Source organism: Hypanus sabinus, unplaced genomic scaffold (genome assembly GCF_030144855.1).
Source record: "Hypanus sabinus isolate sHypSab1 unplaced genomic scaffold, sHypSab1.hap1 scaffold_764, whole genome shotgun sequence".
NCBI lineage: Eukaryota > Metazoa > Chordata > Chondrichthyes > Myliobatiformes > Dasyatidae > Hypanus > Hypanus sabinus.
Genome location: NW_026781615.1, coordinates 3,759 through 147,937, shown reverse-complemented (window position 1 = coordinate 147,937; position 144,179 = coordinate 3,759). Strand labels below are relative to the sequence as shown.

Here is a 144,179-nt window from a genome sequence, read left to right as displayed (position 1 = left end):
CGCGATCTCACTTTCCTCAACCCGTCTTCGCGATATTCATCCTCCCTCCCCGTCTCGGTGACCACAAAACACTGCGGCTGTAACGAAAGCGCAGAGTGGTATGATGAAACTCTTATACAGAGTCATGTTAGTAACGGAACACTCTGGGCAATTTACAGCGTGGGAGCTAGGAACCGAACCAACCCAGAGGCGAAAAATACGGAGACTCGAATGCCCGCGCGAAGCCAGCGCCTAGTACGTGCAAGAGGTCCAATCGATAACGGATGGTTCAACTCTATTTTGCTTCAGGATTTAAATATTGTTAAATTAATTAAAGATCCGATTGCATTTCTCTTTTCAAAAAACTCAAAAAGAAATTTCCAGTGGACATTATGGGATAACTTTTAAGTATATTGTTATGTGATGAACAGATCTGATGGACCATGGGGTGCAGAGTTACCCACCCCCCCCCCCGAGAACCACGACCTATTACTGTTGTCCTGCTGCTCAGGAGAGAGAGTGAGAGATGGAAAACAGGCAAGGTCATCTGTGTCAGATAAGAGAGAGAGAGGGAGACTGCTGATTGAATGTATTGTGACTCTTTCCTGGATTATTTTTCTTTTCGCTGAAAGGACAGTAGTTTGTTCGTTAACATTCCTCAGTGGACTGCAGGAGTGGAATGATTTGATAGACACAGTCATTCAGAATTGATGGATAGCTGAGACCCCGTTGGTAGGGTAAATCATGCTTGTCTAATCTGTTGGAGTTTTTCAAGAATGTAACCAGGAAGTTAGACGGGGGAGATCCAATGGATGTAGTGTACCTTAATTTCCAGAAGGCATTTGATAAGGTCCCACATAGAAGATTGGTGGGTTAAATCAAAGCTCAGGGCATCGGGGGGAAGACATTGACATGGATAGAAAATTGGTTGGCAGATAGAAAGCAAAGGGTAGCGGTGAATGGGTGTTTCTCGGAATGGCAGGTGGTGACCAGTGGGGTGCCACAGAGCTCGGTATCAGGACCACAGTTAACGATTTGGATGAAGGCATAGAAAATAACATCAGCAAATTTGCTGATGATACTAAGCTGGGTGACTGTGTGACATGTGATGAGGATGTCAGGAGAATTCAGGGTGACTTGGATAGACTGGGTGAGTGGGCAGATACTTGGCAGATGGCGTTTAATGTGAATAAGTGTGAGGTTATCCACTTCGGGAGTAAGAACAGGAAGGCAGATTATTATCTGAACCGTGTAGAGTTGGGTAAGGGAGTAATACAAACAGATCTCGGAGTCCTTGTTCATCAGTCACCGAAGGTGAATGAGCAAGTGCAGCAGGCAGTGAAGAAGGCTAATGGAATGTTGGCCTTTATTACAAAGGAAATTGAGTACAAGAGCAAAGAAATCCTCTTGCATTTGTACAGGGCCCTGGTGAGACCACACCTGGAGTATTGTGTACAGTTTTGGTCTCCAGGGTTAAGGAAGGACATCCTGGCTTAGAGGAAGTGCAGTGTAGTTTCACAAGATTAATTCCTGGGATGTCCGGGCTGTCTTACGCAGGGAGGTTAGAGAGACCGGGCTTGTACACGCTGGAATTAAGGAGTTTGAGAGGGGATCTGATTGAAACATATAAGATTATTAAGGGATTGGACAAGATAGAGGCAGGGGATATGTTCCAGATGCTGGGAGAGTCCAGTACCAGAGGGCATGCTTTGAGAATAAGGCGTATGTCATTTAGGACAGAATTAAGGGAAAACTTCTTCTCCCAGAGAGTTGTGGGGGTCTGGAATGCACTGCCTCCGAAGGTAGTGGAGGCCAATTCTCTGGATGCCTTCAAGAAGGAGCTAGATAGGTATCTTTTGGATAGGGGAATCAAGGGATATGGGGACAAGGCAGGAACGGGGTATTGTTAGGAATTGATCAGCCATGATCTCAAAATGGCTGTGCAGGCTCGACCTGTGCACCTATTGTCTATTGTCTATTGTCTAAAAGACAGGTCTGGAGAGACACCCTTCAGGCACACCAGTGGACCCTGATCAGTGTGGTAAACCTCACGGGAAGTACGGGGCTGCAGAGGAGAGAACCAGGAGATCGATCAGTAAAGCTATCAGTTTTACAGCAGTGCCGGTGGGTACTTGTGTGCGTGTCCACTAATGCCAGAGTGAGGAGTCCACCACAGGAAAACTGTCTGGCTGAAGGACAGAGGGGTGATAGCCCAATGACCACAAGGGTGCAACGGAATCAAAAGCCACAGACAGGTCTGCTTGTTGCTGCAGCTGTTCAACTCGCTCTCTCTCTCTCTCTCTCTCAAACGATTACAACACAACAACCATTTCTACCACAACATTCATGAACTGAATTGAACTTTATACTTTTCTATGACAAACTGATTTACCCCTAGACATCGATAGAGCTTGTTTATTATTATTCCCACACTTTGAGGTTTATTATTGCTAACCTGTGTTAGATATATATTTGCATTATTGGTATTGTTTTGCTTATATTACTAATAAATACTTTTGAATATAGTACCACCAGACTGCAACGGATTCTTCTCTCTCTACTGGTCTGACCCACAGTTACGGTGTACGTAACAATATATTCGTGCGCAAATTATTTCATACTCTGCCGGATTGGGGAAAAAAAAACGAATTAATAGTGAAATTCGTGCATTCGTTGTTAACATTGAAGACATTGATAAACATTTCTAAATCTGGAACTTTATAAAGAGAGAATTGAACTTCAGATGCAAAATAGTCTGTTATTAACAGCCCCGATTAAAAATCAATTACCTAAAACGAAGAGTTATTTTAGATACATGGTGATAAATTATTTGCTAAGCAATTGATAGCTGCTTTGGCGAAACGTCAGATGAACAAAGTTCGTTGACGGGATGGTATTTTGACGGTTTATCCTGACGAAATTAATAAATCTTTTCAAGAATTTTGTACCAATTTATACCAATCAGAATTTCCTGATGATCCTACCTTAATACATGAATTACTAAAGAAACTGAATATTCCGAAAGTACCAACCGATGAGCGTTTAGCATCAGCTGTACCCATTACTGAAGAGGAAATAAGGAAAGAAATTTTATCGCCGTACTCTAGTAAAGCACCTGGCCCGAATAAGTATACAGCTGAATTTTAAAAATAGTTTTCAGATTTACTTTCTCCCTGGTTACGTATATTTTTTTAAAGAAGTTTCTTATTTGTAGGTAAATTATCACAATCCTTTTATGAAGCATCTATTTCTTTAATTGCTAAAAACGACAAAGATCCCACTGAATGTGCATCAAACAGAACTGTATCGTTCTTGATTGTGGATGGTAAAATCTTTTACAAAGTATTAGCGATTAGTTTAGTGAAGACATTGCCACTAATTGTGTCCGAGGATCCGACAGGATTTATTAAAAATCATTATTCACATTTAAATGTTAGGAGGTAAATGAACATTGTTATGCACAATTTCATCTAATACTCCAGAAGGTCTTTTTTCGCTTGACGCCGAGAAGGTGTTTGACAGACTTTAATGGAAATATTTATTTAACATACCTGAAAATTTTAATTTTAACCCTAAATTTACATCTTAAGTAAAATTGAAATATCATACAGCTTTGGCTGCTATATTTACCAATAATCAGAGATCCCCCTTTTTTGTTTAGGCTTTTCCGAGGTCCTAGACAGGTCATTGCCCTTTATGACATTGCCCTGGAGCCCTTGGCAATCGCTCTTCGTGATTCACCCAATATATTCGTCATTATCCGTGGGAAAGGGACGTATAAAGCATCATTATATGCAGATGACGATTGATCATCGGTACGCAGTGCATAACGGAAAAGTAGCTCACTTCGTGTAATCCATAGGATTGGATTTATTCGAATATCCCATGAGACCACGTGTGTGTTAACCCTTGCCTGGGTATGTTGTGTGGCAGCCCCTGGAAGAAGATATTCCTGTGACAGGTCACTTTTGGTGATGATTCTTATGTGGATGCGGAGCGACTCGACGGGCACGATCCTTGGTGACTGTTATCTCGTTTCAACAGCGCGGGACCTGTGGAATTCTACGTGAATCAGCCCGTCTCTATATTCCACTCTGTATAACAAAACAAAAACCCAGCCTCTCCGCGACAAGATAAGTCATCTAAAGTTTTACTTCAGTACAGCTCTGTCTCCCCGTACTAAGAAGAGTTTTGTCCGCCGTTTCTTTCTCGATGCTCCGATCCAAGATAAATTCTGTCTGTCATCTCCTGCCTACCTGCTTTTCCTCATGATACCCTTTCACATCTGCATCCTGACCAAATCTCCGTGCCTGTGGCCTGCACTTGGGTTCGCTTCATTCGTTGTAACAGGAACATCCTTTGTCTTAACATCTACACACTCAATCTTTTAAGTCGACTGCAAGTCATATATACTATCGCCAAGATCCTTTTCCTCCATGTAGTGAATACAGAAGCAAAGTATTCATTAAGTACCACTGCGATCTCCTGCTGTTCCGTACATACTTTTCCTTGCTCACAATTGATTGGTGCTATTCTCTCAAATCTTATCCTCTTGGTCTTCACATACTTTTAGTCCGGCTTAGGGTTCACCCTGATACTGTTCGCCAAAGACTTCTCAGAGCACCTCAGGCTCTGGTAGCTTCGTTCATAATCGCCATTCTGCTGGCAGTAAAATCTTCTGGTTCATTATCATTACCTGTTCTTTTGGACATTTCGTAAGCATTTCGTTCTCAATCTGCCAATCTGTGCTGCAGTGTGAGATTGCGGGTTTCATTCCGTATTTGTCAGACTCTGTGAGAGTTTGGGTTTCAATCTGCATCTGACTGTCTCTGTTACAGTGTGAGAGTGTGGGTTTCATTATGTATCGGTCAGTCTCTGTTACAGTGTGAGAATGTGGGTTTCACCCTGTATCTGTCAGTCTCTGTTACACTGTGAGAGTGTAGCGTTCATTCTGTATCTGTCAGTCTCTACTACAATGAGAGATTGTGGGGTTCATTCTGTATCTGTGAGTGTCCGTTACAGTGCGAGAGTGTGGGTTTCATTCCGTATCTGTCAGTATCTGTTACAGTGTGAGAGTGTGGGTTTCATTCTGTATCCGTCAGTCTCTCTTACAGAGTGAGACTATGTGCTTTATTCTGTATCTATCAGTCTCGGCTAGAGTGTGAGAATGTGGGTCTCATTCTGTATCTGTCGGTCATGTTACAGTGTGAGAGTGTGGGTTTCACTCTGTATCTGTCAGTCACTGTTACAGTGTGAGAGAGTGGGTTTCATTCGGTATTTGTCAGTCGCTGTAACAGTGTGACAGTGTGGGTTTCATTCTGTATCTGTCCGTCTCTGCTACAGTGTGAGAATGTGGCTCTCATTCTGTATCAGTCTGTCTGCTCCAGTGTTATTGTTATTATCTCAGTCCAGTACCTGTGAATATCTGACTCAGTGTGAGCCGATGTTTTATTTTTTTCCTTCTATCCCTCTATTCCACCAATCTGGTGAATACTCTTAAAATAGAATCTGTATTCACTGAGCTATTCTTAGAACAAGAGTGTTCTGCAGTTGGATGAAGTTAAAATTGTGAGACAATGCACTAATGAATAATGACGGTTGTGTCTTAGGGTCATCTGGCAAACAGACCATTCTGCATGTTATTCTTTCCAAAAGCGCACAACGCCCACTGAGCTGAATCTGATCCGTAAACCTCTGTGGTTCGGCAACACAACTTCTGAAAGGTTGAATGAAAATAAACAAAGTAAATATATTTATTAACTTAAATAATTAAGTGCGTAATAAATTTCATAAATTGATCGAAATAAAAACCACCAAGAAAGCCTATTGAGTATACCAGCATTATTTAAATGAATGTATTTCCCTCAGCAATTCTAATTTGTTGTCTTCTCCGTGTATCTCTGCACTCTTGCGTTTGCTGAATCTGTCACATATTCTTCAATGTGAACCAGAGCGTTGATCTATTCGAGTTATATCGCACTCATAAATAATATAAGAATCTTTTCGATTTTCTTACGACAGTTCCGGACTGTCTGCGATATGCCAAGCATTTTGATTGAGGAAATTGTAACTACGTTGTTCGGTGCTGCACCGAGAGAGTTTGTGAGCAGGATTGCGAGGGAAGCTCAGGTTTGACGTTTGGAATTATCCAAAGATCCGCATTGCAGCAGGAGGTTGACATGGCCGGCGGGAGAGCTTGTTCCGATGTTGCATGACACCCTGCCCTATGTTACCTCCGTCAGTGCAGAAGAACCAGATGAATGTAGGTGAATGGACAGCAGATGATGAATAGACTGACATTAAAATGTGAACACATCACCTGGACATGTTGGGATCACGGAACTGTAGAGAACAGGAACAAGCCCTGTGACTCACTGCTCCTGCGCTGAACAAGATGCCAAATGAGACTAAACTTGGAGGTCTGCACATGACCCATCTCCCTTCATTCACTGGATGCTCATGTGCTTTTACTAAATATTTACCGTTATGGGAATCTAGAGGTTATATCCCAATCGAAGGCAAACCTTTGTCATCTGTTCCCTTGATGAAGTAAATATTTGAGAAGGCAAGAGAAAACACTGATGGATTAAAAAAGTGGAGGCTCACGTAGAGACATTCCCGGAAGGGAGTAGGAGGGCTGGTGAGATAGCCAAACTAGAATCAAGTTGTATGGTGAAATGGAAACTAGATATAGAGGCAGGAATGACAGAAAAACCAGCAGACTGTACAGATGTAGTCTTAGTCATGACCCAGCAACAGGATCAGGGGTTAGCAAAGGTATAAACAGGAGAGGACTCTGAAGATTATTGGAAGTATCGTTGGATACAGGCACGGATTTGGATTATACTTGAAAGTGGTAAATTTGAGGTGCGACATTGTGAAATAAATCAGATGATGCACTAGCACCGTGACATTCGTGGGCATACAGGAGCAGTTAGAACTATGGAATAGTTGAAGAATCTATGTTTATGCCCAAAGCTGCGAGATGATGTACATTATTGAAAGAATTGTTTGATTTGTGAACAGTGATAACCCAGATAAACCGGCAATTGATGCAGTTTTAAGACCCGCTCCGTAGAAGGTCCATATGTTAATTTGTAGGATTATTTAGTTAGATTTTCACCCCCATGCCCTGGAGGAATCAACTATATCCTCGAGATGGTGGATGCGATCACCAAGTGGATAGAGGCTTACCCAACTAGATGATGAAAACCGCCGACGTTACAGCCAGGATTATTTTGGACGGAATTTCCACCCTTTCGGGATTGCTAAGCTCTAGAATCATTCATGGTCCTGGCTACTCCGCAGATGTGATAAGATATGTAAAACACAGGTTGGTGTCCCTTATGGAACACAACAGAGTGCAATTACTGAATGGATGAGCGGGACATTAAAGACAATGCTAGCCAAAATAAGGTTTGGTATCCAGGGATAGTTGGCTGGTGGATTCAGAAATGACGCCCACAGAAGGCAGAGGATAGTTGGGGATGGAGTGTTTTCTCCCTGGAATTCGGTGACCAACGGCGTGCTGCAGAAATCAGTTGAGAACCTCGGATTTTATGAACGAGTTGGATGAGGAGGAGGAAGGGTGATTTATTGTATTTTCGATTATGTGGAGGATGGCGGAATTATGGATAGTACCGATTACAACAGGACAGTGACAGGACGCAGACCAGCGCTGAGAAGTTACAGGTGTTCAACGCGGAAAGTTACGGAGTGATTCACGTTGGAAAGATGAATTTGAAGGCGGAGGTGATACGTTATCGAGTTAACCGAGGGCCGCACATTAGTGTGAGTTCCACAATGGAAACAGAGTGATGAGACTCTCTACAATAAGCCGAGGCCCGCTCATCTGTACGAGAACCACAATCGTCACGAAGCGGTTCACTGCAGGAGCAGAAGGAAGTGTGATTGAAAGATGAACTTGAACACATCCGCTGTTCTGCCCATACTCATAGTGACGCTAGAAAGGCAATAAAAAATACAACTTCGTGGCAAATAACAGAACAGCCTGGGAAACTGCGGATGGTTCACAGACTTCAGTAGCTACTTTTGTTCAAAGAGCGAATGGATGGGAAAGACTGGTAGAATTATGGCAGATTTGAGAATATGTGTAAAGCTAAATAGAATGCATCGCACGTCACGGGTATGGAGTGGAAAGGTCATTCAGTAGCAGAGGTCAGGTTCCTGCCAAACGGACATTGTGTGCGCTGGAATACACTATCCAAAGCGCTCGCTAATTTCCCGAAGACATGCTCCCTTTTTGATCATAGGTCTCTGGAATATCGCTGTGGATCTTTTAAAGTGTTTGGAGGAATATAACTGCAGTGTATTTTATTTTAACACATGTCAGCTGTCACTGTGATTTCCATCACTGAAACAGTCCAGAATGACGGGAACGAACGAACGAAACGATGAAAGAAAGTTCCCCTTTAAGAAAGAAGTTTTCTCTATCTTACCTATCAAAACAATCACCTTCGCTTAATTTCGGAAGCGAATGTGCTTCGTCAAATGTTAAAAGCAACACAGATCGAACAAATACGCTATTTAAACACCTAAACCCAGGTATCATGGAAAATAACATGGAAGATTCACATTATATTTTGTTTGAAAGTAAATAGATTGCAATATTCCTTGGGGTATCAGATTAATGACAGTGAGATTAAATAGTTTAAAGTAAGTATTTGTGCATTTGGTTGTCACTAATGTCCCTGACGTGATAGCCACACTAATTGCCTCCGTGGAATTGCTGTCTCCTCAATAAAAGTCTGCTAAACCGATCACCAGTCCATCTGAGCAGCTGAAACGCTCCGTACAACTGAACGCTGCTTCTGACGGAATATGGGATATTCGACGATTTACTACATCGCGGCCATTTTCTATCCCACACTTGTAGCGGTTGGTGTCCCCGGTAAGATGCCGGAGCTGGTTACTTTATGTACGGTGCCGTCGTTACTCTGCTGCGGTATCCGGACTGTTACTGAGCACAGATGCTACCATCGGCTGAAACGTGTTTCCGGAATGGAGGATTCAGGCATCTGATTGTTTTAGTTTCATTTCCGTACTTTGATAGAAGTGATTTATTTTTGTCAATTTCTGAATTGATGCTAGCCTTTCTGAAGTGATGCTGGTCTCTGCTTTTCTAGGTCGGAGTCTGTATCAGTACAGACACTTCGACCTTATAACAGCATGGCAGATTACTTAAATGACGGTCCAGTCTATTTTCGACACGTAGGTCTGTTTATACAATGTGTAAATGAGAAATTGTGTTTTGTATCCTTTGATTCCACTTTCTCACCGTTGCAAACAATCCCTTCAAATGTTTCTCCCCTAATAATGGGAATGATGTTGTTTACAATCTTCCATTCACCGGTCCGTGAGTCGTTGAACTCGGATGCCTCGCTCTAAACTGTGGGAAGGTCGCCAATCCACTGACACTCACATCCGTCACTGTCCTCCAGCCGGAGTGCAGCGACCGAGACCGCTCACACTGGATTCCCGCTTGCCAGTTCTAAACAGACCATCTCCATGGATGCATTCAGAGAGTTGCTGTTGACCATATATCTATTCTGCTTTACAATTTCTTAGGTTAATTTACCGGCGATTGTGAGGTTAATTTACCGTTACCTGGCTGGAATGGCCTCAACGGATCTGATGGTGGTTGTCGTTGTTGCTTTAGTGGAATATCTACATTTATTCAAATTATTTTTCAATTTTTTCCCAATTTGTTGCAGTTAATTTAATGGCGATTTTGATCCTATCTCGGGGAAAATGCGGTCTCTCCAAATGCATCACCCGTTACTTGGTTGGAATGGCAACAGCAGATCTGATGGTGATTATCGTTTTTGGTTTAGTGGAACAGACCAACAATATCTACATTTATTCTAGATCCCTGCTCATCACTCCTGTATGCGCTCTGACAGTTGTATTTGTCCAGGTAACGTCGGACTGTTCTGTTTGGTTTACGGTCAGTTTTACCTTCGATCGATTCATCGCAATATGTTGCCAAAAGCTGCGGGAGCGATACTGCACCGAGAGAACAGCAACGGTGGTTATGATGACCGTGATTATAGTGAGCTTCGGGAGAGGTGCACCGTTTTACTTTGCCATTGAGCCTTACGTCATCATTGACAACACGCCGTGGCGGTGCACCGGCACATATGAATACGCTACATCACCCGTGTGGAGAGGATACGAATTACTGGACAGTATTTTAACACCATTACTACCAATTGGCTTAATCCTGGTCTTTAACGGGTTAACCGTAAGACATATCGTTGTGGCAAATAGAGTCTGCAGAAAGCTTCGGCCCAGCAGCGACAATCAGAAAGATGCCGAGGTGGAAAAACGCAGAAAATCGATGATTTTGTTGTTTTCTATATCAGCTAATTTCATATTACTTTGGATGCCCAATGTAGCCCATTCCCTGAAATGGCAAGCACAAAATTATTTTTACGAGGGCAAATATTTGAGTACCCCGGTGTACATCCTACAGCAATTTGGGTACATGCTGCAAATGCTCAGCTTGTGCACCAATACTTGTATCTATACACTGACACAGAGGAAATTCAGAGAAGACCTGAGGAATGGAATGAAGTATGTGTTTACATTAAATGGCCACCTGTGTAGATAACACACTTATCTAATGGCAATTTAGCTGAGTTTTCAAATAAAGCCGTTTTACAATGAGCAGTTTTGACAAATATGTCATTAATTCAAACAATCATATTCCTGGTCATTCGGAAATTGCAGAATTGCCGGAAGATTGTTTGCTTCATACAGTTCAGGTAGGTAGCAATACAAACGCTCAATGCTTCTGGCGTGATTGTTACACTATTTGAACTATGTTCCAAACGATCACAGACACTCGACTGTCAAAGGGCAGGGACGGCTGCACGACCTTCCGGGTTTTAGATGTTTCAAAATAGACAGGGTCGGGTACGGAGTTTAAAGGGAGTGCGATGGGAAAACAGGGATAGTATCGCAGCTGCAGAAAGGAAGGACAACGTGGAGCGTTCGTTTGTTAAAAGACTGGGAGACGAACACAGAAACGTGATCACCCCATTTGTAGTATTCTGTACAGCCGCCTCTCAGACAAAAAAAAGTCTTCAACGGGAACAGTGAGGAACCGATCGGGAAGCGGGACTTGGTGATTTCCATGTTATTCACATGGGTAACTGAAACTTCCGTAATATTCTTCGGCACCACCCCAGGGTAAAATATGTAGTCATGGCATAATTTCTCAGTTGTGTCTGGGAAGGATTTATGTCACTATCAGAAGAAAGGCGGGCTAGCGAACAGCTCATACCCGATCTTATATTGCAAAAAAAAAGTAACGGGTCAGGTGACAGATCTCTCCGCGGTTCAGCATTACAGAACGACAGGGCAGAACTCCCCGACATTTACCTTGCACAAGTATAGGACCAGGAAGCATGGAATGTATTTAAATGGGGGTCTGCGACGCGTAGTGCTACCTGACAGGAACTTAGGAAATGATGCACTCAGGAAAATACGCGATTGATATAACCATATAACCACATAACAAATACAGCACGGAAAAAGGCCATCTCGGCCCCTCTAGTCCTTACCAAAGCTTACATTCACCTAGTCCCACCTACCTGCACTCAGCCCATAACCCTCCATTCCTTTCTGTCCATATAACTATCCAATTTTACTTTAATTGAAAATACGGAACTTGCCTCTACCACTTCTGCTGGAAGCTCCTTCCACACAGCTACCACTCCCTGAGTAAAGAAATTCCCCCTCGTGTTACCCTTAAACTTTTGCCCCAACTCTCAACTCATCTCCTCTTTTCTGAATCTCCCCTACTATCAATGGAAAAAGCCTATCCTCGTCAACTCGATCTATCCCACTCATTATTTTAAATAGCTCTATAAAGTCCATCCTCAAACGTCTGCACTGCAAAGAATAAAGACCTAACTTGTTTAATCTTTCCCTGTAACTAAGGTGCTGAAACCCAGCTAAAATTCTAGTAAATCTTCTCTGTACTGTCTCTAATTTGCTGATATCTTTCCTATAATTCTGTGACTTAGAACTGTGCAGAATATGCGGAGATTGTTTAGGGAGCACTGTCATGGGGTTCACTAAGGGCTTATCTCATTGTCGCAGGGCAATGATAATCGCATAAGGTAACCCTGGGTGACAATAAAGTTGTAACAACTCGTCAAGAGGAAGAAAGAAAGGTACATAAGGTTTAGAGAGAAAGGATCAGGTAGGATTATGGAAGGTCACAATACAGACAGGAGATAATTTAATAATAGAAGAGTTAGAAGGGGAATTGAGAAGTCCTTGACGAGTTGCACTGTGAAAAACAGGAGGAGACTGGGGAGTGTGTGGGCAGATCAGAGGAAAAAGAGGAAAACTTGTGTCTGGAGTCCAAGGAGGCAGTGAAGCTCCTCACTGAATACATTAAGGAATGTGAACACAGCATAAAAAGGCGGATATGCTCGAACATGCCGACGCTGAGAAAGAGGATGTGCTGGAAACTTGGAAAACATTATGACAGATGATTCCCCGATGCCGGAAGGGATATAGTCCATCTGAATTAGGAAGGGAAACGAATACATTGCTGAGATTCTGGACAGGGTATTTGTGTTTTCCCTGGCCAAGGAAGTAAAACTAGAAGATCAGAGGTTGGCAAATGTTATTCATTTGTTGAAGCAAGATAATAGGGATACTCGTTGGAACTACAGAGCTGTGAGTCTTTCATCAGTAGTGGGTAAACTATTGTAGAGGATAACTGAAGATGGAATTTATGGGTATTTGGAGAAACGTAGTCTTGCGACGCAGAGGCAACGTGACTCTTTGAGAGGTATGTTGTCCAATATGAGCCAGATTGAATTATTTGTAAAAGTGAAAATAAAACAAACAGAGGAATCTGAATAGTCGGTGTATTAACATCGAGAGTCAGGGACATAGGATCTAGGTAACCCTGTGCTGATTCCGAATTGGCTTCCTAACAGAAGGCACAGAATGTAGTAGATAGAGTGAATACTGGCTGGAAGACAGCGGGCAGCCGCGTCCCGCTAGGAGGTTAACTGGGAGGGTAACTGCAGACTCCAAAAGTTGTAAAATTTTAAAACATTTTACAACAATTGGACTCTACAGTTATTGTGCTCCGAGAAATAGTCGACTTAATCTGACCGCACAGCAGCAACTGGATGATTCATGGAATTAGGACTGATGATGTAAACAAATCGCCGAGCTATTGACTACAACGCCACATTATCTGAACTGATCTGCCATTTGCATATGACAGGGCAAATGCTACAATGACCTCAAAACAATTCTTTCCAGTTGAGACCTACAACTTAAAACCAGCATTTAAAACTGTTCAGAACAGCTTCTGGTGCTCATTAAAATAACCAGCCTTCCAGAATGACAATTTATCCCAATACCTCTCAATCGTGGTGTTTTGATATCGGGTGTAGATACGATCAAACCTCGATCCATTTAACCCTGAGTCCACTTAGCCGGTGTGAAATCCGTGTCTCCCTCTGAAATTAATAATAAATGAAATATACAAAACGACCCAAACTAATAACACAGCGAACAAAGCAAATTCCGGTCTCACAATTGTCTTCCTTCAACACCATCGCAGGCAATTGGAGAAAACAGAATAAACAATTCTCAAAGCAAAACGCTTCAGCGCGTATTCTAACGAACTTGGGAGGGTGAGATGTGTGGAGCTGAAGGTAGCATACATCAGCACTTCATAGAATTTCGGAAAGATATGCATCCTTCGAATTTCGCATCAGTTCCTGGAAATCACTTCTCGCAAGGTGTCACAAATTTTTGTCACGTGCATAGAGAAGAAAATGATTAATTTAGTCACCCCCCTCCATTACAAACGAAAGAAACACACAACTCACATAAAGCCATTCATGGCCATAATCTTTATCTTTGTCTTGCGTTTGAACTCACTAATGTCCAAACATCGTGCTATATTTTAAAACAGCAATGCATTAACATTTTCAAAATATCGCAGAAAATGACATGCTCTTATTTGTTCAATGGTTAACAAACATCTGTAATTGGAATCATACAACACTTAATAAACCCTTTCGACTCTCAGAGAAAGAGACACAGAAGGTACCGTATTCTCCACGAGTTAATATTCAACACAATTGAAACATGACGTCCCAACAACTCGAAACCTCCAACGACTTCCAGTATTTCTGGCCTCCAGTTTCTGACCAAGGATAGGATTCGGATTAAATGAACCCACTGTTGTATAGTATCGAGGCGAAAGATTCCCATTACAACAGATGAAGCAACAGATTTGTTCATGTACTGGGTCCACTGTCACACCTACCTCCAACCCGGAACTACTGTGTTTTCCGCCTTACCTGTAGTGTGATACTCGCATCATCATTTCACCTCGGCGTTTCGATCTTCTCATGCTGTAACCATCCATTTTGCACAGTCTCCATGCTTCAGTGTGTGAAAGGACAGAGGGATCGAACAGTATCAACGACTTTCTCGATTGATCAATGCTGTGAGACGCTAACGTTCTAACCCAGACATACAGTCAGACAGCCACAGGAAACCACTGCACAGAAACAGGGTCTTCAGCCCGTCAGGCCAGTGCGGAATTATTTACACTGCCTACTCCCATCGACCTGTACCTGGATATGTCCATCCATCTCCCTCTCACCCATGTACTTATCCAATCACCTCTTAAACGTTGACATTGGAATCGCAATCACCATTTGCGTTGATAGCACCGTCTACACTCTGACGACCCCTCTGAGTGAAGAAGTTTCCCCTCATGTTTCCCATAAATATGTCACGTTTCACTCTTCACCCATGATCTCCAGTTGTATTCTCGCCCAACATCAGTGGAGGAAGGCCGCTTGCATTTACACTCTCACTACGCCTCATAATGTTGTACACCTCGATCAAATCTCCCCTCAGTCTTCCACTCGCTCGGGAATGAAGTGCTAACATATGTCATCCTTCCTTTCTATTCAATATAATTGGTCCCGGCAATAACAGTGTTGTATTTTTCTGTATTCTTTCAAACTTATTTACATAATTCCTGCAGGTAGTTCAGCCCAACTGAACACAACAGTCCAAATTGTGCCCCATTAAAATTTTAAACAGCATCAATATAACATCCTAACTCCTGTACTGAGTACTTCGGGCCACGAAGTTAAATGTGGGAAAAGCTTATTCTTTACGACCCTGTCTAACAGCGCGGCAGCTGTCATTGAATTATGGACCTGCATTCCCAGATTCGTTTGTTCTATCGTACTCCTCAGTGTCCTATTTCTCATTGTGTCAGACCAACCCTGGCTGGTCCTCCCAAGTTGCAACATTTAACATTTGCCTGGACTAAATCCTATCGACCATTTTTCAGCCCATCTCTCCAGCTGGTCCAGATCCCGCCTCCTTCTGCGGTAGTTTTCCTCGCTGTGGACTAAACCCAGAGTGTTGGTGTTATCGGCAAATTTGCTGATCCAGTTAACGACATTTTTATCGAGATCGTTGATATAGATTACAAATAACAGCGGACACAACAACGATCCCTGCGGCACTCCTCTCGTCACTGGCCTCCAATCAGAGGGACATCCATCCATTACCACAGTCTAGCATCCCCAACATAGACAATGGCGAATCCAATTTACTACTTCATCGTGAAAGCCAAGCGACAGAACCATCTTGAGCATCCTCCCATGTGAAATCTTGCAAGTTCCTTGTTGAAGACCTTGTGGACGGCATCCACTGCCTTGCCTACAACACGATTCCTGGTAACTACCTCGTAAAGCTCTGTAAGTTTCGTGAGACGTGACCTACAACGCATTGGCCCATAATGACTATCGCTGATGTTCCTGTTTGTCCAGATGCTTCCCTTCACACTCCGTGACCAGGATAGTCTGAACACCGAGGACAATTCCTTATTCCATAGTACTTGCCGTGTCCCTTCCGAGCAAAACTATCGATATCATCCTATGGCTGTCACTGATATTAATGGCCTATTGTTAAATGATCCTATAATATTATCAGGCGCATTGAGAGTAGTCTGGAAAGGAAGGCGTCGGAGCTTTAACTAATTAATCGACTGGAGTTAAATAGTGAGATACGCTACACAAGATAGTGCATAGAACATAGAGTATTACAGCACAGTACGGCCCATCGTCTCACGAGGTTCTGACAGACGTTCAACTAAATCAAACTGACACATCCCCAATGCAACTGAATCAGAAGCAGAACTAGATTTCATATCACAGGGATACGTCGTGAAATTTGATCCCTGTACGGAGGCAGTACAATTAATCTCCGCCCCCCGCCCCCCGATGGTCACACTGTATGGAGGACGTATCCTGTTGGTGGGCAAACGCCACTGTGATAAGAACCAACCCTTGCAAAAGCGATCAGCGAGGTACAGAGAATCTGCACTTATCAGCAAGTAAATTTTATTACTTCGAGGATAAAACACGTAGGTTCAGACGCCATCTTCACTCCACGACATTCCATGAACAGTCAATGAAGAGAAAAAGTATTACCGGGGAAAGGAGTCGACTCTGGCCTGAGAGACGGGAGAGAGGGACTGGGGAGAAAGAAATGGGGACAGAGACTCCTGAGGTAGCGAGAGAAAGATAAGGGTAGAAAAAGACCATGGGGAGGGAGGCCGGAGAAGTCGAGGGATCTGGTGTGGAGAGAGATCGTGGGTTGTGAAAAGATTTTATATAGGGAGAGAGAATGGAGTCTGGAGTTTGGTGTCGGTAGAAAGCGAGAGGGTGAGGGGTGCAGTCGGTAGAGAGAGAGATGCTGGGTAAGAGAGGCCGGGGTTACGGAGAGACGGGATAGAGAGAATGTGAGAGACTGGTGGGCGGGGAAAGAGACTGGAGAATGTAGAGAGATGGCGGCGAGAGTCTGAGAAGAAGACGGGAAAGAGAGAGAGACGCAGCCGAGATTCTAGGTGAGGAGAAACGGCAGAGGGAGAGGGAAACTGAGCGAAATAGGCTGGGGGCGGAGTAGAGGGAGAATTGTATGACAGAGCTAGTGTAGAGAGATGAGGCAGAGACGGGACGGAGAGACTGAGGGGAGAGTCTGGGAGTGAGACCGGTGAAGTAGTGAGAGATCAGGGAAGTCGAGAGATCTGGGGTGAGGAGAGGTTTTTGGGAATCGGACTAAGGAGGGAGATTGGAAGAGAACTCGAAAGGGGAGAACCCGAGACGCGGCTGCGTGATGAGTGGGGTAGGAGTGACGGCGGGCAGGGAGAGAAACACGCGGGAGGGAGAGGTGGGGAGAGAAAGACAGGGATTGGGGAGTGAATGGAGGGAGTGACAGAGGTAGGTTTAGGCACTGATAGCCGGAGGGGTTCGGGAGACTGGTGAATACAAAGAGGCGGGACATTATAAGAGCTAGTGAGGGAAATAGACACCAAGGGTTGAAAGAGAGAGACTGGGATGAGTAGGGAAGTGTTAGTTGGAGAACACTCTCCGTACATGCACTGAGCGATTAGAGGATTTAGCTGCCTGCGGAGCATTCTCGGATTACAGCGCTTAGATTCTATAGCCCCTCCTAAGCAGCCTGTGCCATCTCGCTAACCTCTGCCTCCCCTTTTACTTGACCTAATTCCTTCCCACACCGTATCCGCGATCTCACTTTCCCCAACCACTCATCACGATATTCATCCTCCCTCCCCATCTCTGTGACCACAACACACTGCTGCTGTAAAGAAGCGCAGAGTGGTATGATGAAGCTCTTATACTTAGTCATGTTAGTAACGGAACACTGGGCAATTTACAACGTGGAGGCTAGTAATCGAACCCGCCCGATACGAAAACTTCGGACACTCGAAAGCCCGCGTGGAGACGTCGCCTAGTCCTCGCCAGAGGTCCAATCGACAGTGGAGGGTTCAACTCTATTTTGTTTTATTATTTAAAGTTTGTTAATTACATTGAAGAACAAAATTCATTTTTCTTTTCAACTAACTCAATGGAAGCAAGTTCCAGTGGGACATTATGGGATAACTTTAAAGTATATATTCGTGGGCAAATTATTTCATACTCTGCTGGATTGAAAAACGGAATTAATATTGCAATATGTACATTGATTGATAATATCAAGTAAATTGATAAAATAAAATATTCTGTTGCTCCCAATCTGGAGCTTTATAAACAGAGAATTGGAATTCAGGTGCAAAATAGATTGTCATTAACATCCCCGTTTTAAAATCAATTACTTAAAACTAAGAGGTATTTCATATACATGGTAATGACTCGGGTAAATTATTGGCTAACCAATTGATAACTGCTTTGCTGAAACGTCAGATTAACAAAGATCGTAGACGGATGGTATTTTGACGGTTGAACATGATGAAATTCATAATTTCTTTCAAGAATTTTATAGCAATTTATATCAATCAGAATTTCCTGATGATCCTACCATAATGCATGTATTTCTACGGAAACTGTATATTCCGAAATTACCAGCTGATGAACTTTTAGCATTAGATGCACCCATTACATTAGAGGAAATAAAGAAAGCAATTTTTCGATGACCTCTGGTAAAGCACTTGGCCCGGATGGGTATACAACTGAATTTTTAAAATCTTTTTTCAAATTTACTTTCTCCATGGTTATCTAGAATTTTAAAGACGCTTTATTTGTAGGTAAATTACCACAATACTTTTATGAAGCATCTATTTCTTTAATTCCAAAAAAAAGTCCAAAGATCCAACTGAATGTGCATCATACACATCAGTATCTTTGCTGAATGTGAATTCTAAAAATAATTACAAAATATTAGCAATTAGATTAGTGAAGGTATTGCCACAAATTGTCTCCGAGGATCAGACAGGATTTATTAAAAATCGTTATTCGCATCTTAATGTCAGGAGGTTAATGAACATTGCATACACAACTTCATCAAATACACCAGAATGTGCTATTTCGCTTGACACTGGGAAGACGTTTGAAAGACTTGAATAGGAATATTTATTTAATATACTTGTGAAATTTAATTTTAGGCCAAAAATTATATCTTAGATAATATCTTTGGCTGTATTTACCAATAATCAGAGATCACTTTTTTTCGGCTTTTTCGAGGTACCAGACAGGGATGTCCTTTAAGCCCTTTAATATTTGATATTGCCCTGGAGCCCTTGACAATCGCTTTTCGTGATTCACCCAATACATTTGGTATTATTCGTGGGAATGGGACGCATAAGGAATCATTTTCTGCAGTTGACGATTGATCATCGGTACGCAGTGCATAACGGAAAAGTGACTGTCGCGTCGTATAATCCATAGGAGTGGATTTATTCGAATATCTCGTGGGCCCACTTGTGCGTTGAACCTTGCCTAGGTACGTTATGTGGTAGCCCCCGGAAGATGATATTACTGTTACAGGTCACTTTTGGTGATAATTCGTATGTGGATTCGGAGCGACTCGACGGGTATGATATTTGGTGACTGTTGCCTGATTTAACCAGCGTGGAATCTGTGGAATTCGACGTGAATCAACCTAACTCTATATTCCGCTCTGCATAACAAACAAAAACCCAGCCTCTCCGCGCCAAGATAAGTCTTCTCAAGTTTTACTTCAGTGTGACTCTGTCTCTCCGTACTGAGAAGAATTTTGTCGACCGTTTCTTTCTCGACGCTCTGATTCAACATAGGTTCTATCCGACGTCTCCTGCCCAGCTCTCCCTCCTGTTTGCCCTTCACGTCTGCATCCTAAATAAATCTCCGTGCCTGTGCCCTGCACGTGGGTTCGTGTCATTCGTTGTAACAAGCACATCCTCTTCCTTAACATCTGCAAACTTAATCTTTACAGTCCACTGCAAGTCATATCTACAATCGCCAAGATCCTTTTTTTTTCAGTAGTGAATAATGAATCAGAGTATTCATTAAGTACATTTGCTATCTCCTCCGGTTCCATACACACTTCTCCGCGCTAACAATTGATTGCTGCTATTCTCTAACATCTTTTCCTCTTCGTCTTCACATACTTTTAGAACGCCTTAACGTTTTCCTTAATATTGCTGGCAAAGGCCTTCTCAGGCTCCAGTAATTTCGTTCCTAATCTCCAATCTGCTAGCATTAAAATGTTCTGGTTCATTATCATTACTTGATTGTTTTGAATATTTCTTAAGCACTTAATTCTGTATCTGTCAGTCACTGCTCTCGTGTGAGAGTGTGGGATTCATTCTGTATCTGTCAGTCTCTGCTACAGTGTCAGAGTGTGAGATTCATTCAGTATCTGTCAGTCTCTGCTACAGTGTCAGAGTGTGGGATTCATTCAGTATCTGTCAGTCTCGGCTACAGTGTGAGAGTGTGGGTTTCATTCTGTATGGGTCAGTCTCTGTTACAGTGTGAGAGTGTGGGTTTCATTCTGTATCTGTCAGTCTCTGCTACAGTGTCAGAGTGTGGGATTCATTCAGTATCTGTCAGTCTCGGCTACAGTGTGAGAGTGTGGGTTTCATTCTGTATGGGTCAGTCTCTGTTACAGTGTGAGAGTGTGGGTTTCATTCTGTATCTGTCAGTCTCTGCTACAGTGTGAGAGTGTGGGTTTCATTCTGTATCTGTCAGTCTCTGCTACAGTGTCAGAGTGTGGGATTCATTAGTTATCTGTCAGTCTCTGCTACAGTGTCAGAGTGTGGGATTCATTCAGTATCTGTCAGTCTCGGCTACAGTGTGAGAGTGTGGGTTTCATTCTGTATGGTTCAGTCTCTGTTACAGTGTGAGAGTGTGGGTTTCATTCTGTATCTGTCAGTCTCTGCTGCAATGTGAGAGTGTGGGTTTCATTCTGTATCTGTCAGTCTCTGTTACAGTATGAGAGTGTGAGGTTCATTCTGTATCTGTCAGTCTCTGCTACAGTGTGAGAGTGTGGGTTTCATTCTGTATCTGTCAGTCTCTGCTACAGTGTGAGAGTGTGGATTTCATTCTGTATCTGTCAGTCTCTGTTACAGTGTGAGAGTGTGGGTTTCATTCTGTATCTGTCAGTCTCTGCTACAGTGTGAGAGTGTGTGTTTCATTCTGTATCTGCCAGTCTCTGTTACAAAGTGAGAGTGTGGGTTTCATTCTGTATCTGTCAGTCTCTGCTACAGTGTGAGACTGTGGGTTTCATTTTGTATCTGTCTGCTCCAGCGTTATACATGTTTTCTCAGTCCCGTACCTGTGAATATCTGACTCAGTATGGGCCGCTAGGACTTTTCTCCTTCTTTCCCATTGTTTCACCAATCTAGTGAATACTCTTAAAATAGATTCTATATTCACTGAGATATTATTAGAACAATAGCCTTCTGCATTTGGATGATGTTAAAAATGTGAGAGGGACAGTGCATTGGTGAACAATGACGGTTGTATTGTGCAGCACATTCGAGGCCTCAGGGTCATCTGGCAAACAGACAATTCGGCCCGACGTAATTCTGCATGCTATACGTTGCTAAACCACACAGCGCCAATTGAGCAGCATCTGATCCGTAAACCTCTATGGATTGGCAACACAACTTCTGAAATGTTGAATTAAAATAAACAAAATAACTGCATTAATTAATTTAAATAAATAAGTGCGTAACTAATTTCATAAATTGATTGAAATAAAACCCACCAAGGCAGCTTGTTTCATGTATCAGCATTATTTGCATGAATACATTTCCCCCATCAATTCGAAATTGCGCCCTTCACCGTGTATCTCTGGACTCCCTTGCGTTTGCTGATTCTGTCACACATTCCTTAATGTGAACCAGAGCGTGAATCTATTCGATTTATGTCCTACTCATAAATAATATAAGAATCTAATCGATTTTCTTGCGAACTCGTCTACAATATGCCATTAAATTTTTGATTGAGATAATTGTAATGTTACGAACCTATGGTCGTTACTGACTGTTCGTTTAAGAGCACCTGAGTGAGGCGGGGCTATGACGTCAGTCACAGGATGACGTGGCCTGTGCAGATTATACACAGAAGGACAGGATGAGAGTAAGAGCTGGGGTTTGGAACTCTCCTATGTCCACAAAGGTGTTTTGATCATTTAACGGAAAAGTGCCCGCCACTTCGTATAATCCATACGGGTGTTTTTTTTTTCCCAATATCCCGTGGGATCTCTTGAGTGTTGACCCTTGCCTAGGTATGTTGTGTGGTAGCCCCTGAAAGACATATTCCTGTGACAGGTCACATTTGGTGATAATTCGTATGGGGATTCGCAGCGACTCGACGGGCATAATCTTTGGTGACTGTTATCTCTTTTAACCAACGTGGAACCTATGGAACTCGACGCGAATCAACCTCTCTCAACATTCCACTCTGCATGACGAAATATCTCTCCAATCATCAGTTCATCCGTGGATTACTGAAATTTACTAATTTACCATTTGAACCTTAAGACTAATAACTGTTCTTAAGCTTGATCGTTATACATATATACACATAACACTGTTAACTTTATTTATCTCGGTAAGTTACTATATTATGAGTAGATACTAATAAATATAACAGTTTGAACATTCAAACCTGACTGAGTGTATAACCTATTCCTGCGGATTATTTTATAAACCCTTATAATTCGTAACAAATATGGGGGCTCGTCCACGATGTGAACAAATGTAGCTTACTGAAAGATTAAATATCTATTTGATAGTATAAATGGAAATACCCATTTCCTTTTGATTTACTTGTTTGTGGAGATCAGCAGAAATAGATGGTGGGGAATTTCTGGCAACACCAGACCCTGAGATATTATAGAATGCCGAAAAGGATGAATTGTCGGCCATTGCTTAGGAGCTAAAACTTACTGATGTAAAACGGTCCATGAAAAAGGTACAAATTCAGAGGATAATAGCTGAGCACTACATACACAAGGAGGAACTTGAGGGAGGTGTGTTAGAGAGGTTTCCTGAAAGTTAACTTGAGACCCTGTTACGACTGGAACAAATGAAGTTCGATGATTCGAATTAGAGGTTGAGGAAAGAGAAAGAGACAAACAAAGGCAGTTAGATATATATATAGAGAGGGTAGGTCTCGGGAGGCAAACGCCTGGCTCTAGGGAGGTGGTTATACCGTTTGTGGCCAGTCAAGAAGTTAAACGGGTCCCTCCAATTGATGGAGGCTGAGGTTGATAAGTCCTTTCAGCATCTTGAGAAGATGGCTAAGGCTCTACAGTGGCCGGACGAATGCTGGTCACCCCATTTACAGAGTGTAATTAAGTGTAAGGCTTTGCAAGCTTACTCGGCCCTATCAATTGAAGATGAAGCTAATTATGTGACAGTGACACAGGCTTTGCTTAAAACCCATGAACTGGTTCCAGAAGCCTATAGACAAAGGTTTAGAAAGTTGAAGAAAACTGTGAATCAGACATGTGGAATTTGCTTATGAATGTCTGCATTTTTCCAGTGACGGTGTACATATGAAAGTGTGAATGATAATTTTAAAACTTGAAAGCGTTGATTCTAATTGAAACATTTGGAAGGTGCGTCCTTAATGACATAAAGAGTTATCTGGATGAGAACGACGCTGCCACGTTGCAAGAGTCTGCTAAGTTAGCGGTGAGTTTGCCTTAACACACAAATTTAAGTTTACCCCGAGTAAGACCTTACAAAAGAGCAGCATGGACGGTCAGGGTAAACCAAAAAATAAGTTTGGTTCTGGTGACAAAAGTAAGGATGAAGGAAAACAATTGAAGGAGAAATATTCTGGTCTTACTTGTCACTATTGTAGGAGAGCTGGTCATGTAATGGCTAACTGTTTGCTTTTGAAGAAAAAGAAGAAAAAGGAGGCAGTTCCAGATGTTTCCGTTCAACGTGTTGAAACACTCATGGGTTTCTGAACATTCTGAAGAAACACTATCGGGGACTAAGAGGTCTGACCGAACTAAGAAGGGAATCAATCATTTTATGTCAAATATGTTTGTGTCAGTGAAAGAAGCGACAACCCCAGTACAGGTGAAAATTATTCGAGACACTGGGGCTTCTCAGTCACTTATGTAAAAAGTGTTCTAAAGTGTAGTGATGAGACAGCCACTAGTGAGGTAAACCTGATTAAAGTCATCGGGATCGGCGTTGTTCCTGCACCCCTGCACAAAGTAATTCTGAAGTCAGTGTTAGTTAAAGGACTTGTTAAAATAAGACTACGACTCAGCTTACCAGTGGATGGTGTTTCTTTGTAGTTAGGGAATGAACTAGCAGATGGTAAGGTTGTTCCTGCAATGCAGCTGACAGCTAAGCCAATCATTGCGGATTCAAAGATGAATTTTCACATTTAACCTCCTTCGCATTAACTCGAAGTTTGACTAAGAAGTCAGCCAATGCAGACAGATCTGTGCAGTATGACTCTACTACCCCTGATCGTGACTCAGGTTTTGATGACTTGGCAGGGACTTTTCTGCCTTCATTGTGCCACCAAGAACCAGGTATTAAATCTGACGATAAAGATTTGTCGCTGTCTAGGAAGGAGTTTATATCGGAACAGAAGAGAGACCCTGACATTGAAGCTCTGAAAGAAAAGGCTCTCTCAGATGATGATATTAGGAAGGTGCCAGTAGGATAATATTTCCAGTAGGAGTGTTAATGAGAAAGTGGAGACCACCTGGTATTTCTGCAAGTGGTGAATGGACAATTATTCACCAAGTTGTTGTCCCCAATGTCTATAGGAAAGAGGTTTTAAATTTAGCCCGTAGCGGGCCCTTGGGTGGCCATCTCGGTGTGAATAAAACTGTGAAGAAAGTTTCGAAGCAATTCTTCTGGCCCAGTTTGCGGAAAGATGTCGCAACATTTTGCAGGACTTGTCACACTTGTCAGGATGTGGGTAAAACTAATCAGTCCCTTCCTCCCCCCCCCCCCCCCATTGCAACCTTTTACGGTAATTGGTGAACCCTTTTCTAAGGTTATTGTGGATTGTGTTTGCCCATTCCAAAAGACTAAAGCTGGTCATCAATATTTGCTAACCATCATCTGTAGAGCATCCAGATTTCCCGTGTCAATACCTGTCAGAAATATAGAAACCAGAACTGTGTCGAATGATCTTATAAAGCTTATTTTTAAACTTTATTTAGTTTACCTGATGAGATTCAGTGTGATCAATGAAGCAATTTTACGCCCGAATTTTTCCAGCAGGTAGTTTAGGAACTGGGTGCTAAGCAGATTATGTCGTCCGTTTAAGATCCAAAAGCACAGGAGGCCTTGGAGAGATTCCATTCTACCCTCAGAACAATGATTAAGCCATACTGTGCTCAAAATGAAAAGGATTCGGATGAAGGAGTTCATTTACTTTTATTCATGGTGAGAGAATCAGTAACAGGATTCACTAGGTTTCAGTCCATTTGAACCTGTATTTGGTCATAGGGTTCGAGGATATTTGACCCTGTTAAAGGCAGAGTGTATTAATCAGGGCATGCGTATCAATTTGCTGGACTATGCTTTGAAATTCAAAGATAGATTACACAAACCCTATAACCGAGCGAAGGAAAACCTAAAAGTTTCTCAGAACAGTATGAAAACATTTTTGATAAACAAGCCAGGATGAGATCATTCCAGAAGTGTGACAAAGTATTAATGTTTTTACCGACTGTAACGAACCCACTTCCGGCGAGATACCATGGCCTTTATGAAGTTTTGGCTAGGATCAATGATGTTAGTTATTTAGTCAAAATACAGGACCGACGGAAGCCAACACAGCTGTTAAACGTAAACATGGTAAAACCATTATTCGATAAACAATGCGCAGCTGTGACCAGAGTGCAATATAAAAATGAGTCTAACAACCCTGGGAACGAATTGATTGACGCATCTGAGGCTTATCATAATCCGAACATTGTTTCTGTTATATTGACGAACTCGAGTATTTTGAATTCGATAGATGAGAAATTGGCCCATTTACAGCGCTGCAGTGGCTGGAGATGAAAGAGTTAATTATAGAATTTTATGATTTATTTCTCGATGTCCCAGAGAGAACGGCAATAGGTGTCCATGATGTCGATGTCGGTCATGCTAAACCAATTAAACGACATCCTTATTGCATGACATGGAAAAATGTAAACTTGCTGAACAAGAAATTGGGTATATGTTGAAAAATTGTATTATTAGGCCTTCTAACTCGGATTGGAGTTCGCCTTGTGTTATTGTACCTAAACCAGATGATGGTGTTAGGTTTTTGCACTGATTATAGAGAGGTGAATACTGTAACAAAAACAGAAGATTATCCTATCCCCAGAGTGGATGATTGCATAGAAAAGGTTGGAAAAGCTAAGGTTCTTACAAAAGTTGCTCTGTTAAAAGGGTACTGGTGTGTTCCATTAACGGATAGAAGTAGAGAAATTCCGGCATTTGTAACACCTTCTGGGTAGTATGAATACAATGTTTTGCTATTTGGAATGAGAAATGCACCACGGACCTTCCAGAGAATGATTCATTTTGTAATTCGAGGGATAAAACACACAGATGCCTATATTGATGAACAATTACAGGAAGTGACACATGGGAAAGACATATCACTGCGGTGGAAAAGTTGTTTGAAAGGCTCTCGAAGGCCAATCTTACAGTTGACAAAGTTTCATTCTGAAAGAATATGATATGATGACAACTCACATTAAAGGCCAAGATAATATAATTGCTGATTGTCCTTCCAGATGTTAAGCTCGCAATGTTTTTATGATAATATTTGTATACGCTTCTGCTATGTATTTTATTGGTCGGTAGTATGCTAAACATGATTACCATATATGTACTGTCTCTCATACTGTAATTTGCAGTTAAAAGTTTTCTCTTTTAGATCAAAATTTCCCTTTTTGGAGGGAAGTGTCACGATCCTGAGGTCGTTACTGAGACTGTTTCTTTCAGAGCGCTTGAGTGAGGCTGGAGTATGACGTCAGTTACAAGATGTCTGTGCAGATTAAGCAGAGTGAGGGGGGGGGGAGAGAGAGAGAGGGACTGTGGAAGCCGGTAGATTCAGCTTGTCTCAGCTGGGGTTTGTAACTCTCCCAAGCCCACAAGCGTGGGTTGATCATCGGCACGCAGTGCATAAACTAGAAGTGACTGTCTCTTCGTATAATCCATAAAATGGGATTCTTTGGGATATCCTGTGGGACGACTAATGTCTTGTCACTTGCCTGTGTATGTTGTGTGGTAACCCCGCGAAGACGATATTCCTCTTACAGATTGCTTTTGGTGATAAGTCCTCTGGAGATTCGGAGCGACTCGACAGACATGATCTTTGGTGACTCGTTTAACCAGCGTGGAACCTATGGAATTCAACATGAATTGACCCCTGTCTACATTCCACTCTGAATTACAAAATCTTTCTACAATCAGCAGTTATTCTGTGCATTTCTGAATCTTATTAACTTGCTATTTGAATCTTAAGACTTTAATAACTATTATTAAGCTTGATAGTTACACGTATATACACATAACGCTGTTAACTTTTGTTTATCTAGTTAAGTAACTATTATATGAGCAGGTACTAATAAGCATAGTAGTTTTAATATTGAAATCTGTCCCAGTGTATGACCTCTTGCTGCTGATTCGCTTCTAAACCTTTACAATTCGTAACAGTAACTACGTTGTTCTGTGCAGCACAGAGAGAGTTTTGGAGTAGGATTGTCAGGGAAGCTCAAGTTTGACATTTGGAATCATCCAAAGTTCCACATTGCAGCAGGCGGTTGACTGATGAACTCTGAGAAATTGCCGACACGGCTTACGTCACTGCACAGCCGGAAACGTCCCGCTCCTCAATGGCATGGCTGGTGGGAGAGCTTGTTCCGGTAATGGAAGACACCGTCTCCTATATTAGACCTGTCAGTGCAGAAGACATAGATGATTGTAAGTGAATGGACAGAAGATGGTGAAGAGATTGATATTACAATGTGAACACATCACCTGGACATACTAGGTTCATGGAACAGCAGAGCACAGGAACAAGTCCTGTGGCTCACTTTTCCCGCGCTGAACAAGATACCGAATGAGACTAAACTCTGATGGCTGTACATGACCCATCTCCCTTCATTCACTGAATGCTCATGTGCTTTGACTGAATATTTACCGTTATGAGAAGCTAGAGGTTATATCCCAGTAGAGACAAACCATTGTCATCATCTCCCTTGTTGAAGTAAATATTTGAGAAGGCAAGAGGAAAAACTGATGGATTAAAAAGGTGGTGGTTCGCTTAAAACCATCCCCAGAAAGGAGCAGGAAGGCTGGTGAGTTATTCATAACTGGAATCAACTGGGTGATTAAAGTGAGTGCAGATGTAGAGGTAGGGATGACAGCAAAGCCAGCAAACTCTACACATATAGACAGTCACGACACTGCAACAGGATCAGGACTTAGCAAAGGTACAAACAGGAGAGGATTCTGAAGATTATGGGAAATATCGATGGGTACAGACAAGGATTTGGATTATCCTTGATAGTGGTAAATTTTAGGTGCGGAATTGTGAAAGAAACCAAATGATGCTTTGACACCATAACATTTGTGGGCATCAAGGAGCAGATAGATCATAGGAACAGTTGCGGAATCTATGTTGGTGGCCAAATCTGCGATGATCTGAACATTATTGCAAGAATTGTTTGATTTGTGCCCGTTGAGAAACCAGATAAATCGGCTAAGAAAGCCGTTTCAGGATACGCTCCATAGAGGGACCATCTGTAAATTTACTGGTTAATTCTGTTCGATCTTCACCTCCACCCTCTGGAGGACTGAACTATGTCTTCGAGATAGTGGATGCGTTCACTAAATGGGGAGCGACTTCCCCATCTAGATAATGAAAACCGCTGACGTAAAGAGACAGGATTTTGTTGGACAGAGTTTCTACCCGTTGGGGATTGCAAAGCGCTCTAGAATCAGTCATGGTCCCCGCTACATCCATATATGAGACTGTCTGGGGTAAAACTCAAGTTGGTATCTCTTATCGACCACAATAGAATGCATTTGCTGAACGGATGAACAGAACTTTAAAGACAATGTTATCTAAAATGACATAGTTAGAATCCCTCTTTGGGCTAGATTTGTTACACACCGTGTATGATCTTATTGGAAAGGACAAATGCAAGCAGCGATTAATTGGCTCTATTAAGGAGGCTCATTATGATACCGTCCATAATAAGGGATGGAAGGAACAGCAAAGCTAAGCTTGTTTCCAGGGGTGAACAAAACAGCTGTTGTCTGAAATTGGACAGATGGTTAGGAACTCAGTGCATCAGCCAAGGCTCTTTAGAGCATCGCGATTTGCAGGGACATATGATGTCGCTGACAAAGCAAGTCCATCAGTATATCGAATCCAGACCCCCTCCAAACAAGTAGGAGTGATACCATATTAACCAACTCAAACCCCTTAGAGATAGTCAATGTCCTGTAGTAAGTAGCCGAGTTCCAGAAAACATATTGTCAATGGGAGGCCTGGACCGAGATGAGATGATGCTCTTGGATTTACGTTTCAGGCCATCGACGGTGATGTGGATGAAGGAGTTGGGTAACCACTTCAAGGTTGCCCCCGGAGGGTGAGGATAATTCACATCTTTACACTCGCCCGAGCGAAGGCGGAGACAATAAAAGAGAGAAACAGATGGGAGAACGTGTTTGTTCCGTCGTCTTCCGGAAATAACGTGGGGGATACATGATCTGATATGAATGGATTTTAACATGGCGTTAAGATTAGCCATGGTAGGACCGTTCATAACGTCAGAAGGTTTGGTATCCAGGGAAACTTGGCTTGTGGATTCAGGACTGACGCCCTCAGAAGGCAGAAGATAGTTGTGGATGAAGCGTTTTCTCCCTGGCCTTTGGTGACAGGTGTCCTGCAGAGATTTATTCTGAACCCAGGGCTATTTGTCTTTTTATCAATGACTTGGATGAAGAGGTGGAAGGATGGCTTATTGTGTTTTCGATGACGTGGAGGTTGGTGAAATTATGGACAGTATAGAAGATTCTCTCAGATTAGAACAGGACAGTGACAGGACACAGGACAGCGCTGAGAAGTTACAGAGGGAGTTCAACCCGGAAAATTACGGAGAGATTCATTTTGGAATGGTGAATTTGAAGGCAGAGGTGATACTTTCTCGAGTCAACCGAGGGCCGCATATTGGTACGAGTTCCACAATGGAAACTGAGTGTCGGGACGTTCTTCAATAAGCCGAGGGCCGCTCATCGGTACGCGAACCACAATCGGCACGGAGCGGTGCACGGCAGGAGCAGAAATAAGTGTGATTGACAGGTCAGCTTCACCACATCCGCTGTTCTGCACATACTTACAGTGACGCTCGGAAGGCAATATACCTGACAGTAAATCAGGAGAAAGAAAATACAACTTCCTGGCAAATATAAAACAGCCTGGGAATCTACGGATTTTGATCACAGGTCTCTGGAATATCGCTTTGGATCTTTTACAGTGTTTGCAGAAATACTTGCAGTGTATTTCATTGTAACATATGTCAGCTGTCACTGTGGTTTGCATCACTCAAACCGCCCGAAATGACTGAAACGAACGAACGAAAAGAAAGAGTGAATGTTCCCATTTAACAAAGAATTGTTCTCCATCACACCTGTCAGAACAAACTCCTTTCCTTTATTTCAGAAGCGAATATACTCCGTCAACTGTTACAAAATAAATCGACTTCAACATGAATGCCTAATTTAAAAGCAACACAGATTTAAAGAAATACCCTATCTAAATAGTTTAAATTGTTTTAAAGTAAATAGATTGCAATATCCCTTGAGGAGTCAAGTAAATGACACGGGAACAGTGAATAAAAATAGTTTAACGTAAGTGTTTGTGCATTTGGTTGTCAATAATGGCCCTGACGTGATCGCCACGCTAATTGTCTTAGTGGAATTGCTCTCACCTCAATAAAAATCTGCTAAACCGATCACCAGTCCATCTGAGCAGCTGAAACGCTCCGTACAGCTGAACGCTGCTTCTGACGGAATATGGGATATTCGACGATTTACTACATCGCGGCTATTTTCTATCCCACACTTGTGGCGGTTGGTGTCCCCGGTAAGATGCCGGAGCTGGTCACTTTATGTATGGTGCCGTCGTTACTCTGCTGTGGTATCCGCACTGTTACTAAGCACAGATGCCACCATCGGCTGAAACGTGTTCCTGAATGGTGGATTTAAGCTTCTCATTGTTTTATTTTTATTTTCGTACTTTGATGGAAGTGACTTTTCTTTTGTTAGTTAGGTTCGTGCCGATATTGACATTGTTTCATAATTTCACCTCGCTAGGATTTCTGAAGACATGCCGGTCTCTGCTTTTCTAGGGCCGAGTCTCTATCAGTGCAGACACTTCCAACATATGACAATGTTGCAGCTTGTTTAAATGACGGTCCAGTCTATTTTCGACAAGTAGATGTGTTCTTACATAAGTCAGTAAATGATAAATTGTGTTTTGTATCTTTTCATTCCTCTTTCTCACCGCTGCAAACAATCCCTTCAAATGTTTCTCCCCTAATAATGGGAATGATGTTGTTTACAATCTTCCATTCACTGGTCCGTGAGTCGTTGAATGCGGATGCCTCGCTTTAAACTGTGGGAAGGTCGCCAATCCACTGACACTCACATCCGTTATTGTCCTCCAGCCGGAGTGCAGCGACCGAGACCGCACACACTGGATTCCCGCTTTCCACTTCCAAACAGACCATACCCTGCATAGCATCGGTAAAATGGGGACATTCAGGGAACTGACCATATTTCTACTATGTTTCCAAATTTCATGCAGTTAATTTAACGGCGATTGTGATCCTTTCTCGGGGAAAATGCGGACTCTCCAAATGCATCACCCGTTACCTGGTTGGAATGGCAACAGCGGATCTGATGGTGGTTATCGTTGCTGCTTTAGTGGAACAGACCAACAATATCTACATTTATTCTAGATTCCTGCTCATCACTCCTGTATGCGCTCTGACACTTGTATTTAAGGTTGTAACGTCGGACTGTTCTTTTTGGTTTACGGTCAGTTTTACCTTCGATCGCTTCATCGCAATATGTTGCCGAAAGCTGCGGGAGCGATATTGCACAGAGAGGACAGCAACGGTTGTTATCGTGACCGTGGTTATAGTGAGCTGCGGGAAATGTGTCCCGTTATACTTTGCCCTTGAACCTTACGTCATCATTGACAACACGCCGTGGGGGTGCACCACCACATATGAATACGTTACTTCACCCTCGTGGAGAGGGTACACATTACTGGACTGTATTTTAACACCATTGCTACCAATCGGCTTAATCCTGGTGTTTAACGGGTTAACCGTAAGACATATCGTTGTGGCAAATAGAGTCCGCAGAAGGCTTCGGCACAGCAGTGACATTCAGAAAGATGCCGAGGTAGAAAAACGCAGAAAATCGATGATTTTGTTGTTTTCTATATCAGCTAATTTTATATTATTTTGGATGCCCTATGTAGCCCATTCCCTGAAATGGCAAACTCAAAACTATTTTTACCAGGACAGATATTTGAGTTCCCCGGTATACATCCTACAACAATTTGGGTTCATGTTACAATTTCTCAGCATGTGCACCAATACTTGTATCTATACACTGACACAGAGGAAATTCAGAGAGGAGCTGAGAAATGGAATGAAGTATGTGTTTACATTAAATGGCCATCTGTGTAGATAACGCCCGTGTCTAATGAAAATTCAGCGGAGTTTTCAAATAAAGTCGTTTTACAATGAACAGATTTGGCAAATATGCCATAAATTCAAATAATCATATACCTGCTCAACCGGAAATTGCAAAGTTGGCGGAAGATTGTTTGCTTCCTACACTTCAGGTAGGTAGCAATATAAACGTTCAATGCGCCAGGCGTGATTGTCACTTTGGTTGAAGTATGTTCCAAACTATCACAGACACTCGACTGACGCAAGGACAGAGATGGCTTCAGGAATTTCTGGGTTTTACTTTCTTCAAAATGGACAGGGTCGGGTAACAGAGTGTAAAGTGAGTGCGATGGGAAACCAGGGATAGTATCGCAGCTGCAGAAAGGGAGGACAACGTGGAGCGTTCGTTTTTAAATAGACTGGGAGACGAACACTGTTTCTGTTCTTCCTTTTGAAATGGGCGCGATCTCCCCATTTGGAGTATCCTGTACAGCCGCCCACAAGATTAACAAAAAAAAACGCAACGGCAACAGTGAGAAACCGACCGGGAAGCGGAAACTGGAAATGAGCCGTTATTGGCACAGCAACTGCAACTTCCCTAATAGTCTTTGGCACATACCCAAGGTAAAATTTTTAGGAATGGCATAAATTCTCAGTTGTGTTCAGGAAGGATTCATGTCACTATAAGAAGAAAGGCTGACTGGCGAACATTCCATACCAGATCTAATATTAGAAAAGGAAACGGGTCAGGTGACAGATCTTTCCGCGGGTCCGCATTTCAGAACAACAGGGAGAATTCACCGACATTTACCTTGCACAGAGTTAGGACCAGGGAGCATGGGATCTATTTAATTGGGGGACAGCGATGTGTGGTGACTCCTGGCAGGAGCTCAGGAACGTACATTGGGAAATGATGCACTCGGGGTATTGCGCAACACATATGTGAGGATTGTTTAGGGAGCACTGACACGGGGTTCAGTAAGGCTTGTCTCAGTGACGCAGGGAAAGGACGATAGCGTAAAGTAACCCTGGGAGACAAGAAAGTTGGAACAACACATCAAGAGGAAGAAAGAACGATACTTACAGAAACGGAAGAAAGGATCAGGTAAGGCTACAGCAAGTCACAATGTAGACAGGAAGGAATTTAACAATGGACTTAAAAGACTTCCAGGGGATTTGAGAAATCCTTGACAAGTTGCACTGTGAAGAACAGGAGGAGGCTGGAGAGAGAGTGGATAGATCAGAGGTAAAAGAGGAATACTTGTATCTGGAGTCCAAAGAGGAGGGGAAGCTCCTCACTGAATACATTGATCAATGTGAACACAGCGTCAAAAGGCAGATATGCTAGAACATGCCGAAACTAAGAAAGGATGCGCTGGAAATTTGGAAAACATTATGATAGATGATTCCCCGATGCCGGAAGGGATATAGTCCAGGTAATTCTGGAAGGCGATCTCGGATATTGCTGCGCTTTTGGACAGGATATTTGTGTCTTCGCTGGCCACGGAAGTAGACCTAGTTGTTGGAGTGTGGAAAATGTTGTTCATTTGTTGACGAAAGATAATAGGGATAGTTTTTGGAATTATAGACCAGGGAGTCTTACATCGGTTGTGTGTAAACTACTGGAGGGGATTATTGAAGGAGGAACTTATGAGTATTTGGAGAGATGTAGTCTGGCTGCGGAGAGAAAACATGGCATGTTGTCCTTTATGAGTCAGATTGAATTATTTGAAAATGAAAATAAAACTAACAGATGAATCCGAACAGTCGATGTGGCTGCATTAATTATGGTCAGGAGTTTGATCAGTTCCCTATAGTAGACTCAATCAGAAAGTCAGGAGGCATGGGACCGAGGGAAACCTGGCTACGTTGATTCAGTATTGGCTTCCTAACAGAAGGCAGATGATGTAGTAGATAGAGTGAATTCTGGCTGGAAGATAGAGCGCAGCCGTGTTCCTCATGCAGAGTCGAAATTCTGCTGCAGTTTACAACTCTATTGCGAGTCTGCAGTTACAGTGCTCCAATAAATAGGGCTGAGGAAATAATCGATTTAATCTGATCACACAGCAGCACCTGGATAATTAATGGAATTAAGGGGGACGACGTCAGCAAATCGCTGAGTGATTGACTGCACCAGCGGGTTTTCTAAACTGACCTACCACTTACATATTACAGGGCAAATGCTACAATGACTTCAAAGCATCTTTTCCAATGGAGCCCTACAACGAGAAACCAGAATTTCAAAGTGTTCAGCAGCAGCTACTGGTGCTCACTACAAGAACCAGCCGTCCAGAATGGCAATCCGAATTCCCAATTCAAGTACACACCAATTTATCCAAATGCCAATTTACCTCTGAATCGTGGTTTTATCGTATCAGGTGTAGATACGCTCATATTTCGATCCTTTTAACCCTGAATCCACATGGCCGGTGTGGAATCCGTGTCTCCCTCTGAAATCAATAATAAATGAAACACGCAAAACTACACAAACTAAAAACGCAGCGAAGGCAAAGCAATAATCAGGCTCACACTTGTCTCCCTTCAAACCCATCGCAGGCAATTGGAGAATACAGAATAACCATCCAAATTACTTCAGTGTTGTAAGGACAGAGGGATCGAACAGTATCAACGACTTTCTAGATCGGTCGGTGCTGTGTGACGCTGAAGCTCTAACCCAGATACACAGTCAGACAGCCATAGAAAACCACAGCACAGAAACAGGGTCTCCAGCCCGTCAGGTCAGTGAGGAATTATTTAAATTGCCTACTGCCATCGACCTCACCCGGACCGTGGCCATCCATATCCCTCTCATCCATGTACCTCTCCAAACATCTCTTAAAGATTGGCATCGGAATCTCAATTACCATTTGTGTTGGCAGCTCTGTCTACACTCTGACCACCCTCAGGCAGAAGAATTTCCCCCTCATGTTTCCCTTAAACATTTCACATTTCACACTTCACCCATGATCGTCAGTTGTATTCTCGCCCGATATCAGTGGAGAAAACACGCTTGTATTTACACTCTCTATACGCCTCATAATGTTGTATACCTCAATCAAATCTCCCCTCAGTCTTCTACCCGCTCAGGAATAAACTGCTAACATGTGTAATCTTTCCTTTTAATTAAAAACATTCAGTCCGTCCCGGCATTAGCCGTGTAATTTTTTCTGCATTATTTTAATCATATTTTAATCTTTCTTGCACACACTATTCCAAATTAGGCCCCAATAAAGCCTTAAACAGCAGCAAAATATCGTCCCAGCTCCTGTACTCAGTACTTTGGTCAATGACGGCCAAAGTACGAAAAGTTTCTTTTACGACCTTGTGTAACAGTGCCGCAACTTTCGTTGAATTATGGACCTGCATTCCCAGATTCGTTTGCTCTGTCGTACTCCTCAGTGCCCTATTTCTCATTGTGTCAGACCCACCCTGGCTGGTCCGCCCAAAGGGCAACGTCTAACACTTGTCTGATCTAAATCCCATCTGCCATTTTTCAGGCCATTTGTCCATTGGTCCAGATCCCGATTCATGCTCCGGTAGTCTTCCTCGCTGTCAACTACATCCGTAATGTTGGTGTCATCGGCAAATTTGCTGATCCAGTTAACGACATTATTATCGAGATCGTGGATATAGATTACAAGTAACAACGGGCACAGCAACGATTCCTGCGGATCTCCTCTCTCCATTAGCCTCCAATCAGAGAGACAACCATCCATTACCACACTCTAGTTTCCCCAACATAGCCAATGGCTAATCCAATTTACTACTTCATCGTGAAAGCCAAGCGACTGAACCGTCCCGACCATCCTTCCGTGTAAATCTTGCAAATTCCTTGCTGAAGTCCGTGCAGACGCATCCACTGCCTTGCTGTCAACACCATTCCTGGTTACTACGTCCTAAAGCTCTGTGAGATTGGTTAGACATGACCTACTGCGCACTGGCCCATACTGACTATCGTTAATGTTCCTGTTTGTCCAGATACTTCCCTTCATACCCCATGACCAGCATAGTCTCAACACCGAGGACAATTCATCATTACATAATACTTGGCAAGTCCCTTCCAAGCAAAGCTATCGAGATCATCCAGCGGTCGGTACTAATATATATATGGTCTATTGTTTTTTTTTTATTCTCCTGCACTTTATTATCCAACGCATTGGGAGTAGTCTGGAAAAGCAAGGTGTAATTAATTAATAATTAATTTAAATAATTTTAAATAATTAATCGACTTACTTAACTATAGCAAGATACGGTACTCTCGATCGAGCACAGAACACAGAATATTACTGCACAGTACATGAGGTTCTGATTGGCTTTCGACTAATGTAAGTTCGATTTAACATATCCCCCCTGTATCTGAATCAGAATCAAAGGTTTCAAAGGTACACTTAAAGAATCAGAACCAGATTTAATATCACATACATACGTCGCAAAATTGTTAACTTTACGGCAACAGTACAATGAAATACAGGATAAATAAATATAGAGAAAACAAAACTGAGATACAGGTGGCAGCGGGGAAAAACGCTGTTCCTGAATCGCTGAGCCTGAGCTTTCAGGCTTCTGTATCTCCTTACCGATGGTAACCCTGTGTAGAGGGCACGTCCTGTTAGTGGGCAATGTTAATGATGGATGCCACCGTGACAAGAATCATTCCTTGTAACAATGATCAATGAAATACAGAGAATCTGTATTTACCAACAAGTATATTTTATTATTTCTACTAAAATCACGTAGATTTGCACACTATCTTCCTGTGTGCACACTACTGGAAACCCAGACACTCCATGAACAGTCAATTAAGAGAAAAGTTTTTACCCGGTAAAGAGTCTACGTTTATGTTTCCATAGAAACATAAAAAGCATAGAAAATCTACAGCACAATACAGGGCTTTCGGCTCACAACGTTGTGCCGAACATGTCCCTACCTTAGGAATGACTAGGCATACCTATAGCCCTCCAATTTTCTAAGCTTCATGTACCTATCCAAAAGTCTCGTAAAAAGACCCAATCGAATCCGCCTCCACCACTGTTGCCGGCAGCCTATTTCACGTACTCACCACTCTCTGAGTTAAAAAAAAACTTACCCCTCCGCTGTACTGACTCCCCAGCACCTTCAACATGTGTCCTCCTGTGGCAACCATTTCAGCCCTGGGAAAAAGCCTCTGAATATCCACACGGTCAATGCCTCCCATCATATTCCGATCCCCATGTATCCGATCTCCACGTGTCCGTGTGGTACTACTTTTCGACAATGGTTGGTCTCTGGCCGCTGGAGAATTATCACCCTGGCATATTTGGTGCTCCAGAATCTTATATTGTTCCTCATTAATTGAACCATTGGATTTCCAAACCATTGGCTCAAGGTCACCTGACCTACCTGGGTCACATGGTTACTGATCATTGTACAGAGCTACAACCAACATATTGTACCTGGCTCTGCCCACCCCAGCCTTGTGTATTCGTATCTTTACACCCTGACTGGTCCAAGCCAGTTAAATGAGGCAATCCAGACAGAGTCTAACGAGACTACCGATTGCTTCTTTGATATGTCTGGCATTTTACACAACAATTAGCTGCTCCCCTGAGCATGGTCTCAGGTTTATTGCTCTGATTAGATTGTCCCTGGGTCAGGAATCAGTTCAGAGTCCACGCCCTTCACATAACAAATGGCGACTTGTTTGAGAATGGTCTCAGGTTTAGCAGATCATTTCCTGAAGCTCCCTGTGTCCACATTCAGTTCCTCTGATTAAATTATTCCAGTGTAAGAATCAATTCATAGTCCACAAAATGGGTCGGGGCGAGGCAGAGAGAACTGGCTTGTCTGCTTCCCCGGTCCTTGGTCAGTCTGTAGTTTCTATTGGTCAACAGTGTTTTAAGAGTCATTCAATCTGACACGACTTTATCTTTCTCGGGTCTGCTGTCGTCGGAATGAACCAGGCTGGATGATGGAGGTTTTGCGGAAATGCCGAGTGCTGTAAGGGTCGAAGGGGTTTACAGAAATGCGGTGTGATGTCGGGGTTGGAACGGTTTTGTTACGTACCCCGTAACGGGTTAAAAGAACCAGCATAAATAGAACACACCTGGAGTCTGGTATTGTTACAAACAAAACACTACTTATCAGTATCCACGTAATCTCGTAATATAAAACCAGATAAACCAAACAGATTAGCAGAGTTTATGCATAGGTAAGCGTGTAAATATAAAACCCCAAACATCTTCAGCTTAGGTGGTAAATGATACAGTCTTACGATGGTATAGGAATGACGTCAGTTCATTTCGTGATATTAAGAGGAGTAGAATTGAGGAGAGAGAGAGTGAGAGAGGTGATTTGTTTTCCAAGTAAGCTGATGTCGTTGATCGTTCCGTTGCGTTCCGAAGCCCTGTTAAAGTTTTGTGATCACACAAAAGAGTACCGCCTTCACGCAGTAAAGTTATCAAAGGTTAAACACACCGATAACATTCCACCGGCCACACCTTTCCGACACTGCGATCAAAACTCACCCTTTCGTGGGCACTGAAAGTTCATCCAGTGTCTATTTCTTCTGTATTTCTGTCCGTGTCTTCCGTGTGTCTGTCTGAAAAGCCAGCTGACCTTGAATATATCCCAAACATGCTGAACGCCAGCTGCCCATTATATAGCCCCGCCCTTACGTAACCATGGCGACTCACGAGCTGCTCCGTGCTCTCTCTCTCTCTCTCTCTCTGAATCGATGTACACCAACTCTCTCTCTTTTTAAAGGCACAGTCCATATTGAATACACCTCAGCATCTCGTCACAGCTTTTACAGACAGCGAGGGGTGTCAGCACACTTCTCCACCGATGTGGAAATGCAATTTACTTGTAGTACCAAACCGGCATTTCTGTCTGTAATAAAATGAAACCCGTCTTGTGTCGGAGTGTTTTGCTAATAATGTTCGTGCAACATTATGCTGAGTGATCCTGAGTACCTGACTGCAGACCGCAGTCCCTGCACTATCATGGCAGAATATGGCATTAAAGGCAAAACTTTTGGCAGTGCGGAGGATCAGAGGGATCTGGTTCCGAGTCCACAGAACACACAAAGCTGCTACACAAGTTGACTCTGTGGTTAAGTTGGCATATAGAGCATTGGCCTTCACCAATTGTGGGATTGAGTATAAGAGCTGAGTGGCAATGTTGCAGCTATATAGGACCCTGGTCGGATCCCACTTGGAGTACTGTGCTCAGTTATAGTTGCCTCACTACAGGAAGGACATGGAAACCATAGAAAGGGTGCAGGGGAGATTTACAAGGATGTTGTCTGAATTGGGGAGCATGCCTTATGAGAATAGGTTGAGTGAACTCGGCCTTTTCTCGGAGCGATGGAGGATGAGAGGTCGCCTGATAGAGGCCTTGATAGTGTGGACAGTCAGAGACTTCCCCAGGGCTGAAATGGCTAGAATGAGAGTGCATAGTTTAAGGTGCTTGGAAGTAATACAGAGGAGATTTCAGGGGTAAGATTTTTTTTTACACAGAGAGAGGTGAGTGCGTGGAATGAGCTGCCGGCGGTGCTGGAGGCGGAAAAGATACGGTCTTTTAAGAGACTCCTGGGTGTCACATGCTTTGAGAAAGAGGGCTGTGGGTAAAGCCGAGGTAGTTCTAAGGTAGGGACATGTTCGGCACAGTTCTGAGGGCCGAGAGGCCCATATTGTGCTGTAGGTTTTCTATGTTTCTACTCAGAAGACAGCCACTGGGTTTGCCCCACCTTCCTTTAATTTGCTCTTACTAATCAATCCCAAATGCCGATTGGCCGCTAGTTGATTGGTCACCGATTGCCCTCGGACAGTGAGCCTTATTGAAGTTCCCTCCTCTCCAGATTTCCGATGTCCAGGTTGGCCACTAGTCAAAGCTACCGGACTTACCTCTCAGTGATAACCGTCTCAATACCAGCAACATGACACTGGCAACCGAGTACATTGTCTTAGACATGACACCTGCCAAATCTAACGCCACTCCCCTTCGCACTACATATGGACTGCCGTCTATGTATGCATATTGATCTGTTGTCCCCACATGTTCATTGATCTCTTTCCCTCTCTGCAATGTAAATACTCCAGTTCAAGCCATCTCGTGCGTGTGTGCTTTTATTTGATATGTAGTTACACAGACACAATGCAGGCTGACATTTGAGTACAGAAGCGATGACCATAAGTTTCTCCATTCCTCCAACCCTGAGACAATTTCAGATCTAGATTCTTTCTTGTTCTCACAGTTCCAGTCCAAGAAATACATTTGTCTCTTTCACATTTTGCAAGTGTCATGTAAGAAACGGCAAGAAGAAAATACACAGAAATAACTGTTACCTAAAATTTTATTGGTGGCTTATTATACAAATGCCCCAAGTGAACATGCTGTACCCATCTGCACGCAATGCAACAAGGACTGATCGCTTGGAATAACTTTACAATTGACTTAAATTGTGGTGCTCCTGGCAATATTGTAATGTCATTATGGCTGCAGTAATAATTAGGCTGAGTGATGACACCTAACAGCTTTTCAAACATTAGTAGAATGTAGAAAGGCACCAACTTTATGAATTAATGTATACTCCAATAGAAGTTAGGAATTAAACCTCTTACATTGCATAAACAACTGATTAACACATGTGCACAAACTGCATTCCATTCCAACAGTTGCTACATTCTCTCATGACTCATGTGGTCCTTTCCGTGGATGCAGACTTCTGGGGAGCACGAGCACACTTCAGATTGGCATCATGCATCGCATCCCACATCAGTAGCAGTTCGAAAGGCCGAAAACGGTGCACTAGCAGCAACTCACGGTAATAGCAAGGATTGAAAGATTCATCTTGGGTTGAAGGAACCCTGACTCCAGCTGTCCTAAATCCGCTATGGGAGTGTGGGGCTAGTCCAGCCTTGGCCAGACACATCCCCAAAAATACATCATCAATGGGGTATAGTTCAAGGGCTTGGGCTATGTGGAAAATGATGTGAGCTGTATACACAGACATAAGTATGCCCGCTCCACCAATGTATGGTGGGTACGACTTGATGGTGGTCACTATTTCTGGCACATAATACTTGCTCGACTTCTGGCGTTTGGGTCCAAACCCATAAATGAGACGGCCCACAAACAGGTGTTGGTGAACCTTCATGTCTAGCAAGTAATCAACCATGTTATCGGTATTGGCAAAGACATCATCATCTCCATTGAAGATGAATTTAGCACTGGGGCAAAATTCACTGACCCACTGCAGCAACTTGTATTGTTTGAGGGTGAGGTTGAAAAAGGTATCCAAGAAATCCCATTGTAGGATATCTCTGTGTTCTCTGTTTTCCATGGCTAACAGCTGATTCAATTTCCTACTTTCTTTTTGGTCAGGAGAGACACCAGAAATAAAGACTCTCTTAATTAGGACCCCATTGAATTCGCGTTCTCTGCCCCAGGTCTTCCTTATCATTTCACGCCGATCCTGGTTGAAAGGGTGAGATTTGATGACCAGGAGCAGGAAGACATTCTGAGATTCTTCTCCACCACCACATTTGTCTGGAACATTTTGAATCATGTCAAATTCTCGACAGTGTTTATACATCAAGAAGTTTTTTATGTGCTCTTTCTCTTGATGAAATGAGGACAGGTGCACCAATGTCCTGTTCGCGTGGCACTTTGGCTTGAGCACTGATTCAGTTGCATCAGCAGTAACAACCTTGGGCAGATCATTGCGATGAACAGATTCTGCAACATCAATCTCTCGACGTTGGCCATTATCCCAGAACACGAATAACAATCTCAGAGTAATAACAACACCCAGCACTACTTTCTCATAGAATGCCAATGTCCGCTCATCTTTCACCTGAAGTAGAGAAAAATATGGATTAATTCAAAGTACTTTACATTTACATGATGCTTGAGAAGAATGGGAAGTTTAGACTGTAATGAGGTTCACTAATGCTTTGTAATATTGACCCCAAAATGGTGGTGAGGTAAGGAATAGGCAGAGCCCTACACGCTGCTGAAAGTTTAATTGACCTGAAGCATTCCATCCCAGCAGAAAAACAAATCTACCTATAGGATACCATCTCTGTCATTAAAATGAAAATCGCATAGTTTATTTCTGGGCCTTAAAGGTATATGATTCCAAAGGGTTTATTGCACCTCGCTTCACAGCTCTCGTCACTCCTCTCAGGACTTAAACTGAGCTGGGCAAGCCATAGAGCAATATAACACAATGCAGGGATTTTGGCCCATGATGTCGCACCGAACTTTTAATCTGCTCCAAGATCAATCGATCCTTACTCTCTCAAATAGCTGTCCATTTTTTTTCATTCATGTGTCTATCTAAAAGCCTCTTAAATCTCAGTGATGCATCTGCCCTTATCACTACCCAGGCTGCGCATTCCATACAACCACCATTTTCTTTTTGTTAAAAAAAATACTTTGACAAACCCCTATACATTTCTCTAATCACCTTAACATTATGCCCCCTCATATTAGTCATTTCCACCCTGGGAAAATGTTGTTGCCTCTCCATTCTATCTATGCCTCTTACCAGCTTATACGCCTCTATCAAATCACCTCTCCCCAATTCCCCACCCCCACCTTTACTCTGAAGAGTAAGGTCCCAGCTCGCTCACCATTCAGATTGAGTTCACAGGTTACTGATACTATAGGACATGATGTATTATTGACCATTGATTAGTAACTGAATATATGGCAGTGCAGGGAAGGTAACGTGTTAGCATAGCTACTGCAAACATCTGATTTTCATTGTATTTTAACTCACAGCAGAACAGGGCAGATAGTTTGCATGATCCACAATGTGTATGTGTAAAACCTTGGATGCCAGGAGCCCTGAAAAGACACCAGTGACTGATAGCAGAACGATGTGTACAAGTAAAAGTATTTGCACAGGCATGCAACTTGTGTCACTTTAGAATTAAGGAATCCTAGAGTAATGCAGGCTAAACAGGCCATTCGGCTCAAATGGTCCATACCAACCACAGCATCCACCCTGCTATTCGCACATGTCTAGTTTGGTCCATAACTCTCCAAGCCTCTCCCTTCCATGTACATGTCCAAATGCCGGTTAAATGTTGCAGTTGAACCCACTTCAATCACTTCCTATGGTACCTTCCTCCGGGTACTCACTGTCCTCAGTGTACAGAGGTTGTCCCCAAGGTCTCTTTTCAATTTTTCCCTTCCTCTCCTCTCTCTGTGACTTTTCATTTTGTGCTCTCCAACTCTCCAATAATGACGATCTACCTTATCAATACCACTTATGATTTTAAACTTCTGAGGTCACCTCTCATTCTCCAAGGAATAAAGGTCCAGCATGGCCAGCCTCACTGTAACCCAGACCCTCTAGTCCAGAAAGCATCCTCATAAATTTCTTCTGCACCCTCTCCAACTTGACAGCGTCCTTCCTATAACAGGGTAAGCAAAATTGTAGATAATATTCCAAAAGTGGTCTCACAACAAATTATATTACTGCAAATAATCCCCCGCTCCTACACTCTACACCATAGCTGATAAAGGCAAGCATGCTAAACGCTTTTTTTTTCTCACAATCCAGCCTTTTAGAGATCTATGCACTTGTCAGTGCCTTGCCATTCACTGTACAAGTCCTACTTCATCTGAATGTCCATCACCTCACATATAACCATATAACAATTACAGCACGGAAACAGGCCATCTCAGCCCTTCTAGTCCGTGTCGAATGCATACTCTCACGTAGTCCCACCGATCGGCTCTTAGCCCATAACCCCCCATTCCTTTCCTGTCCGTGTTCCTGTCCAATTTTTTTTTTAAATGACAATATCGAACCTGCCTCTACCACTTCTACTGCCACCTTGTTCCACACAGCTACTACTCTCCGAGTAAAGAAGTTCCCCGGCGTGTTAAACCTAAATTTTTACCCCCTAACTTTCAACTCATGTCCTCTTGTTTGAATCTCCACTACTCTCAATGGGAAAAAAGCCTATCCACGTCAACTCTATCTACTCCCCTCATAATTTTAAATACCTCTATCAAGTCCTCATTCAACCTTCTGAGCTTCAAAGAGTAAAGATCTAACTTGTTCAACCTTTCTTTGTAACTTTGGTGCTGAAACCCAGGTAACATTCTAGTAAATCTTCTCTGTACTCTATTTTGTTGACTGCTTTCCTATAATTCGGTGACCAGAACTGTACACAATACTCTAAACTTGGACTCAGCAATGCCTTGTACAATTTCAGCATTACAGCCCAACTCCTATACTCAATGCTGAGATTTATAAAGGCCAGCATACCAAAAGCTTTCTTCACCACCCGATCCACGAGATTCCACCTTCAGGGAACTATGCACCATTATTCCTAGATCACCCTGTTCTACTGCATTCCTCAATGCCCTAACATTTAACATGATTGTCCTATTTTGAATAGTCCTAACAAAATGTAGCACCTCACACTTATCAGTGTTAAACTCCGTCTGCCATCTTTCAGTCTACTCTTCTAACTGGCCTAAATCTCTCTGTCAGCTTTGAAAACCTACGTCATTATCCACAACGCCACCTATCTTAGTATCATCAGCATACTTACTAATCCAATTTACCACCCCATCATCCAGGTCATTTATGTATATGACAAACAACACTGGACCCAGTACATATCCCTGTCGCACACCGCTAGTCACCGGCCTCCAACCTGACAAAGAGTTATCCACCACTACTTTCTGGCATCTCCCATCCACCACTGTTGAATCCATTTTACTACTTCAATATTAATACCTAACGATTGAACCTTCCTAACTAACCATCCGTGTAGAACCTTGTCAAAGACCTTAGTGAACTCCATATAGACAACCTCCACTGCTTTACCCTCATCAACTTTCCTCGTAACCTCTTCAAAAATTCAATAAGATCTGCGGACGTCGCGTGCTGCCGTAGGATCAAGACGTTGGGAATCCAGCTCCCTCGTAAAAAGTAATGAAATAAGGTTTAAATGAAGAAGAGTTAACAAATATCTACTAGAAACTATTTATAAATAACTCAGTATTATCTTCTGATATGGCTCCAAAACCGAAACAGAAGAAAGCTACTGCTTCGAAGACTGCGCAAATCGGCGTGGGAAAAGGCCTAACCGTATCGGCGAAGCCTCGGACTCAAGTTGGATCTCCTCCCGGCGAAGTGCCTGGCACCTCTGTTGATGCGGGACAGGAATTTGCAGCAATGTTGGCGGTCTCTAAATGAAACGGCAAGAACAATGCATGCGCGAAGAAACAAGTGTGCATGAACAGATATCAGCAAAAGTAACAAAACTACAAATCCCAACTACGGCTAGAAGTGAACCTGGAAGTATATCGGAAGTGGAGTCAGACTCCTTGGGAAATTCAGAGGAAGAAGAAGAGGAAAAGATAATGGAGATTAAAGGAGTCATAAAAGATATCCTGATATATATTATAAATGAATTAAAAGCTATAAGAAGGATGAAGAACACACTCGATAATGTGGTGGAAAAACAAAAGCAGATGGATAATAAAGTTGAAGAAAAGGAAGTAAAAGTGGAAGAAAATACTGAAAGAATAGATAAGATCCAAGACAATAATCTCGCCTGGACAATAAAAAGAAAACGGATGTTGGAAAAAATAGATGCGCTTGAAAACTCAAGTGCACGAAATAATATCAAAATTGTTGGTCTTATGGAGGGTACAGAGGAAGAAAATCCAATAAAATTCTTTCAAGAATGGATTCCGAAAATTTTGGAAATTAAAGAAGGAAGCCAAATAATTGAAATTGAAAGAGCACAAAGAGCTTTAAGACCAAGACCTCAGCAAGATCAAAATCCGAGATCAATTTTGATAAAATGCTTAAGGGAGCAAGGTAAAGAAGTGATCTTGAAGGCAGCTACTCAAGGTGCTAAAAAGAGAAATGGGCCATTGATAATAGAAGATAAAAGTTTTTTTTTTTATCCGGACATAAGTTACGATCTTCTGAAGAGGCGGAAGGAATTTAATCCATTGCAAAAATATTTCTGGGAAAAGGGCTATAAATTTTTATTGAGCTACCCAGCAAAATTGATAATTTTCCTGGATAACAAAGAAAGAAGATTTTTCGTTGACTACCGGAAAGCAGAGAAACTTGTATAAGAATTACCTGATGTCCACGAAGAGGAGTAAAGAATTATAGAAATGAAGTGGACTAATGATGAAGAATGAAACAAGGTTGGACTTGACAGACATTTATAAGGGAAAAAATAGTTGAGTATGAATTGGGAGCAGAGACATTAATTATTTTCTTTTGTTTCTTCACGAATATATTTTCTTTTTTTTTTGCGAGGGATTTGGAGGAGCTCCTGATCGATGGCTGCGAGTTTCACTTGTACAATCATGGCGATTGCCATGACCCGTAAGTGGAGGGGGCGGGGAAGTAATGTTGTGTTCGTTTTATTCGCAACATTAGTGAGGGAGTATTTTGGGTTTTTTCCTTATATATAAGTTACCTTTCTTCTATTTGTCTTCTTTTTTTGCCTGGTTGGTTGGGGAGAGACTCATAGCAACATGGAGAATTAAAGAGTTCCCAATGTATTATGAATGATTAATTTACTTAATTTTTTAAGTTTTAATGTTAATGCACTTAATGGACCTGTGACAAGAAAAAGAGTTTTAACATATTTTAAGAAAATGAAAGGAGGTATAGCTTTTTTACAAGAAACACATTTAACAGAAACAGAACATAAGAAATTAAAGAGAGATTGGGTTGCAAATGTCATTGCAGCTTCATTTAATTCAAAATCGAGAGGAGTTGCAATTTTGGTTAATAAATCTTTACCAATTAAAATATAAAATGTAGTAATTGATTCTGTGGGGAGATATGTGATTATACATTGTCAATTTTTTTCAGAATTATGGACTTGTATGAACATTTATGCACCCAATGAAAATGATGTAAAATTCATACAAGAAGTTTTTTTTGAACTTGGCTGATGCACATGATAAAATATTAATAGGTGGAGCTTTTAATTTTTGTTTAGATCCAGTTTTGGATAGATCAACTAAAGTTGCTACAAAATCAAAACTAATAAAACTAACTTTATTATAAATGAAAGATTTAAACCTGATTGATATATGGAGAAAAAATAATCCAAGAGAAAGAGATTATTCATTTTATTCAAATAGACATAAAACTTACTAAAGGGTTGATTTTTTTTATTATCAAAAAATATTCAAGATAGAGTGAAAAGTGTGGAATATAAAGCAATAATTCCCCTTGATAATAATGATAATGATGGATAAGGAGAAATCGATCTCTTGATGGAGATTTAATTCAATTTTATTAAAACGTCGACTTTTGTGATTTTATGAAAAAACAGATTCAAATTTTTTAATACAAATTTACATTCAGTTCAGGATAAAATTGTATTATGGGAAGCGATGAAAGCATATTTAAGGTGTCAGATTATAAGTTATACATCTAAAATTAAGAAGGAATATTTGGCAGAAATAGATCAATTAGAAAAAGATATCATAAAGTTAGAAAAAGAATCTCAAAGATATATGACTGAAGAAAAACGAAGACAATTTTAAATAAAAAAACTACAATATAATACACCAGACATATCGTACAGAAAAAGTAATTATCAGAACTAAACAGAAATATTATGAATTAGGTGAAAGATCTCATAAGATTCTTGCTTGGCAGTTGAAAACAGAACAGGCTTCTAAAACAATAAATGCAATTAGAACAAGTGTGTATAAGGTCACTTACAAATTAATGAAACTAAAAAGAAATTAAACTGAACTATATCAATCAGAATCACAAAATACGATTACTGAGATAGATACATTTTTATCATAAATAACCCTTCCAAAATTAAATTTGGAAGAACAGAAAGGATTAGATATGCCCTTTACATTAAAAGAGGTTGAAGAAGCTTTAGGATCACTTCAGAGTAATAAATCCCCAGGAGAAGATGGTTTTCCTCCTGAATTTTATAAAAGGTTTAAAGATTGATTAATTCCTCCTTTTATGGAAGAAATATATCAAGTGGAAAGAATGCAGTTTTAACAGCGATTATAACTGTTCTGCCAAAAAAAGATAGAGATCCTTTAAACCCAACATCATATAGGCCTATTTCTTTGTTGAATACAGATTATAAAATAATAGCAAAATTTTATCTAAAGGAATATCTAAATATTTACCAAAATTAATACATATGGATAAACAGGTTTTATTAAAAACAGACAATCAATGGATAATATAAGCCAGTTACTTAGTATAATTCATTTGGCACAAAAAAGAGAGAAAATGAGTGTGGCAGTTGCTTTGGATGCAGAAAAAGCATTTAATAGATTGGAATGGGATTTTTTATTTAAGGTATTGGAAAAATATGAGTTAGGAAAATCTTTTATACAATGCATTTAAACCTGAAATACTAATCCTCAAGCTAAAGTAGTTACAAATATCAGATTTCAACACCATTTTGCTTAACGAGGTCAACTAGGCTGCCCATTATCACCTGCTTTATTTGGATTGGCAATAGTACTGTGCTGTCTTTACGACAGTTATTTAGTTTATAATATTTTCGCTTAGTAATTCATTCAATAGTATTTTCTAGTTAGAATTAGAAGTGTTTAAAGTGTATTCATTGCATGTAAAATATATCGGCATGCGATGACGTCACATCCGGTTTCGCCGCGTCTTGTGGGAAAACACCGGTTTGAAATTAGCGCGAGGGTGGGGGCTTTCCACGAGGCTCACCTGAGCACAAGCAGTTTTGCAGGCATGAGAAATCACAGTGAGAGCAACGCTGTAAGTTAATAGATAATCGATATATTGAACTAAGATATTAATGCTGATCCTGTTAGAGGTAACGACGGTAGATAATGTTTATGCTTTCGTTAGTTAAAGAGTCGCGGATAGTTTGCATGGAAGTGTATTTAAAGTAGTCAATGGAGCAGGTAACCTCTCCCTGTATACTGCACCTTAGTGTAATGTAGTTATAGTCACCTTTGCAAGTATTTACACTTGAAATGTGATATTAAGGAAGGAACAAATACTGTATCAATCTTGTATTGTTTTATCAACAGTTTTCACCATATGTTAATGTGAAGAGTGAACAGTAAATGGTTAATCTTACTGCGATCTGGTTCTTATTAACTGTGGTTTATCCGGACGTTAAATTCGGCGTTCGTTACACCCGAAGGAGAACGTTACAAGTACCATTAGCTGAATTAATTGGAACAGATTCAGACATTGGGGGCTTTAGAGTTAATCAAGAAGAATATAAGATTAATTTATTTGCTAATGATGTTTTGATTTATTTAACAAACCCATTGCAATCTTTGCAAAGATTATCTTTTAGATTGGAAGAATATGGGTATCAGGGTATAAAGTAAATTGGGATAAAAGTGAAATTTTACCCCTTACCAAAGGAAATTATAATCAATGTCGATTAGTAACTCAATTTCGATGGTAATAAATGGGATAAAATATATAGGTATTAGAGTTGATAATGATGTAAAAAAATTATATGAACAAAATTATTTGCCGTTATTAAAAAAATAAAAGAGGATCTTGATAAATGGATTATGTTACCAATAACATTAATAGGTAGAGTTAATGCTGTAAAAAAGAATATATTTCCTAGATTGCAATATTTATTCCAAACTTTACCAATACAATTACCTCAGAAGTTTTTCAAGAACTGAATAGATATGTAAGGAAATTTCTTTGGAAAGGAAAGAAGTCAAGAATATCGTTGGAAAAATTGACATGTATATTTGATTTAGGAGGGTTACAAATTGCAAATTTTAAGAATTATTGTAAAGCAAATCAACTTAGATTTATTGCGTCTTTTTTGATGAAGAAAAGCCAGCATGGATTAGAATAGAATTAGATAAGATAGGAGAAAACATACCAGATGATTTTATATATAAATGGGAATCTAAATGGATAAGGGAAAAAAATCTCCTATATTAAGACACTTGATTGATTTATGGAATAAGGTAAATATGGACGATGAGATAAAGAAATCTTTATTAGCAAAAAGAACTTTAATTCAAAATAGGCTTATTCCTTTTACAATGGATAATAAACTTTTATATAATTGGTTCCAAAAGGGGATTAAATATATTGGTGATTGTTTTGAACGAGGTATATTGATGTCGGTTGATCAATTAAAAAATAAATATAAAATATCAAAGAACACTCTTTTCTGTTATTTTCAATTAAAGGATTATTTACGAGAAAAGCTGGTCAAACAATGTTCATGCCAAAACCTAGTGAAATAGAAATATTAATTCAAAAAGTAAAAATTAAAAAAATACATCTTCTATGTACAATTTGATTCAAAAACAGACAATTAAATCAGGAATTCATAAATCAAGACAAAAATGGGAATCTGATTTGAATGTTAAAATTGATGGAAAAAGCTGGTCAAGAATATGTTCTGATAGTATGATAAATACAATAAATGTTCGACTTAGATTAATACAATATAATTTTACATCAATGACGTATAACACCACAGAAAATAAATAGATTAAATGCAAATATGTCTGACCAATATTTTCGCTGTAATCATGAAATTGGTACTTTTTTACATACTACTTGGTCTTGTTTTAAAATTCAACCATTTTGGATAAATCTGAGACTTTTATTGGAACAAATTATTGGAGTACAACTCCCACATAGTCCAGTATTATTTTTATTAGGGTACATTGAAGGGACAATACCGAAACTTAAATTGAATAAGTATCAGAAAAAAATTATAAAAATTGCATTGGCAGTAGCCAAAAAAGTTATCACAGTTACATGGAAATTTGATTATATTTAACTATGGATCGTTGGAATAATGAAATACATAGTTGTATTCCACTTGAAAAAATTACATACAATCTAAGAAATGAATATGATATATTTTTGAAAATTTGTCTCCCATACCTACAAAGGGTGGGATTAAATACATAGGTCCTTTGGAGATAAAATTATAAAGTAATTGGGGAAAGTAAAAATAAATATTAAAATTATTTTGAACTTCATGGAGCATGTGGGGATCCTCCGGTATCCAGGCAATCTTTCTCTTCTTTCTTTCTTTTTTTTTTCTTTAGACAAGCGTTAAGGGGGGAGGGTTAAGGGGAGGGGAGAGGGTTAATATTATTTTTCTTTTTCTTACTATTTTATAACCTCATTTATTCTTTGTAAATTTCTAAAAATGTAATTTTTTTTTAATTTTTAAAAAATTCGATAAGATCTGTCAAACATGGCCTTCTACGCACCAATCCATGTTGACTGTTCCTAACCAGACCCTGTCTGTCCAGATAATTATATATACCAACTCTAAGAATACTTTCCATTAATTTACCCATCATTGATGTCATAATTACAGGCCTAGAATTGCTAGGTTTACTTTTAAAACCCTTTTTAAACAACGGAACCACATGAGCAATACGCAATTCCTCCGGCACTATCCCCGTTTATAATGACATTTGAAACATTTCCGTCAGAGCCCCTGCTATTTCTGCACTAACTTCCCTCAAATTCCCAGGAAATATCCTATCAGGTCCTGGAGACTTATCCACTATCCTTAATAGCGCCAGCACTTCCTCTTCTTTAAACAGCTCGGGTATTTGCAAAGTAATGGTGATAGCGAGGTAACACACCGACGGGAGTAATGTAAATAGACCCGCTAGTCATGAAAGTCATCTGATTGATAAGGTTATTTATTTCCAGTAAGTGAACACTAATCTGACGGTGAAATATGTTGTCTCTTTTGGCTGAGGCTGTGTCCAGTTTGCAATCTCCACATAGCTGCTGCCTTGCCCATCATTGTAATGGCACCATTGGGCACAAATATTTAAGTTTGCTTTATAAAGTTGTTGACTGAGATCGGTGCTGCTGCCTTGCCCATCATTGTAATGGCCCCATTGGGCACAAATATTTAAGTTTGCTTTATAAAGTTGTTGAGTGGGATCGGTGATGCTGCTCGTTACCGGGACACGGTTAAATCTGGCGAAAGTGAATGTCCAGTGTTCAAAAGAAAAGATTGTTCCAAAATCATAACTTTTTACCAGAGTTCACATGGCCCATCCTGCTGCTGTGTCTTTCCTATAACCATATAACATATAACAATCACAGCACGGAAACAGGCCATCTCGGCCCACAGCGATAAGTCCACAGCGATTTCTGCCCTCAGCTGTCACTGAAGTTTATAGTCTGACAGTACATTGGTCCCAAAGTAAACAATAAACTAATGCGAAATGACACCACCCGATCTGAACCAGGATGCGGGTCGCGGTTGCTCCCTGGAGCTGATCGATTTGTCGTGAGATACAGGTGCTCGGATTCGCTCGAAACAGAATCAGGAGCTCAGCACAGAGTAAACACGGAGACTGTACTGGGTGGGCAACTTTACGATGAGTTAATGCGTCCACTTGTGATGGCAGGAATTCTAGTTTTTCTACCATTTCATTACTGTCTTTAAAATTGTGTGGCTTTGCGGATCCGCCTGATTTTTCTGCAGGAGTGAGTGTGCTATTCTAGCAAAGACAGCAAGTATCTGTCAGTGATATTTAAAATAAAACTTGCTGATTTAAATGGCATTGGCTGTTGACAACAAATGTCTGTGTGCACTGTATTGTGTTCCTCCGGTACCCAGTAATACAGCCACTGACTCTATGTCCGTGGTCTCCTATTGCCGGAGCCCATTCGGTTCAATGTTCGACACGTTACGCGTCCAGCGATACCTCTCCGCACAGTGCAGGAGTAACGTGATTATTTGAGTTACTGTCGTCTTCCTGACAGATTGAATCAATCCCGCCTTTCTCCACCGACCTCTCTCATTACTAAGACGTTTTTGCTGTCAGAATTGCCGCAACCTGTTTAATTTCCCAGCACCATTCTCCGCAAAACCTGGACTGTTGAACTTGACAATGCCAGGATTTCAGCAGTTCCTGCGATATTCAAACTGAACCGTCTGAAACAACAAACATTCCACCCTAAAAGTTATCCAGATCACATTTCATCTCCATTGAGATGTTTGCTGGAGTCAGAACGTACCCTTTACTAAAGAACATGACAGGGAGAGACCGGCTGATACCGGTGACCGGTGGGTTTAGTTAATGATTATCACCAGGAACTGACTGAACATTAACCAGGGTGTGTTCATTACTTACAGAACCCGTAACACAGCCTCACTGGGACAGGGTGGTAACAGAACCTGGAGCCGCGGTACAAGGTAAGAAGCTCTATATACTGAAATATAAATATCATAAAGATATTTAGACACTTTTATGAACACGAATGAGATTGATAACGTATTGTGTTCATCGACATTAGAACTGTAGCGACTCGCTTTTAAATGAATTAATAATTCCCTTCATCTAATTGAATGCATTGACTTGCTGTGGGGGGAGGCGATGTGAGGAGTTGATGGTTCCATTATATAGTCGGTTGCTGAGAACTGTTGTGGATCACCGCCTGCAGTGTTGTTTCGCTTCTGTCAGAAGTCAGTGGCGAGGTGGGAAATCAAGAGAAGGTTTACCAGACAGATATTTGCCCCTGCGAGTTTTTGTATGAGGAATCTGTTGTGATCTTGACTTGTGGTGTGACATAAAACAGGGGCTTGTATACATTACAGTTTTTCTTTAAACAACAATATGCGATTGTATCCGCGGTAATTTGGTATAATGAGTGGGAACTTCGATGGGACAAAGTATCCCGCGGAGTTTGACAGGGACGTGTACAAAATAGCTCCTGTTGTGTGAGGATCTGAAACCAGGCACCGCCAGTTGAAGACAGTTGAGATGTTTTCCCTCTCTCTGTGGGTCCAGCGTGTCATGGGAATGACCGTCCTCAATATTCAGGAGACAGAATATTCATCACACAGTAAGGAGAAACGGCTCCGGTATCTGTAAATGTGAGGGCGGGGAAGCACACCAGCGGGAGGAAAGTAAACAGACACATTCGTCATATTTTTTATCTGATTAATCATTTTATTTATTTCCAGTAAGTGAACACTGATCTGTGGAAATATATTCTTATCTTGCTGTACTCTTTAGGGCGTGGTTATCTCCAGACCGTTGCTGCCTTGCCCATTATTATAGTGGCCCCATTGTGGACAAATATTGAAGGTTGCTTTATAAACGGTCCGACTCTGATATCAGTGCAGCTGCAGCAGATGGGGTACCGTCACACCTGGCGAAAGCGACTGTCCACTGTTCACAAGGAAGAGTATTCCCAACCAGAGTTGATAGAGTCCGTCCTGCTGGTGTCTCTCTCTAATAAACCCATATTGAACTTTGCCCTCAGCTGTCACTGGGCTTTTCAGTCTGAGAATAAACTGGTCCAGAACTAAACAATAAACTAATTCGATCAGACCAACCGAAAGGAAACAGGAACCCTGGAGCAGACTGAATTGGAAAGAGATTCTGGATGTAATCTTTGTCACTGTGCACCGAAGTACAATCGGAAGCCGGTACCGAACGACACAATACAACCATTTGCCTGACTGAGGTTTGGTGTCCTTCAGTTCAAGCACTGGGGAGCGGGGTGTGGAGTTACATCCCGATCAGTGTGAGGTCCGGGTTGCTGACCGTGATCTCAACTGAACGTTCCGCAGGGTGTACTCACTCACTGTTTGGGCCCAGGGAATTCACTGGGAACGGAATCAAGAGCTCGGCACTTGTTTATTTGTTTCTCTCTGTATGTTTTTTTGTGCTACCTTGCGCAAAGATAGAGTCTATCTTAAGACTATCTGAAATAAAACTTTCTGAAGTACATCTCACGGTCACCTCCTGTACCTAATAGTGTGGCCGCTGAGTGTATGTCCGTGGTCTTCTACAGCTGTAAGCCGCCCAGTTCAGTCTTCGACATGTTACACGTTCAGTGATGCCTCTCTGCACGCTATTGTTGCAGCGTGGTTATTTGAGATACTGTCGTCTTCCTGACATATAGAATCAGTCTGGCCTTTTCCCTTCGATCTCTCTCATTCATAAGGAGTCTTTGCTCACGGACCTGCCGCAGCCTTACTTCTTTTCTGTGCTGTTCTCCGCAAACTGAAACTGTTGTAGGCGACAATCCCAGGAAATCCGCAGTTTCTGCGACATTATAAACTGCGCCGTCTGGCATTAACAACCATTCCACGTTCTAAGTCACTGAGATCACATTTCATCCCCATCCTGATGTTTTTGAGAGACCGAACGTACCCTGTTCCAAGGACTAGGAGAAGGAGAGACCCGCTGATGAAGCTCTGAGTTTAGTTAATGATTATCAACAGGAGTAGACTGAACATTAACCTGGGTGTGTCCATTACTTACAGAACCCGTAACACAGCCTCACTGGGACAGGGTGGTAACAGAACCTGGAGCCGCGGTACACGGTAAGAAGCTCTGTATACTGAAATATAAACATCATAAAGCCCGTTAACCACTTCTGTGAACACTTAAATGAGACTGAGAACGTATTGGTGGATTGAACAGTAGAACTGTAGGTGAATCGCTTTTGAAAGAAATAATAATTCCCTTCGACTAATTAGATCAACTTCCTGTGCATGCCCGGCGGGAAACTGGTGTAGTTGGAAGTGTTAATGGAAACGTCGCACTTTCAATGCAGTTGCGAATGAACAGCAAAGGCTAGGAAGGAGCTAGCTTCCAGATGTTGGGAACTGTCCCCGGGCTACAGTTTCCAGCAGGAGGCCGGCCTCTCCACACCCGGGGCTTTACTGATCGCTGACTGACGGAACCGAGGATTCGCTTTGTTTATTCCTTCGCTGGCGGGATCGACACTGTTACGAATGCGCCACAACTCTGAGGGGCCGAAGGGTACAAAGTCGCCCCCTCCTTTTTGAGAATCGCAAGATCGCTATTAATTCGGGTCTGGGACACAGGAAATGAGAGAGAATCCTCAAGGTTTTGGAATGTGTCCTGGCCTCAGCGAGACAAAGCCACGGATAACGGCCATTGTCTCTGGGAGACGGAATTGTGTATTGAGTACTGTACTATTCATTGAATCCCTCAGGGAATGACCAGAGTGGGCTGGTTGAGGGATTGCATCATCCCAACCTGATTGACATCTGAGACCCCGTGAGTAAGGATAAAAGAGGGTCTGGGGAACAACCTCTTCAGACGCACCAGGAGAAACGCTAGGAATCCCGTGACAGCGTTTAATAGCGACAGCCGGTGGGGGGTTCGTGTGCGTCCTTTCCGTTGCCTGGGGTTGGCGGCCTCCCCACGGAAGAACGGCTTAGCTAAAGGAGAAGCCAGAAGTGAACGGCCACCCCAACAAGACTCTGACGGATCGAAATCATAAAAGGAAGTGGCAAGGTTCTCCAAATCTCTCTCTCTCTCTCTCTCCAACCAAAGGCTGCAGCCTGCGTGAACAGAGTGACTTTTATATTTCCATCGGACAATACATTTATCCCCTAGACAACGATACAGCTATTTCTTATTGATTATTATTGTACCCGCACTTTTAGATTTAGTATTGACGACGTATATTATCTGTAAGTTTGCATTGATATTATTTTTGTGTATTTTTACTAATAAATACTGTTAAAAATCCTATCATCAGACTTCAAAGGACCTCTCTGTCTTTGCTGGTAAGTGACCCAGTTATGAGGTTCGTAACAACACTATCTGTCCATCCTAGGCGTCATTTCGGTCGGTAGCCGCAGGGAGAGGGTGAATTTATGAGAACTACCCACATTGCAGATTATAGCAAGGGGAGGGGGCTTTAAAGAGCTGATGGTTCCATTATATAATCGGTTGTAGAGACCTGTAGTGGATCACCGCCGGCAGTGTTGATGCCCTTCTGTCAGAAGTGTGTGGGTAGGTGAGAGATCTAAAGAAGTTTTAACAGAGAGTTATCTGCATCTTGTGAGTTGTCCTGTGATGAAGCCTTTGTGATCTTGGCTTTTTTCAGTGATTGAGAAGAATTCGACATGACCTAAGTTTACAGAGTGGTCTATACATCGCAGTCTTTTTTTTAAAAAAAAACAAGGTACTTGATTGCATCCATAGCAGTTTGGTAAAATCAGTGGGGTCTTTGATGAGACATAAAGTATCCCGCGGCGTCTTGACAGGGACGTGAACAAAATAGTCTCTGTTGTGGAGAACTGAAACTGGCTATCGCCAGTTGTAGACAGTTGAGTTGTTTTTTTTTTTCTCTCTGGGTCTAGTGTCTCATTGGAATGACCTCCTCAATATTCAGGAGAAGCAGATTATTGCAAATAATTCTGTAACCTCTGCAGTGTAATGGTCCTTGAAGGACATGTGAGTGACATGTTACAGGTGAGAGGCAGGATTAAGGCGCTGAGATCACAAATTGAACTAGGTCGGTCACAGTAAATTCAGCATGTGAATTTTATTAAATCTCGCTTCAACATCCTCTGGCTGACAAAAACACATCCAGTGAATTTAATGTTAAAGGGCTTTTCATCATTCAGTAAACATAGCACCCCCCCCCCCATAAACCCCCGCATCCCCGTGAGGCAACTTTCAGGGATCTGAACGGGAGGAACGCAAATAGACCCATTAGTGATAATTTTATCTGCTTGATCAGGTCACTTATCTCCAGCAAGTGAACGCTCATCTGAAGGTGAAATATATTTTTATCTTGTACTTTTTAGGGCGTGGTTATCTCCAGATTGTAATCTCGACACAGTTGCCGCCTTGCCCATTATTTTACTGGCCCCATTGTGGACAAATTTTGAAATTTGCTTTATCAAAGGGCTGACTCTGAGATCAGTGGAGCTCCAGGCAGTGGAAGCACAGTTAAATCTGGTGAAATTGAAGGACCAGAGTTCAAAAGAAAATATTATTCCAAAAGCATAACTTTTCATCCGACTTCACATTGCCCGTCCTGATGTTGTGTCTTTCCAATAATTCCACAACGATCGTTGCCTTTAGCTGTCACTACCGTTTTCAGTCTGAAAATAAATTGATCCCCAAGTATACAATAAATTAATGCCAAGAGAAAGTCTGCAGAAGCTGGAAATCCAAACGACAAACACGAAATGCTGGAGGAACTCAGCAGGCCAAGAAGCATCTACAGAAAGGAGAACAGTCGAAGTTTCGGGCCCAAACCCTTCAGCAGGACTGGAGAAAACAGAAAAAAAGAAAGATGTTGGTACAGAGCTAGAAGGAGAGAGAAGGGGGTTGGAGGAAGAAGCAGAAAGTGATAGGTGAAACAGGGAGGGGAGGTATGACATAAAATGCGGGGAAATTGATTGGTGAAAGTGATACACGGCCGGAGAAGTGGGAATCTGATAGGAAAGGACAGAATGCCAGGGGAAAAGAAAAGTGCACCGGAGAGAGGCAATAGGCAGGTAGAGTTAAGGCCAGAGAGGGAAAGGGGAATGGGGAATGATGACGTGGGGGGAGCTATTACCTGAAGTTTGAGAAATTAATGATCATGCTATCAGGTGAGAGGCTACCCAGACGTAATATAAGGTGTTGGTCCTCCAGTCTGAATGTCGCCTCACCACAACAGTGGAGGAGACCAGGGATTGACATGTCGGAATATGCATGGGAAGTGGAATTTAAATGGCTGGCCACTGGGAGTTTCTGCTTTTTCCGGCAGACAAAGTGTCGGTGTTCCGCAACGTGGTGCTGCAGAAGGGTCTCGGCCCAAAACGTCGACTGTCCTGTTTTCCATAAATGCTGCCTGGCCCGCTGAGTTCCTCCAGCATTCTGAGCGTGTTGCAATGAATTAGTGTGTTGACACCAACTGAACGGAGCCGGGATGCGGGTCGCGGTTGCTCCCTGGCGCAGATCGAGTTGTGGACAGATACTGGATGTAATCTGTGTCACCGTGCACTGAGGCACAATAGGAAGCCTGGACCGAACAGCACAATGGAATCATTTGCTTGAATCAGCTTTTGTGTCATATACTTAATGCGTTGTGGAGCAGGGTGTGGAATTACATGCTGAATGATGTGAAGCCCAGGTTTACATGTGTGTTATCAACTGAATCTTGCTCACGGTGTGTTCACTTACTGTTTGCACCCACTAAGTTCAGGGACTCGAACTCGCTGGAACAGAAAGAGAAGCTCAGCACCAAGTACACACAGAGACCTTACTGGGTGGGGAACGTTGTGGTGTTTCAATACGTCCCTCGTCAGGAGAGGATTTCCAGTGTTTCTACCCGTTCGATATCGTCTTTAAAACTGTGTGGCATTACGGACATGGAAGATTTTTACTGTGTGTGTGTTGTTTTTAAGGAAAACAGACATGCATCTGGCAGTGATAATTACAATGCAGGGATTACAGAATTAATGGTAATAATCTGCTTCTGCTGAATGTTGAGGAGACCATTCCAGAGACGGGAGGAGAGAGAGGGGGAGAGGAAGGAAGGGGTGCACAGAGAGATGGGGAGAGAGGGGCAGAGGGGAGAGGGGGGGGAGGGGAAGAAGGGGGTCGGGGGGAGAAGCGGGGAGAGAGGAGGGGAGATGGGGAGAGAGAAGGGGGGGAAAGAGAAGTGGGAGAGCGGGGGAGAGTGGAGGAGAGTGGGGGAGAGAGTGGGGTCTGAGAAAGCGGGAGAGGGCGAAGAGAGGGGGTGAAAAGGGTGGAGGGAGAAGAGGAGGGAGACTGTCTTCAACTGCTTTCAGTTCCTGCCAGAACAGGAACTATTCTGTCGACGTCCCTGTCAAGAAGCCGCAGTATACTTTATTTCTCATCAAATACCCCACTGATTTTACCAAACTACTACGGATACAATCAAGTACATTGTTATTTAAAAAAAAAACTGCAAAGTATACACCATCCGGTAAACTTAGGTCATGTCGAATTCTTCTCAATCACTGAAAAAAGCCAAGAGCACAGAGGTTTCCTCACAGGACAACTCACACGGTGCAGATGTCTCTCTGTTAAACCTTCTTTTGATCCACACACTTCTGAAAGAAGGGAATCAAGGCTGCAGGCAGTGATCCACAACAGGTCCCACCAACCAACTAGACAATAGAACCATCACCTCTTTACACCCCTCCCCGCCGTCCCCTCCCCCGCTATAACCTGCAGTGTGAGTAGTTCTCATAATTTCTTTTTCTTTTGCACAGGATACGTTCTGTCTCAGACAAACATCGCAATGGAGGGGACATGTGATCTCAATGATTTTGAGAGTGGAATGTTTGTTCACGCCGGACGGTACAGTTTTATAGACGATAGGTGCAGAAGTAGGTCGTTCGGCCCTTCGAGCCATCACTGCCATTCACTGTGATCATGGCTGATCATCCGCAATCAGTACCCCGTTCCTGCCTTCTCCCCATATCCCTTGAATCCGCTGTCTTTAAAATCTTTATCTAATTCTTACTTGAAAGCATCCAGAGAACTGGCCTCCACTGCTTTCTGAGGCAGATCATTCCGTAGATCCACAAGTGTCTGGGTGAAAAAGATTTTCCTCAACTCTGTTCTAAATGGCCTACCGCCCTACCCCTTATTCTTAATCTGTGGCCTCTGCTTTGGACTTCCCCAACATCGGGAACATTTTTCCTGCCTCCAGCGTGTCCAATCCCTTCATAATCTTATATGTTTCAATCCGATCCCCTCTCATCCTCCTAAATTCCAGTGTTCCAGTGAAAACACTGTCATTCAAGCGTGAAGAAAGTTTAACTCTTTGTGGTGCAGGGAAGAGCGATAGAACCAATGACGCGATGTAAACTCCATTAGCTGGGGTCTCGAAGGTCGACTGTTCTTTTCTCCATAGACGCTGCCTGGCCTGCAGAGTTCCTTTAGCATTTTGTTTGGGTTGCTCAGATTTCCAGCATCTGCTGATTTATCTTGTTTCAGAGAGATCGGTGACGGGTGACTGCTCCTTTGGATATTTCATATGTCACTACCGGGGTGAAAATGCTTTCTGCTCACATTCAGTAGTAATCACCCAGGAGAGTAATTCTGGTTGACGGCAAATACGTCGTTTCTCTTAATCCATTTGGACAGTAATTGCCTCGTTAACATTAACGTGTCAGAACTCCCTTCTCCCACTAAATTCACTCCCGGTTTTGACCAAATCCGAGCCTCGCTCTAAATCCTGAATAGCTGTGCAGAATCATAGACAACACTTACCTCTGATGCTGTAATCGGCCGGCGTTCAGTGTGGTCCCAGCAAATCACAGTCCGACTTCCACGGTGACCAACAATGGTCCTGCACGGTGTGCTCACCCTGTACGGAGCTGCTGCTCCCGAGGCCGCTGGGCTGTGATGTGTCCGCCGCTCATTACAGATGGACAGGGCCGGGTGAGCCGGGGTAGAGCGGGACTGCCGCAGTCCGGGTCACACTAACTCTCACCGGCTCAGGACGGGTCTGACAGCGGGAGGAGGCGGGAGTGGTCACTCATTACAGATGGACAGGGCCGGGTGAGCCGGGGTAGAGCGGGACTGCCGCAGTCCGGGTCACACTAACTCTCACCGGCTCAGGACGGGTCTGACAGCGGGAGGAGGCGGGAGTGGGGTCAATGTCGCAACCCTAAAGAGGAAAACAAACAGGCTGCGTTAACCTTTCTGTCCGGGTTTCCGTGTGGATCTCTCCTTTTTCTTTCATCGCAACCAGTGGGAAGGTCTGAACTCCGCCCTCTGTGTAAGAAAGTCTGCCTGACATGGGTAGAATTTCAGCTCAAACCTCCCTCGCCTGTTCAGGTACAGGGGGCTGCACTTCTGCTGAAGTTAAAGCAAACACGTTCGACTATATATTTCTACGAACTGGAAAAAAACTGGGAGAGATGTTTGCATTTCCATCTGGACAACTATTGTCACAAGAACTCTCCCCGCCCACGGTTTCATTCCACACCGCGCTGGAAATACTTGCCGAATTTAATTCTCTTAAAAGTCATTTATTCCAAATGGCCAGAGGTTTTACCGAGGGAGGGAGTGACGCACTCACTGAAAATCGTCACATACGTTAAAGTGGTCGACAGGGAGGGAAGGACGCACTGATTGAGATGAGCATGGGGGAGGGGGGAGCTGTTTGCCGATTAAAAATGGGAGCCTCACTCCCCTCTGTCCCCTGACCTAACTCTCACTAGCCTCATCCCTCAACCCCATCTACCCTGTCCATACCCCTCATGATTATGTAGACTTCCATAAAATCTCCCCCAAATCGTCCGCGTTCCAAGGAACAAAGTCGTAACATATTCAATCTTCCCTTATAACTCAGGTCCCCCAGTCGCAGCAACATCCTTGTAAATTTTCCTTGTATTCTGTCAACCTTATTTACATCTTTCCTGTGGGTAGGTGACATAAACTGCAAACATACTACAAATTAGGCCTCATAACTATCTTATATCATGCAGTCACCTGTACTGAATACTTTAATTTATGAAGGCGATTGTGCCATAGATTTCTTTACTAACTTATCTGGGTGTGCTGCCACTTTTAGTGAGTTATGGATCCGTATTCCCGGATGCCTTTGTCCTACCGCACCCCTCAGTGCCGAACCCTTCATTGTGTAAGACCCACCCTGGTTGATCCTACTGAAGCGTAACAGCTCACAAGCCTGCATTAAACTCCATCTGCCATTGTCAGACATTTTTACTCCTGGCGCAGATCTCGCTGTCAGCTCTGTTAGTTTTCCTCGCTGTCAAATACACCCCGAACTTGGTTTCATCTGCCAATTTGCTGATCCGGATAATCTAATTATCATCGAGATCATTGATAAAGTTGACAAACAACAACGGATATCAGCACCGATCCCTCTGGAAATCCACAAGTCACGGGTCTCCAGTCAGAGAGGCAACCATCTGCTACCACTCTCTGCCTTCCTCCTCTATGCTAATGTCTACTCCCATTTAATAAATCAACTTGAATGCCAAGACAATGAAATTTATTGGTCAACACCCTATGCGGGACCTTGTCAAATGCCTTGCTAAAGTCCATGTAGACAATATCTAGAGCGTTGCCTTCATCAACTTTCCTGGTAACATTCCTTGTCACCTGTTTGAAAAACTCAATTGATTGTCCAGAACACACAAAGTCATGTTGGATGTCCGTAATCAGTCTGATGACGGATGCTGCCCGACCTGCTGAGTTCATCCAGCTTGTTTGTACGTTTTGTTTTCTTTACCAGGGCCTCAATACCACGGAGCAGAGCTGTCGTTCGCCATACTTACTTTGAATCTGATGACATTGGGATCACCAGATGCAAACAGTTTCCCTACACAGACTTCTATTACCTCTGTCCTGTCTCAGTCCCCAATGGGAGATCAAGTATCACACTTGAGTCTTTGGGACTTCAATGTACTGATTAATGAAACTTCTGTTAGACATTTGTCAACTACATGAGTACATCTACAGTATGAGAGTTCCAGTCTGTATGTGGAGGGTTAAAATCATATTATAACAAATTATGGTTCTTGCAATATTCTCTGACGTCTAATAATTTGATCCTCTAAATCCCACAGACTCTTGGGTGGTCTATAAGATAGACCCATTAACATGTTCAAACAAATTTTATTTCTTCGATCTACCCATAAAACCTCACTAGATGAGTTCTCCCATCTGCCCTTACTGCACACTGCCGTGACAGTTTCCCTGAGTGAAACCACCCCTACCCCTTTAATCCCTCACGCTCTGTCCTGTCCAAAACAACAGAACCCCAGATTATTGATCTGCCAGTTCTCTGCAAGCCAGTCTCATTAATGGTGACAATATCATAATGTCATGTGTTAATCCATGACCTAAGCTCATCTGCCTTTCCTTCAATAAAATACATCGTGGGAATTTTTTTGGTGTTTCCGCCAATTTCAGGAGAGTGAGGAAATGGTGGGTGCTGTCGTCACACAGATTTACAAGGGATTTCAGACACCCCAGAGAAACAGGAGTTGTATTCTGTGAATGCTTCAGAGATGGGGTCATTTTTGCTGCAGTTGGAAGTTTGAACATCCCTTAGAAGGCTAACAATTATACCAGTGCCCAGGAAGAGCAACTTCATGTCCCTGTGTGTCAGCATCTCTGAGGATCTCCAGGGCCCAGCATACCGATGCAGTTACAAAGAATGCACGGCAGCTATTACAAAACCGTGGCATCAACCATTAGGGATCTGCTTCAGCAAGGAGATGCCCTCTTCTCGTTGGTATCAGCAGGAAGGTGGTACAGGAGATTGAGGGCACACACTCAACTACTCAGGAACCGCTTCCTTCCCTCTGCCATCCCATTTCGGAATTGACATGGAACCCACGAACGTACTTCACTGAATTTATTTTTGCAATACTTATTTAATTTAACTTTTAGTAACAGATACTTATTGTAACGCGGTTCTGTTTTCTATTATTAGAAGCCGTGTTGGCTAAATAACTTTTCCCACGCTTGCTTTCGAATCGTAACCCCTGATTCGGGAACTGTTTTTAACCTTGACATAAACAGTGGAGAATCTCAACCGTGCAGACAGGATAATGCAAGAACACAAATACCACGACCGACAGAGGAGACTTGAAATAGTGCGAATAACTTCTTGCAAAACACACTAAATGCCGGAGGAAATCAGCAGGCCAGGCAACATCTCGGAAAGGAGTCATATCGAAGGATTTTGGCCCAAAACGTCGTCCGTTCACTCTTTTCATAGATGCTGTCTGGCCTGCTGAGTTTCTCCAACATTTCGTGTGTGTTGCTCCGGAATCTGTAAATTTTCGCTTGTTTGCAAGTAACTTCTTGATCACTAATCCAAAACGCAGGTAACGTGTTCGTTGGAAATAAAGATCGGAAATAAATATCAGAAGCTGAATTATTCTCACCTTAAGAATGTTCAGTTTCCGTGTGGGTAGATTCTAACTTTACAGCAGACAGTCAGGCGAGGGTCATTTAGTAGCTTCGGGGGAGGAGGGGAAGGGGGGGTGCTAATCTGTGAAAACTCACAGCACGATTCTCTGTGGTGTCCACAGGGCGAATTCCAACACACAGACATCCCTCAGAGCGGGGAACGGCTTCTCTGCTGAAACCATACAAACCAGTTCGACTTTCCGCACTCACCTTCAACTGTGAACAAAGCTAATTTAACACTGCGTTTAAATATTTCTGTTACAGGGGGAAAATAAATAAAAACACCGATGATATAGAAAAGAAAGTTCACCAGTGTCTGCAATCTGAATTTCGACTTGTTTGAATTCCGATCGGACTTTAAGAGTTTTTACATATCTATTAAAAATACACAATTTAATTAAATAAATATATCTGCAGCATTGTCCACTGCGACGATCCGAACGGCAACATCTTAGAGTAGTTCTGTATTCCGAATAGTTTTTCGTGTGTATGTGAGTGAGTGAGTGAGTAAGAGGGGTGAGAGGGAGGAGAGGGACAGAGACTATTTCCCTGCCCCGTGGGGACATTGCGCATATCATTGTCGGTGCGAAAGGCTTTTCGGCAGCGACGAGAACAACTGGAGAAGGTTTGCAATTGAAGGTAATCGTTTCTTTTAATCCATTTGGTCAATAATTAATTCGTTAATTTGAAGATTTCAGATTCCCCTTCTCCCACTGAATTCCCTCCCGGTCCCGACAGAAGCCGAATCCCGTGGAAAACGTTCCCTGATTCTGGAGAATCGGAGACAACACTTACTGTGATGTTGAAACCGGACCGAGTTCAGTGCGGTCCCGGGTGAACGGTGCTCACCGTGCACGCAGATTTCAGTCTGAGCCGCTACACCCGAGATCATTTGGTTATACAGTGTCAGTCGCTCATTACAAAAACACTTGCTCTCCTCCCACCCACCCCTGCCCGTTGTGCTCTCCTCCCAATCCCACCCCCGTCTTCTTTTCCTCCCGCTCTCTCATCCCCACCTACCCCTCGTTCTCTCCTCCCCCTCCCGCTCTCTCCTCATCCCATGCTCTCTCCTCCCCGCTAGACGCTCCTTCCTCTTTCCCTACTCTCCCTTTCCTTCTTTCCCTACACCCTACCCCGCTCTCTCGCGCCTTCACCCCTCGTCTTCTCTTTCCTCTCCAGGTACGGACTGTCTATCCCCTTCGCACCCCTCTTCTCTTTCCCCACTTTATATACGCCCCTCCGGGTGAGGGGGGGGGGGTGAGAGGGAGGGGAAGAGTAGGGAGTGGGACGGCAGGGGTAAATAGTAGAGCAACTTTTGCAGGACGATGCTGCGTAGCAGAGGGAGATGGAGGTAGGGAGGGTGGTGTTGAGGGAAAGGAAGTGTTGAGAGAGGGGGATGAGTTGAGAGAGGGGGTGTGTGCTGAGACAGGGGAGTGCGGAGAGAGGGGATGCCCAGGGAAGGGGGTGTGCGCGGGTAGAGAGGGTGGAGGGAGGGGTGGGGTGTTGAGGGAGAGGGTGTGTGCTGAGAGAGGCGGTGTGCTTAGGGAAGGAGGTGCTAAGACGGGGTGGAGGGAGAGGTGGGGAGTTGAGGGAGGGGGTGTGTGCTGAGAGGAGTTGTGCGTGGGGAGGGAGGTGCTGAGAGGGGGGTGTTGAGAAAGGGTGGATGGAGAGGGTGTGTTGAGAGAGGGGGATATGTTGAGAGAGGGGGTGCTTGGAGAGGGAGGTGCTGAGAGGGGTGTGTAGAGAAAGTGTGGAGGGAGGGGGTGTGTTGAGAGAGGGGTGTGCTTGGGGAAAGGGGTGCTGAGGGGTGGTGTGTGCTGAGAGAGGGGGTGCTTGTGGAGAGGGGTGTTGAGAAGGGGGTGTTGAGATTTATTCCCAGGGTGAGGATTTTCACTTCAGGACATCACAGATGTTCTTCTTCAAAGAATGTCGTTTCCCGTCCTTTTCCACTGATGCTGCTCTCACCCGAATCTCCTCCATTTCCTTCTGCCTTAACAGTGATGGTCTTCCTCTTGTCATAAACTACCACCCAGTCAGGTTCTGCATCAACACAACATTCTCCACAACTTCAGTCATCTCAAAAAAGGATCCTAACACTAACGCTAACTCACCTACACTTCCACAGTGATCCGTCCCCACTAATCTGCCTCCTGGCACTTATCTCTGTAGGCGGCCAGAATGCTACACCTGCCAGTCCTTCCAAGAGAGGCAACACTTCACCTGCAGATATGTTGGACTGAAAGATTGTAAATGTCACTCCGCTCTTTAAGATGCGAGGACCGTAAAAAAAAAGGAAATTATAGGCCAGTTATCCTTATGTTAGTGGTTGGGGAGCAGTTGGAGTCTATTATTAAGAATGAGGTTTCGGGGTACTTGGAGACTAATGATAAAATAAGTCAAAGTCATCATGGTTTTTGTGGAGAGAAATCTTGCCCGATAAGCCTACTAGAGTTCTTTGAGGAAGTAACCAGCAGGGTGGTCAAAGGGAAGACAGTGGATATACTTTGCTTACATTTTCAGAAGACATTTGGTAAGGTGCCACACATGAGGCTGCTTAAAAAGCTAAAATCCTGTGGCATTACTGGAATAGGGGAATGGTTGACAGGCAGAAGGCTGTCAGTGGGAATAAAAGGAGGCTTTTCTCGTTGGCTGCCGGTGACTAGTGGTGATCCTCAGGGGTCAGTATTGGGACCACAGTTCTTCACATTATTTATCAGTGATTTAGATAATGGAATGTGGATGGCTTTGTGGCAAAGTTTGTGGATGATACGAAGATAGGTGGAGCAATAGGTAGTGCGGATGAAGCAATGACTCAGACAAATTGAAAGAATGGACAAAAAGTGTCAAAGGGAATACAGTGTTGGGAAAAGTATGATAACACATTCTGGTAGAAGGAACAATAGTGCAGACTATCATCTAAATGGGGAGAAGGTTCAAACATCACAAGTGCAGAAAGGATCATGAGTACACGTGCAAGGTTAATTTCCTTGAACGTTAATTTAAAGGTTGAGTCTGTAGTGAAGAAGGCAAGTGCAATGCTGTTCTTTATTTCAAAGGGAATAGAATATAAAAGCAAGGAGAAAATTCTGAGTACACTAATCTGAGTACAAAATTCTGAGATACTAATCGGGCCATACTTTCAGTATTGTCAACAGATTTGTGTCCAATATCTCGGAAACGATGTGTTGTCATCGTTGAGTGACCGCAGGAGGTTCATGAGGATGATTCCAGCAATGAAGAGGTTCACATATGAGGAGCATGTGGCAGCTTTGGGCCTGTACTGACTGGAATTACAGGAATGCTGGGGGATCTCATTGAAACCTACCGAATGTTGAAAGGACCGGCGAGTTTAGATGTGGAGAGAATGGTGGGCGTATCCAAACCTAGAGGACACAGCCTCAAAATTGAGGGGTAACTGTTTAGAAAAGATGAAAAAATGATTTTTTTCTTTAGACAGAGAGTAGTGAATCTGTGGAATGCTCTGCCACAGACTGTAGTGGAGGCCAAGTCTGTGGGAATATTTAAGGCAGAGGTTGATAGTCTCCTGATCGGTCAGGGCATCAAAGGTTATGGCTAGAAGGCAGATGTATGGGGTTGAGTGAGTGGGATCAGGGGTCAGCTATGATGGAGTGGCGGAGCTGAATTGATAGGCTAAATTCTGCTCCAAGTCATATGGTCTGGTGAATGTTACAACCTGATTTTTTTTATAAGAATCATGAAATAATTTTTTTAGAGACAACTGTAGATAATGTGAGTCTGAAAGAAAAAGTTGTACAATTCCGGAAACTCACAGCAAGCAGGTAATTGATAACGTTGCAGTTTCGAGACCATTGGTACTGTTCTTTATATCAGTTTTCAGATTCACTGACCTTCCCTGCAGCAGAAATAGCTTAGCAGAATACTAATGTGAATGCTTTCACATCGGAATGATATTGAAATGTTAAACCGATTGGATTTCATTTTCGCAGAGTGACCACTCACTGGAATGTGGAATGTGCAAGGCCAGACAGCTGCTTACACCAGACCCTGGTGAAACTCCTGGTGTGGAATACAGAGACCAAAAACTGTAATCTCACCCTGGATTTGCTCAGTGATTTGTGATTAGCCACGTCTAACAACCTTTGCACTGTGGATGAATAAACAGTTAGTCTAATTATTCCGTCCAGTCACAGCACCTCTCTCACTCATCCATACCTCCTCACTGTCGTTCTCTTTCATTGAAACAAAGAAAGTCAACAGCACAACACAGGCCCTTCGGCCCACAAAGCTGAGTCCAACATGTCTTTACTTTGGAAATCACCTAGGTTTACACATAACCCCCTATTTCACTCAGCTCCATGTACCTATCTAGGAGCCTCTTAAAGGAACCTGTCATATCCACCTCCACCACCGTCACCAACAGCCCATTCCACGCACTCGCCACTCTCTGTACCTACTCCTGTCATCTCCTCTGCAGCTACTTCCAAGCACTTTAAAACTGTGCCCTCTCGTGTTAGCCATTTCCGCCCTGGGGAAAAAAGCCTCTGACAATCCGCAGGATCAATGCCTCTCATCATCTTGTACACCTCTATCAGACCACCTCTCATCCTCCGACGCTCCAAGGAGAAAAGGCCGAGTTCACTCGAACTGTTTTCAAAACGCATGCTCCCCAATCCAGGCAAAATCCTTGTAAATCTCCTCTCACCTTTTCTATGGTTTCCACATCCTTCCTGTAGTGAGCCGATGCTTTCTTCTACATCTCTTTCCTCCAATCCCTGCACTTACCTCATTCTGTTCCGCACACATCACCCTCACTCATCCTTTTCCAACAACCCTCGTGCTCACTCCACACTTGAAACCACTTCTCCTGAAACCCGTTTCCCTCAGCCCTCCCTCATTGATTACATTGTCATCTCCATTTTGCCCCTCACTTTTAACCTTACATCAACAAAATTAAAGGGGTATTTAGCATGTTTCCTTTAACAGGGAATCATACACGTTTCATACACTGTGTAATGTCTTTGTATTAAAGAATTTCACATTTGTGAATGTCATGGAGTGATTTTTCTTAAAAGCATCGTGGAAAAAATACTTTTAAAACAACTGCAGATATGTGAGTTTGAAGTAAAAATAGTCAAATTCTGCAATTTCACAGCAACTAGGGCAGCAACTGTAATTGGTTACGTAGCTGGTTCAAGCCCATCCTATAAGATAAATTACATATTCATTGGTTTATTGCTCTTCCCTGCAGAAGAAATAGTTAATAGTTAAACTATTAACTATTAACAGTTTAGCATCTTTGCATGTACAGAAATAGACAATAGACAATAGACAATAGGTGCAGAAGTAGACTATTCGGCCCATTGAGCTTGCACCCCCATTCCGAGATCATGGCCGATCAACTACTATCAATACCCGGTTCCTGCCTTGTCCCCATATCCCTTGACTCCCCTGTCCATAAGATACCTATCTAGCTCCTTCTTGAAAGCATCCAGAGAATTGGCCTCCACTACCTTCCGAGGCAGTGCATTCCAGACTCCCACAACTCTCTGGGAGAAGAAGTTTTTCCTCTCAATCTCCTTAATTCCAGCATATACAAACCCAGTCTCTCTAACCGCTCTGCGTAAGACAGTCCGGACATCCCAGGAATTAACCTTGTGAATATACGCTGCACTTCCTCGACAGCCAGGAGGATGTCCTTCCTTAACCCTGGAGAACAAAACTCTGCACAATACTCCAAGTGTGGTCTCACCAGGGCCCTGTACAAATGCAAAGGGATTTCCTTGCTCTTGTACTCAATTCCCTTTGTAATAAAGGCCAACATTCCATTAGCCTTCTTCACTGCCTGCTGCACTTGCTCATTTACCTTCAGTGACTGATGAACAAGGACTCCTAGATTTCTTTGTATTTCTCCCTTACCTAACTCTACACCGTTCAGATAATAATCTGCCTTCCTGTTCTTACTCCCAAAGTGGATAACCTCACACTTATTCACATTAAACGTCATCTGCCAAGTATCTGCCCACTCACCCAGCCTATCCAAGTCACCCTGAATTCTCCTAACATCCTCATCACATGTCACACTGCCACCCAGCTTAGTATCATCAGCAAACTTGCTGATGTTATTCTCATTGCATTTATCTAAATCGTTGATATAATTCGTAAACAGCTGTGGTCCCAATACCGAGCCCTGTGGCACCCCACTAGCCATTCCTAGAAACACCCATTCACCACTACCTTTTGCTTTCTATCTGCCAACCAGTTTTCTATTCATGTCAATATCTGATCCCCAAAGCCATGAGCTCTGATTTTACCCACCAATCTCCTATGTGGGACCTTATCAAATGCCTTCTGAAAATCGAGGTACACTACATCCACTGGATCTCCCTTGTTCAACATCCCGGTTACATCCTCGAAAAACTCCAACAGATTAGTCAAGCATGATTTGCCCTTGGTAAATCCATGCTGGCTCGGCCCAATCCTATCACTGCTATCTAGATATGCCACTATTTCATCTTTAATAATGTACCCTAGCATCTTCCCCACTACTGATGTTAGGCTGACAGGACGATAGTTCTCTGCTTTCTCCCTCCCTCCTTTCTTAAAAAGTGGGATAACATTAGCCATTCCCCAATCCTCAGGAACTGATCCTGAATCTAAGGAATATTTTAAAATGATTACCAATGCATCTGCAATTTCCAGAGCAACCTCCTTTAGTTCCCTAGGATGCAGACCATCTGGGCCTGGGGATTTGTCAGCCTTCAGTCCCATCAGTCTACTCATCACCGTCTCCTTCCTAATGTCAATCTGTTTAATTTCCTCTGTTACCCTATGTCCTTGGCCCATCCAAACATCTGGGAGATTGCTTGTGTCTTCCCTAGTGAAGATAGATCTAAAGTACTTATTAAATTCTTCTGCCATTTCTCGGTTTCCCATAACAATTTCACCCAATTCATTCTTCAAGGGCCCAACATTGTTCTTAACTATCTTCTTTCTCTTCACATACCTAAAAAAGCATTTGCAAATTATTTTATATTCCGGGCTAGCTTGCGTTTGTGCCTCATTTTTTCTCCCCGTATTGCCTTTTTCGTTAAGTTCTGTTGTTCCGTAAAAATTTTCCAATCATCTGTCTTCCCACTCATCTTAGCTCTGTCATACTTCTCCTTTTTTAATGCTATGCAATCTCTGACTTCCTTTGTCAACCACTGTGGCCCCTTTCCCCCCTTTGAATCCTTCCTTCTCCGGGGGATGAACTGATTTTGCACCTTGTGCATTATTCCCAAGAATACCTGCCATTGCTCTTCCACTGTATTTTCTGCTAGGATATATGTCCATTTAACGTTGGCCAGCTCCTCCCTCATGGCTCCATAGTCTCCGTTGTTCAACTGCAACACTGACACCTCCGATCTGCCCTTAACCTTCTCAAATTGCAGATAAAAACTTATCATATTATGGTCACTACCTCCTAATGGCTCCTTTACTTCAAGATCGCTTTTCAAATCCTGTTCATTACATAACACTAAATCCAGAGTAGCCTTGTCCTTGGTTGGCTCTCATACAAGCTGTTCCAAGAATGCATCCCGTAGGCACTCTACAAACTCCCTATCCTGGGGTCCAGCACCAACCTGATTCTCCCAGTTCACCTGCATGTTGAAATCCCCCATAACTACTGCGACATTGCCTTTGCCAGATGTCAATGTTAACTCCCTATTCAACTTGCATCCAATATCCATGCTACTGTTTGGGGGCCTGTAGACACCACCCATTAGTGTCTTTTTGCCCTTACTGTTCCTCAGTTCTATGTACACATACTCTACTTCTCCTGATCCTATGCCCCCCCTTGCAAAGGACTGAATCTCTTTCCTCACCAACAGGGCCACCCCTCCCCCTCCCCCCACATTTCTGTCCCTACGATAGCACATATACCCTTGTACATTCATTTCATTGTACATTATACCCTTGTACATTAAATAGTTGAATAGAATTCTAAAGTGACTTTGTTTGCGTGACTGAGAGTGAAACTTCGAACCAGTTGGATTTGTTTTCAGCAGAAAGTCCGCTCCCTGTTCTGAGGAATGTGCTGTTTAAACACAGACCCTGAGCTCCGAGTCTCACAGCAAAGCAACCCATACATTCCAACTCAATCATTGATATTGCCTCTCCCCTCTTCATTTCCAGTTCCAATAAAAGGTCCCGGCCCGAAACGTTCCCTTTGTATTCAGTTCCATACATACTGCCCGGACCTGCTGAGTTACTCCGATTTGTAACAGCGGAAGCGTGGTGGGCCCATAATCCAGGGGTCGATGGATCGAAACCATCCTCTGCCATATTCTCTGCTGGCGCATCCTTTTGTTTCCGAAGACCCACGCTCTGTCCGTCAGTGAAAGCAGGACCTCCCAGTGGCCACACATTTTAATTCCACGTCCCATTCCCATTCTGATATGTCTGACCGTGGCCTCCTCTACTTCAAGATGAAGCCACACTCAGGTTGGAGGAACAACATCTGATATTACAACCTGACGGTATGAATATTGATTACTCTTTTTATTGAATCTGAATATTGATTACTATTGATTAACTTCAGTTAATGCCCCTCCTCTCCGTCTTTCCCCATACCTTATCTATCTATCATTTATTTATTTAAGACACCGCGCACGTGAGGGCAGATCCCGCTGTGGAGAGCACGTCAGGCGGGAGGGGGAGTCTGTGTGAGGTCACCTGTAGGGGTGTAGCCTTAATGGGCGTTCCTTATGATTTCAGAGGGACAACAACATTATTCACGGGTTTCATCACTGAATCCAGCGTTGTGAGATGTAAAGGCCCCTGTTATGTGTCCGGCTGTGCCGTGTTGTTGGTGGAGTGGGCAGCGTGGTGTTTGTCTCGATTCCGGTCTCAACACCAGAATTGCCGGCGGGGTCCACACACAGTGTATTAGTCAACAGAAAACCTCTCGTCCCTGCAGTCTTTGTCTCCTGGTAAACTCAACACCCTGACAGTGTGGACCATAGATACCCCCTCCTCTCAGAGTCAGGGAATCACTCAGACAGCTGATCGCTGAGAGGAATTATATTTATTGGCCATTAAAGCTCGCCCAGATTCGTTTGGACGGATTTGATGTGGATTTCGGGGTGTCACAGTGAAAGGGCCGGACGGCCGAACTCTCTCCGTTGTCCAAACATCCTTCCAGGTGAGGCGACACTTCACCTGTGAATCTTCCGGGGTCGCCCGTTGTGTCCGCTGCTCCCGATGCGGCCGCCTCGACACTCGTGACACCGGCTCCTCCGCAGTTGTGCGGGGTAGGGGTGTTTTTTTTTTATCGGGGGGGAGTCGATGTTATTGTTCCATTTTCTCCAGAGGGGTGTGTTTGGGGTTTGATGATCAGGATGAAGATCTTTTTTATGCGGGGGGGGGGCGGGTAGTTTGATTCTTCTCCCTGAGCGACTTTCATGCTCTTTTTTTGTTTCGTGGTTCTCTGGAGAAGAAGAAAAAAAAACTCAAGAGTTGTTTATGGATACCTGCTTTTATAATAAATTAAACTTTGAACTATCCGCTCAGAGCGGGACTTCCGGTGTCCAAACATTTCAATTCCGATTCCCATTCTCGTTCCGACGTGTCAGCCCATCTTTTGCCAAGACGAGTCCACCCTGAGTGTCCAGGATCAGCAACTTATACTCCGTCTGGGCACCCCCCCCCCCCACCCCGCAACCTGATAGCATAAATATAGATTTCTCCTTCCGGTGAATAAATTTCATTCACACCCCTCCCTCCCACTCCCTCTCTGACTTCTCACGTCCTCTCTCCTGCTTATCACTTCTCTCTGGATCCACTGCTCCATCCCTTTCTCCGATTCTCCACTCTCCTCTCCTATTAGACTCTATTTTCTTCTGCTCTTGAGCTTTCCCACCTACCTGGCTTCACCTATCACCTTCCAGCGAGACATTTCCTCGCCCGCCCCGATTTTATTCAGATATTTCTCCCATCCCATCTCAGTCCTGAAGGAGGGTTCAACTGGAAACGTCGACTGCTGATTCTTTCCGGTAGATGCTGCCCGGCCAGCTGAGTTCCTCCAGCATTTTGTTTGTGTTGCTCTGAATTTCCAGCATCTGCAGACTTTGTCGTGTTTGTGATTTACCTCTCCGTTGTCCCTCCCGCCTCCGTCCACTGGTCCCTCTGTAGGGACCTCCGGCCACGACTGGTGCAGCACAGAACCTCCTGCTAAACGCAGGCGCAGTGCCGACTGGAGCTGTCGCCGGCCGTTATTCTGTTCAGGAGTCCGTGAAGAAGGGTCTGATCTCGGGTTTGCGGAAACCAGGGGCCAGCTGCCGTGGAAGCACAACTTTGTGTGCCGAAGGGCCTGTATTGTGCTGTAGGTTTTCTATGTTTCAATGAAAAGTGCCGGGAACGAGCTCTGCCGGACGGCTGGAGGCTCCGGGCTCTCCGGACCCGCAGCCCCAGTTTTAACTTTGCGTCCGAGGCCAGGCTGTGGGATCAGTTAGTTGTGGTTCCCAGGCTGGGAGGGATTTAGTGTGAAGGGGATCTGTCTATGTGTGTGTGGGTAGAGGTTGTGGGTGGACTTGGGCGTGGGGTGAGTGCAGGGAAGGTGTAGGATCATAGTCGGGGAGGGTGGGTTTGCTGTTGTGAGAAAGTGGGATGATCGGACGTTCCGTGACCCGGGTCAAATAAAGTTGTAAACAGGGGAGGATCTGCTCCGTTGTATCGGACGCTCGCGTGTCCTTTCAGGAAGCAGCCATTCTCTCTTCGAATGAATTACTGTTTAATCTTGCTGCTAACATTGTGTTTGTTACAAAGCCCCAGTGTCTGGAAGAGCTGTCAGCGTCATTGGCTGTTGGTGCAGATTGGGATGGCGGTGGGGTGTCAGTGACCTCTGTATCAGAGGACAACACGGGTTTCTACATCCTCCTGTGAGATATAAATGTCCTCACAGTGGATTCGGATCAGCTGGCTTATCTGGAGTTTGCAAAGGGAAAGGCAGTAGGGAAAGGGAGTAGGGAAAGGCCTGAGAAGAGAGAGTTTTAATCAGCAAATCATCGTCCGGGGTGATGGGGTGCAGGAGCTGTCTGATAGATCGTTTTACAGTAATTATATTTTTATATAATCTCACAGATGGTGTCTGAGGAAGAGGCTTGTTGATGGAGGATACCCGGGGGTGAGCAGGTCAGACACGGTATCAGGAGAGTGACAGAGATGTGATTTCCTGTGTCACGGGTATAGACAGTCATCTCAAGTGAGGAGTTTGTGTGGAGATGCAGCTTCCCTGGAGGTGGAGGAAAGAGGACACACCAACATGTGGAACCAGCTGTGGGAAGACATGGTTTGTCAGGTCTGATGACGAGCTGAATGTACCATAACCTTCAGACTGAATCAGTAAACCATTTTGAGGGTAATTGAAATGTCAGGAGCAGGGGATATGTGATCCCATGTCTCCATCAGACCCTCAGTGAGATGGTTCCAGTTATAACATGCAGGGATGAAAGCAGAGTGTTTGGGGTCTGATTTAATTACTGATTCTGACACAGTGAGAGATTTAGCTTTGCTGTAAGGCAGCAACATTAACGGAAGAAACTTCATCAATTGCCAGTTGTTCAGCAAAAGTGATCAACTTGTATGTTACCTTGACAGAAACTGATACTCACAGTAGTGACAAAGGAGTTCAGTCTGGTTTATTTCAGGATGGAGAGGGGTGTGGAGTTTTGAAATCAATGCCTTGCAGTGGTACAATCATTAATCTGACATGTCCGGAGTGGTGGATCACAGAGCACGGAAACAGGCCTTTGGCCGGCCATACCTGTTCTGACCATCCACTCACTGTCTCCACTGGTCCCATTTATCAGCACTTGGTTCACAGCCGACTGTATCTCGGCAGTTTCAATGCTCATCCTCTTCGTAAATGTTGTGAAGGGAACAGCCTCAACCACCACCTCGGGCAGTGTGTTCCAGATTTCAGCTACCCTCTGAGTGGGAAATCTCTTCCTCAGATCCCTCTAAAGCTCTTCATCCTCTGCTTAAATCCATGCCCTCTTTATCTGTGACACCTCCGCCCCAGGATCGTGGCTGATGTGGGCATCAGTGAGGCCTTTGATAAGGTTCACATGGTAAGTTGCTGTGGAAAGTCAGATCACACGGGATCCAGGGAGAGCTGGCTCACTGGATGCACAGTTGTCTTGATGGTAGGAAGCAGAGAGTGATGGTGGGAGGCTGTTTATTGGACTCGAGGCCCGGGCCTAGTGAGGTTCCTCAGGGTTACACCACATTGCTCTCATTATTCATTGATATTTGAATATATTTGCATTTGCACAGTTTGTTGAATTCTATGCTCTAGTTGAACTTTCATTGATCCTTTTACTATTCTATAGATTTGCTAAGTGTTCCTGTAGGAAAAACAATCTCAGGGTTGTATGTGGTGACATATGTGTGCTCTGATAACAATATTTACTTTGAACGCCAAGCACTGCTACTTGTCATCTAGATCAATAACGTGCAGGGTATGGATAGCAGGTTTGCAGTAAGTTCAAACAATTACTTTTTCTGAAAGATATTAAGTATAAACTCTCCACTCTGTTTCCCTCTCTGCACTCGATCACCACCTTCCCTTACTGTCTTCCCTCTGTGCCCCGTCCTCCCTCTCACTCTGACATTGGACATACGTTCAGGGTGAAAGTAAATTATTTTCGGGGAACCTGAAGGGGTATTCTTCACTCGGAGGTTGGTGAGAGTGTGGAATGAGCTGCCAGTGGAAGTGGAGGATGTGGGTTCGATTTAGACACTGAAAAGGAATTTGGGTGAGGACGTGGATGGGAGGTGTATGGAGGCTCTGGAGCAGGTAGCTGGAACCAGGCAGTAACAACAAAAACAGGTCAGCATGGACTAGTAGGCCTGTTTCAGTACTGCTGCTCTGTGACCTGAATAATATTCTCATTTGTAGTTTCCACAGTCAGTACTTTGCTACTTATGAGTGAACTCAGAAATTTACTCAAACAAGAACTGAAAGACTGTTGGTTGGCTACAAAAAGTGTTTACAAGCTGTGATACTTGCCAAAGGGGGTTTTACTCAGTAACGAACATGCAGGGTGCCCAAACTTTTGCTTTGGGCCCTTTTCCTTTTTTGTTATTTTGAAATTGTAAAAGATGGAAATAAAAATGTAATCTTGCTTAAAATATATTTAAAAAGTGTCATCTTTAACTTTATGCCTTTTGTAATCAAGTCATCTTTTACTCGCTTATCTAATCACAGTAAAATAAATTTTGAACAGGGGTGCCCAAATTTTGCATGCCACAGTATATATCCTGTGCCTTCCAAAAATTCCAGACATTGCTGATCTGTTTTCATCCCAGCCCATGTTTTTTTTAGATCAATTTTGAACAATTTTTCTCTCGTGCCCCTCTAATTCTCTTTATTCCACCTGACTTTAGCTTCTCCTTCTCTAATGTCAGGGTGAATTAGATCAGATTAAGATCACTAAAGGTTCTTTGGACTTAAGTGACCTAATTAATTCTGGTTTATTACAACACCCAATCCAGAATAGCTGATCCCCAAGTGAACTCAATCACGAGCTGCTCTAAAAAAGCATCTTGTAGGCATTCCAGGAATTCCTCCTCTTGAGACCAACACCATCCTAATTTTCCTAATTACCTGCATGACAATCCCCCATGACTACTGTAACATTGCCCTCTTGGCACGCATTTTCTATCTCCCATTGTAATTTGAGGACCACATACTTACGACTGTTTGGGGGTCTCTGTACAATTGTCATCAGGGATTTTTTTTTACATTTGCTGTTCCTTAATTCTACCCACAGATTTTACACCTTCCTACCCTACGCCACTTCTTTCTAATGATTTCATTTAATATTTTACCAACAGAGCCACACAACCCCACTACCAGCTTGTTCTTGGCTTCTTCTTTCAAGAAACATATAAGTATCTGGGAAACAAGAGGACCTGCAGTTGCAAGAAATCTAGAGAACTACACACAAAGTGCTGGAGAAGCTCAGCATGTCAGGCAGCATCTATGGATGGGAATCAACATTTCGGGCCAAGATCCTTTACCAGGACACTTGATACCCACATATCTGGAATATCAACAAGCAAAGAAAATAGAAAGTACTGCAAAATAGGGAAAACCTTTGACAAAATTCAGTTCAAGACTTTTTAAAAAAAACTACCAAATTGAGCTCAATAATTAACAAATACAACACAGGCAATAAACTCTTTCATCAATACTGACATTGACTTTTTTTTTATAAAAATATCTTGGTCCCATTTCAATTAGTAAAATTTAGAAAGATAAACAATAAGAAAGCTTTAGAAAAGACTATTTACACTCAAACCCACTTAGATTAACACTACCTTGGACAGATGGAGGAAGGGAAATAACACACATGAAATAAAAAAATATCACAGAACAGTCAGATAAAACTTCAAGGTATATATGTTTTCATCAAAAATGAACTGGATTCAGCACTCCATGTGTGTATATGCAATTGTGATAAGAAATACAGACCGGAAATCTTAAATGAGAGGCCAACTCAGAAAAATTAATCATCACTATGGAAGGAAACATTAATCAGTTGAACGAGTATGATCCTCCATGGGAGACATCCCAACAATCTGAGCAGATGAAATGATGACAAAATTATACATTAATCAATACATTATTTCAGATAGGACAATCCATAACAACGATCCAGATATAATATTACAAGATAAACAAGCAGGAACAACTCCCTTAATAGATAAAGCATTTCCGAACACACACAGTTCCTCAAACAGTGGAGCACTTCAACACAGGTATTGTTCGTGTTATCAGTCAGACAAACAAAAGATTTTCTCTGTCAATCAGCTTCAAAATGTTTCAACTCTGACATTGCCACACCCCACTTCTGATTTCCTTCTCCTCGACTTCTTCACTCTGCAGAAAACTCAAGGGAAACCTCTTCACCACAGAGTGGTGTCTGTTTGGAATCCGTCACCACTGGAATATGGATCCAGTGGTGGATCTCACCACCCAGGGAGAGCGAGAGATGAACAACAGGAGAAGATTTAAAAGAACTGTTGTGGAACTGGATCACTGGCAGGGTCCAGCTGGCTTGAGTTGACTCTCTACTGTACACTAGGTGTGTTATAAATTCAGTAAGTACCAGAGACAGAGTTTAAAATATAATTGATTTATTTGTCTCAGATCCAGAATATTAAACTCCAGTCCCATTAAAGGTGAATGTGCAGCAGAAGAAACTCCTCCCATGCCCAGTGACCAGGGTGCAGAACTGGGTGTGGTGAGCCGCAGCAATAATTGCAGAGTTCAGCACCGACAGTCAGTCTCGAAGTTGCATTCAGCAATGGTGATGGACAAATATCCAGCATGCAGCTCATTGAAACTTTCTCCCCAGTGTGAACCCAGTAGTGTATCACAAGTCTTACATGCTGTAAGGTTTCACTGCTAATGTAAGGACCTCTCAGTAAAGTTTCCCAGCTGAGGTAATGGTTTCTCAGTAGCAGCAATGTTTAGGCTACGACTATGGGGCTATCCAATGACAGAAATGTTCTTTCTTGTGAGTCTGGAAGAGAGATTTTCATGGTCTTTTGCCAGGGAGAGATGAGAAAATGCAAATGGAGAGAATGGGTCCATTTCTTTTTCTTAAATTTGCTTTCTTTACTAACCCACTGGTCAAAGTATGAATTACAAAGCTCAATTGTTTAATCACATGTTGTTTACTGTTATTTCAGGGTTCTGATTTGTAGCAGGGGACACATCACACAGCATCCATCCAAATGATATTTCTTAAGTTTAGCCAGGCTGGGGTCTATCACCCGTTATATTAAGCTACTAGCCAAATCAAGAGTTACATAAGGTTAGTTCACTAAGTGAATCGATTCCCATATTCACAGCAGGTGAAGGGAATATCCCCAGTGTCAACAGTGATATACATTGGTTGATTTAGCTGAGAGAATTTTTTCCCAAAGTCTGAGCATGAAATTGGCCTCTACCCAGTGTGAACTCGCTGGTGTCTCTGTAGTTGATATGTCCGAGTGAATCCCTTCCCACAGTCTGAGCAGGTGAACGGCCTCTCCCCAGTGTGAACTCTATGATGTACCTTCAGTTGAGATGACGAAATGAATCCCTTCCCACAGTCTGAGCAGGTGAATGGCCTCTCCCCAGTGTGAACTCTCTGATGTACCTTCAGATGAGATGACATAGTGAATCCCTTCCCACAGTCTGTGCAGGAGAAAGGCCTCTCCCCGGTGTGAAATCGCTGATGTATCTTCAGTTGAGATGATGAAATGAAACCCTTCCCACAGACTGAGCAGGTGAACAGCCCTTTCCCTGTATGGGCTGACTGGTGTGACAGCAGGTGAGATGACCAATTGAATCCCTTCCCACAGTCTGAGCAGGTGAACCGCCACTTGCCAGTGTGAACTGACTGGTGTCTCTGCAGGAAAGATGATTCAGTGAATCCCTTTCCACAGACTGAGCAAGTGAATGGCCACTCCCCAGTATGAACTAACTGGTGTCTCAGTAGGTGAGGTGACAAAGTGAATCCCTTCCCACAGACTGAACAGGTGAACGGCCTCTCCCCAGTATGAACTCGCTGATGTACCTTCAGTTGAGATGAGCAAGTGAATCCCTTCCCACAGTCTGAGCAGGAGAACGGCCGCTCCCCAGTGTGAACTCGCTGATGTAACTTCAGTAGAGATGACTGAGTGAATCCCTTCCCACAGTCCGAGCAGGTGAATGGCCTCTCTCCAGTGTGAACTCGCTGATGTACCTTCAGTTTATATGACCGAGTGAACCCCCTCCCACAGTCCGAGCAGGTGAACAGCCGCTCCCCACTATGAACTCGCTGGTGAGCCATTAGGGTGGATGATTGAGTAAATCCTTTCCCACACTCTGAGCAAGTGAACGCCCTTTCCCCAGTGTGAACTGACTGGTGTACCAGTAGGTAGGATGACTGAGTGAATCCCTTCCCACAATCTGAGCAGGTGAATGGCCTCTCTCCAGTGTGAACTCTCTGATGTATCTTCAGTTTAGATGGCGAAATGAATCCCTTCCCACAGTCTGAGCAGATGAACGGCCTCTCCCCAGTGTGAACTCGCTGGTGAGCCATTACGTCAGATGACCGAGTGAATCCCTTCCCAGAGTCTGAGCAGGTGAACGGCCACTCCCTGGTGTGAACTCGCTGGTGAGCCATTAGGTCAGATGACCGAGTGAATCCTTTCCCACAAGTTCAGCAGATGACCAGCCTCTGCCCAGTGTGAACTTGCTGAAGTACCTTCAGTTGAAATGACCGAGTGAATCCATTCCCACTGTCTGAGCAGGTGAACGGCCATGTAAAACGATGGGTGTGCCAGTCAGTTAGATGACAGAGTGAATCCCTCCATACAGTCTGAGCAGGAAGGACAATCGAGTGAATCCCTCCCCACTGTCTGAGCAGGAAGGATGATCGTGTGAAACCCTTGCTGCACTTCTTAAATATCTGGACAAAGACAGCAAAACTGGTGAGTTGTGTTTGAGATTCCCGTAGACAAATTCCTTGACATTTTTAACCTGTAAAAAAGATTTACAAAATCCATCAATGGGGTAGGACAACATTTCAGATGAGATCACTTGAGTTGTCAAGGTGTGATCTGACATCACACTGTTACAGTAAAGTTCATCCCAAGTTGGAGAGAGAAATCATCTTCTAACTGGGCAGATTGCTGGTATCTGAAATGACCATCAAACTCTCAGATGCTCCTCCTGTCTCTATAAGAATGGGGCATTTCTGCCATCTTCAATCTGTGACCTGGCTCAGTTTGACTCTCGCCATTGGTATTACTCCCTGTTCCAACTGAGCTGCATGGGTTGCTGGCCCCACAGTAACTGAAGCACTCTCACACAAATATCCGGCAGTGCATTTCACGCACCCACCACTCTCTGTGTAAAATCTTACTCCAAAATCCCCTCGGTATCTACATCCATGCAGCTTAAAATGATGCCCCCTCATGTTAGCCATTTCTTCCCTGGGAAATTTCAACTATAGAACCATGGAACATTACAGCACAGAAACAGGTCTTTTTGCAGAACCATTTTTCTACCTAGTCCCACTGACCTGCACCTGGGCCATATCTCTCCAAACCCATCTCATCCATATACCTGTCCAAGTTTTTCTTAAATGTCAAAAGTGAGTCCGCATTCACTACTTCATCTGGCAGCTCATTCCACACTCCCACCATTCTCTGAGTGAAGAAGCACCCCCTAATGTTCCCTTTAAACTTTTCCCCCTTCACCCTTAACCCATGACTGTTTTTTTTCTCCCCTGGCCTCAGTGGAAAAAGCCTGCTTGCATTCACTCTATCTATACCCATCATAATTTTATACACCTCTATCAAATCACCCCTCGTTCTCCTACATTCCAGGGAACAAAGTCCTAACCCATTCAACCTTTCTCTGTAACTCACTTTCTCAAGTCCCAGCAACATCCTTGTAAACCTTCTCTGCACTCTTTCAACCTTATTAATATCCTTCCTGTAATTAGGTGACCAAAACTGCACAGAATACTCCAAATTCAGTCTTACCAATGTCTAATACCCCTTCACCATTACATTCCAACTGTTATACTCTATACTTAGATTTATAAAGGCCAATGTAACAAGCATCTGGCTATCCACACGATCAACATCCCTCATCATTTCATAAACCTAAAAAAGGCTCTAAACATAAACAAGGAAATTATACATTGCTTTGAGGATTTGTTATAAGTCTACAAAATTATGAGGGTACAGATAGGGTAAATGCAAGCAGCTTTTTTCACTGAGGGTGGGTAGGATGACAACCAGAGGTCATGGGTAAGTGGGGATGGTGAAAGTTTAACAGGAACATTTGGGAAAGCTCTTTACTGAAATGGTCGTGAGAGTGTGGAAAGAGATGCCAGCACAAGTGGTGAATATGAACTCGATTTCTCAATTAAGGGAAGTTTGACAGGTACCTGTATGGTAGGGGTATGGAGGGCGATGTTCCCAGTGCAGGTCGTTGCATTAGACAGCTTAAATTTTTTTTGGCATTGACCAGATGGGCCAAATAGCTTGTTTCTGTACTGAACTTCTCCATGTTTCTGTAACAGAGGAGCTGGCCAAACGTGTTTGGGAGGGAAAAGTTAGGAGTGACAACGTAGCAGCAATGGCTGGAGTTTCTGGGAGCAATTTGGGAGCTGAGTGACAGATATATCCCAAAGAAATGGAAGCATTGGAAAGGCAGGAGGACACAACTATGGCTGAAATGAGAAGCCAAAACCAACATAAAAGACAAAGACAGGACAAACAAAAGAACAAAAAAACTATTGGGAAGCTTCTAGGAACCAACAGAAGACGACTAAACAAAAAGTCAGATAAGCTCAGGGCTTGGAATGATGATTAATGAGTCAGTCATTAATGAGTCTTGGTAGCGCCCAGCAGTCTGAGACACTTAGAGGAACAAAATATCCGAGGTCTCAATATCTCTTGAAACCCAAGTTTCACTGTACCAGTTACCTTACCACTTTTATTCTGGCAGGCACATACAAACTCTACTCCCTCACTTCTGAAGAACTCACACTTACAAGTACTCCTTTGCTAGAAAAACCGCCAGTCCCAATCCACACTTATTAGATCTTTCTGATACCATCAAAATTGTCTTTTCTCCAATTTAGAAACTCAAACCATGGTCCAGCCCTCTCTTTTTCCATATTTACTTGGAACCTTATGTCATTACGATCGCTAGATACAAAGTGTTCCCATACACAAACTTCTGTCACTAATGCAAGATCATTTCCTAACAGCTTACCGCACACCTCTATGTCGGGAATACGACGTCCTGATTAAGAGCACATTTGACAAACTCTACTCCATTTAGTCCTTTTACAGTATGGGAATTCCACTCAATATATAAAAAGTTAAAATCGCTTACTATATCAATCTTTGTTTCTAAGCATAGTCTGCGATCTCTACAAAGTTTTTTTTTTCTAAATCTCTCAGAGTGTTGGGAGCAACCAAGTCCCAATAATGGCTACAATATCAAATTCCCTGTCATGAGCTCATCGGGCTTTCCTACAATGCTTCTTGCATTGTGATATATACAGCTCAGCACGTTCATCATACCATGCTTAACCTTTTGTCTGCTGACTCTATCTGAGGTCTGAACAACATCTTTCTGGTGTCAAGAAAGCAACCTCTCCCTCAATGTCACAAAAACAAGGGAACTGGTTGTGGACTACAGAAGGAATGGAGACAGGCTAACCCCTTTTGACATCAATGGATGTGGGGTTGAGAGAGTGAACAGCTTTAAGTTCCTCAGCATAAACATCACCAAGGATCTCATGTGGTCTGTACATACCGGCTGTGTGGTACGTGGCCGTGTGCCTCTTTCACCTCAGACGGTTGAAGAAGTTTGGGATGGGGCCCCAAATCCTAAGAACTTTCTACAGGGGCACAATTGAGAGCATTCTGACTGGCTGCATCACTGCCTGATATGGGAACTGTACTTCCCTCAATCGTAGGGCTCTGCAGAGAGTGGTGCGGACAGCCCGGCATATCTGTAGTTGTGAGCTTCCCATTGTTCAGGACATTTACAGAGACAGGTGCGTAAAAAGTCCCAAAGGATCATTGTGGACCCATGTCACTCCAACAACAAACTGTTCCAGCTGCGACCTTCCAGGAAATGGTACAGCAGCATAAAAGCTGGACCAACAGGCTCCTGGACGGCTTCTTCCACCAGGGCAACAGACTGATTAATTTATGCTGATACAATTGTGTTTCTGTTATAATGACTGTCCTAAGTATAAACTATTTATTGTAAATTACAGATTGCACATTTAGATGAAGAAGTAATATGAAGATTTCTACTCCTCATGTATATGAATGGTATAAGTCAATTCATTTCACCCGCTTCACCATCTGTTCTGGCATTCTGACTCCAATTCCCCCCTGCAAATTTAGTTTCACCAAACACCCTCCACTCCACACACTAGCAATAGCAAGCCTTACCACTAGGATATTAGATCTCTGCTAGTTTTAATTTCCGAACATTTGACTTTCCTCTGCCAGGTAACCCGTCCCCCCAACAGTTTGTAAAGTGGTCCACCTGTTGTTGTATGAGATGACCCCAAGAGTACTCTGTGTTGGCTATTTAACCTCATTCCCCTTCCTTACTCTCACCCAGTTTAATGTGTCCTGCACCTTGAGTGTAACTCACCTCTCTTGATGTTATAACTATCACCCCCTCCAACTCCTAGATGATCCAGAATTCATCCATTTCCAGCTTCAGCTCCTTAAAATGCAGGGTTACAGGCTGCAGCTGTATGCACATCTTGTATGTGAGGGTATCAGGGGCACTGGAGGTCTCCCCGCCTTCCCACCAATGTACCGTCTAATTTGTAATGACCGGTGTGCCGAAACACCTTGTGCTGTGCAATATTTACCCACTGACAACATGCACACTGAATTTTAAATAGGGAGGTATTTCTTTTAACAGCTAGCAAATCACTGTCGATAAGAACTTTGATCTCCTCTGGGTTTGATCGAGTTCATCTGCACTCTCACACAAACTATGTAACAGGCCTGTTGTGGGTTATGAAGGATTTTCTCACTAGAACTTTTGCAAACCGTCCATATGTGATTTGCTTGCTAAATGATACTTTCAAAGGTCAGATTTCCAAATATCACTCCCCACTTGCAAATTCTCCAGCAAATTTTGCATCGCCACAATACCGTAACACCAGTTTCCGTATTGTACATAAGTATTTCCCCTGAACCCTCTCCCAAGTGACTGATGGTGGTGAACTCAGTGATGGCAATGCCAATGAATATGAAGAGAAGGGCAGTAGTCTGTCTCACTGAAGTCTGGCACATTTGTGATGTGAAAGCTACTTGTTGCCCAGGGCAAAGGTGTTTGATATCATTACGTACCCAGAGAGAACGGGACAAAACATGTTCTCACCGGTAGAAAAGTGCAGAACTAGAGGAGGTAGCTCAAGCAACTGACACAAAATACTGGAGGAGCTCAGCAGGCCAGGCAGCATCTATTGAAAAAAGTCCTAATGCTGAGTTCCTCCGGCATTTTGTGTGTGTTGCTTGGATTTCCAGCATCTGCACATTTTCTCTTGTTTGTGATCGGAGATAGAACAAAGGTGATTTTCTCAACTGCTGATGTAAAAGATTTTGTTCCCTTTCTCCGAGTTCCTAATCCTTGCATTTTAGATAGCTGGAGCTCAGCTCTGTCTGAGAGTTCCATCGGTTCCCATTCCCTTAGCGGCCGGAAGCTCCCCGGGGCCCGTGTACGGATCGCGGGGCTGAGAGAGAGGGAAGAGAGCAGGACTGTCCCAGGATTGCGGACTATGATGTCCAGAGTTCACAGCAAATGTCCCTCAGTCGGTGTTTAAGATAGCAGCCCGAAAAATCATTCTTACCTTTACCGATCCTCCGGAGGTCCTTTGTGTACGGCGCGCATGCGTGCTATTCGGTGACGTCATCGACCTTGATGCCTGCACTTTTGATCGTTGCTTCAGAAACAGCGAAATTTTAAACTCAGGGCTTTATGGGTAATCGCGGTGCCATTAAACTTTCCTGCTAGCACCGGTTTCATGTCCACACCTCAGGGTTTTTTTTTCTGTGTAGAGAACTCAGCAGCTGTTTTAACGTGGAAAGCGGCTCCCAAAAACAATATACTCAATATCAACAGGCATTCTATTTATCTAATGCCTCTCGTATAACCCTGTTACAGAGGCAGATATAAAACACAAGAGATTCCGCAGTTGCTAGAAACACACACACACACACACACACACACACACACACACACACACACACACACAATGCTGGCGGAACTGTGCAGTTCAGGTAGCAACTAAGCAGAGGAGTACACAGTCTAGGCATGCTGAAGGGTCTCGGCCTAAACGTAGTCTATTTATTCCTCTCTACATTTGCTGCCTGATCTGTTGATTTCCTCCAGTATTTTGCAGAAATTAACCAGTTTTTTTTTTCAATCAAGCAGTTTCCAAATGTGTCTGATCTTTCATTCGTAGCCACATCCTACAGGTTCAGTTTCTCTTCTTCCTCCTCCTCGTAAACTCCAGGCCCCATCTCTTTCTGGAGCCCCAAATCCCTGACTGGCAACTTGGTTTCTGACTCTGCTCCATTCACTCGCTAGTCTGCTGTCAGACTTCAGATGTTCATTAACAACCCAGCAGTTCGAAGCGAAGACCTTTGAAATTAGTGAGAATGACTGAAAACATTGAAAAGAGCGGGGAAGAAGGAGTTTAACCAACTTCGTCCGGAGCCCTGAACAACGTCACAACCACAGTGAGCTCATCGTCTTGTTCAGCCCGGGCAAAAATCATGCAGGGAATTCATGCAGGTGTATAAGATGATGAGAGGCATTGGTCGTGTGGATAGTCAAAGGCTTTTTCCCAGGGCTGAAACGGCTAACACGAGGGGGAATAGGTTTAAGCTGCTTGGAAGTAGGTACAGAGGAGATGTCAGAGCTAAGATTTTTAAACAACAGTGGTGATTGTGTATGGAATGCACTGCCAGCGACGGTGGTAGAGGCGGATAAAATAGGATCTTTTAAGAGACTCTTAGATAGGTACATGGGGCTTAGGAAAACAGAGGGCTATGCGGTAGGGTAATTCTAAGCAGTTTAGAGACTAATTTACGTGGTCGGCACAACATTGTGGGCCAAAAGGTCTGTAATGTGTTGTAGATTTCTGTGATTCTATGGAATTCAAGGGGAATTTCCTATCCCACGGAGTGGTGACTAGTTGCAACCTGTCATCTCAGGGAGAGCGAGAGGGGAACGGCAGGGATAGATTTTCATAAACTGATACGGAACAGAAACATGGGCTGAAACCAGATGGGCCGAGTGCCCTCTCTAGTGTACATAGTGAGTGTAGTGGAGACTGTAAGTACCTGACACACGGGATTTGATAAAACTGATTTATCTTTCACAGATCCACAATATTAAACATCAGTCTAGTTTAAGGCTAACATCAGCAGAACGGACTCCTCCAATGCTCAGTGACCAGGGTTCAGTCCTGGCTACGATGAGCAGCTGCCTTCAGTCACCGTGATGGTTAAACATTTAACACGGAGCTGATTTGAACTTCCTCCCTGATGTGAAGTTGCTGGTGTTGCAGCAGCTGGGATGATTGAGTAAAACTCTTTGCTCACTCCGGACAGAAATGTGGCCTCTATTTATTGTGAACTCACCGGAGCATCACAAGGTGGGTTAACTGAATGAGTCTCTTCGCACACACGGAGCAGGTGAACGGCCGCTTCCCAGAGCGAAGCTGTTGGTGTATCTGCGATGTGCCACTGAATCCCTTCCAAAATGAGAGCCAGTGAATGACGTCACACTGCTAAACGTCATGGCGATGTATCCAATCAGATCACGGAGATGGACACGTGCTCGCGCTCTCCTTGCAGCGAGTGGGGCGCTGTCTTCTCCAGCATCTCCGTCTCCACTTTCAAGGACCGGTGGCACTCAAGCGCTGGCGACCTGATAGATACAGCGGAGCTAACGTGAAGTTGTGTTTGATATTCCTATCGACAAATCCTTTGAATTCTTTACACTGTTAAAAGTTTACAAAGAATGTCAGTGGATGAAAGACAACATTTCTTTTTTCAAAATGATCCTGAGGCGAGCGGGGTAATTTAGAGAAGGTTTATAGTCTCTGTTATATAACGCAGCCATGACTTTTCTTTCATACTTAAAACGTTCATTTAATGCCCCGGGCAAATAATCTTCGACCAGCCTTATCTTATCTTCTTCATCATACCTAACCGACGATATTGGCGAATTATGGTAACCTTTGTTTGAAAGCCATGAAAAGCAATTACCACAGGTCGAGGTTTCTGTTGAGAAGAGGAGTTAAACACCGGGGCTCGGTGTACCCGGTCTATTCCAGGCGGAGTCTCCAAAACGTCAGAAAACAAACGAGCGAACAGCTTTGGAAAACATTCTGAAGGTCGATTGCCTTCGACCAACTCAGGAAGACCCACAATTCGTATATTGTTCCTTCTTGATCTGCAGTGGCGGGTTCCAATCTGCTAATTAAATTTGTTGACTACACTGCATTGATCGGCCGAATCCCAAATAACGAGGCATCCGACAGAGAAGAAGTCATCACCCCGACATAGTGGTGTCAAGAAAACAACCTCTCTCTCATTGTGACAAAAACACAGGAGCTGGTTGTGGATTACAGGAGGAATGGAGACAGGGATCAAATTCAACATTTCCCAGTCTGTTATTGACACAAAATACACATTTTAATATTGATCATGACACAATGTATTTTATATAACGTTATACATTTAGGTATTATAATTAGTAAACAAAGAATAAAGATCTCTACAAAGCGAATACATTTCCTTTAATGGTCTCCAGGAAACAACAATTTTCCTGATGGAATCCACTTACTTTTTCTTTAATCGGTCGTATTCATGCTGTGAAAATGATTTTACCTAGATTTTTATATGTTTTCCAAAATATACCTATCTTTTTAACTAAAAAAAAATCGATCAAATTGACTCACTTATTTCTTCCTTTATTTGGAACAATAAATTAATTAGTATCATTTACAAATTTTGAAAAAGATGATGGACTTGCACTTCCTAATTTAAGACTATTATTGGGCTGTGAATATTAGACAATTCTGTTTTTGGTTATATTGTCTTGATAAGAACTAAAATCAATTGTGGGTTGATTTGGAATTAAAAGCAGTTAAACAATTTCATTTAACTTCAATATTAGGAGCTCCATTACTTTTACAGCTCTTTAAAATTTCAAATTTAAATCTTTACCCGGTTATTAAACAATCCCTACGGATTTGGGTTCAGTTTCGTGTTTTAAAAAAATTTAAACAGTTTAAGATGACTAGTTTTTTACATCGAAACTTCTCATTTATACCTGCAACAACTGACCCCATTTTTCTCCTATGGAAAATTAAAGGGATCCTTTCTTTTACAGATTTATTTTGTGATGGCCGATTGATGATCTTTGAAGAGTTAATTAACAAATTTTCTCTCGCTCATACACATGTTTTTCAATATGTTCAGTTTTGACATTTTTTACAACATTATTTACCTAAGATTCCATGTTTACAAGAATCTGATTTGTTGGATACCACTTTGAAATTGAATCCCTTTGTGAATGGTTCCATTGGCAGAATGTATCATTTATTTTTGATACCAAACGAGAACCTATCACTAAAGATTAAACAAGATTGGGAGAGAAAACTTAATATGACCTTTGTTAATGAAGATTGGCTTCGAGTTTTTAAAAATGTAAATTCCTCTTCTGAATGTGCCAACCATTGTTTAATTCCATTTAAAACTGTTCACCGTTATTATTTAACAAAGGAGAGACGATCTAAAATATTTCCTAGTATAGACAAATGCTGAGATAGATGTAAAACTGAAGTAGCTACTTTGTCACGTATGTTCTGGTCAAGTTCTTCATTAAAATAGTTTTGGAAATCTTTTATTTCTACAAGTTCTAAAGCTCTGAAAATTAATTTACAACCTAATAGATTGACTGTTCTATTTGGAATAGCTCCACATCATATTCAGTGTATTTCATCTTCAGATCAACATGTAATTGCATTTGTTACTCTACTGACAAGAAGGGCTATTTTATTACGGAAATGTAGCGGTGTGCTACACGCAGCGCTAATATTACGACACGGAGTCGGTAACTGCAGTCGAAGGAAAAAACTTTATTCGAAATCTTCAGCCTCACTTTTAAGCCTCCCTCAACCTGCCCCCCATGGCGCAGAGGCTCCAGAGCTCTGTGCTCGCAAACCCCCGTAGGCTATCTAATTGTGAATCGGTTCGGATGCGCCAGGAAATGGGTCGCCACATAACCCCCCCCCCCGCAGAACCGGCGATACACCCCCCAATGTCCACAGTCTGGGCCAGAACCTGCTTGGGAAGTCGGCCTCTGCGCAGAGGTGCCGGAAACTCGGCCGGTTGCGCCAGGTTCACATGGGCCGGTTTGAGGCGGTCCACCGTGAAAACCTCCTCTTTCCCCCCAACGTCCAGCACGAACGTGGACCCGTTGTTCCGGAGCACCATAAACGGCCCCTCGTATGGCCGCTGCAGCAGTGGCCGATGCCCGCCCCTTCGTACAAACACAAACGTACAGTTCTGTAGGTCTTTGGGTACGCAGGTCGGGTGCCGCCCGTGCTGTGAAGTGGGTATGGGGGCCAGGTTACCGAGCTTCTCGCGTAGTCTGCCCAGGACTGCTGCGGGATCTTCCTCTTGCCTCCTTGGGGCTGGTAGGAACTCCCCGGGGGCGACCAGGGGCGCGCCGTATACCAACTCGGCCGACGAGGCGTGCAGGTCGTCCTTGGGCGCTGTGCGGATGCCGAGTAGGACCCAGGGAAGCTCGTCCGCCCAGTTGGCTCCTCGCAGGCGTGCCATGAGGGCCGACTTCAGGTGACGGTGGAAACGCTCCACTAGTCCGTTCGACTGTGGGTGGTAGGCAGTGGTGTGGTGCAGCTGAGTCCCCAAAAGCCTGGCCATAGCTGACCACAGGCTGGAGGTGAACTGGGCGCCTCTGTCGGAGGTAATGTGGGCCGGTACACCAAAGCGAGATATCCAGGTGGTGATCAGGGCACGGGCGCAAGATTCGGAGGTGGTGTCGGTGAGCGGGACCGCCTCTGGCCATCTTGTGAACCGGTCCACGATAGTCAGGAGGTGCCGCGCTCCGCGCGACACTGGCAGGGGGCCCACGATATCCAAATGAATGTGGTCGAAACGCCGGTGGGCGGGATGGAACTGCTGCGGTGGGGCTTTGGTGTGCCGCTGCACCTTGGCCGTCTGGCAGTGCATGCACGTTTTGGCCCATTCACTGACCTGTTTGCGGAGTCCGTGCCAAACGAACCTGCTGGAAACCATCCGGACATTTGTCCGGATGAAGGGATGCGCCAAGTTATGAATGGAGTCGAAAACGCGGCGCCGCCAGGCTGTCGGAATGACGGGACGGGGCTGGCCGGTGGCGACGTCACAGAGTAGGGTCCTCTCACCCGGGCCTACGGGGAGGTCCTGGAGCTGCAATCCGGAGACTGCGGTTCTGTAACTCGGAATCTCCTCATCCGCCTGCTGCGCCTCTGCCAGTGCCTCAGTCTACCCCTTGGGAAAGGGCATGAACGGTAGGGCGAGAGAGAGCATCCGCCACGACATTGTCCTTACCCGAGACGTGCCGGACATCCGTCGTGTATTCAGAGATGTAGGACAGGTGGCGTTGCTGGCGGGACGACCTGGGGTCGGACGCTTTCGTAAACGCAAAGGTAAGCGGTTTGTGGTCCGTGAACGCGGTGAAGGGCCGACCTTCTAGGAAGTACCTGAAATGCCGGATTGCCAGGTAGAGCGCCAACAGTTCCCGGTCGAAAGCACTATATTTGAGCTCGGGTGGTCGCAGGTGTTTGCTGAAAAACGCCAGGGGTTGCCAGCGACCTGCGATGAGTTGCTCCAGCACCCCACCGACTGCCCTGTTTGATGCGTCCACTGTGAGGGCGGTAGGGGCGTCCATTCTGGGATGTACTAGCATTGCGGCGTTCGCCAAAGCTTCCTTCGTTTGAACGAAAGCGGCGGCGGACTCCTCGTCCCAGGTAATGTCCTTGCTCGGACCCGACATCAGGGCGAACAGGGGGCGCATGATCCGGGCAACTGAAGGGAGGAAGCGGCGGTAGAAATTCACCATACCTACGAATTCCTGAAGGCCTTTGATCGTGGTGGGTCGGGGAAAGAGGCGGACCGCATCTACCTTAGCGGGCAGAGGGGTTGCCCCGTCTTTAGTAATCCTGTGGCCCAGGAAGTCAATGGTATTGAGTCCGAACTGGCATTTGGCGGTGTTGATTGTAAGACCGTACTCACTCAGTCGGGCGCAGAGTTGACGGAGGTGGGACAGATGCTCCTGACGACTGCTGCTGGCTATGAGGATGTCATCCAAATAAATGAACGCGAAGTCCAGGTCCCGTCCCACCGCGACCATTAACCGCTGGAACGTCTGTGCGGCATTCTTCAGGCCGAACGGCATGCGGAGGAACTCGAAAAGGCCAAACGGGGTGATGAAAGCCGTTTTGGGGACGTCGTCAGGATGCATCGGGATTTGATGGTACCCTCGGACGAGGTCTACCTTGGAGAAGATCCGTGCGCCGTGCAGGTTTGCTGCAAAGTCCTGAATGTGCGGCACATGGTAGCGGTCCGGTGTGGTAGCCTCGTTCAGCCTTCGGTAGTCGCCGCACGGTCTCCAGCCCCCCGTCGCTTTGGGCACCATGTGCAGGGGGGAGGCCCATGGGCTGTCGGACCGCCGGATGATCCCCATTCCTCCATCCTCTGGAACTCCTCCTTCGCCAGTCGGAGCTTGTCCGGGAGAAGCCGCCGAGCGCGGGCGTGGAGGGGTGGTCCCTGGGTCGGGATGTGGTGCTGTACGCCGTGTCTGGGCATGGCCGCTGTGAACTGCGGTGCCAGAACCGATGGGAACTCCGCCAGGACCCTGGTGAAGTCGTCGGACAGCGTGATGGAGCCGAGGTGAGGGGCTGGCAACTGGGCTGCACCCAGGGAGAACGTCTGAAAGGTCTCGGCGTGTACCAGTCTCTTCCTGGGCAGGTCGACCAGTAGGCTGTGAGCCCGCAAAAAATCCGCACCCAGAAGCGGTTGGGCTACGGCGGCCAGTGTGAAGTCCCACGTCAACTGGCTGGAGCCGAACTGTAGCTGCACCTGACGGGTGCCATAGGTCCTTTGTCGGAGGTAAAACGCTGATCTCAGCCCCAGTATCGACCAAAAACCGGCGTCCCGACCTTCTATCCCACTCATACAGGAGGCTATCCCGATGGCCAGCCGCCGTAGCCATCAGCGGCGGCTGGCCCTGGCGTTTCCCGGGAACTTGCAGGGCGGGCGACAACGGCGGGCTTCTGCGCCCCACCGCTGGTGGTAGAAGCACCAGTGTTCATTGGGCCGGGGGTTGGCGGGCTCTGCGGCCGGGCCTGGACTGGTTTGCTGCCGGGAGTGTGGCTGGGTGATCTGTGCGATGGACGCCCCGCTCACCTTTTTGGCGTTCCACAGCAAGTCCGCCCGGGCTGCCACCTTCCGGGGGTCATTGAAATCCGCGTCGGACAGCAGCAGGCGTATGTCCTCGGGCAGCTGCTCCAGGAATGCCTGCTCAAACATGAGGCAGGGTGTGTGTCCGCTGGCGAGAGACAACATCTCATTCATTAAAGCCGATGGAGGTCTGTCGCCCAAGCCATCCAGGTGCAGTAAACGGGCAGCCCGCTCGCGCCGTGACAGTCCGAAGTCCTGAGGAGCAGGGCTTTGAATTCCGTGTACTTGCCGTCTGCCGGGGGCGACTGTACGAACTCCGCGACCTGGGCCGCTGTGTCCTGGTCGAGGGAGCTCACCACGTAGTAGTAGCGGGTATCTTCTGAGGTGATCTGGCGAACGTAGAATTGGTCTTCGGCTTGCTGGAACCATAGGTCCGGGCGCTGTGTCCAGAAACCTGGCAGTTTCAACGAAACCGCATGAACAGAGGCGGCGTCGGTCATTTCTGGTCCAAAAATCGTTTGGACCGTCGGGGTCACCAATTGTAGCGGTGTGCTACACGCAGCGCTAAAATTACGACACGGAGTCGGTAACTGCAGTCGAAGGAAAAAACTTTATTCGAAATCTTCAGCCTCACTTTTAAGCCTCCCTCAACCTGCCCCCCATGGCGCAGAGGCTCCAAAGCTCTGTGCTCGCAAACCCCCGTAGGCTATCTAATTGTGAGTCGGTTCGGATGTGCCAGGAAATGGGTCGCCACAGAAAGATATTTCTTCCCCTACATTAATTGAATCGTTTTCTCAAGGAATGTTATGTCTTAGTTTGGAAGAAATACAAGTAGAACTTTTGATCCTCGATTCGATTTTGAGAGAAGATGGGGTTCTTTTGCCAAATATTATCATTTAATTTGAATTATGCTATATGGTTTCCGTCCAATTTTATTTTTTTTATAAGTGTGAAATGACGGTTGATTATTCTTTTTTTAAAAATTTAGGTAATGGTCAAACTTATTGCTCCGGAGGGTTCATTCCTAATGGACTTTTCCCCTTTTTTTCTGGTTACTGGGTTTTTTTCCGCGTTAGATGGGACACTCTTTTCTCTTATTTTTCTATATATTTTTTTCCCATTTTTATATTATACGATCAGTTTTTTTTCAGCTTTATTAACTGTGTACATACTAATCTATTGACGTTTTGCATCATTATATAGTTGTAGAAGATTATGCATCAGTAAAAAATATTCTAAAAATGAAAAATGAAACTGGCAAAACAATCACTAGACATATGGTGCAGAGTCACGTCGAGTTACATCGTGAGGTCGAGTCCATTTTATCATTCATTTAGCTTGTAACTGTAGACAGGAAACCGTCCTTGAGCCGGGCGTGTCGCGCTTTAAGGCTTTTGTATCTCTTCCCCGATGGGAGAGCGGGTTTGCAGCAAAAATGTCCAGGTAATGAGGTTATTTGAGTACATGGCCTGCTTTTCCGAGGGAGGGGAATGTAGGAAGTCCTTGGAGTGGAGGCTTGTTTCTCTGATGTTCTCTGAAGTTCGCTGCAGTCATGGGCAGAGCAGTAGCCATACGAAGGTGTGAAGTATCGACAAGAAGCTCAGAGACCTCGGCCTTCACCCTGCCTTGTGTAGCTGGATCCTGGACTTCCTGTCAGATCGCCGGCAGGTGGTAAGAGTGGGCTCCCTCACCTCTGTCTCTCTGAACCTCAGCACACTTACCCCACAGGGGTGTCTCTTTGCCCCCTACTTTACTCTCTGTATTCCCATGACGTGTCGCCACCCACAGTTCCAATCTGCTAATTAAATTTGTTGACTACACTGCATTGATCGGCCGAATCCCAAATAACGAGGCAGCCTACAGAGAAGAAGTCATCACCCCGACACAGTGGTGTCAAGAAAACAACCTCTCCCTCATTGTGACAAAAACACAGGAGCTGGTTGTGGATTATAGGAGGAATGGAGACAGGGACCAAATTCAACATTTCCAAGACTGTTATTGACACAAAATGTCATGACACAATGTATTTTATATATTGTTAATAATATAAAACATATTTAGAGATTGTTACTGACAGAGCATCGTATAAGTTGTGTTCTGTGTGTTATGTGAATGTACTTGCCTGTGATGCTGCCACAAGTCAGTGTTTCTCTGTACCTGTACCTTCCCGTACTTGTGCACTTGGCAATAAATTCAACAGGACCTGAGAAATCTCAGTGAGATTTGATTCGTGATGATCATCTTGGCAGCTCGGTAGGTCGAATGTATGAGACAGTACACTGTTGAATGCAAATCCCTGAACAGTGTCGATGATCAGAGGGATCTTAGATTCCAAGTTCATCGCTCCCTGAAAGAGACTGCGCAGATTGATCGGGTGGTTAAGAAGGCAAATGGCGTGGTTGTCTTTATTAGTTGAAACATTGAGTTCAAAAGTCGGGAAGTTGTGTTGCGGCTGTTACGAGCCTGCGGTCGTACTGTGACTGTTTCTTTAAGAGCGCCGGCGTGAGGAGGCGGGACTATGACGTCAGTCACAGGCTGACAGCGCTGACTGTGAACTGAACCATAAGAGAGAGAGAGAGAGCGATCTGCAGACAGGCAGTCGGGAGAGAGAGAGAGAGAGAGAGAGAGAGAGAGAGAGAGAGAGAGAGAGAGAGAGAGAGAGAGAGAGAGAGAGAGAGAGAGAGAGAGAGAGAGAGAGAGAGAGAGAGAGAACCACAACGAATGTGTGTGGCTGTCACTTCGTATAATCCATAGGAGTGGAGTTTGGAATATCTTGTGTTAACCCTTGCCTGGGTATGTTGTGTGGTAACCCCTGGAAGACGGTATTCCTGTGACAGGTCACTTTCGCTGATAACTCGTATGTGGACGGATTCAACGGATAAGAACTTCGTCGACGGTTATTTTGAAGTAACCGCCTTTTCTCTACATTTCACTCTGGATCACAAATATCTCTCTCCCATCATTTATTCCGTGGATTTCTGAACTTTCCTTCTTTACCATTTCAAGACTCTAAGCTTTGTTTCCTCAGGCTCGATAGTCTGGGGAATTATATTTACACATATATCCAATTAACACTGTTAACTTTCGTTAACTTACTATGTTATAAGTAGAGACCAATAAAGAGAGTGCTTTTAACATCAAAAACAGACTCCAGTGTGAACTCTATTGCTGCTGGTTCGTTTCTAAAACGTTACAGTTCGTAACACAGTTTTATAAAATTAGTTAGACCACATCTGGAGTGTTTCATACAGTTCTGGTCGCCCCCATTCTCGGAAGGATGTCGGGGCTTTGGAGAGGGCGGGGAAGAGGTTTAGCAGGATCTTGCCTGGATGAGAGAGCGAGAGCTATAACGAGAGGTTGGACGAACACAAAGTACACTGCTGATGCTGTGGTCAAATCAACACGTACATCCACGCTGGACGAACTCAGGAGAGACGAAGGGTCTCGGCCCGATACGTTGACTGCTCGTTTCGACGGATGCTGCCCGACCTGGTTGGACAAACTTGTGTTGTTTTCTCCAGAGCGGCGCAGGCTGGGGTGAGACTGGATGGACGTTTATAAGATTACGAGAGGAATAGATAGAGTGGACAGACGATATATTTTTCCTGGGGGTTGAAATGTCTAACACATTTAAGGTGAGAGGAGATGTGAGCGGCAAGTTTGCTTCTTTCCACAGAGTAGTGGGTAACTGGATCTCTGTCTGGGGTGGGAGACCAAAACCGGTCACGTGATGCAGTTCTCTCCCCCCCCCCCACCCCATTAAACCGCAGGAGGGCAACATCGCGCAGCCGTTTCTGAGGCCCCGCCCTCCTGATGACGTACCACACCGCGCATGTCTCCGGGTGTTTTCCTTAACGCTCGGTGCTGAAGTCTGCCGGATCCAGAAAGGCTTCTCATCTCGTATATCGCGGAGCCGGGGATCTGGATTACTGTGTCCGGGCTGAAGATATAACTTTCCTATTGGTGAGTATTGAGACCGATCCCGAGCAGGGAGGTCCGATGTTGGCCGTGAGCCCCGAACTGGCGGCCAGTTACTCATTTATTTTCCAGTTATCTGGGCTCGTCAAAAATATGTCGACTTCACTTAATCTGCTTTGAACGATTCAAACCAGGAGCCCAGGCTGTCTATTTCCGCAGAATTGAAATGGGAGACCAACCAACAGGTCACGTGAGGCTGCGTGCCGCAGATCCGCCCCGCCCTCCGCTTTGTGACGGAGGATCACGTGGTGTGTTGATAACAAGGTTGACATGAATAATATCAGGAACGATCGGCTTCATGTATGAGGAGCATTTGATGTCTCCGGACCTGTGCTCGATGGAGTTCAGAGGGACGGTGGGGGGTTGTGAGGGCGATGTATGATTGTGCTGTCTTTACGACAGTTATTTAGTTTATAATATTTTCGCTTAGTAATTCATTCAATAGTATTTTCTAGTTAGAATTAGAAGTGTTTAAAGTGTATTCATTGCATGTAAAATATATCGGCATGCGATGACGTCACATCCGGTTTCGCCGCGTCTTGTGGGAAAACACCGGTTTGAAATTAGCGCGAGGGTGGGGGCTTTCCACGAGGCTCACCTGAGCACAAGCAGTTTTGCAGGCATGAGAAATCACAGTGAGAGCAACGCTGTAAGTTAATAGATAATCGATATATTGAACTAAGATATTAATGCTGATCCTGTTAGAGGTAACGACGGTAGATAATGTTTATGCTTTCCTTAGTTAAAGAGTCGCGGATAGTTTGCATGGAAGTGTATTTAAAGTAGTCAATGGAGCAGGTAAACTCTCCCTGTATACTGCACCTTAGTGTAATGTAGTTATAGTCACCTTTGCAAGTATTTACACTTGAAATGTGATATTAAGGAAGGAACAAATACTGTATCAATCTTGTATTGTTTTATCAACAGTTTTCACCATATGTTAATGTGAAGAGTGAACAGTAAATGGTTAATCTTACTGCGATCTAGTTCTTATTAACTGTGGTTTATCCGGACGTTAAATTCGGCGTTTCGTTACACCCGAAGGAGAACGTTACAATGATTAAGTAAACATTCCGAATGCTAAAAAGCCTGGATACAGTGTACATGGAGAGGATGTTTCCATTAGACGGAGAGTCTGTAATCTGACAGCACCGTCTCAGAATAAAAATGCCTCCTGTTAAAATTCAGCTGAGAAAAATCTTTTGGCCAAAAGGTGTCTGAAGTGTGGAATTTGTTGCCGCAGAGTTTGGTAGAGGCTACCGTTTGGGTATATTTATGAGGGAGATTAATACATTAAAGATTGTTAAGTAGCTACAGGGTTACAGGAGGAAGGCAAGAATATGGTGTTGAAATAAAAATCAACCATAGTTGAATGATGGGGCAGATCAGAAGGATTGAATCATCTGAATCTGTTCCTTCTGCCTGACCATGACTGAATGATGGCTCCTTCTGATTCCATATCGTTTTGTGACGTGTGTGGGACAATAAAAGATTGCTCACTGAGATCATTACTGTATATTTGCCTTCAATATTTAAATTTCAGTGAGTTTTGTTCTTAATAACATGAATCTGAAATTTTTGGTTCTCTTTTTTGTTGTTAATATGCTTCATTATCTTTCAATTTAAAGTTAGACCTGCAGTGAGAGATTTATTGGAAGAAAAACCCCAACTGGAGGAAAACCACGACTGATGACGAGGGAGCAGCAACAAGTGAACCAACCCGAGGACTGAGAGCATCAATCAGAGAGAACCCAACTGACTCGGACATTCCAGTGATTCAGTCAGGAGAAATTTTGGTGAGTCTTACTTCCTGTTCTTTAGACATTTCATACCTATACAGTGGAAGGTAGCAAATAGCTGGAGTGAGGCTGAACATGTCCAGAAGTACCAGTTATGCCTCCGTCAGACCCAGTTGCAATCACTCCAGGTCTGGTAATGTGCATCCAGCAACCCTTTGAAACCACTCCCATTATGTGGAAGTCGAATCTGGATAAAGTCACTGAGAGACTGTATAAGTACAAACTCTTTATTCCAAGCATCGGGCTTACTCAGTTAGTCGCTCAAACAGGAACAGTTGATGACTGTTCCCGCCCAATCCACTAACTGACTAACAATTCCCCTTACACCACTGATATATCCGTCCAGATACCCTCCACACAAGACATGTTGGAGCCAAAGTTATTTACTACATGACAAGCTGGAGCCCCTAAAGACAGATTACAAAACAGTCATAATGGCTTACACACACAGAACAGACTGAAGCTGTCCTATCTCTAGATGTGAATGTGCAAGGAGATAAGCATCCTGAAACCCTAGCTAGCTACCCTCAAGAAGAAATATGGCTCAGCATGGCTTAGCACATCTGTTGATTATCAGCAGTTTCTTTCAGAAAAACAGGCTGCTATTTTTTAACAAAGTGTTAACCCTTTTATGCATTTTATCTTTCCCTCCTTTTGATCATTACATGATCAACAAAGCAGTAATTTTTTGCAGGGAAAGCAAATGAGTACAACATTGACTTATCAGTGGGAAAAAAAAACAGTGTACAACAGTATTTATAACAATGAATTGGACAACTATTAGGTCATAATGCAATATCCTGTTACATGTATTACTGAACATACCTTCAAAGACCACCACTTCGATCCTTCAGTGAACCGATGTAAATCATGCCCTGCTTTCTATCTAGTAGCTATCAATCACCTTGGCAGTGTGCTTGGAGAGGGATGTAATGTTAGTAGATTCATCAGGGATATAGGTGCAGCATTCTGTATCAATAATAGCACAGGTGCCCCCTTTCTCAGCTGGGATAAAGTCTACAATTTTGTAGGACTGTTTGCCAGATTGCAATCATTTCAGTAGATATTTCTGTTACTTGGGACTGTGTTTCTGTCAGGGCCCCTGCAGTGTTGTGGCCAGCTCCTCAAGTGCTGTAGGTAAATTGATTGTCTCTCGTGAATTCCTGGCTACTCCATAGGCGAGAAAAGCGATCATCCAAAAGCACTCAATCTGTTATTCTTCTCTGCTGCTGGGCACCTGCAACTAAGACCAGGATTCATGTTTCCCAGTGTAGGAAATTCCATTTGATGGGAACTTGAGATACCATCCCTCAAAACACTGACAGCCACTGTCATCTCTGACTGGACCGCAGTTCCTCACTTCACTTCCCCGGGTGTTATTTGAGAAATCCCAGGCTTAGAGTTCCTCACTCTGGTTGAGCGGAATTACTGACATTGGAACCATAGTTTTACCATGCTGTGAAATTGCAGCACAAACGCAGCAGGCCCCTAGTTCTGCCTGTATGGCATAGGTGTGACAGAGAGACAGAAAGGTGTTAACATGGGGGCCCACGGATATCGTTTGAGCAATAAGGCAAAACACAAAGACCACTATCAACGAATACATTTTCCTTCAGTCCGAGAGAGCCCTTCTACTCAGTTCCTTCTGTAACACATTTTCAGTCTGTTCAATGTGTCCATCGAGATTGCCCCTTCGGTTTCACAGCCGTGGGAGTGGTCAGTAGCACCTGATATGGTCCTGTCCACTGAGGTCAGAGTTTTCCTCAATCACAGTTCTTGATTAGGACAAAATTCCCAGGTTCTATGGTGGGATAGTCACTCCTCTCTGTGGGGTAGTTCTCTTCCTTGTAAGCCTGTCATACCTGTGAATGTAATTCTTGGAAAATTTTGGTTAGTTGGCATACATATTTCCCAATCTCTTCCCTTCAGATATGCATATCCAATTTTGCTGGTAGACTTTCTGGGAGCAATGGTACACAAGGCCTTAGTTCCCAGGGTGTCTTCATGGGCCATCTGGAAATGATTTCAGCTGGTGATCAACTCTGTTTTCCCCTGTGGAGTAACCCTCATGTGGAATCAGGCTAATGGTAGGACCTTCAACCAAGTGAGTCCAGTCTCCGCTGTTAGTCTGGCCAGTTTACTCTTCAGAGTGCCATTGGCTCTTTCCACTCTGCCAGCGGCCCGTGGGTGGTGTACACCGTGGAATTGTTGCTTGATATCTAGTTCGTTTGGTACCCCTTCATATACTTTCACCACAAAGTGTGGGCCATTGTGAGAGCTCAGCATCTCTGGCAGGCCATACTTGGGAATTATTTCCCATAATAATAACTTCACAACAGACATAGTAGTATTATTGGTAGTTGGAATAGCTTCAATGCATCTACTAAACACATCTATAATATCTAAGCAGTATCTATAGCAATGTACTCTAGGCAATTCAATAAAATCAACTTGTAGACACCTGGCAAGGGACTCGTACCCAGTGTGCAGGGTACAGGTTACCAACCATTCCCCCCTTTCCCGGGTGTGTCAAATCATGTATATGATCGACCAATATTGGTAAAAACTGTGTAGGAACACAAACCTGTCCCGCTGGAGTAATCCAAATAGCTAGGTTGGGTTCTTTCTAGCACCCCATCTGGGACCACAATTTGCGCTGCTGCTCAGAGATGTCCCCATGAAAAGTATGTACCTCCCACATGTCTGGCAAACCTGTTCTGCTTATGACACAGAGGGTTGCCTGATGGGAACCCGAGGAGACTACAACTACTAGGATTGTGCCACACTTTTCGCTGTCTCATCCGCTAAAGCATTGCATTTAGTGACTCAGTCAACATGTGGGTGTGGGCCGCTCATTAAATAACAGCCAAAGCTTGAGGTAGCTGTAGAGCGGTGAGTAAGTTGTTTACAAAGGTGACATTACTAATGGGGTGGCCAGAGGAAGACAGGAATCCCCATGTTCCCAGAGAGCCCCGTAGTCATGTACAATTCCAAATGCATAACGGGAGTCTGTGTAAACGTTCCCACTTTAGTCTGTTGCTGGGATACAGGCATGAGTCAGAGCAAACAGTTCAGCCTTCTGGGCAGAGACAGCTGCTTCAAAAGAGGCCTTCTCAATTACTTCACTGTCCGTCACTATTGTATAGTCAGAATATCGTTTTCCTGCTGGATCCACAAAAGAGCTTCCATCCTCAAGGAACGTTACCTCAGGCTAGAGGGGGTTTTGAGGAAGGGATGGGAGAGTCTGTCCTTCTTTCACGGTGATCCAGACAGGGGGCAGTTGGTGCAGTCAAATTCATTGCCTGAAATTGAGCAGAGATTGTGTGCAATGTCTTGGGTTCAGTCAATTTTAAAAGAGAGTCTTACCAGATGTCCCGTCTTCACCTCAATGTCCTTCCAGTATTGGAGTTGGCCCACGGCCAAGTCTTGCCAGTCTCCCTTGGTGCTGGAGGCTTGTTTCCTCAGGGTGAAGGCAAGGAACTCTGGGCTCTTTGACTTGAACCCAGGGCAAACCCTAACGATGGTACGGGGAGCCACCAGTCCTGTCTGCCACCAAAGGAAATCCGGAACTTCGGCCAGTAATGTGCTGCCCTCTTTTCCTTAATCCTGTCCAATCACCATGACTGGGAACTTCTCTCGCTCGAGGGGTGCATAATATTGGCTTTCCTCAATGAGCACCCCCTAGTGTCATAGCACAGAATCATATGAGGGTCGGCCGCTGACGGAAGGGGTTCAAACGCGGTGGAGTCCAGATTAAGTGCCCACTACTGGGGATTCGGAAACTGGGGAAGCTGTCGTTTGGTCACTGGTCCCAGGGTGATGCCCTTATCTGTGTCTCCACTCCTCCTGTCCTCCACAATCAGCTCCTTTGTTTTTGTGATAATGAGGGAGAGTTTGTTTTCTTGACACCAGTCAGATATTGTTCAGACCTCAGACAGAGTCAGCAATCAAATGGTTGAGCATGGTGCGATGAATGTGCTGAGCTGTGTATAGCACAATGCAAGAAGCATTGTAGGAAAGCCAGATGAGCTCAGGACAGGGAATTATGATATTGTGGCCATTATAGGGGCTTGGTTGCACCCAACAGTCTGAGGGATTTAGAGGAACAAATTTGCAGAGCGGTCACAGACCATGCCAAGAAACAAAGGTTGAGATTGTAAGCGATTTTAACTTTCCATATATTGACTGGGACTCCCATACTGTAAAAGGACTAGATGGGGTAAAGTTTGTCAAATGTGCCCTTAATTGGTACGTAAAATTCCCGATGTAGAAGTGTGCAATAAGCTGTTAGGCAATGACCAGGGCTGGTGACAGAAATTAGTGTTCATAATGCCATGAAATTCAAAATAAAGATGAAAAAAGAGAGGTCTGGACCATGGGTTGAGATTCTAAATTGGAGAGAGGTCAATTTTGATGGTATCAGAAAGGATCTGACAAGTGTGGATTGGGACATGCTGTTTTCTGACAAAGGAGTACTTTGTAAGTGGGAGGCCTTCAGAAGTGAAATTTTGAGGGTGTAGAGACTTTATGTGCCTAACAATGTAACAGTTGAAACGTAACTGGTGCAGGGAATCTTGGCTTTCTGGCTATATTGAAGCCCCGGATATTTCGTTCCTTTAAATGCCTCAGACTTTTGGGTGCTACCAAGACTCATTAATCATCATCCATGCCCTGAGCTCATCTGAACATTTTCATTGTCTTCTGTTGGTTTCTCGCTTCCCAATAGCTTTTGCTCTTTTGTTTGCCCTCTCTTTGGCTTTTATGTTGGCTTTAGCTTCTCAATTCAACTATGGTTATGTACTCCTGGTTTCCAATGTTTTCACTTCCTTGGGATATGTCGATCACTCAGCTCCTGAATTGCTCCCAGAAATTCCAGCCATTGCTGCTCCGTTGTCACTCCAACCTTTTCCCTTCCAAACAAGTTTGTCCAGCTTCTCTGTCATAGAATAATGGAGACGTTCAAAATAGAAACAGGCCATTTGGCCCATCTAGTCAATGCCAAAAAAACATTTAAGCTGTCTATTGCAACTAACTGCACCGAGACCATCGCCCTCCATACACCTACCATCCAGGCTTCCATCAAAACCTCTTTGAAATGGCGAAACCGAGCTCGTATTCACCACTTGTGCTGACATGTCATTGCACACTCTCACGACCATTTCAGTAAAGAGCTTTTCCATATGTTCCCATTAAGTTTTCACCTTCCCCACTTACCCATGACCTCTGGTTGCCATCCCACCCAACCTCAGTGGAAAAAGCTGCTTGCATTTACCCTATCTACACCCTCATAATCTTGTATACTTCTGACAATTTCCCAAAGCTATGTACAATGTCCTTGTTTATGTTTAGAGCCTTTTTTTACGTGTATAGGATGATGAGGGGCATTGATCATGTGGATAGGCAGAGGTTTATTCCCAGGGCTGAAATGGCTAACACGAAGGGGCATAGTTTTATGGTGCTTAGAAATAGATACCGAGAGGATGTCAGGGGTAAGATTTTTACCCAGAGAGTGGTGGGTGCGTGGAATGCACTGCAGGCTATTTGTGTGAGAGTATTTCAGTTACAGTGGGGCCAGGAGCCCGTGCTGCTCAGTGGGAAGAGGGAGCAATACCAATGGCGAGAGTCAAACTGAGCCAGGTCACAGATTGGAGATGGGAGAGATGCCCCATTCTTAAAGAGACAGGAAGAGCATCAGAGAGTTCGATGGTCATTCCAGGTACCAGCACTGTGCCCAGTTAGAAGATGATTTCTCTCTCCAACTTGGGTTGAACTTCACTGTAAGAGTGTGTTGCCAGATCACACCGTGACAACTCAAGTGAACTCATATGAAAAGTTGCCCCACACACATTGATGGATTTTGTAAATCTTTTTACAGGCTAAAAACAAGGAATTTATCTACGGGAATTTCGAACACAACATGCCAATTTTGCTGTCTCTGTCCAGATATTTAAGAAGTGGAGCAAGGGATTCACTCGATCATCCTTCCTGCTCAGGCTGTGGGGAGGGATTCACTTGGTCATCTGACCGACTGGCAAAGCGGAAATTTTACACGGGGAGAGGCCGTTCATTTGCTCAGACTGTGAGAATGGATTCAGTGGGTCTTCTCAACTGAATGTATATCAGCAAGTTCACACTGGACAAGGCCATTCACCTGTTCTGTGAGTGAGAAGGGATTCAGTCGTCTTCCCACCTGTGGACACACCAGTCAGTTCACACTGGGCAGAGGCTGGTCATCTGCTGAATTTGTGGGGAAGGATTCACTCGGTCATCTGACTTCATGGCTCACCAGCGAGTTCACACTGAGGGGAGGCCATTCACCTGCTCGGAATGTGGGAAGGGATTCACCTATTCATCCCAACTGAAGATACATCAGCGAATTCACACTGGAGAGAGGCCATTCACCTGCTCAGACTGTGGGAAGGGATTCACACAATTAGCTGGCCTACAAGCACACCAGTCTGTTCACACTGGGGAGAGGCCGTTCACCTGCTCAGACTGTGGGAAGGGATTCACTTCGTCATCTCAACTGAAGGTACATCAGCGAGTTCACACTGGGGAGAGGCCGTTCAACTGCTCAGACTGTGGAAAGGGATTCACACAGTTAGCTAACCTACAAGCACACCAGTCAGTTCACACTGGGGAGAGGCCGTTCTCTTGCTCAGACTGTGGGAAGGGATTCAATTCATCATCTAAACTGAAAGTACATCAGCGAGTTCACACTGGGGAGAGGCCATTCACCTGCTCAGACTGTGGGAAGGGATTCACACAGTTAGCTAACCTACAAGCACACCAGTCAGTTCACACTGGAGAGTGGCCGTTCAACTGCTTAGAATGTGGGAAGGGGTTCATTCGGTCATCTCAACTGAAGGTACATCTGTCAGTTCACTCTGGAGAAAGGCCATTCACCTGCTCAAACTGTGGGAAGGGATTCACTTTGTCATCTCAACTGAAGGTACATCAGCGTGTTCACACTGGGGAGAGGCCGTTCACCTGCTCAGACTGTGGGAAGGGATTCACACAGTTATCTGGCCTGCAAGCACACCAGTCAGTTCACACTGGCGAGAGGCCGTTCAACTGCTCAGACTGTGGTAAGGGATTCACACAGTTATCTAGCCTGCAAGCACACCATTCAGTTCACACTGGTGAGAGGCCATTCACCTGCTCAGTCTGTGGGAAGGGATTCACTCTATCATCTTGCCTACTGACACACCAGTCAGTTCACACTGGAGAGTGGCCATTCACCTGCTCAGACTGTGGGAAGGGATTCACTCGGTCATCTCAACTGAAGGTACATCAGTGAGTTCACACTGGGGAGAGGCCATTCACCTGCTTGGACTGTGGGAAGGGATTCACTTCGTCATCTCAACTGAAAGTACATCAGCGAGTTCACACTGGGGAGAGGCCATTCAACTGCTCAGACTGTGGGAAGGGATTCACTCGGTCATCTCAATTGAAGGTACATCAGCGAGTACACACTGGGGAGTGGCCATTCACCTGCTCAGACTGTGGGAAGGGATTCACTCGGTCATCTCAACTGAAGGTACATCAGTGAGTTCACACTGGGGAGAGGCCATTCACCTGCTTGGACTGTGGGAAGGGATTCATTCAGTTAGCTACTCTACAAGCACACCATTTAGTTCACACTGGGGAGAGGCCATTCAACTGCTCAGACTGTGGGAAGGGATTCACTCGGTCATCTCAATTGAAGGTACATCAGCGAGTACACACTGGGGAGAGGCCATTCACCTGCTCAGACTGTGGGAAGGGATTCACACAGTTAGCTGGCCTACAAGCACACCAGTCAGTTCACACTGGGGAGAGGCCGTTCACCTGCATATTCTGTGGGAAGGGATTCACTCAATCATCTCAATTGAAGGTACATGAGCGAATTCACACAGGTGAGAGGCCATTCACCTGCTCAGACTGTGGGAAGGGATTCACTCGGTCATCTCGCCTACTGACACACCAGTCAGTTCACACTGGGGAGAGGCCGTTAACCTCCTGTTAATGTGGGAATGTATTCACTCAGTCATCTAACCTTATGTAACTCTCACTCCGGCTAGCAGCTTAATATAGGGGGTGATAGCCCCCTAGCTCGGCCAAATGTGTGTGGATGCTGCGCCGCGTCCCCTGTTACATATCAATACCCCAAAATAACAAACAGTACACAAGATGTGATTCATAATTCTTACTTTGACTAAAGGGTTAGTAAAGTAAAAAAAAAAGGGCCCACTCTCCCCATTTGTGGCTTCTCATCTCTCCACAACAAAAGCCCATGAAATTCTCTCATTCAGACTCACAAGAAAGAACATTTCTGTCATTGGATAGCCCAGCACTACAAAACCCTGTTATCTCTAGTTGTATCCTAAACATTGCTGCTGCAGAGAAACCACTACCTCAGCAGTGAAACATTACAGAGAGGTCATTACATTAGCAGTGAAACCTTACAGTGTGTTACACTTACAACACACTACCGGATTCACACAGGGGAGAAAGTTTCAATAAGCTTCATGCTGGATATTTGTTCATCACCATTGCTGAATGCTATTTTGAGAGTGATTGTAAGTGTTGAACTCTGCAATTATTGCTGCTGCTCACCACACCCAGTTCTGCACCCTGGTCACTGGGCCTGGGAGGAGTTTCTTCTGCTGCATATTCACCTTTAATGGGACTAGATCTGTGACAAATGAATCAGTTCTATCTTAAGCACTGTCTCTGTTACTTAGTGAATTTATAACACACCTAGTGTACAGTAGAGAGTCAACTCAGGCTGGCTGAACCCTGCCAGTGATTCTGTTCCACAACAGATCTTTCAAATCCTCCCCTGTTGTTCACCTCTCACTCTCCCTGGGATGAGGTCCAAATAGTCATCACTCTGTGGGTGAATATGTTTCCCTTGAATTTCTTGCAGACTGAAGAAGTCGAGCTGACTGCAGTTCTGTCTGAGATGTTCTTTGCCCCTCTAATCTCTGGGCTGAGGAAGAATGACATTGGGAGTTAACCTCCTTAATCACGACTCATGTCCACATTATGGGTCACTTTCCCCACTTCTAAAATGTTGTTAGCGAACACCACTGTCCTCTAAAGACTGAAAGCAGAGTGGGAAGTCATCAATTGGATTTTCAATGAAGCTGGGTCAGAAACCAGAGGGAGGTCTGCACAGAGCAGAATTTGGGGCCCTGGACGATGTTCGGGGTGAGAACGTATGATGAGGAGAGGGGATTCAGCAACAGGGCATGTCAACGAATGACATTTGGAAGCAGATTGACAGAGAAAATAATTAGGTTATCTGACTGATGACACAAACACTACCTGTGGTGAGGTGTTCCACTGGCTGAGGAACATGTGTGTTAGGAATGGTTTTATCTATTGGGGGAGTTGTTCCTGCTTGTTTATCCTGTAATATTATAACCAGATGGATTGACCTATCTGAAATAATGTATTGATGATCATATAATTTGCAAGATTTTGGCTCTAAAACTGGATCAGGCTTGAATTTATGGTGTTTTCATGAGGTGATGGAGGGCATTCATGAGTTTGTATTTTAAAGCAAGATTTTGGTGAAAGATATTTGCCACTTGATTGTACCTGCGTAAGTAATCAGATTGAGTTAAACTGCTGCAGGATCCTAGAATGTGTTGGACTGTGTCTGGTTTCTCTTGGCCTTTTCTGCACTTACTGCTTCGTTTGTTTGTATTTCATGAAGTTTCGATTTGTTTTACTTTTGTTACCCACCTCGTCCTGTATTTCCGCAAGGAACTCCTCTGTTTCTGGGAAGAAGTCTCCAACTCTCAGTCAGGTGCTCGATGCTTCCTTGTCACCATCTCGTCTGCTCAGATCATTGGGATGTCTCCCATGGAGGGTCATACACATTTCACTGGTTAATGTTTTCATCCAGAGTGATGATTTATTTTTCTGAGCCAGCTTGTCATTTAAGTTTTATGGTCTGTATTTCTTATCATAATTGCATATACACACATGGAGTCAGTTCAGTTCCTCCGCCATATCCTTATCTCCATTTACAATTTCTCCAACATCATTTTCTTTCAGTCCTATATCTACCTCACCTGTTTTTTTTACTCCTTATATACTTGAAAAAGATTTTAGTATCCTTTTTGATATTATTTGCTATCTTTCTTTCATAGTTCTTCTTTTCTCTATTAATGACCTTACTTTTCTTTCGTAAGTTTTTAAAAAAAACTTCCCAATCCTCTGTCTTCACACTAAGTTTTGCTTCCTTGTATGCCCTCTGCTTTGCTTTTACTTTGGCTTTGACTTCTCTTGTCAGCCACGGTTACATACTTTATCCATTCGAAAACTTAGTTTTCTTTGGAATATATCTGTCTTGCACTTTCCTCACTTCTCGCATAAACTCCAGCCACTGCTGCTCTGCCGTCCTCCCTGCTAGTGTCCCTTTCCAGTCAACCTTGGCCAGTTCCTCTCTCATGCTACTGTAATTTCCTTTACTCCACTGAAATACTGACACATCTGATTTTGGCTTCTCTTTCTCAAATTTCACAGTGTACTCAATCATGTTGTCATCACTAAGGGTTCCTTCACTTCCATCTCTCTAATTACCTCTGTTTCATCACACAATACCCAATCCAGTACAGCCGATCCCCTAGTGGGCTCAACAACAAGCTGTTCTAAAAAGCCATCTCATAGACATTCTAGAAATTCTCTCTCTTGAGATCCAGTGCAGAACTGATTTTCCCAATCCACTCTTCCAGTAGCGATCTGATTTTCCCAATGATTTTCCTTGCTTTTGACCCCCTGTCAAAAGTTCTGCTAATGTGAATAGATCAGCGAGTAAAAGACAACCTGATTTCCAAAAGGCATAAAGTTAGAGATGACACATTTCTTTAATATTTAAGCAAGATTACATTTTTATTTCAATCTATTACAGTTTCAAAATAACAAAAAAAGGAAAAGGGCCAGAAGCAAATGTTTGGGCGCCCTACATTTTCAGTAGCACCCCCTTTGGCAAGTATCACAGCTTGCAGACACTTTTTTTAGCCAGCCAAGAGTCTTTCAATTCTTGTTTGGGCAAATTTCTGGGTTCGGACATTAGTAGCAATGTACTAACTGTGGAAATTACAAACCACAATATTATTAGAATCACAGAGCCAAGCAGCAATGAAACAGGCCTATCAGCCCTTCTAGTCAATGCTGACCTGTTTTTGTTGTTACTGCCCATTTCCAGCTACCTGCATCAGAGCCTCCATACACCTCCCACCCACGTCCTCACCCAAATCCCTCTTTAGTGTCTAAATCAAACCCACATCCTCCACTTCCACTGGCAGCTCATTCCACACTCTCACCAACCTCTTCACCAAAGTGAAGAATTCCCCTTCAGATTCCCTGAAAATAATTCACTTTCACACGGAACTTATGTGAAATGTCAGGATGAGAGAGTGGACGGGGCAGAGAGGGAAGACAGTAAAGGGAGGGGTGGTTGAATGTGGAGAGGGAAACAGAGCGGAGTGTTTATACTTAATATTTTTTGAGAAAAATTAATCGTTTTAACTTGCTGCAAACCTACTCTCCATATCCTGTATATTCTTAACCAGATTACTGATCCAGATGACAAGTAGCAATGGTTGATGTTCAAAGTAAATTTTATTATCAGAGTACATAACTTTTATATAGTCAGATACCACATAAAACCATGAGATATCTTTTCCTACAAGAATACTTAGCAAATCTTTAGAATAGTAACATGATCGATGAAAGATCAAGTAGAGCACAGAATTCAACCAACTATGCAAATCCAAATATAATTAAATATCAATGAATAATGAGAGCAATGGGGTGTAACCCTGAGGAACCTCATTGGGCTCGGGCCTCGAGTCCAATAAACAGCCTCCCACCATCACTCTCTGCTTCCTACCATCAAGACAACTGTGCATCCAGTTAACCAGCTCTCCCTGGACCCCGTGTGATCTAACTTTCGACAGCAACTTACCATGCTGAACCGTATGAAAGAACTCACTGATGCCCATATCGGCCACGATCCTGGGACAGAGATGTCACCGATCAGAGGGCATGGATTTAAGCAGAGGATGAAGTGGTTCAGAGGGATCTGAGGAGGAGATTTCTCACTCAGAGGGTAGCTGAAATCTGGAACTCACTGCCCGAGGTGGTGGTGGAGGCAGGTCCCTTCACAACATTTACGAAGAGGATGAGCATTGAAACTGCCGAGATACAGTCGGCTGTGAACCAAGTGCTGATAAATGGGACCAGTGTAGACAGTGAGTGGATGGTCAGAACAGGTATCGCCGACCAAAGGCCTGTTTCCGTGCTGTTTGATCCACCACTCCGGACATGCTCAATTAACGATGGTGGCACCGCAAGGCATTGATTGCAAAACTCCACACCCCTCTCCAACCTAAAATAATCCATACTGAACCCCTTTGTCACCATTGGAAGTATCTGTTTCTGTCAAGGTAGCATTGAGATTGGTCACTTTTGCTGAATAACTGGCAATTGATGAAGTTCCTGTGTCTTCCATTAATGTTGCTGCCTTACAGCAAAACTAACCCTCTCACAGTGTCACAATCAGTGATTAAATCCCGCATCAAACACTGTGCTTTCAACCCTGCACTTGATCCATCTCACTGAGGTTCTGTAGACACAAACCCTGCTCTCTGCATATGTGATCACATCTCCCCTGCTTCTGACATTTCAAATACCCTCGGAATGGTTTTCTGATTCAGTCTGAAGGTTATGGTACATTCAGCTCATCGTCAGACCTGACAAACCATGTCTTCCCACAGCTGGTTCCACCTGTTGGTGTGTCCTCTTTCCTCCACCTCCAGGGAAGCTGCATCTCCACACAAGCTCCTCACTTGAGACGACTGTCTATACCCGTGACAAAGGAAATAACATCTCTGTCACTCTATTCCAGCTGCTACCACCATAAAAGCATAAAAGCCAGGACCAACAGGCTCTGGGACAGCTTCTTTCACCAGGCCATCAGACTGATGAACTGACGCTGACTTGAATGTACTCTATATTACATTGTCTGTTTTAATTATTATAAACTCTTATAAATTACTATGATTGCACGTTGCACATTTAGATGGAGACATACTCCTCATGAATGTATGAAATAAAGTCAATTCAATTCAATTCCTGATTCTGTGCCTGACCTGCTCGCCTCTGGGTATCCTCCGTCAACAAGCTTCTTCCTCAGTCACCTTCTGTGAGTTCACACAAACAAAAAATAAATAAATAAAACGATCTATTAGACAGCTCCTGTACCCCTTTACCCCTGAACATGTTCTTCTGTTAAAACTCTGTCCTGAGCCCCTTACTGATTCCCTTTCCCTTTCAGACTCCCGATATGCCAGCATATCAGAATTCACTGTAAGGACATTTATACCTCACAGGAGGATGTAGAAACCCGTGTCACTGACACACCCTCCCCCTTCCCAATCTGCACTCGCAGCCCATGACGGAGACAGCTGTCCTGGACTCTGGGGCTCTGTAACACACAATCTTGTAACTCATAATCTTGTGAACAGCAAGCTTAGACAGTCATTAATATGAAGAGAGAGTTGTTTCCTGAAAGGACACGCGAGCTAAGCTGTCTGATCCAGTTCACCAGATCATCCCTCGTTTACAACTTAGTTTGTCTTGGTACCCTCCTCCCTCTATCACGGAATGTCCAATCATCCCACTTTCTCGCAACAGAACCCAACACGCTTACAACCCCACTCCCACGCTCCACTGATAACCTCTACCCACACACACGGACAGATCCCCTTCACCCCTTGGAGAACCACAAGGAATTGATCCCACAGCCCGGGCTCGGTCGCAAAGTTAAAACCGGGGCTGAGGAGTGCCTGGAGCCCACAGCCACCCGACAGAGCTTGGGCCAGGCCCTTTCTCACTGCTACCGGCCCCCGATTTACACAAACCCGACATCGGCCCCGGCTCACCGCCGCTCGGAGTTGCGAGGCTTAGTGTCGGCAGCGCGCCTGCGCGTCTCCCTCTGCTCAAGACACTGGCCGGTGGTCCCCACAGCGCCACCACTGGCCGGAGCCGGAGGGACAGTGCAGAGAGCTCGGCCGTTCGGCTGTTTCACGGGGACACGCCGAACTCCCCATCAACTCCATCCAGCTGGAATGTAATGACCAACAAATATAATTCCTGTCAGCGATTAGCCGTCTGAGTGATTCGATGACTTTTAGAGGAAGGGGTATCCATGGTCCACATTGTCAGGCTGTCAGTTTACCAGGATACAAAGACGCTGCCTGAGGAACTTAGTGGGTCGGGCAGCATCTGTGGAGGGAAATGGACCGTCAACATTTCGGGCCGAGACCCTCCCTCTGGACTGAGAGTAGACGGGAAATAGTCAGAGAAAAGAGGAGAGGGGTGGGGATGAGGCAAGAGCCGGGGAGTGAGAGGTGGATCCAGGTGAGGGGGGAGGTGGGATGGTGGAAATAGTGACAAGGGTGGGAAGTAAGTGGTTGGACCAACACGGTGCTGCAGAAGATGGAAATTAATTCCACAGAGGATGAACAGAGAGGTTAGAGAGTATTTGTTATAAAGCGTGCAATGAAGCTGCACCAGACTAATCCCTGGAGTGGTGGGGTCATCATATGAAGAACGATCAAATGTGATAACCCTTTCATTTAGAGAAGCGAGGACTGAAAGGTGAACACATTGAAATGCACAACATCATTACCGGTTGAACCAGGGATCCCAGTCTCTGAAACAGGGATGGACTGTCCGGGACTGAGATGAGGGGAAATGTCTCCACTCTGAGGGTGGTGAATGTTTGTAAATCCGCACCACAGAGGGTGGTGAAGACTCAGTGATCGTCCTCACATAAAACAGAGAAAAGCAGATGTGTGGAGACCGAGGGGAATCGAGGAAAAGAGGATCGGGCAGAAGTTTGTGGCTAAGAAGGGAGAGCAGCCGCCATTTTGTTGATGGTTAGAAGGGCTGAATGGCCTCCTGCTGCTGTTTCTCACTTAATGATTCAGTGTTCCTGATCAGTGAGGCCGGAGGAATGTGAATAGAAATTAGTGTTTACTGACATAGACTGATTTAAATGAAACCTGCACACTTCCGGTTTGGGTCTGAGTTCAGTTTCTGACTGGGATGGGAATCGAAACTCTAACTCTGAGCGCTCTGTGACTTGGGGCTGGAGGGAACGGGACCGGGGAAGATATGGTGGGAAAAACTAAATACGTATCTGGTTTAAATTTGGAAATAATATAGGGAATAATAAAATAATATGGGAAATGCGGCGGTGGGAAGGGCAGGGTGTGAAGGGCGAGGAACAGTCAACGGGTGACGTGAGAGACCCTCCACTCGTCACGTGATCCCGTTTTACCGCAGATCGGAAGCATCTTCGGGTTTGTTTCCGAGGCCCCGCCCACCGCCTGATGACGCATTGCGCATGCTCACATTCCCGGGCTTGGCAGTGCTGTTTTTTCGTTCTTTGTGAAACCGGGTCGGTGGTGAGATCGGGATGGGGAGTAGGTTCTCGCCCCCTTGGACGGGGAGCCGGTGACGGATTATTCTCTGCGGGGCAACACCAACAATTTTCCTTCGGTGAGTATTGAAGCCAGTTCCGATCGGGGAGTTCTGACGTTGGGTAGTGAGTTAACTTTCCTGAACTCAAACAAAGAAAATCTGCAGTTGCTGGAAATGCGAGCAACGCGCACAAAATGCTGGAGGAACTCAGCAGGCCGGGCAGCATCTAGGAGAAGAGTACAGTCGACATAACCGGCCGAAACCCTTCGGCAGGACTGGAGAATAAAAGGTGGGGGTGGGGAAGGGAGAGAGAAACAGAAGGTGATCGGTGAAACCTGAAGGGGGAGGGGATGAACTTTCCCGGACTGGCGGCCTCGCCTCGCTTCCTTCACAGAATCTGCCGGGGTCGGTTCGGTGTGAAGGTCTCACAAGGTCTCTGAGATGAGCCGCCGCTCAGCCCCTGTTGTTCTGGTCCTATTAGCAGGATGACGTAAACATATTTCTATACTGTTACTGACAGAGAATCGTATAATTTGTGTTCCGTGTGTTATCTGAATATACTTGTCTGTGATGCTGCTACAAGTCAGTGTTTCTCTGTACCTGTACCTTCCCCTGCTTGTGCACTTGGCAATAAATTCAACAGGTCCTGAGAAATCTCAGTGAGATTTGATTAGTGATGATCATCTTCGCAGCTCGGTCGGTGGAATGTAAAGAGACAGTACACTGTTAAATGCAAGACCCTGAATAGTGTTGATGATCAGAGGGATCTTGGAGTCCGAGATCATCGCTCCCTGAAAGCGACCGCACAGATTGATCTGCACAGATTAAGAAGGCAAATGGTGTGGTTCTCTTTATCATTGTGTTCAAAAGTCTGGAAGTTGTGTTGCAGCTTTATAAGATTAATTAGGCCACATCTGGAGTGTTTCATACATTTGTGGTCGCTGTCGTTCTCTGAAGCATGTCGGGGCTTTGGAGAGGGCGCAGAAGAGGTTTACCAGGACACTGCCTGGAATAGAGGGCCTGAGCTATAACGAGAGGTTGGACAAACTTGAGTTGTTTTCTCTGGAGACGTGCCGGCTGGTGTGAGACTGAATAGACGTTTATAAGATTACCAAAGGATTAGAAGCAGTGTCTCAGAAAGGCAGCGTCCATTATTAACGAACTCCAGCACCCAGGGCTGCCCTTTTCTCAAAGTTACCATCAAAGAGAGAGAGAGGTACAGAAGCCTGAAGGCACACACTGAGTGATACAGGAACAGTTTCTTCCCCTCTGCCATCTGATAGCCAAATGGGCATTGAACCCTTGAACACGACCTCAATATAAATATATAATATTTCTGCTTTTTGCATGATTTTTAATTTATTCATAGAACAATAGAAACCCTACAGAACAGTACAGGCCCTTTGGCCCACAAAGTCGTGCTGACATGTCCCTACCTTAGAAATTACTATAGTTACCCATTGCCCTCTATTTTTCTAAGTTAGTTTTTCTCCAGTGCCGCCAGGTTCCTATCCAAAAATCTCCGAAAAGACCCTATTATGCCCACTTCCATAAACATTGCCGGCAGCCCATTACACCACTCCCCACCAATCTCTGGCAAAAAAAAAACTCACCCCTGATATCTCCTCTGTACGTACTCCCCAGCAACTTAAACCTGTGCCCTCTTGTGGTAACCAATTCAGCGCTGGGAAAAGGCCTCTGACTATCCACATGATCAATTCCTCTCATAAACTTATATACTTCTATCAGGTCACCTCTCATCCTCTGTCGCTCCAAGGAGAAAAGGCCGAGTTCACTCAACCTATTCTCATAAGGTATGCTCCCCAATCCAGGCAACATCCTTGTAACGTGCCTCTGCACCCTTTCTAAGGTTTCCACATTCTTCCTGTAGTGAGGTGACCAGAATTGAGCACAGTGGAGTGTGACCAGGGTCCTATATAGCTGCAACAAAACCTCTCGGCTCCTAAACTCAATTCCACGATTAATAAAGGTCAATGCACCATTTGTCGTCTTAACCACAGAGTCAACCTGCTTAGTAGGTTTGAGTGTCCTCTGGACTCAGACTCCAAGATCCCGCTGATCCTCCACACTGTGAAGAGGCTTACCATTAATGCTATATTCTGCCATCATATTTGACCTAATAAATTGAACAACTTCAAACTTATCCAGATTGAAATCCATTTGCAACTTCTCAGCCCAGTTTTGCATCCTTTCGGTATCCTACTGTGACCTCTGACAGCCCTCCACACTATCCGCAACACCCCCAACATTTGTGTCATCAGCAAATTTACTAACACATCGCTTCACTTCCTCATCCAAGTCATTTATAACAATCACGATGAGCAATGGTCCCAGATATACATATACTGTAATTCTTATTATTTTATTTTGTGTTTTCTTTTTCTTCTATATTATGTCATGCATTGAAATGCTGCTGCAAAGTTAACAAAGTTTACACCACACGCCAGTGATAATAAACCTGATTATGAATCTGTGTGGACAGATAATATATTTTTCCTGGGGGTTGAAATGTCTAATACATTTAAGGTGAGAGGAGATCTGAGCGGCAAGTTTGTCTCTTTCCACAGAAGTGGTGGGTAGCTGGACTCTCTGCCTGGGGGGGGGGGGACCCCACCAGTCACGTGATCCTGTTTGCCCCTCCCATTTATCCACAGATGTAACTAACTCTTCGCGCATGCTCACTGTCTCCGGTTGGGTGGTGTTTTCCTTTCTGCTCAGTACTGAAGCGGATTGTCTGCGGGATTGGGAAAGGGTCCTCCCCTCCTAGGTCAGGAAGCCCGGGATCAGATCACAGTCTGCGGGCCGAAGATATCGTTTTCCCATCAGTGAGTATTGAGACCGATCCCGAGTGGGGAGATCCAATGTTAGCCATGAGTGCTGAACTGAGGGCCAATTACTCATTTATTTTCCAATTATCTGGGCTCTTCAAAAATAAGTAGATGTCACTCAATCTGCATTGAACGATCCAAACCAGGAGCCCAGGCAGTTTATTTCCACAGAGTTGAAATGGGAGACCCACCAACAGGTCACATGAGGCTGTTTAACACAGATCTACCCCGCCCTCTGGTTTGTGACTCAAGATCATGTGGTGTGCGGTCAGAGTCCCCGGATGTGAGGTGATGCTTCCTCCATGTTGTGTTGGGGAATCTGATGTTGGCCACTGAGTCCCGTTAACTTCCCCCAACTTGTCTCACTTCCTGAGCCTCCTCGCATTTGTCTTTGAGCTTTTTGGCTGGTGGGTGAGGAAGGAGAATGCCCCAGGTTGTAGGGATCTTTGATTTCACTACCTGCTTTCCTGAGGGACTGGGAAGTCTAGTGTGAGAATGGTTTCTGTGAAGTGCTGATCTGGACCAAAGGTCTCTGCTGTTCCTCGCAGTCACGGGCAGAGCAGTTACCATGAAAAGCATGAAGTGTCTGAATGGGAAACTTTCTATGGTGTGTTGATAACAATTTGGTGAGGGTTCAAAGTATATATGGCAAAGTTCTTGTTGTTTGTTCTAACTTTGTCATTTTAAGATCCTTTATACAGTAGTGTGTACTATTAATTCAGTATCTGTGTATTGCTGGAGAACCATAATTGATCGTCCTTGATTTCTTCTCCACCTCATTCTATCTGCTCATTCCCTGCCCATCTTGTTCAACCTCTGTCCAGTCTCTCTCCCACCAACATCAGTGACATGCATCAACCATCTGGGTCAACCTTGGTCCACCCTGTATCACACCTCTTCAATGATATATATCGGCAATCATTCTTGTCTTCATTGTGAGGTATTCTTTTACACCTTCGGCCTCGCTGAGTTATTTCCAGAATCAGTTCTTGTCAGCTGGAAAACCAGAGGTTCATCAGGTACCAGTTCTGTTGTGCATTGGTGTGGGAGTGCTATTTTGTGAACTGTGACTGCCTGACACACTTCATCATATTACAGTCAGCAAAGAGTACTGGGAGGGTTTTGTTTGGCTCTAGTCCTGTGATCAGTGTTCCAGCCATATGGAACTGTCGGTGTTTTGGATTTGACTTTGGTTAGTGCTTCTACAGAAGGGGCTGGATGGATGTCCTTCTTCGAGCAGCTGGACATTGGTTGTGGGGAAATTCTGGATTAAACTACCCAGTGTGAGATGTGGGAACAAAGTGTGAGACTCTCAGGGTCGGTGAGTGGCAGATTAAGCTGTGTGAGCCTGTGAAGTTGGGTCCTGAGATATCAGTTTTTGATCCAGGTAAAGTGGACCCAGGGATCGAGCTGCTTGGGCTTGTGAGGTGTTGAGTGAGTATTTCTGGTCTGGGATCAGATGTTTGTTTCTGGAATTCCTTTGGAAGCAATGACTGCCAGTCTGAGGAGAGGATGTTCCCATTCCATCCTCACAGGGAGAGGCTGTGAGTAAATGGGCTGTTCCGTGTTTACAACAGTAGAGATAGACCCTGAGTTTGGTGTTCAAACTGTTCTTCGAAATCCCCCCCTCACTGTCTTCTGTCTGTCACTCGGTGGAAATCAGGCAGAATCCCAAGTTGCTGGAGATCTGCAATAAAAACTGAAAATGCTTGAAGTCATTCTGACAAAACATTATTACCCTGAATTGTAAAGTTTGTTCCTCTCCCAAAGCTGTTCCTTACCTGCTGAGAATTTCTGATAATTCTAGTTTCTTTTTATTACATTTACCTTGGAATGGTTTATATTTCCTGAAATTAACCTGGAAATGGAAATGGCACATTCTGTGCTAGTAGAAAAATAAAGAAATCTCAACTTACCCTGTAAATTATCCTGGTATCAATTTATCTCTTATTCCTGGAAATGTGTTCAGTACAATTGCTGCTAACATGGTTTACAAAAATAATCTCAGGAATAATCGATGTTATGTATGAGGAGCATTTGATGGTTCTGAACCTGTGCTCAATGGAGTTCAGAGGGACGGTGGGGGTGGTGGGGGGATGTCTGGTTAAGCAAACCTTCTGAATGCTGAAAAGCCTGGATACAGTGGACATGGAGAGGATGTTTCCATTAGACGCAGAGTCTGTGATCTGACAGCACTGTCTCAGAATGAAGATGCTTCCCTTTAAAACTGAGATGAGAAGAATTTTTTGGCTAAGAGATGTCTGATCTGTGGAATTTGTTGCCGCAGAGGTTGGTTGAGGCTGCCATTTTGTATATTTATGACACAAATTAATATATTCATGATTGGTGAGTAGCTCAGGATTACGGGAGGAAGGCAGGAACATGGTGTTGGAATAAAAATCAGCCATGGTAAATGGTAGGGCGGACTAGATGGATCAAATCACATAATTCTGTTCCTGACTGAATGATGGCTCCTTCTTATCCCATATCATTTTGTGATGTGTGAGGGACAATAAAAGATTGTTCACTGAGATCATTATATCTGCATTCATCATTTAAATTTCAGTGAGTTTTGTTCTTAGTAACATTGAGCAGAAATGTTTGGTTCTCCTTTTTAATGTTAACATACTTCATTATCTCTCTGGTTAAAGTTAGACATGCGGTGAGAAGTTTATTTGAAGAAAAACCCCCACTGGAAGCAAACCACAGCTGAAGACTAGGGAACAGCAACAAGTGAATTGGCCCGAGGACTGAGAACAGCAACTGGAGAGAACAACTTTTCATCAAGAGACTCAGATTTCCCAGTGATTCAGTCAGGAGAAAGTTTGGTGAGTCTCATTTACTCATAAACACGTCCTTTGGACATTACGTACCTGTACAAGGGAAGGTAGGAAATAGCTGGAGTGAGACTGAATGTCCCCAGAAGAACCAGTTATGCTTCTGTCAGACCCAGTTGCAATCAGTCCCGGTCTGGTAATGTGCTTCCAGCAGCCCAGCCCTTTAAAACCACTCCCATTCAGTGGAAGTCGAATCCGGATAAAGTACAAACTCTTTGTTCCAAGCACCCGGGGCTTACTCAGTTAGTCACTCAGACAGGAACAGACTGTGAAAGCTCCCACCCTATCCACCAATTCCCCTTACACATTAGATGTATCTGTCCAGATACTCCCCCACACAAGACCGGATGGAGCCAAAGTTATTTACTGTGACAGCCCCTAAAGACAAATTACAAAATAGTCATAATGGCTCACACACACAGAACAGACTGACGCTGTCCTATCTCTACACATGAGTGCACAAGGAGATAAGCATCCTGAAACCGTAGCTCGCTACCCTCAAAAAGAAATATGGCTCAGCATGGCTTAGTACATCTGTTGATCATCAGCAGTTTCTTTCAGAAAAACAGGCTGTTATAGTTTAACGAAGTGCTAACCCTTTTACATACTTTATCATTCCTTTCTTTAGATCATTACATGATCAACAAAGCAGTAACTTTTTTACAGAGAAAGCAACTGAGTACAGCTTTGACTTCTCAGTGGGGAAAAACAACATACATCAGTAATTATAACAATGATATGTACAACTTTTAGGACATAGGATTAGGACTTTGCCCCACATATTACCTTACAGTCCTTTGAAGATCACCATTTCAACCCTTTGGTGAACCCGTGTAAATCCTGCCCTACTTTCTTGATGCTGTCACTCCTTTGCAGTGTGCTCGGAGAGGGATGTAACGTTAGTAGACTCATCAGGGATGCAGGTGCAGCATTCTGTGTCAATAATAGCACAGGTTCCCCCTTTATCAGCTGGGATAAAATCTAAAGTCGTACGATTCTGTACGACTGTTTGCCAGATTGCAATCATTTCAATGGATGTTTCTGTTACTTGGGCCTGTGTTTCTGTCACAGGGCCCCTGCAGCCTTGTGGCCAGCTCCTGAAGTTCTTATAGCCAAATTGATTATCCCTCATGAATTTCTGGCTACTCCATAGGAGAGAAAAACTATCATCAAAAATCGCTCAGTCTCAGTTATTCCTCTCGGCTGCTGGGCTCCTGCAGATATGGCCAGGATTCATGTTTCCCAGCATAGGAAGTTCCGTTTGGTGGGGCCCTGAGACACCATCCCTCAAAACACTGACAGCCACGGTCATCACAGACTGGACCACAGTTCCTCACTCTCTTCCCCGGGTGTTATTTGAAAAAGCCCAGGCAGATAGTTCCTCACTCTAGTTGAGCAGGATTACTGACATTTGAATCATACTTTTATCATACCGAGGAATTTCAGCACAAACTCAGCAGGCCCCTGGTTCTACCTGCTTGGCATAGGTGTGACAGAGAGACAGAAAGGTGTTAACATGGGGGCCCCTGGGCGCTGGGGTGAGCCCTCTTAAAGACATAAACACGAGCAGCACTGTTACGTACCCAATTGGTTTAAATGAACCAGCAGCTATAGACCACACCTGGAGTCTGGTTTTGATGTTAAAACCACTCTCTTTATTCGTATCTACTTATAATATAACAAATTAAGCAAAATAATCAAAAGTTAAAAAGTGTTATGAGTACACATACGTGTAAATATAACTCCCAAACCTTTGAGCTCAGGGAATACCAAGCTTAAAGTCTTGAGATGGTGAACTATGAAAGTTCAGTTCAGCCATGGAATAAATGACAGGTTAACAGTCGCTGTAGGTTCTATCCGTCGTCGTTCTAAATCTACATACAAATTATCACCAGAAGCAGCTTATCACAGGCGTACTGTCTTCAGAAGGAACTACCACACAAGCAAGGGTTGACACACAGGTAGATTCCACAAGGTACTCCCAATCCAGATCCAACACACAAAGTATTACCGACAGTGATTTCCACAGAATATCCCTTCTCACAAGTGGTTACCACATAACACACCCGAATCCAGCTAAGGGTTAACAAAAGTGGTAGCCGCGAGATACTCCAACAACATCCCCATATGGATTATACGAATTATCACCAACAGTGATTGGTCACAAGGGTACCTCTTCAAGTGAATTACCACGCCCAGGCAAGGGTTAGCACAAGTGGTCTTCACAGGATACTCCCAAACCAACAGATCCACTCCTATGGATCAAAGTGACAATCACACATTCAGTACACGCTGGATCAATAGTCAACACACCTTGTGGGCATAGGAGAGTCCAAACAGTGGCCTTTGGCCACTAGGCCCTTTGTTTCGAACCTTCCATCTTCTTTCTTTCTCTCTGGCTGACTGTGTTTGTGACTGTCCTTGCTTAAATAAAACAAACTGTGAGCTATATAAACACAAGCTGCGAACAAGTGTAAACATGCTGCATAGTCAAATAGTTCTGCCCCCCTCTCTCTCTTAGTAAGAATCAAACAGGAGAATATTAGTTTCCTTCGGGGTTGATCGGGATTCGAAAGTTGGGTCCCAAAAATATGTCGAAGCTCATCACATTCGATTTCGGTCATTGTCAGGCCAATCCATATTATTTGTATTAATAATGTTGGCTAACTTAGTTGGTAAGCATTGGAGCAGTAAGTCATTAATAATGGGTATTTGTCCCCCCAGTTTAAAGGCTTGGTCTCCTGTGAAACTGCCGTAGCAGGCCACAAGTCACATCCAGCCATTCACGCTCCACTTTTAGCGGCTCCCAACCTTTGGAATTCCTTCTGCAGTACATACCTCTATCCCATTCCATTATTCCTCCAACTTGCTGATAATATACTGTTCCACTTTAAACGTATGTCACATCCGGAGCTTTTTCCAGTTAGCCGAGGATTTCCTTCCACGCCGCTGTGCGGTGTTGGGAAATCATGTACAAGGCAAGTTACAGCAGTAGTTTGCCATTGCCTTCTGCTGGGTGAGTTGTTTTGTTTAAGAGATCACCAGCTCTAACCCAGCACGGATGAAAGTGTGCAAGGGAGTCAGCTGGATTCGAACTCGAGACCTCTCGCCTCAATGTCCAATTCTGAAGCCAGTAGGCCATCAGTGGCATAGCTGGCAAACTTCCATTTTACATCTGCCTTTTCCTTCCATTTCCTTTTCAACGATTTCCACTTCTTTCCTCAGTTCTTTTTCCATATCAGATTTACTGCTTGTTCTCATGAGGTAATAACCCAGGCTCCCCCCCCCACCCATCCGAGGCCACATTTTGTTCCCCAATTTCTTACTCAGTGCTGCACTGAACATTTGAAAATCATTTTCCTTGTCCAGAAAACTCTCACACAAAATTGTGTCGGGCTGCTCCTGGCACACTCGTATCAATCGACTGCAATTAACCGATTATCTCTAAGTAATTTATCAGGCACAAAGCCTCCAGCTCAATTAACAATCAGATAAATTTACCCAGCAGGCACCTCCTGCTCAATTGATGAATTTACCTGACATGTCTACTTCCTGCCCACTTAGTAAAGTTTACCCAGTACCGCCTCCTGGCCACTTAGTAAACTTTATCCAATACTGCCTCCTGCCCACTTGGTAAAATTTTTGCCTACCTTATACTAGTCTCCCGACAGATTTTTTTCCCGATCCTGTCAAGGTATGTGATCAGCCTTGGGCAAGGCACCATACATCCAAAGGAACTAACAGTGAGCGACAAATTTAAAATACCTATTGGGCTCCCGGTCAGTCCCCACAGTCCCCAGAGTGGTTCAGCTGCTTACTCAGCCCATCTTCTCAGTGCTCTGTAGATAGAGATCCTGATCATGATGCCAAATGTTAAAGCTGAATCTGAATAAAACTCGAGATACAAGCTTCTTATCGACACCACAGTTTATTGCACATTCTCCTGCAGGAGTTTGAGCCCCAGTTGTCACAGGGAAGGCACGTAAGCACTTCCACTATCTGACAAGTCGACTGACTTAGGTTACAGCCGTATATTTATACACAGTACACCCCATGCATCACTATTTCAAGATGTTATTTGAACTGGTATGCCCACCAAGTGTGTTGCTGCAAATCTTAATTACTTAGATAACAGAGTTTGTTATATTGAGGTTTTAATTATGGATGGATGTACTGTCCACTTATTCCCTTTGCAAAGCCCTGACTTAATTACAAACAGTTGTTCATTCCTGTCCTTATCAGTGAGTCCTCCGCCCCTTACTCAAATGAGGGTAGAATGTATAATGGTATCAACTAACAACGGTACAGTATACAATGTTATCAGCTCTCAGTGTGTCTCTCTGCAAGCCACAGAGAACTGGCAATGAGCCTGCCTTAGCTAACCACTGAAGACAGTGTTTACTTCGGTTCAAATATTCATATTTAGTCCCAATTATTCTTTTAGCCAGAGATTACATAGGTTACATAGGTTTTTTTTTATATATCCTCAATTCCTCAGGAGGGTTCAGGGGAAATATTTATGTCCAATATAGAAACTGGTGTTACCTGTGTGTATTGAAGAATGAATTGGGAGAAATTGTTATGGGAAACAGGGAAATGGCAACAGAATTTAATGCGTACTTTAGATCTATCTTCACCAGGGAGGACACAAGCAATCTCCCAGATGTATGGATGGGCCATGGTCATAAGATATCAGAGGAATATCAGAGGGGACAGATTGACATTAGGAAAGAAACTGTGATGAGTAGACTGGTAGGACTGAAGGTTAATAAATCCCCGAGTCCAGATGGTCTGCATCCGAGGGTTCTAAAAGAGGTGGCTCAGGAAATTGTGGATGCATTGGTAATCATTTTCCAATGTTCCTTAGATTCAGGATCAGTTCCTGAAGATTGGAGAGTGGCTAATGTTATCCCACTTTTCAAGAAGGGAGGGAAGGAGAAAATGGAGAACTATCGCCCTGTTAGCCTAACGTCAGTCGTGGGGAAGATGCTTGAGTCCATTATTAAGGATGAAATAGTGGCACATCTTGATGGCAGTAATAGGATTAGGCTGAGCCAGCATGGATTTACCAAGGGCAAATCATGCTTGACTAATCTGTTGGAGTTTTTTGAGGGTGTAACAAGGATGTTAGACGAGGGTAAGCCAGTGGATGTTGTGTACCTAGATTTTCAGAAGGCATTCGATAAGGTGCCACATAGGAGATTGGTGAGTGAAATCAGAGCTCATGGCATTGGGGGCAGGGTTTCAACATGGATAGAAAACTGGTTGGCAGATAGAAAGCAAAGGGTAGCAGTGAATGGGTGTTTCTCGGACTGGCTGGAGGTGACTAGTGGGGTACCACAGGGCTCTGTATTGGGACCACAGCTCTTTACGATTTATGTCAACGATTTAGATGAGGGCATGGAAAACTATATCAGCAAGTTTGCTGACGATACTAAACTGGGCGGCAGTGTGACATGCGAAGAGGACGTTAGGAGAATACAGGGAGACTTGGATAGGCTGTGTGAGTGGGCAGATACTTGGCAGATGTCATTCAATGCGAACAAATGTGAAGTTATCCACTTTGGAAGCAGGAACAAGAGGGCAGAGTATTGTCTGAACGGTGTAGAGTTAGGTAAAGGAGAAATGCAAAGAGACCTAGGAGTCCTAGTTCGTCAGTCAATGAAGGTGAATGAGAAAATGCAACAGACAGTGAAGAGGGCAAATGGAATGTTGGCCTTTATTACAAGGGGAATTGAGTACAAGAGCAAGGATGTCCTTTTGCATTTGTACATGGCCCTGGTGAGACCACACCTGGAATATTGTGTACAGTTTTGGTCTCCAGGTTTAAGGAAGGACATTCTGGCAATTGAGGAAGTGCAGAGTAGATTCACTAGGTTGATTCCTGGGATGGCAGGGCTGTCTTACGCAGAGAGATTGGAGAGATTGGGCTTGTACACGCTGGAATTGAGGAGATTGAGAGGGGATCTGATTGAAACATATAAGATTATTAAGGGATTGGACAAGATAGAGGCAGGAAATATGTTCCAGATGCTGGGACAGTCCAGTACCAGAGGGCATGGTTTGAGAATTAGGGGTAGGTCATTTAGGACAGAGTTAAGGAAAAACTTCTTCTCCCAGAGAGTTGTGGGGGTCTGGAATGCACTGCCTCAAAAGACGGTGGAGGCCAATTCTCTGGATGCTTTCAAGAAGGAGCTAGATAGATATCTGATGGATAGGGGAATCAAGGGATATGGGGACAAAGCAGGGACTGGGTATTGATAGTGAATGATCAGCCATGATCTCAGAATGGCGGTGCAGACTTGAGGGGCCGAATGGTCTACTTCTGCACCTATTGTCTATTGTGACAATGCAAGAGGTGCTGGAGAATTTGCAAGTGGAAAGACTTGGAGTAATCTTTGCAAACCTGACTTTTTAAAGCATAATTTAGCAAGCAAACCACATATGAACAATGTGCAAAAGCTCTGGTGAGATGATTCTTCATTACTCGTTACAGGCCTGCTACATAGTTTGTGTGAGAGTGCAGATGAATTCCATCAAACCCGGGGGATATCAAAGTATTTATCGACAGTGATTTGCTCGCTGTGAAAATGATTACCTCTCTGTATAAAATTCACTGTGCACATGTCACTGGGCAAAAAAATGCACGGTACATGATTTATGTGCACACTGGTCATTACAAATTAGGGGGGACATTGTGGGAAAGTGGGGAGACCTCCAGTGTCCCTTATGCCCCCACCTACAAGGTGTGCATCCAGCTGCAGCTTGTAACCCTGCACTTTAAGGAGTTGGAACTGGAAATGGATGAATTCCGGATCATCCAGGAGTTGGAGCAGGAGATAGATATGACATGAAGAAAGGTGAGTTACACACAAGGTGCAGGACACAGAAAACTGGGCGAGAGTCAGGAAGCGGAATAAAGTTAAATAGCCATCACAGAGAACTCTTGTTGTCATCCCACACAACAACAGGTGGAACACTTTAGAAACTGTTGGGGTGGGGAGGGTAGATTACCTGACAGAGAAAAGTCAAAGGGGTGATAGTAAATTCATTAGTTAGGGGAACAGAACAGGAGGGGACTGATATCCTAGTGGTAAGGCTTGCTAGTGCTAGTGTGGGTGGAGAGTGTGATGTGGTTAAAATAAGTTACTGGGGAAATGGGAGCCAGAATGACAGAACAGATAGTGGAGAGGGTGAATTGAATTGAATTGACTTTATTCGATACATCCTTGCTGCACATGAGGAGTAGAAATCTTTACATTACATCTTCACCAAAATGTGCAATGTGTAATTAATAGTAACTTATAATAGTTAGTTTGTACATAGGACAGTCAGTATAACATTGAAATGCAATTGTATCAGCATGAATTAATCAGTTTGATGGCCTAGTAGAAGATGATGACCCAGAACCTGTTGGTCCTTTTTCTGTGGTACCGTTTCCTGGATGGTAGCAGCAGGAACAGTTTGTGGTTGTGGTGAATTTGGCCCCCGATATCCTTTGGGCCTTTTGACACACTTGTCCCTGTAAATGTCCTGAATAGTGGAAAGTTCACATCTACAGATGCGCTGGGGTGTCTGCACCACTCTCTGCAGTTTCCTGCGATTAATGGAAGCACAGTTCCCATACCAGGCAGTGATGCAGCCAGTCAGGATGCTCTCAATTGTGTCCCTGTAGAAAGTCCTTAGGATTTCGGGTCCCCGTCCCCAACTTCTTCAACCATCTGAGGTGAAAGAGGTGCTGCTGTGCTCTTTTCACAACACAGCCAGTATGTACAGACAATGTGAGATCCTTGGTGATGTTTATGCTGACAAATTTAAAGCTGTTCACCTTCTTAACCCCAGATCCATTGAAGTCAACAGGGGTTAGCCTGTCTCCAGTCCTCCTGTAATCCACAATCAGCTCCTTTGTTTATGTGACAATGTGGGAGAGTTTGTTATCTTGACACCAGTCAGATGTTGTTCAGACCTCAGATAGAGTCAGCAATCAAATGGTTGAGCATGGTGCGATGAATGTGCTGAGCTGTGTATATCATAATGCAAGAAGCCTCGTAGGAAAGCCAGATGAGCTCAGGACAGGGAATTATGATACTGTAGCCATTATTGGAATTTGGTTGCTCCCAACAATCTGAGGGATTTAGAGGAACAACTTTGTAGAGAGATTGCAGACAATGCCAATAAACAAAGGTTGATTCAGTAAGTGATTCTAACTTTACATATATAGACTGGACTCCCATATTGTAAAAGGACTAGATGGGGTAAAGTTTGTCAAATGTGCCCTTAATCAGTACGTGGAATTTCTGATATAGAAGTGTACAATAAGCTGTTAGGAAATGATCCAGGGCTGGTGACAGAATTTGTGTTCATAATGCCATGAAATTCAAAGTAAATATGGAAAAAGAGAGGTCTGGACCATGGGTTGAGATTCTAAATTGGAGAAAGATCAATTTTGATGGTATCAGAAACATCTGACAAGTGTGGTTTGGAACAGGCTCGTTCCTGGCAACACAGTTCTTGTAAGTGGAAGGCCTTCAGAAGTAAAATTTTGAGGGTGTGGGGTTTGTATGTGCCTGCCAAAATAAAAGTTGAAAAGTTACAGGTGCAGGGAACCTTGCTTTTCAAGAGATATTGAGGCCCCGGATATTTTGTTCCTCCAAATGCTTCAGACTGTTGGGTGCTACCAAGACCCATTAATGATGACAATATCAGGACTCCACACCCTGAGCTCATGTGGCTTTTTTTTAAAGTTGTCTGCTGTTGGTTTCTAAAAGCTTCCCAATAGTCTTTGCTCTTTTGTTTGCCCACTCTTTGGCTTTTATGTTGGCTTTGGCTTCTCATTTCAGTCACGGATATGTCCTCCTGCCTTTCCAATGCTTCCACTTCTTTGGGATGTATCGATCACTCAGCTCCCGAATTGCTCCAGAATCTCCAGCCATTGCTGTTCCGTTGTCACTCCTACCTTTTCCCTTCCAAACAAGTTTGGCCAGCATCTCTATCACAGAAACATGGAGAAGTTCAGTCCAGAACCAGGATATTTGGCCCATCTAGACAATGCCAAAAAACATTTAAGCGGTCTAATGCAACTACCTGCACCGGGACCATCACCCTCCATACTCCTACCACCCAGGGTCCCATCCAAGCTTCCTTTAACTGGTGAAACTGAGCTGATTTTCACTACGTATATTCATCTCATTCCACACTGTCATGACCAGTGAAGAGCTTTTCCACATGTTCCCATTAAATTTTCACCTTCCCCACTTACCCATGACCTCTGGTTGTCATCCCACACAACCTCAGTGGAAAAAGCTGCTTGCATTTATCCTATCTATACCCTCATACTGTTGTGTACTTCTAAGAAATCCTCAAACCAGTGTACTCTTTCCTTGTTTATGTTTCGAGCCATTGTCAGGTGTATAAGATGATGAGGGGCATTGATCGTGTGGATAGCCAGAGTATTTTTTTTCCCCCAGGTCTGAAATGGCTAACACGAGAGGACATAGTTTTAAGGTGCTTGGAAATAGATACCGAGGGGATGTCAGAGGTAAGTTTTTTACACAGAGAGTGGTGGGTGTGTGGAATGCACTGCCGGCTATTTGTGTGAGAGTGTTTCAGTTACTGTGGGGCCAGGCACCCATGCAGCTCAGTGGGAACAGGGAATAATACCAATGGAGAGAGTCAAACTGAGCCAGGTCACAGATTGGAGATGGCAAAAATGCCCCATTCTTATAGAGACAGGAAGAAAATCAGAGCGTTCAATGCTCATTCCAGATACCAGCACTGTGCCCAGTTAGAAGATGAATTCTCCATCCAACTTGGGTTGAACCTCACTGTAACAGTGTGATGTCAGATCACACCTTCACAACTCAAGTGATCTCATCAGAAATGTTGTTCTACACCAGGGGTGGGCAAACTTTTTGACTTGTGGGCCACAAAGGGTTCTAAAATTTGACAGGGGGGCCGGACCAGGAGCAGATGGATGGAGTGTTTTGGTAATACACCTCATAAGAGAAAATAAAATATCATGGAATATGTAGAAAACATGTGCTTTAATTTCAATTGAAAATGAACAAATGCATTACAACAAAATATCTGTCTTTGAAGTCCCATGGTATTTAGCTATTTATTGAAATGACTTTTAAAACACTGAAAATTAAATGAATAAAATACAGCCTTTTTTAATAGTAAATTATTATTTTAAAGCACTGAAAATTCTGTTATCCTTCAAGATATTATCATCATCAATCTCCTCCTGACTGTCTTTATTTCAAAAACGGTAGGAGATGCAGGTCTACTTGTCCTGCTCCTTCTTATTCAACTGTCCCCTGTGCCAAAACTCAACAACGACCAGCACAAAGACAGAACAGTGACAGCGCGCCAGTATGCGGAGCGCGTTATTTGATCTGGAGCGCATTTTTTATTTTGAGAACGTACTTGCACCTGCGCACTACTCATGTCCATCACTTAACAGAAATGACATGTAACATGTAAGGCTTATTGAAAAAAATATTTTCAAATGCATTTTTTACATAACACAATGAAGAAACTTATTTTTAATTTCAGTGGGAACAGTGTTGTTGGTCTCCCTTTTCAGCCAGCGCATCAAAGTCTGGATTTAGTTTTGTTGTGGCGATTCTCAGGATGGATCTGAGGTGTTGGTCAGTTAACTTGGATCTGTGGCTGGCTTTGTTGATGTTCATGACGCTGAACGCCTGTTCACACAAATAGGTCAAGCCGAACAAAGAGTAAAGCGCAAATGTGGAGTAATACGCTGCACCTCAACAAAGGTCAATGTGTAGCGGTGTGCTACATGCAGCGCTAAAATTACGACACGGAGTCGGTAACTGCAGTCGAAGAAAAAAAACTTCATTCGAAATCCCCAACCTCACTTTTAAGCCTCCCTCAACCTGCTCCCCGTGGCGCAGAGGCTCCAAAGCTCTGTGCTCGCAAATCTCCGCAGGCTATCTCCCTTAGCCGGAACGCTGGCTAATTGTGAGCCGGTTCGGATGTGCCAGGAAATGGGTCACCACAAATGTATATAGAGTGCGTCATCTATTGGGAAAATGCCAGAATTGTGGGGAAAAAAAACGTTAACAAGGTTATTAATATAATTTCATCAAGTTCTGCAGGCCGGATTAAAAAGCTTAACGGTCCGCAGTTTGCCCATGCCTGTTCTACACCCACTGATGGATTTTTAAAATCTTTTTACAGGTTACAAATGACAAGAAATTTGTCTACTGAAATCTGGAATACAGTTTTGCTGTCTCAGTCCAGATATTTAAGAAATGGATCAAGGGATTCACTCGATCATCCTTCCTGCTCAGACAGTGGGGAGGGATTCACTCGATCATCCTTTCTGCTCAGACTGTGGGGAGGGATTCACTCGATCATCTGAACGACTGGCATGTCCATCATTCTAATCAGGGGGGAAACCATTCACCTGCTCAGACAGTGGGAATGGATTCAGTCGGTCATTTCAACTGAATGTATATCAGCAAGTTTACACTGGCAAGGCCATTCACCTGTGCTGTGTGTGGACACTCCGGTCAGTTCACACTGGGCAGAGGCTGGTCCTCTGCTGAATTTGTGGTGTAAGGATTCACTCGGTCATCTGTCCTAATGGCTCACAAGCGAGGTCTCCCCGGGGAGCGGCCGTTTACCTGTTCGGACTGTGGGAAGGGATTCACTCAGTCATCTGAACTGAAGGTACATCAGAGAGTTCACACTGGGGAGAGGCCATTCACCTGCTCATACTGTGGGAAGGGATTCACCACATCATCTCACCTACTGATTCACCAGTCAGTTCACACTGCAGTGAGAGATTTCACCTGCTCAGTCTGTGGGAAGACATTCACTCGGTCATCTAACCTACAGAGACACCAGCAAGTTCACACTGGGGAGAAGCTGTTCACCTGCTCAGACTGTGGGAAAGGATTCACTCGATCATTCAACCTACAGAGTCACCAGCGAGTTCACACTGGGGAGTGGCTGTTCACTTGCTCAGACTGTGGGAAGGGATTCAGTCAGGCATCTCACCTACAGAGACACCAGTCAGTTCACACTGGGGAGAAGCCATTCACCTGCTCATTCTGTGGGAAGACATTTACTCAGTCATCCAACCTACAGACACACCAGCGAGTTCACACTGGGGAGAAGCCGTTCATTTGCTCAGACTGTGGAAAGGGATTCACACAGTTAGGTAGCCTACAAGCACACCAGTTAGTTCACACTGGGGAGCGGCCATTCACCTGCTCAGACTGTGGGAAGAGATTCACCACATCATCTCACCTGGTGACTCACCAGTCAGTTCACACTGCAGTGAGGGATTTCATCTGTTCAGTCTGTGGGAAGAGATTCACTCAGTCATCTAACCTACAGAGACACCAGCAAGTTCACACTGGGGAGAAGCTGTTCACCTGCCCAGACTGTGGGAAAGGATTCACTCAGGCATCTCACCTACGGAGACACCAGTCAGTTCACACTGGGGAGAAGCTATTCACCTGCTCAGTCTGTGGAAAGTCATTCACTCAGTCATCCAACCTACAGACACACCAGCGAGTTCACACTGGGAAGAGGCCATTCACCTGCTCAGACTGTGGGAAGGGATTCACCACATCATCTCACCTAGTGACACACCAGTCAGTTCACACTGCAGAGAGGGATTTCACCCTCTCAGATAGTGAGAAGGGATTCACTCAGTCATCTGATCTGCTGGCACACCAGTGAGATCCACTGGGGAAAGGCCGTCGACCTGTGAATGTGGGAAGGCATTCACATGATCATCTCATCTATTAGAACACCAGTGAGTTCACACCACGTCTGCTCAGACTTTGGGGAGAGATTCTCTCAACCGTCTCCACCAAAGCTGCATCATTATGTTCCACTGGGGAGGGGCCATTCACCTGTTGTGAATATGGGAAGGGATTCATTCAATAATCTAACCTTGTAACACACGACCGGGTTCACATTGGGGAGAAAGTTTCAATAAGCTGCAGGATGAATGCATCCCCATTGCTGAATGCAATTTCGAGAGTGACAGGCGGAGTCTAGTACAAGAGGGCATGACTTGTGGTTTGCAGGACACCCATTCAGAACAGAGAATCAGAGAATTTTTTTTTGTCAGAGGGTGATGGATCTGTGGAATTTGTTGCCACGGGCAGCAGTGGAGGCCAAGTCATTGGGTGTGTTTAATGCAGAGATTGATAGGTATCTGAGTAGTCAGGGCATCCAAGGTGATAGTGAGAAGGTGGGGGAATGGGACTGAAGGGCAGATTGGATCCACTCATGATGAAATTGTGTAGCAGACTCGATGGGCTGAATGGCCGACTCTGCTCCTTTGTCTTATGGTCTAATGTGATTATTTTTTCTCATGTGCGTTATTCCTCTTCCTCCTTCTGTCCAAGGAAGTGTTAATCTAGGTGGGTTTGAGTGTAAGTAGTCTTTTCTAAACTTGTCATTTCTGTTCTTACTTATCTTTGTAAATTTTACTGAGTGAAATGGGACTAAGATATTTTCATTAAAAAAAGTCAATGTCGGTATTGATGGAAGTGTTTATTGCCTTTGTTGTATTTGTTGAGCATAGAGCTCTGTTCCACAGTTTTTTAAAGCCTTGAAATAAATTTTGTCAAAGGTTTTCCCAATATTGCACTACTTTCTGTTGTTTTTGCTTGTTGATTTTCCAGATACGTGGTTATCACGAGTCCCAAAGAAGGGTCATGGCCGGAAATGTTGATTCCCATCCATTAATGCTGCCTGACCTGCTGAACTTCTCCAGCACTTTGTGTGAATTTCTCTTGATTTCTTGCATCTGCAGGTTATCCTGTTTCCCAGATATTTATATGTTTAGTGAAATAACAAGCCAATAGTGGGGTTGTGTGGCTCTGTTGGTAAAATATTAAATAAAATCATTAGATAAGAGGAGGCCATAGGGTTGGGCAGTGTAAAATCTGTGGGTAGAAATAAGGAACAGCAAATGTACAAAAAAATCCTTGAATGGAATTGTATAGTGACACCAAAACAGCATGTGGTCCACAATTTACAATGAGAGATAGAAAATGAGTGCCAAAAGGGCAATGTTACAATGTTCATGGGGGATTGTCATGCAGGTGATTAGGAAAATCAGGATGGTGTTGGTCTCAAGAGGAGGAATTCCTGGATTGCCTACAAGATGCTTTTTAGAGCAGCTCGTCATTGAGCCCACTTGGGGATCAGCTATTCTGGATTGAGTAATGTAAAGAACCAGAAATAATTAGGTCACGAGTTCAAGGAACCCTTTGGGACAAGTGATCTTAATATGATCAAATTCACCCCGACATTAGAGAAGGAGAAACTAATGTCAGATATGAATAAAAAGATAATTAGAGAGGCCTGAGAGAAAATTTGGTCAAAATTGATTTGGAAAGAACACGGGCAGGGATGAAAACAGAGCAGCAATGGCTGGAATTTCTGGAAGTGACGGGATATTCACATCACAAAGAGGAAGTAGTATTCTAAAGGTAAGGTGACAAAACCGTAGCTGCTAAGAGAAACCAAAGACAACATAAAGACGAAAGAGGGCACAGAACAAAAATCACCAGGCAGTTAGAGAATTGGGAAGTTTTAAAAATGAACAGAATGCATCTAAAATCATTAAGAAGGAAAAGATGGAATACTTAGGTGAGCTAGCCAGTAATATTAAAGAGGATACCATTTTTAATTTCAGGTACATATAATGTAAAAGAGAAACTGAAATGGATATCAAGCCACTGGAGAATGATGCTGGAGAGGGAATAATGGGGTGGGGGTGAAAGGTGATGGCTGATGAACTGAATAAGTATCGTACTCTTTGGAAGACACTGGCATGAGTATGGAAGTCCCAGATGTCAGTGGTCAGAATGTGTAAAGTTATGTTACTCGGGAGTAAGTAGAAGGAAAGGCAATGGGCTGTGATTTTTTTTTACTGGAAGGAGAAATCGATATTCATGCCTTCAGGTTGGAGCTATGCAGTTGGAATATGATGTGTTTCTCTTCAACCCTGAGGGTGTCAAGTGGATCAACTCCAGCCATTGCTATTCTGCCATCATCGCTGCCAGTGTACCCTTCCAATCAACTTTGGTAAGCTCTTCTCCAGTGCCTCTGTAGTTCCCCTCACTCCACTAATAATGATGCATCTTGTTTTACCTTTCCCCTCTCAAAGTGAAGGGTGAATTCAGTCATGTTATTATCATTGTATTCACCTGCTCCCTTTACCAAAAGCTCCCCAATCAAATTTGGTTCATTCCGAAATTAACTTTTCCCCAGTGGGCACAATTGCAAAGGTAGGTCACATCCGGAATTTTCAATTTAGCGGGCGATTTCCTCTGACGTATTGGGAAATCGTGTGCGAGGCTAGTTACAGCAATGGCTTCCCATTGTTGTATTTGCCTTCTGCCGGGTGAGATATTTTTTAAGAGATCACCAGCTCTTAAACCAGCACGGATGGAGAGCATGCAAGGGTGCCGGCTGGATTCGAACTCAGGACCTCCCGCCACTGATGCCACTACGCCACCAGCCAGCTGCACAATCCCAAGCTGTTCTGAAAGGCATCTCATTGGTATTTTCCACATTCCCTCTCTTGAGATCAAACACCAATCCAATTTTCACAATCTACCTTCACCCATCCCACTCATGGACTATTTGTCTCACTCCCATCGGGGGTAGATACGCAGCGACCTCACCAGGACTACCAGCCTCCGGGACAGCTACTTTTCCCAAGCAGTAAAGCTGATAAATATCACTACCCACTAACCCACACTTCCGCAACACCAAACACCTCTGCTTTATCATTTCCTATCTGTCATCTTATATGCAGGCATCCTATGCCGAGCGTCACTTTATGAACATACAATCAATCCGTGCACAGTATATAAGCCGTGGATATATGTTGTTACTGTTGTGTTTCTGTGTTGCATCTGAACGGGAGGAATAATTATTTCGACCTCATTTACATGTGTCTGCTGGAAATAGAATTAAACAACCCTGAATCTTGAAGAAGCATTTCAGCAGGCTGAAGCTTCACATTTCTGTCTCTCAGCGTTATTACGACAGAGCGCCACCTGGTGACAATGGAGTCCACTGTTACGAATGTGCCACAACTCTGAGGGGCCGAAGGGTACAAAGTAGCCCCCTCATTTTTGAGAATCGCAAGATCGCTATTAATTCGGGTCTGGGACCCAGGAAATGAGAGAGAGATGTCCAGAATACACACGGTTTGGAATGTGTCCTGGCCTCAGCAAGACAAAGCCACGGATGATGGCCATTGTCTCTTGGAGACGGAATTGTGTATTGAGTACTGTACTATTCATTGAAGCCCTCAGGGAATGACCAGAGTGGTCTGGTTGAGGGATTGCATCATCCCAACCCGATCGACATCTGAGACCCCGTGAGTAAGGATAAAAGAGGGTCTGGGGAACAACCCCTTCAGACGCACCAGGAGAAACGCTAGAAATCCCGTGACAGCGTTTAATAGCGACAGCCGGTGGGGGGTTCGTGTGCGTCCTTTCCCTTGCCTGGGATTGGGACCTTACCACGGAAGAACGGCTTAGCTAAACGACTGGCTACACCAAGGGAACTCTCGGATCGAATTTATGAAAAGGAAAAGCTGGCAAGTTTCTAAAAATCTCTCTCTTGACTCCAACCAAAGGCTGCAGCCTGAATGAACTGAGTGACTTTTATATTTCTATCGGACAATACATTATCCCCGAGACAACGATAGAGCTTATTTCTTATTGATTATTATTATACCCGCACTTTTAGATTCAGTATTGACGACGTATATTATCTGTATGTTTGTATTGATGTTATTTTTGTGTTTTTTTTTCTAATAAATACTGTTAAAAATAGTACCATCAGACTTCAACGGAGCTCTCTATCTTTGCTGGTAAGCGACCCAGTTACGGGGTTCGTACACCACAAATCAGGGGGTCCTGTTATTGTGGTAAATCACCACGATAAGAAGGGTTGTAGGGGCTGGACGCCAACTGCAAGTAGATGAAGTGCCAGAGATGCCCCTAACCACTCTCCTCACCACTGGTCAGGGTCCCAAACAGTCCTTCCATTTGAGGCAACTTTTCAACATCGTGCTTGTTTGGGTCAGCTACTGTTTCCAGTTTTGCGGGTGTGCCCTCCTCGACATTAGAGAGACCAGATGTCGTCTCTGCTTTCTGCACTTTGTCCCAATGAGATTCTGCAGATGTTGGAGATGCAGAGTCACAGACACAAAATGTTGGAGGAAGTCAGGAGGTCCGGTAGCTTCGATAGAGGGGATAAAGCAAAACAGAGATTCCCCATTTCTACACTCATAGTTTGGAACACCTGCATAAGGTCACCTCAATCTCCTGCACTTCAAGGTGTGAAATCCCAACCTGTCCGGCCTCTCTCCAGAACTCAGTGCCTCAAGTATCAGCAGCATTCTCGTAAATCTTTTCTGCACTCATTCTAGCTTAGCGTCCTCTTTCCTAATATTGAATACAATAATCCAGGCGTGGATACCCTAACAATATCCGATCCCTAATGCAACCTCACTGGCCTCTTCTTCAGACCATGAGCCATGAGATATCAGACAGGGCCTGCTCAGCCAATCGAGTCTGCTCCGCCATTCCTTCGTGTCCAATTGATTATCTCTCAACCCCATTCTCCTGCCTTCTCCCCATAATCTTTCAAAATCCATTTAAAATACACTCAATGACTTGGCCTCTACTCCGTCCGTGGCAATAAATTCTAAAGATTTACCACTCCTGGATTAAAGAAAATCCTCCTCATCTCTGCTGTCAGTGGATGCCCGATGCATTGAGGTTGTGACCTGTGGTCCCAGACTCACACAGTACAGGGTGCATCTTCTTCATTGCCACGCTGTCGAGGCCTTTCAATATTTAATAGGTTTTAATGAGATCCCCTCTCTGTCTTCTAGACCAGCGAGTACAGGGTCAAAGCTATCTATCGCTCCTCATTCGTTACTGGAATCATTCCCGTGAACGTTCTCTGGACCCGCTCCAATACGAGCACATCTGTTTTCGCAGGTTGTAAACTGTTCACAATACACGAAGTGCAATCTGTCCAATGCGTTTTAAAGCCACAGTGTCACATCCTTGTTCTTATATGCTAACATTACAGTTGTCATCCTTCATCGATTCAATCTGCAAGCAAACCTTTAAGGACTCCTGCTCAAGGATTCCCAAGTACTTATGCACTTCTGATTTTTGAATTTTCTCCCATTTATTTATTTATTCCTTCCACAATTGTACATGCCCGTACATTTGCATACACTGTACATTTCCGTACATTTCATCCACGAATTCGTTGTCCGTTCTCCAAACCTATCGAAGACCTTTTACAGACTGCAGCTTTGCTCTAAACTATCTGTCTGTTATCAGTATCAACTGCAACGTTCTGTGGATGCTGGGAATCCAAGCAACACATACACAAAATGCTGGAGGAACCTGGGAGGCCAGGCAGCACATATGGGAAATAGCAAACAGTCGACGTTTCGGGCCGAGACCCTTCATCAGGACTGGGAACAAAAAAGATGAGACGTCAGAGGAAAAAGTGTGGGGGTGAAAAGGGTAGAAGAAGTGGTAGGTGATAGGTGAAACTACAAGAGGGGGAGTAGTGAAGGCAAAAAATAAATTCTTAGGATTTTATTTCCTTAACGACCCTCGAAAAATCATTGCTAATGCCTCCACATCTCTTCAGCCACCTCTTTCCGATCTCTGGGGTGTATACTATACTGTATAGGTGACCTGTTTACCTTCAGACCATCTCTGTTTCCAAGAACCTTCTCCCGAGTAGCGTAACTTCACACATTCTGACCACTAACATCTGGAACTTCTGTATTCCTGTCGGTGTCTTCGAGAGATTAGAGTGATGTACAATACTTATCCAGTTCATCTGCCATCACCGTGCACCCCGAGTCCATTAATACCTCTCCATCATCATTTTTCAGCGGTTCGATATCCATTTCCGCCTTTCTTTTACACTAGAATTACCTGAAGAAACATTTGGTATCCTCTTTAATATTACCGGCTAGCTCACTGAAGTGTTCCATCTTTTCCTTCATAATTAATTTAGTTGCATTCTGTTGGCTTTTAAAATCTTCCCAATCCTCCAACATACTAGTGATTTTTTGTCTATGGCCTCTCTTTGGTTTTTATGTTTTCTTTGCTTTCTCGTATAAGCCACGGTTTTGTCACCTTAGCTTTAGAATACTAGAAATTTGAGGGGCGAAGAACATCTCAAACAGAACTGTAGTCAGCTCGACTTCTTCGGTCTGCAGAGAATTCAAGGGAAACCTCTTCACCCACAGACTGGTGACTGTTTGGACCTCATTCACAGGGACAGTGAGAGGTGAACAACAGGGGAGGATTTGAAAGACCTGCTGTGGAACTGACAAGTTCAAGCCGGCCTGAGTTGACTCTATGCTGTACACTAGGTGTGTTATAAATTCACTAAGTACCGGAGACAGTGTTTAATATAGAGTTGATTTATTTGTCACAGGTCTTGTCCCATTAAAGGTGACTATGCAGCAGAATAAACTCCTCCCATGCCCAGCGACCCGGGTGCAGAACTGGGTGTGGTGAGCAGCAGCAATACTTGCAGAGTTCAGCACCAAGTCACTCTCAAAATTGCATTCAGCAATGGTGATGGACAAATATCCAGCATGCAGCTCATTGAAACTTTCTCCCCATTGTGAACCGGCAGTATGTGGGAAGTGTAACGTGCTGGAAGGTTTCACTACTAAAGTAACGGCCTCTCTGCAATGTTTCGCTGCTGAGGTAATGGTTTCCCTGTAGAAGCAATGTTAAGGGTACGACTAGAGGAAATAGGGTTCTCGAGTGTGGGGCTATGCAATGACAGAAATATTCTTTCTTGTGAGTCTGGAAGAGAGATTTTCACGGTTTTTTGCTGGGGAGAGATGAGAAGACGTGAACGGAGAGAGTGGGCACTTTCTTTATTTTTCATTTTCTTTACTAACCCTATAGTCAAAGTAACTATTATAGAGCTGAATCGTTTAATTGCATATTGTGTATCGTTTGTAACTTCAGGATACTGACCTGTAACATGGGACACATCACACAGCATTCACCCAAATGAGATTTCTTAAGTTTGGCCGGGCTGGTGGTGGGGGGGGGGGGGGGGGAGGGCTATCACCCCTTATATTAAATTGCCAGCTGAAGCGAAAGTTGAGTAAGGTTAGATGAATGAGTGAATAGCTTCCCTTATTCACAGCAGATGAACAACCTCTCCACAGTGTGAACTCAATGATGCACTTTTGGTTGATTTGGCTGTGGAACTCTCCTTCTAAAGTCTGCACAGGTGATCAGTCTCTACCCTATGTGAACTGGTCTCTCTGTAGTTGAGATGACCGAGTGAATCCCTTCCCACACATTGAAGCCTGAATTATTCTTCTCCGTCGAGGTAGCCGCGTACCCGACGCTGCACCCTCGGCTGTATCGTATCCCGTAGCCTAATGCGCACATTCCTAAAAATGCAACTACGCAGACAAAAACTGTGATTGGTCCACTTGGTAGCAGCCAGTTTCCTTTTCTTTTTCAATCGTTTTATTAAGTTTCAAATTTAATAAGCATAGCAATAATCTAATAATACAAAGAGATCGGAATTACATTAATAATGGTTATCATGTAAAAGCACAGATTCCAAATGACAAATATAGTTTAGCCTCCCAATCTCATAGCAACTAACCATGAAAGAGATATTATATACGGAAAAAAAACGTAAACTAGAAAGAACACTAAACTAAAAAAAAGACAAAATTGGGCTGTCATATTACAACGGCTGAAATTATTTGGCGTTAACTCCGCTCGTCTATACAAGTACAAAAACTTATTACACAAGATTCAGAAAGGGTCAACTTGCATCATATGAAATTATTGAATAAATGGCCTCAAAGTCTCTTCAGATTCAACCGAAGGATCCACAGTACCGCTCCTAATTTTTTCCAAGTTTAGACATACTCTGGTTTGGGAAAACCATTCAAATGTAGTAGGGAGATTGGAATCTTTCCATTTAAGTAAAGTAGATCTGATGGCCATTAATGTAACAAACACAATTAGATGACAAGCAGACGAGGATAAATGACTGGAGTCTACCACCGGACCGGTCCTCCAAAAATTGTGGTAATAGGATGTGGCTGTAAATCAATACGCAGAACTACTGAGATAATATCTCAAAATATCCTTCCAATTTTTTTTAAGAAGAGGACAAGACCAGAACATATGTGTCAAGGAAGCTACCCCGGAATTACATCTATCACAGACAGGATTTATATGTCAGTAAAAATGAGCAAACTTATCCTTGGACATATGAGCCCGATGAACCACCTTAAATTGCATGAAGGCATGTCTGACACACACTGAAGAGGTATTTTCTAGTTCAAGAATTTTCTCCCATTTTTGTATAGGTAAAGGTATCCCAAGTTCTCTTTCCCACTCATTCTTAATTTTATCAGAAGTACCTAAGCGTATTTTCACAATTAAATCAAATAAATGATATTAAACTCTTCTGATATGGATTTAAACTTATTTTTTTCCATAACTTCAATTTGATGTGATATCGCAACGGAAGGTTCAAAGGTTTCTAATCTGCAAATATCTGAAAAAGTGTGATCCAGGCAAATTATATTTATTAGAAAACTGTTCAAAAGCCACAAAAGATCATCCATAAATAAATCATGAAAACAAAGAAAAGCTTGATCAATTCTAAATGGTTGAAAGAAAAAAATGGATGTCATAGAACTTGACAGTATATATTTATTTGGTCCAAAAAATTACCAACATTGAAACCATATTCCTATTGTATGCTTAATTATTGGAATTACCATTTGCTTATTAAATTTGGTAAGTGCAAAGGGAAGCACAGCCCCTAAAATAGAAGCCAATGAAAACTCCTGTCGAGACTCCCGCTCAATGTTC

General features: G+C 43.9%; 3 protein-coding genes, 1 long non-coding RNA gene and 1 pseudogene across 8 annotated transcripts; 3 read left to right on the top strand and 2 right to left on the bottom strand.

Moving 5' to 3' along the window:
* Positions 1-41,218: 41,218 nt before the first annotated feature.
* Positions 41,219-72,581, bottom strand: LOC132390092 (N-acetyllactosaminide beta-1,3-N-acetylglucosaminyltransferase 3-like). The gene is made up of 2 exons (XM_059962682.1): positions 72,510-72,581; positions 41,219-42,379 (listed from the first exon to the last, which is right to left on the bottom strand). The coding sequence occupies exons 1-2, from the start codon at positions 72,579-72,581 to the stop codon at positions 41,219-41,221; spliced, it is 1,233 nt and encodes a 410-aa protein (XP_059818665.1).
* An 8,304-nt stretch (positions 72,582-80,885) lies between these two features.
* On the bottom strand, positions 80,886-82,717 carry LOC132390091 (zinc finger protein 229-like). Its single transcript, XM_059962681.1, has one exon. The coding sequence runs from the start codon at positions 82,425-82,427 to the stop codon at positions 81,222-81,224; it is 1,206 nt and encodes a 401-aa protein (XP_059818664.1). The 5' UTR covers positions 82,428-82,717; the 3' UTR covers positions 80,886-81,221.
* A 16,416-nt stretch (positions 82,718-99,133) lies between these two features.
* Positions 99,134-107,378, top strand: LOC132390096 (uncharacterized). Its single transcript, XR_009510779.1, has 3 exons — positions 99,134-99,252; positions 100,896-101,063; positions 106,942-107,378. It is a non-coding gene; the product is annotated as an uncharacterized LOC132390096 (long non-coding RNA).
* A 1-nt stretch (position 107,379) lies between these two features.
* Positions 107,380-114,222, top strand: LOC132390095 (zinc finger protein 229-like; annotated as a pseudogene).
* Positions 114,223-116,545: 2,323 nt separating this feature from the next.
* LOC132390093 (zinc finger protein 235-like) lies at positions 116,546-138,823 on the top strand. 5 transcript variants are annotated; one of them, XR_009510778.1, is made up of 6 exons: positions 119,245-119,401; positions 122,056-122,232; positions 131,709-131,779; positions 135,918-136,017; positions 137,254-137,328; positions 138,220-138,823. XR_009510778.1 is itself a non-coding variant. In XM_059962684.1 (4 exons), exon 4 carries the CDS (start codon positions 133,855-133,857, stop codon positions 134,959-134,961), a length of 1,107 nt encoding a protein of 368 aa, XP_059818667.1. In that variant the 5' UTR covers positions 116,546-116,633; positions 122,056-122,232; positions 131,709-131,779; positions 133,447-133,854; the 3' UTR covers positions 134,962-135,875. The 5 variants fall into 5 exon arrangements, 4 of the variants coding, with proteins under 4 accessions (XP_059818667.1, XP_059818666.1, XP_059818670.1 ...); XM_059962684.1 differs by lacking the exons at positions 119,245-119,401; positions 135,918-136,017; positions 137,254-137,328; positions 138,220-138,823 and adding exons at positions 116,546-116,633; positions 133,447-135,875; XM_059962683.1 differs by lacking the exons at positions 135,918-136,017; positions 137,254-137,328; positions 138,220-138,823 and adding an exon at positions 133,447-135,875 and having other exon boundaries at positions 119,263-119,401.
* The last annotated feature ends 5,356 nt before the right edge of the window (positions 138,824-144,179 follow it).

Bases quoted from the DNA above. Each gene is read 5' to 3' on its own strand.
- LOC132390092 (XM_059962682.1), bottom strand. From the start codon at position 72,581: ATGAGGGAGGAGCTGGCCAACGTTAAATGGACATATATCCTAGCAGAA. The intron at 42,380-72,509 runs GTATTCTTGGGA...TCTCTACTTCAG, and splicing joins CAGTGGAAGAGCAATGGCAG to GTGAAAGATGAGCGGACATT.
- LOC132390091 (XM_059962681.1), bottom strand. From the start codon at position 82,427: ATGGCTCACCAGCGAGTTCACACCAGGGAGTGGCCGTTCACCTGCTCA.
- LOC132390093 (XM_059962684.1), top strand. From the start codon at position 133,855: ATGGCTCACAAGCGAGGTCTCCCCGGGGAGCGGCCGTTTACCTGTTCG.